At 32.7% G+C, this 101,337-nt stretch overlaps 10 protein-coding genes and 1 non-coding gene across 18 annotated transcripts; 2 read left to right on the top strand and 9 right to left on the bottom strand.

The window, feature by feature from the left end:
- Positions 1-5,480: 5,480 nt before the first annotated feature.
- Positions 5,481-17,042, top strand: LOC108347603 (golgin candidate 3). 4 transcript variants are annotated; one of them, XM_052868572.1, is made up of 16 exons: positions 5,481-5,896; positions 7,400-7,498; positions 8,730-8,858; positions 9,974-10,129; positions 10,304-10,424; positions 10,527-10,591; positions 11,374-11,538; positions 11,678-11,791; positions 11,903-12,049; positions 12,933-13,229; positions 13,403-13,468; positions 14,843-15,045; positions 15,271-15,325; positions 15,857-16,042; positions 16,303-16,381; positions 16,570-17,042. In XM_052868572.1, exons 1-16 carry the CDS (start codon positions 5,678-5,680, stop codon positions 16,581-16,583), a joined length of 2,115 nt encoding a protein of 704 aa, XP_052724532.1. In that variant the 5' UTR covers positions 5,481-5,677; the 3' UTR covers positions 16,584-17,042. The 4 variants fall into 4 exon arrangements, with proteins under 4 accessions (XP_052724532.1, XP_017442453.1, XP_017442452.1 ...); XM_017586964.2 differs by having other exon boundaries at positions 5,482-5,896; positions 16,303-16,743; positions 16,834-17,042; XM_017586963.2 differs by having other exon boundaries at positions 5,482-5,896; positions 16,303-17,042.
- A 1,813-nt stretch (positions 17,043-18,855) lies between these two features.
- LOC108346851 (reticulon-like protein B1) lies at positions 18,856-21,253 on the bottom strand. Its single transcript, XM_017585902.2, has 5 exons — positions 20,783-21,253; positions 19,899-20,079; positions 19,644-19,785; positions 19,391-19,460; positions 18,856-19,298 (listed from the first exon to the last, which is right to left on the bottom strand). Exons 1-5 carry the CDS (start codon positions 21,009-21,011, stop codon positions 19,132-19,134), a joined length of 789 nt encoding a protein of 262 aa, XP_017441391.1. The 5' UTR covers positions 21,012-21,253; the 3' UTR covers positions 18,856-19,131.
- A 36,930-nt stretch (positions 21,254-58,183) lies between these two features.
- LOC108346439 (probable methyltransferase At1g29790) lies at positions 58,184-60,669 on the bottom strand. Of its 4 annotated transcripts, XM_052868017.1 has the most exons (3): positions 60,564-60,669; positions 59,652-59,845; positions 58,184-59,568 (listed from the first exon to the last, which is right to left on the bottom strand). In XM_052868017.1, exon 3 carries the CDS (start codon positions 59,551-59,553, stop codon positions 58,375-58,377), a length of 1,179 nt encoding a protein of 392 aa, XP_052723977.1. In that variant the 5' UTR covers positions 59,554-59,568; positions 59,652-59,845; positions 60,564-60,669; the 3' UTR covers positions 58,184-58,374. The 4 variants fall into 4 exon arrangements, with proteins under 4 accessions (XP_052723977.1, XP_052723975.1, XP_052723978.1 ...); XM_052868015.1 differs by having other exon boundaries at positions 58,184-59,845; positions 60,564-60,663; XM_052868018.1 differs by lacking the exon at positions 59,652-59,845 and having other exon boundaries at positions 59,981-60,656.
- Positions 60,670-60,856: 187 nt separating this feature from the next.
- Positions 60,857-62,050, bottom strand: LOC128193855 (RING-H2 finger protein ATL67-like). Its single transcript, XM_052868019.1, has one exon. It carries the CDS (start codon positions 61,968-61,970, stop codon positions 61,236-61,238), a length of 735 nt encoding a protein of 244 aa, XP_052723979.1. The 5' UTR covers positions 61,971-62,050; the 3' UTR covers positions 60,857-61,235.
- Positions 62,051-63,781: 1,731 nt separating this feature from the next.
- LOC108347530 (late embryogenesis abundant protein At1g64065) lies at positions 63,782-64,839 on the bottom strand. The gene has a single exon (XM_017586825.2). The coding sequence runs from the start codon at positions 64,538-64,540 to the stop codon at positions 63,881-63,883; it is 660 nt and encodes a 219-aa protein (XP_017442314.1). The 5' UTR covers positions 64,541-64,839; the 3' UTR covers positions 63,782-63,880.
- Positions 64,840-66,961: 2,122 nt separating this feature from the next.
- LOC108347091 (uncharacterized) lies at positions 66,962-69,135 on the top strand. The gene is made up of 5 exons (XM_017586214.2): positions 66,962-67,345; positions 68,135-68,289; positions 68,488-68,554; positions 68,641-68,692; positions 68,777-69,135. The coding sequence occupies exons 1-5, from the start codon at positions 67,024-67,026 to the stop codon at positions 68,898-68,900; spliced, it is 720 nt and encodes a 239-aa protein (XP_017441703.1). The 5' UTR covers positions 66,962-67,023; the 3' UTR covers positions 68,901-69,135.
- Positions 69,136-71,758: 2,623 nt separating this feature from the next.
- On the bottom strand, positions 71,759-74,613 carry LOC108346278 (3-methyl-2-oxobutanoate hydroxymethyltransferase 1, mitochondrial). Its single transcript, XM_017585316.2, has 5 exons — positions 73,962-74,613; positions 73,685-73,891; positions 73,459-73,605; positions 72,253-72,306; positions 71,759-72,170 (listed from the first exon to the last, which is right to left on the bottom strand). The coding sequence occupies exons 1-5, from the start codon at positions 74,364-74,366 to the stop codon at positions 71,940-71,942; spliced, it is 1,044 nt and encodes a 347-aa protein (XP_017440805.1). The 5' UTR covers positions 74,367-74,613; the 3' UTR covers positions 71,759-71,939.
- Positions 74,521-74,593, bottom strand: TRNAA-AGC (transfer RNA alanine (anticodon AGC)). Its single transcript has one exon. It is a non-coding gene; the product is annotated as a tRNA-Ala (tRNA).
- A 124-nt stretch (positions 74,614-74,737) lies between the features above and the next one.
- LOC108346279 (desiccation protectant protein Lea14 homolog) lies at positions 74,738-76,428 on the bottom strand. Its single transcript, XM_017585317.2, has 2 exons — positions 76,180-76,428; positions 74,738-75,178 (listed from the first exon to the last, which is right to left on the bottom strand). The coding sequence occupies exons 1-2, from the start codon at positions 76,383-76,385 to the stop codon at positions 74,926-74,928; spliced, it is 459 nt and encodes a 152-aa protein (XP_017440806.1). The 5' UTR covers positions 76,386-76,428; the 3' UTR covers positions 74,738-74,925.
- Positions 76,429-77,964: 1,536 nt separating this feature from the next.
- Positions 77,965-80,683, bottom strand: LOC108347334 (probable WRKY transcription factor 24). Its single transcript, XM_017586502.2, has 2 exons — positions 80,280-80,683; positions 77,965-78,360 (listed from the first exon to the last, which is right to left on the bottom strand). Exons 1-2 carry the CDS (start codon positions 80,681-80,683, stop codon positions 78,147-78,149), a joined length of 618 nt encoding a protein of 205 aa, XP_017441991.1. The 3' UTR covers positions 77,965-78,146.
- A 17,826-nt stretch (positions 80,684-98,509) lies between these two features.
- Positions 98,510-100,994, bottom strand: LOC108347209 (uncharacterized). 2 transcript variants are annotated; one of them, XM_017586371.2, is made up of 4 exons: positions 100,773-100,994; positions 100,066-100,697; positions 99,082-99,792; positions 98,510-98,931 (listed from the first exon to the last, which is right to left on the bottom strand). In XM_017586371.2, the coding sequence occupies exons 2-4, from the start codon at positions 100,693-100,695 to the stop codon at positions 98,716-98,718; spliced, it is 1,557 nt and encodes a 518-aa protein (XP_017441860.1). In that variant the 5' UTR covers positions 100,696-100,697; positions 100,773-100,994; the 3' UTR covers positions 98,510-98,715. The 2 variants fall into 2 exon arrangements, with proteins under 2 accessions (XP_017441860.1, XP_017441859.1); XM_017586370.2 differs by lacking the exon at positions 100,773-100,994 and having other exon boundaries at positions 100,066-100,710.
- Between the last annotated feature and the right edge of the window lie 343 nt (positions 100,995-101,337).

The following is a 101,337-nucleotide window of genomic DNA, read 5'->3' on the forward strand; positions in this document are numbered from 1 at the left end:
TCGTTTCAAGAAGCCCATATTAACATTATTTCTGGTACTACAAATCTATTTGAAGGTTCCATAAGAGCTATTATACTTCTACCAAAAAGTATAATAGAAACTTATTAAATTTCAAGGATATTCATCTAAATGGATATCATACTGAGACAAACAAAGAAAGAGATATGAAATATCTTTATATCATTAGATTAAGTTGAATAAAAATGTGTATGGGAGAAATTATAAGCATTCTCTTATGGCTTGTACTACACATATATTAGTACAATTAAAACACATGTCATTATAAGCCAGAAGCTTATGAATCAAAATGAATTTCTTGTTTGGCATCATTGGTTGGGTCATTCTAAACCTACCATGATGCGAAAAATAGTTGAAAACTCATGTGGACACTAATTTAAGAGTAAAAAATTTCTTCAACCCAATGATTTCTCATGTACTGCATGTTCACAAGAAAAGTTGATAATAAGACCATCACTAGAAAAAAAAAATAGAAATGAGTCAATCTCATTTTTAGAATGAATACATGGTGACATTTGTGGTCAAATACATCCATCATGTGGATCACTTGGATATTTCATGGTTTTAATGGTTGTATCAATTAGATTGTCACATTTTTGTTTATTATCAACTTGCACTCAAACATTTGCAAAGTTATTAGCACAATTAATGAAGTTAAGCACTCACTTCCTAGATTATCCAATTAAGAAAATACTTCTTGATAATGTTGGTGAATTCACATGTCATACTTTTCATAAGTATTGTATGCCAATTGGAATTGAAGTTAAACATCCACTAGCACATGTTCATACTCAAATTGGACTTCTAGAATCCTTAATAAAATGTTTAAAACTGGCTGCAAGACCATTGCTTATGAGAGCTAATCTTCTAATGGCTACTTGGAGATATGCAATTTTGCATGCTACAATATTAATTCACATCAAGCGAACAAGTTATCATAAATACACTATTATGCAGTTGGTTTTTGGTTAACAACCTAATATTTCTCATTTAAGAATTTTTGGATGTGTTGTATTTGTTCCAATTTCCCCACCAAAAAGGACTATGATGGGTCATCAAAGACAATTGGGAATATGATTCTCCATCAATAATAAAATATCTTGAACCATCAACATGAGACTTATTTATCGTCTGATTTGTCATCAGTCATTTTGATGAATAAGTTTTTCCAATATTAAGGGGAGAAATAAAAAAATTGGAAAAATATATTGGTTAGAATGAATTATCATTATCTCGTGTTGATCCTCATACAAAAGAATCGAACTAGAAGTTTAAAGGACAATTCATTTACAAGATTAGTCAATCAATTACTAGATGTTGTTACTGACAAAAAAGGATAACTAAATCACATATACCAATTGCTAATGCTCCAAGTAGAATTGATATTAATTCATAACATGTTTGTAGCGTGGTAGGCTCGTTGAATCCAAAGACACACTTGAAGTGTGATAGGGTTATTGGTCCCAAAGATAGAAACTCTCGAATGAGAAAAGGAGCTAAAAGGCAAGATGACCTAATCGAAAAAATGGAAATCTCAAAATATTTATTTGACATAATTAATGATTTGGTACCAGAAGAACCTTAGGTACATGAAATTGTTGAAAATAATGATATCTTAATAAATTATAGAATGAAATGATATTGAACCAAAATAAAGTCAACTTTGACAAGACTTTTTCATATAATATAGAGATGAATGTTATGAGTGACAATGAAGATCAAGAACTAATGATCATTTTCAACAAAGAAATGATTGACCAAAATAAAAGGATGCAATAGAAGCATAAATAGATTTCCTTGTTAAACGACAGGTTTTTGGACCTGTAGTTCACATACCCGAGGGTGAAAAACTCGTTGGGTACATATGGATGTTTGCACAAAAACAAAATGAAAATGATGAAATTGTTAGATATAAAGCTCAGTTGGTTGCTCAAGGTTTTTGTTAACGGTCCTCGACAAGTGTACCGAATATAAAATGGTAAGTCTAAGTATTGTTTCCCAAGAGACTCGTGTAATATTAAATAATTGTATAATTAACAACTTATTTAGACTAAAGAAAAGTACATGAATTTACAAACTATGTGCATACAAATAGATTTGCAACGAATAAAAGGTGAACTTTGGTAGTTAGAGACACTTAGGAATGGAAAAAGGGTAGAAATGGTATGGAATGACATTGCTAGGGGTAGATTCTAGTTTCACCCTTGTGCACACACAAACTCATATCCTCTGCATCAAACACTAATGTCAACCCACAATAACACTCAAACCCTAATCATTTAGGTGAAAAAACATAGGTTTCCCTATTAAGCATCAATCCCTTAATCATTTAACAAGAAAAACTCGCATTAAGATCTAGGGTTTAAAACAACAAATGGTTCATGTTCCATCCCTAGATACAAGCCCTCATTAGGCCTTTTGTTTCAAGTATAGGTTTCAGAAGATTCATCCTAAAACCCTATAAACCACAAATCGAGCCAAAACGTCCTCATTACATGCAAGCATTAAGAGTAAAAACAAGAAACTATAATTTAAAGGAAAAGACATATATATAATCAAAACATTTACAAGGTACACAAAAAGTTCAATGGCTACAAAACCCCCCAACAAGATGGGTTTGACTCTCTATTTCCATGGATAGTCTCAAACTTCCAAATGGTCATGGAAGAAGATGGATAAACTAAAAGGAAGAAGGGAGTGTTTCCATGAGCCCTAACAACCCTCTAAGCTCTCCTCAAAGTGAAGTCGCGCCTTTAATCCACCAAAGACCCGGTTTCCTTCGAGTTACAAGAAGATATAGGGCAAAACTTGGCACATCAGCATCAGGCCGCTCAACACATGTCTTCGTAAAATCCAGGTTTTCTCTCTAGAGTGTGCTCGCCTAGTGGTGGATCTGGGCACTCAACATTGATCTCTCTAGAATGTGCTCGCTAGTGACAAGGAGGTGGCATCCAACGCCACTTGGACTTTAAAATCTTCCCTTTCTGGTGTTCTTCTTGCTTTTCTGGGTTGTTAAGCTCTCTGGTTTGATAATACAAAATTAGCTACAAAAAGTGGGGATTATAGATATAAATTAATAATCGTAGTCTAAAACACAATTATATACAAAAGGAAGATAAAAGTGAGGATTTAAGTAAGTAATAAGCTATAGAGGAGATGATTTTGTCAATAAAATGAGGCTTAGATAATGGTAAGAATTAACATTATCAGTTTTTCACAAAGACCTAATATTGATTTTTGAAAAGACATATTCACTAGTATTGGGTGCAACAAGATTTTGATATTTGATTAACCTTGTTGCACAAGAAGGTCTGCATTTACATTTAATGGATGATGTTACAACCTGTTTATACGATTCTCTTGAGAATGATATATTTATATAAAACTTGCTAAAGGATTTAATTTTTCCAACAAAGCAAATTCTAAAGAGGATTATTCAATAAAATTGAACAAGCCCTTTATGGATTAAAGCAATCAGAATATATATGGTATAACCATCTTAGTGAGTACTTGTTAAAAGAAGGATAGTTTTCCTTATATTTATATGAAAATATTAGAAAATGAATTTTCCATAATTGTTCTTTATGTAGATGACATAAACATAGATGAGAAGGATCTTAGAAATACAAAGTTTTGTTTGGGATTACAATTTGATTATTTAAATAAAAATGCTTTTTATATATCAAGACTTATATAATAAAGGTACTTAAGAGATTCTATATGCACACACGTCCTTCATATACTCTTATAGTTGTGAAGTCGTTACATGTTAATAAAGACTATTTTAAACCTCAAGAAAAGAACTAAAAACTTCTTAGTCCAGAAGTACTATATCTTATTATTATTATAGAATTAATGTATTTTTCTAATTATACTCAACCTAATATAAATTTTGCTATAAATTTGTTAAGCAAGATATAATTCTTCACTTACAAGAAGATATTGAATTGAAGTAAAACATATACTTTGTTACCTTAAAGGTAATATGAATATGGACTTATTTTATTCAAATGATTCAAAATTAGATCTAATGAGTTGTGCAAGTTATTTATCAAATTCTCACAATGGTTAATTACAAATAAAATATTTGTTCATATGTGGTGGCACAACGATTTCATGGCGATATGTGAAAAAAACCATAACAACAACATCCGCAAATCATGCAAAATTGTGTTTGATTAAGGCTTATAATTCAAAATGTGCAACAAACTTGTGATTTATCTCAAAGAAAGATGGAATCAACAACTATATATGAAGACAATAATACATTGTGCAATTGAAAGGATGATATAAAGATCTAACACATCCCATAATTGCTCCAGGCCAAGAACGCTTAACTATGGAGTTCTTATGAGTCAGGCTACCGAAAAGCAAATGCATTTTGGTGATATGAGTAGTCAAATCAATTCCTTTAAGCTATCCTTCAACTGTATAGTCCCATACCTACACAGTCTCCAGATCCCTCTCATTCCGGTGTATGTTCGATTCGTCCATGTACCCCTTCCACCCGAAGCTGCCAGGAGCCGCTCCTTGTCTGTGCCCCCTGCACCATGCCTCTTGCACCGGCGTCACTCCCCGCCCTCGTCAGTGCCCGGGCGTCACATTTTTTTCTTTCTCTTTCATCTTTTATGTATTATCAGTTTTATTTTGTAACAAAATATTTATTAAAAAGGAACGAAAATTAGCTTTATTTTGTTATAAAATATTCATTAAATATGTACGAAAATAAGTTTTATTTTGTAACAAAATATTCATTAAATAGGTACGGAATTTTATAACTCATGATTTCAAACGAATATTGAAAACAATTTATTCAAAAGAATTCGATAAAAGGTTTCTTTGTAATATTTTTCTAATTTGTAATAATTTAAATTGCATGTATGCTTGGTTTTTTAGGCAAATTCTTTTATTATTTAAATTTTTTATATAGATATTAAAATAATGAATGCAATTTATACTTTTTACCATGACAAAAATAATTCTTTTATTTATACTGAGAGAATTTTGTTTTTTGTTCACATTTGTTTTTAATTTTACCTGCCGAGTTTATATACCACTATAAAAGAATCGATCACATCAAACTAACAATTTAAAGTTTATAAATTCTTATTTAATAAATCAAAATAAATTTAATCAATTTTTTATAACTAAATATTTTTTAAAATTGTTAGAAATAATAATTTCTTTAATAAATCGAATATCTATCCATAAAAAATATTTATATTGAATTTTTGTTAATTGAATCAAACTTTTAGGTAAAAATTTGATAAGTAAATTTTGTATGCTATTTATTATAATTCTAAATAAAATCTATAGTAACTAGATACGAGAGAAAGTGAGAGTAAAACATGTACATTAATAGTGATAGTAGCAGCACTACACGTATCCCAGAACGTGACGTAAAACAAAACGTGACCTAAAATAAAATATTACAATAAATAACTATTCCTACAAAAAAAATTTAAGAATTAGTTGTTGTTCTTCCCCATCTGAGATCTACCAGTAATTGCACATTGCGGTGCCTACTTTCACAGATTCAGTCTCCCACATTTCCCCCAAATCCGTAAATGAAAAATTAAAAAAGATTCAATTGCATCTTTATATATTCATTTTCATTCGTCACTGCAATTTTCGGGGGATAAGTTTGGGATTTTGAATCATGTGGGGCACCATTGCCAATTTCAAGGAAAACCTCAACAAGATCGCGCTCGATGTTCATGACGACGACGAAATTCTCCGTGAGTACGGTACCGGCATCACTGCCAACGGAGACAACTCCGCCGTCTCCGGTCGCCGGAGTTCGCACGGTTCCGCCAGTCCCAAATCGGGGATCACGTCGCCGCTCGCCAACGGCATCGATCATGCTTCTCTTCCTGAGGTCATTCTTTTTCTCTGTTTCTCTCTTAAAGTTGAGTTGCGTTGCGTTGCGTTGCGTTGCGTTGTGAATCTTTGAGCTGCTTGAAAACTTAATAAGCGCGTATCTGGTTCTGCATTGAAGTAGGTTTTGGGTTTTAGTTTTGGAAAGAAAAGTTAGATGAACTTTCTTTGAAGTTTAATCGTTCTTTAATCGGAAGTGAAGTTTCACCTAGGTAATTTGCATAAACTTTTTAGTGCAAACGTTTGTTACAAAGATTATCAATGCGAAACTCCAATTGTCTGGAGCGACATAATTAACACCTAAAGAACTATATACAAGTTTAGTTCATAGAAAAAATTAAAGAAAAAAATTACGCAAGTTGGATATGGGAAATTATTATGTTGTTCAAGATTACCACTGTCGTAGTTGATTTCCGCTCAACAAATATCAGCTGAGTTTAATTAATTCTTTCTTGGAAATTTAAAAATTCAAGTACATGTCACAGGAATATTAGTCGGAATCATCTACTCATGGTGGTTACGTACTGTACATCTCATTGGCCATATTTGTTCCTGATCGGGAAAATTAGTCTTTGGGTACTTGGATATTAATTTCTTCAGTAATCAATCATTTTATATGAATGTTTTGGGACTAATTTGATGACTAAAAGCACATTCAAGAACTATGAATGTAATATTCATCCTCTAAGAAATAAGAACTAACATGATGGACACTTTATTTTCAAGGACTGATTTTGACTGTTCAGTCAAGAAATGTTTCAAAATAGGTTTACTTAATGTCCAACCTATAAGCATGTCTGTATATGCGTTGAAATTGCAGCAGCGTGCATTTAAATATCTATTCTCCACGTAAGTAACACAGGGGATACTTTTGGAAATGTATGTTTGAGGCAACTAAATGGTATGGTAATACAAATGTGCATTATGAAACTAACTTGAGTTTACATAATGCTTATTTATCAAGTTCCGTGTACCTCAAAGATATGAAGATTCCCTTAGTTTACTATATTTTGATTGAAAATAAAAAATAACCTTTTTGCTTTTCCAACTTATCGGAAGTTACTGAGATTTTTCTATCTCTCCATAACATCATTAACTTGCCATTATTTCACACAGGCATTAGTAGGTCTGGAATGGGTTTGACTCTCCCACCCTTGCTATCACTAGGGAGGGGGAGAAACTTGAAGTCAATGAAATCGGGTTATACAGCAAAGTTGTGTTGGATGTTAGAAAAGTGGGGAAAACCCGAATCCAATCAAAACAGGATTTTGTCATCAAAATCGTGTTGTGGTTAGACTGGCACCAACTGGTTAAGATTTAATTGTTATGCTTACTTTTCACGAAATTTAGTAGGTTAATTAGTGAAAATATGTTTCCATGCGTGAAATTGTAGTGTCTAAATATGTGAATGTTTATAACTTCTTTTGCCCCTTGAATCCCCCCTTACTTTAGAAGTGGATGGTTAAATAAGATGCCATTTTATTATTTGGTGTACTATTTGTAGATAGAACAGTACAAAGCAGAAATCAAGAAACTTCAAGCATCTGAGGCAGAGATTAAAGCATTATCAGTTAATTATGCAGCTCTGTTAAAAGAAAAAGAGGTACGATCCTTACTTTCTGGAATATATGTAATTAATTTACATTTAATTTGTAGATTTTTGTTTCCATCAGTTCACTTGAAGCTACATAATTGTGCACTTGGGGTCTGATGAGACAGTTTTTTAATACAGAAACTTTTTGGGTTTAATCTGTTTAACTGGGTAATCTTCTATACGTTTTGAAGGACTATTGTTGGTTTTGTGCAACTTAGGGTGTTTTAAATTTATCGGTTATAGAATGAATAATGTGCTCTCACCCAAAAGATTAAACTTTTGGGGCATGAGGCCTAGGTACATAATATGATATGGATACAAGAAATTTTTAAAAATTAAACACATGATATGGTCAAGATAAATTAGCAAGAAGGTTATATATGTATATTACATGAATAGACTATTTTTTGAGCAACATTAATATTACCAATTGCTCATTAATAGATAAATATATCAATAGTCAATAAATGATTACATTTTTCCAAAAAAGATACTCAAGGTCCTGACAAATAAGCATAGTTACACACCTTTCCTTCACCCATATCATAATATATTTCTTTTACTGTGTCAGGAAAAATATACTATTTCCCTACCCAAGTTAGAGTGTCATTGAAACAATCAATTTTCCATCCAAAAGAAGTTTTGGCTCTATAGAATAATTACATAGTTGTTAGGAAGAAGATAGATAACATGCTCTGACTTGTCATTTGGAAGAGAAATGCTCCTTTAGAACAACAGATATTATTGTCTGCCTTATAACAATAAAAGCTACATTTGTTACAGAGCTGAGTGCCTAGCTGTATCATATCTAGGCAGTAAGGGAGCCATATCAGGGAGTTTATTTAAAAAAATAAAATAAAATGAATGGATACTTTTTGGATAGTATGTAGATATATGTGATGTGTCAAACACATATCAGTATTGGATATGTTTCAGACATTGATATTTTTGTATTTTTAGAGTATCAGGGCTTCATAGATTTTTAGATAGATGGTTTATGACATAGTATTAGATCCTCTATAACCATGTGATCTAGAGTTCAATCCTTGTTGCATTTTTTCCTGGGTGGGCTTGTGCATTTTTCATGCCTCAAGGTCATAGGTGAGAAGGTGTGCTATATATGAAATCATTCATGTCTATTCATCATTATAATCACCTATCAATTTATCTTAACTATTAATTCATTGTTTGCACCTGTGGCCTTCGATAAAATCAACCATCCCCATGATTTCCTTTTCAGGATCACATTGTTAAATTGAATAAAGAAAATGGCTCACTAAAGCAGAATTTAGAGGCTACAAATGCTGCTCTGCGTGTCTCCAGAATTGAAGGTTCTGGAGTATCTACAAATGGAACTTATACAGTCAAGGTATCTCAACCTGTTCTGGAGGTCCTTCATTAAATTTGGTTTTTGGTATCTGTTGCGAAATTTAATTAGCAATGAGGATGTTTGACTGGCAGTGCCATTTGCATTCTCAAATTGCAGTTGTGATTCAAGTTTGGTTTTTGGGCCTTGAATCTAAGTAAGCCTATTAAAATGCTGCAAACCTATTCTGAACATACTTCTTGTTTTAATGACTAGTTGTGGATAGAATTATGAGTGGGCAACCGGGTATATGTCAACCATATGAAAATGCTTGTGTCCACCAAAAGAATTGATTTTTGTTTGTTTTATAGGTTTTCACCCACCAACCTTAATTTCATATTTGAGATAATTGGCTGCTTTGAGATAAGGTCTTTTGCTTATTATTTAATGGGGACCAAGCTTAGCTAAAAGCCTTGCAACTGTTTTTTTCTTAGGTTGTTTACAGCTCATTTTGGTAGGGAAAGATGGAAAGATGACTATGTTTCCTTTTGGGGCCTCAGTTTAAAGTTTGAATTTCCATCAAGAGATTTTACCCTTATAAGAATGAGATAGGATTTTCTTAGGGACTTTTTTTTTCTTTTTTCTTTAAATATAAAAAACAAGGTATTAGAAAGCTCTTTTGTAGTTATGGGTTTTCTCTGTATTTTTTAAGCAGTTTTATATAAGTCGGTGCATTTTTTAATAGCCATTCAAAAATATTTTTAAGTGTTAAAAATACTTTTGGAGAGGGTTGTATCTTTTATTATGAAAAAAGTACTTTTGGAACAGGACTAATGGAATTACAAATATGCTATTATTTGTCAACTTTTAGGATTAGATCAGTGCAATTAATGAGTATTTTGAAATAAATATCTGGTCAAACATTTATCATTCATTCAGAAGAATACGAATTTCCTTGTTTTTTATGCTTTTTTTGTTTTAGGTTATCTAGTGTGGGTTGGTGGGACTCGTAGACCTATCTGGTGTTATAGATGGTGATCATTAAGCTTGTGATATGTGCTTTGTTCCTTCCCAAGTATGGGAATACTGTTATGTTGTAACATGGCTAATAGTATTCGGTTATGTGGCTTTGATCTTAATAGATAACTAAGGATTCATGTTGACTACTTTTTGTGCAGGGAAGTACAGATCAATCACCTAATCGACAGAACAAGTTCAACTTGCAACGCAAAAGTCGTAATGCCATGAACAATGGAACTGTGTCTGTTTTGAAATCTGATGCTATTCAAAGTGAGATGGAATTCAAACATTCAAATTTACAAGGAAATTCCAAGGTAATGAATGATATGTATAATTTCGGGTTATTCTTAGCCTATAATTTGGTTTCTCTGTCTTATAATGCAAACACCCATATTTTCCTGATAGTTTTGATGTATAACATTTGATAGCTTTGTATTTTATTTTTAGTGATGAGTGAATTTGACAACAGATGTATGAATGCCTTCTAGGAGCTTGCACTTGATGGAAATACCTCAGCAGCTGTTCAACATTCCTCAGATATACAGAAGTTGAAGTTAGAACTAGAGGAAGAACGCGATCAATTGGCAAAGATTCAGCTCAAATTCCAAGGTACTTTTGTTATGCTTTTGGAATGCCTAAATTGTATCTGGGCATACAAGTAGAAGTGGCCTAAGTTCCTAACAAACATTCTTATTCTTTCTTTAATGTCAGAGGAACAGAGATTAAGCAAGTCTTTTCAAGAGGAGCTTAAAATGTTAAAGTTGGAAAGAGACAAAGTGAGTTATATTAGGTAGATATATGAATTTTCATGTTCTTGGCTGCATCATATTTACCTGGTCACACTTACGAGAGTTATATTAGCTGATTATATGTAATATAATATGATGGAATTGATTTCGAACTTGACAACAGCTTTGGGAGATGAAGCAAATGATGTATGCATGAAATTACCGTTACATTTCATTATGTATATTTTGGGAACCTTTTGTGATTGATACTTTTGTCATTGTGTTGTTGCTATCAACTTTTTCCTTTCACTTACTAGACATGCTCTGATAAAGTTAGAGAACTAAAAATTAAAAGCACCTCAATAAATGTTTTTTAGCCTTTCAGAAATACCTTTGCAAATTGGTCCTTCATATCGTTATACTGTTAAAAGATCCAATGAACTCACCAAATACTGATCTATATATGTTTTAAAAGAAATCTCCAGTATCTAAATCGGCTTTTGATGAGCACAAATTGAGATTTAATATCAAACTATGAATAGAAGGACCAAAAGCATAAATAAATTTTCTTTCTACCACAAAAGATACAGAATAAACGGCCTTGCTGTTATTAATTCAGATGACAATCCAAATTGAAATTTTCTGTCTTTCTCTTCAAATAGAAAATAAAGTTGGCATAAACTAAAAAAGAACTGGATAGCTTTTATCAATTTTTCAAAATCTTCTTTTTATTATTTCTTTTGTTGAATCAATGATAAACATTTGCATTGTCATGGATTGGGCTGTAAAGCTTTTGGTTATCTAACTAGTAATATGTTATTGCTTTGAAGAAATCAATGGAGATGAACAAAATACACAACGAGTTGAATGAACAAGTATCAGAAATAAAGCATCTACAATTAGAGTTGACAAAACGGGAAAATGAAGCACGGGAGGCTGTGGATAGCTTAAAAAGATTTATCAAAACTTTAGAGAAGGAAAACACCACTCTTAAGGTTTGTATATTTATGTTTTACCATATTTGACTGCAGTGTAGGTTGCTACTATTTTTTTGCTCAAAAATTGATAATGATGATTTTTGTATTATTTGGCTTCCGAAACACACCAATATGATCCTATTCCCCTTGTTATTAGATGGAAAAAAATGAAATTGAGGCTGCTCTTGAAAATAGCAGGAAGTCTTTCACAGATAAAATGATGCGTGATGCTTCACATACTCAGGAAAAAGATTCAAGCAGTGTCAGTGATGTGAGCCAAAACTTCATAGCAATAGGCACTTTACTTGTTATGTATTCAGATCCTTACTAATAATCGTTTTCTTTTCCTTTTGGGGATTGGGCAAATGGTTTTTGGTAATAGATGCCAGATCACTCCAAAAGTTTTCCAGAAAAGGAAGAAATGGAAAGATCATTAGACAAGCTAAGCAAAGATTTGAATGAAGCACAGCGGGACAGGGACAAAGCAGTACAAGAATTGAACCGTCTCAAACAACATTTACTGGAAAAGGTTTTGTTCTTTTTTACTTTAATATCTTCGTCTATATTTTCAATAGTGGAACCAATGACGAGTAAACATGACATTCAAGAGACAAATGATGGCTCTTTTGCATTTCTCATTAATTAACTATTAATTATATAATTAATATATTTGTAAGATATATTTTCCTGTGTTAAACTTGACCTGGCTTGAACCATTGCCAACTGACCAAACACCTTTGACTATATAGTTTACTTCAGTGTTGGAAACTGAAACTAAAACACTCCTAGGTGGCGTATTGTCCCCTCTCAGTGTACGATAAAGATTTAAACTATAAAATTATAATATTCAGTGTGAGAGACTTGGTATTCTCCATCACTTCTACTTTTCCTGTATCTATGTTCTGCCCAACTCCTTTCTTATATCCATACATGTCAGCTCCTTTCTTCTCATAATCTATTAAGTTAATCAGTCATTCAATTTTCCCAATTGCTCCTCTTCACTCTATTTTATTGTGAACCTTAAGAGTATGGTGTTTCTTCAACATACATCTAGAATGAGACACATTTATTGTATGTTTATTGGCCCATGTTAATTGGTGATGTCTGATTGATCTTTCAACATTTTCTTTTCAGTAATAATATGCAGTCCGAAGCATATTTTAAGTGGTCCTAAAGACAACTAAACCATGCAAACATACGCATTTACAATGATACTTGTTAACTGCATTTTCCTAATAAAATGAGCTTTGGTCATGATTAGTTGCTTTCATTGTGTACTTTTGTTTGATTTGTTGACTTACAATTTTGCTATGTACTGAACTGCTTTTTTTCTCCATAATCTGAGCATGCATGATAGATTTACTATATCGGTATTTCTGCATCAATGTTCTTTTCCTTGCTGATTTATCTAGGCATCTGAGGAATCAGATAAAATGGATGAAGACAGCAAAATCATTGAAGAGCTACGTGATAGCAATACTTATTTAACAGCTCAAGTATCACATCTTGAGAGAACTCTGAAGCAAGCACTTGCAAGTCTAGAGGAACTGAAGATGGCTAACAATAGTGAAATTCTCAAGTCTAGAGAAGTCATTAATGACCTGAACAAGAAGCTTACAAACTGTATGAGCACTATAGATGCTAAAAATATTGAACTTTTAAATCTACAGACAGCTCTAGGGCAGTACTATGCTGAAATTGAAGCCAAGGTACAAAACACATCAGTGCATCTTTTTTTGTTGTTCATAAATTGCAGACATTAGTTGGGTTGTTAACACTTGCTCACTTTCATTTTCTTGGTACAGTTCCTTATATTTTAAATGTGTGCTTGTGTCTACAGTTATGATTTACCTTTCATATGCACTATATTCTTATTCCTTAGGAGCATTTAGAAAGGGAGTTGGCTCATGCAAGAGAGGAAATTGCCAAGCTTTCTCAACTTTTGAAAGTAAGACTCTTTCTGTCTCTAAATATCTGAATGTGCTCTTGTTACTACTTTGAGAAGCAAACTGTATAGAACTATTTGAGGGAAGAGAAAACCAGATTATATGATTTAGTGCAGATAAGAAACTATTTATACTGCACATAGTTTGAACTTTAACTAACCTAACTAAAAATTGCCTACTCAGCATAACTGAGTCTGGTATCCGTTTCAGTTTATACCCATATAGGTTTCCGGTGCAATACACTTTTAATAAACATGCATGCTTCAATTAGTATCATTAGAAAACATAATCAACATATTTAGAAGAGAACTATAAGACAATATTAATTCATTGCAAAATAAATCAAGGCTTAATTACTCGCTTGATTCTCACTTTGGTTGGAAAGTTTCAAGTTGATCCACTTAGCTTTTTGTTTTCAACTGAGTTCCAATTTTTTTAAAAGTTGACTTAATTAGTTTTTTTTAAGAAAAAGATTACTAATGACGTTAACGGCATGCCACATGGCATTGATAGTGTCACTCGTCACACCACCTAATATGTGGACAATTTTTTTTCTTTTGTAAAAAAATTAAAAAAACTACAAATTGACATGTGGCTTCCTGTTACGCCGTTTGTAATTTGTTTGTTAAAGGACTTAATTGAGTCAATTTTTCAAAAATTGAGATCCAATTGAAACAAAAGGCTAAGCGGACACCAATTTGAAACTTTCCAACCAAACCAAAGTGTGGATCAAGTGAGTAATTAAACCATAAATCAATAAAGACATAAAATTTTATCAATTATAACCTGAAGTGTCAAATGTTATTAAGTTTATAATTGTATGAATTAAGTTTGTGTCATTTATTTTTAAGAGTTCTTGGATACACTTTTTAAAGTTTTGTATTCGCGAGTTACTTTAGTTATTTTAGTATGTCAATTGATTTTCTGAAAGATATAGGAAGTTACAAAGTTATTTTGGAAAAAAAACATTTTTCCGTTTTTCAGTCTGTTTTTTAGTTTTCAAATTCTTTGTTTGATTAATAATTATTCCAAATTAATCATCTAAGTTATTAGATTAAACAACAAATTACTATGTTATTGTCATCATCATGTGTAGCAAAATGTCATCAGTACGTAGGAACTAGGTACAATTAATCCCTTAGGGGTGTTGTGGAAGTCATTATTATGAAAAACAATGTTAATCTAATAAATAAATTTTTGGAAAGCAAAAAAGTATAAACAAAAAATTTCTTTATTCAATATTTATGCATTTGATCTTATCTTGCATTGTTCCCAAAAAATTTACTAAAGTATATTTGTCTTGTTAGATAATAAATTAACTTGTTGGGATTCCTGATTTAGTAAGTTGTAGATTTAATGGTTACTGTTGTTACCAGGAAGCCGATCACAGAGCAGAAGTTTCAAGGAATGAAAGAGAAGAAATTTTAGCCAAGCTTTCACAATCTGAGAAGGTGCAAACTGAATGGAGAAGTAGAGTAAGCAAGCTTGAGGATGATAATGCCAAATTGAGGAAAGTTCTTGAGCAGAGTATGACACAGTTGAATAGAATGTCGGTAGATTCGGATTATCTTGTTGACAGGTTAGCCTGTTTGTGTTCTTTCTTAGTATGTTTTTCTTCCAACATTTGCTTGACCATGTGATTTCTCGTAAATTGATGAAATATTCTGGAAAGTGTATTTGTCTACTCTTTATTTCTTTATAAGATTATTTTTGGAATCTTCTAAGTAAGGATTTTTGGCTGAATTTAGACTCGAAATAGTATTTTTATTATGCGTCATACTAATCTAAATTAAATTGGTTGCAGGCGCATTGTGATAAAATTACTTGTAACTTATTTTCAGAGAAATCACAGCAGAGAGGTATGAAAATGTTATAATTTTTGTTTCTTTAAATGCATTGTGCAGGACTGGGTCTGAAATGAAACCCAACAATATCCTTTATTTTGCTCAAAATTGTTATAGTTCATGTTGCATGTGTATGGGTGCTAGTGGGGCCGACAGAGAGCAAATTTCTGATATATGACTAGCATTTTAAAAGTCCCAAGATTTGGTTAAACTGAAATCAAGGGAAATAATAACATTTTTTCGTAAGTTATAGAGGAGTTGAGAAAAGCTTTTTCCCTTGGAATAAACTAAACCTAAACCAAACACGCACAAGAAATCCACGAGGTGGTATGTGAGAAAAATTATTAGCTACGTGAATGAATGCAACATTGATTCATGTTTTAACCTGAGTATGAAAGGGAAATGGTATGCAATTGTATTCTTCACATGCATTTGTTTACTTGCAGCTTATGTTTGCTTTCCGTAACTTGTACTTCTGTGTTGGATGTGTTATTTTATCTGATTTGTGGGATGTCTTGTGCTTACTGTTTGATACATTGGGAACAGGTTTTGGATCTTATGGTTCGCATGCTAGGATTTTCTGATGAGGATAAGCAAAGAATTGGTGGTGCTCAACAAGGTGCTGGTAAAGGTGTTGTTCGTGGAGTTCTAGGGCTGCCTGGCCGCCTGGTTGGAGGCATCCTGGGAGGAAATTCGACTGAATCAGCCGCTAATGCGGGATCTGATAACCAGGTAATTTCTTCTTATCTCTTATAACTTCTCCAATGGTACATTGGCTGTTTTTCAATAGAACAGATCACCACTGATGAGAAAATGGAGGAAATAGATTTATGTAATTCTATGCAAAATGGATTAATATCTAGTTGAGTTTATCAGTATGGTACTTTATAAAATTAACCAATGAATTTTTCCCGACTGGACCATGTGTAAGTGTAATCAACCTTGTGCTTTAGAAATTTGAGTTGAATTTCTTATTATGTTTTCTCGTGCAGTCTTTTGCAGATCTGTGGGTTGATTTTCTTCTCAAGGAAACGGAAGAAAGAGAAAAGAGAGAATCATCAGGAAATTCAGGTAAATCCACGGAAGATCCTTCCAATAAAAGTCCAAATACTATGTCTGCCACTCCACCATTTTCCAACAAAAGTCCAAACACTATTTCTGCCACTCCACCATTTTCCAATAAAAGTCCAAATACTATTTCTGCTACTCCACCCTTTTCGAATAGGACGTTTGATGCTGGAAAAACATCACCTTTTCAGATTACTCCAATTAATCAAAACGTCAGTCCTCCCCCTCGTGTTTATTTTCAGCGCTCTGAACATTTTGATTCTGAGTTCTCAACAGTTCCTCTTACGTCATCCGATTCTCAAACATCTAGTTCTAATCTGCTTCCAAGATACTAAGTATACATTGGAGTACGCAATTAAACAAAGGTATATATCATTGTTTGTTAAATTATAGGCATGCGATATTGTTCAATTAATTCTTTAACATTTAAAATGAGTGTCTCTTTTTCTATTAAGAGGGTGCGGGGAACTTCTCAGTAATTTTGGAAGATGTAGATCTCATGTAATATCGTTCACATTTCTTTAATGTATATAATACACAATTCTATACTTGTACCAGTTCGCAGCTATAATGTATTCTCTATTTTGTGATCCGTAGTTTTCCCGCCAAATGTTTTACCTCTGATATTTTCTTAATAATGTTATAACTCCATGTTAGGAAAATAGTGAGCTTAAAGTTTAGTACATATACAATCTTCATTGAAGGAAATTATTGTGACCGTACTTGGTATCAATTTCTGTGGTTGGAAAAAGCAATAGAGGGGATATGCTGTATTGAAAATGGTTTCAATATAGCTACTCAAAATTTTCCATTCGTCTGCTATACTCACTTCTCCAATCTCTACATGTTAGTTTCAACTTTTGTTATCATGAAATCATTCCCAAGGATTCAGAATTTATTAGACTTTAGTTATTACTCACTGATTTTTATCGTACACAAAATCATATATTCCATTAATTTTTCGCACATTTAAGGCATTATTTCACAGTAATTTTTCCATATATACATCTACTAGGATAATTTATTTTTCTGCTGTTTTACTGTAAATTCCCTTTTGCAAACTTTTTCCTTTTTCAAAATATACTGTCTCTATTGTTAACGTTTTACCTTTAAGATTTAATTGTTAAAAATGTTGAATTTTGTCAGAAAAATATTTTTCAAAAAGAAAAAAGGAAAACTAAAAAAAGAAGCTTCGTGAATTAGTTGTTAGCTTAAAACTTGATATCAATGAAAGAGAATCGACTCTATTAAAAATGGATTGTGTATATTATTGATAGAAGTACTTGTGTTCTCGCTATCAGAAAAAGAAAACGCACTGTTCACTTAAAATAAAATAGTTTGTTACATATTCAAATCAAAATCACATTTAAATCCTGAATTGCTGGTTAAAAGACACAAATTACTTATGACTTATTTCATATGCATATAACCAATTTATTTGCCATACAAACAAACCTTAAAATTTTAATTGAATTGTCTGGAAACTTTTAACTTACAATATTATACTATATTTATAAAATAAAAATAAAATGTAATCAAGTATTACATGAAATTATTGCTAAATTATAAATAAATTTTAAATTATATTATGTATGCTAATTTGTTATATTAAAATAGTTAATAAAAATATATGCAATTTTTTTTTAAATGATAGAAATTCTGAAAATAATCCGTAATCTGCATATATTCATAATTTGATTAATTGTTATAGGACAAAATAATATCTTTGTTCTAGGACCAATATATATAAATTCACATAAACAATACTATCTTTGTTCTAGGGCAAAAAAAATATTGTTCTAAAACGATTGCAATTTTATTTTAAAAATATATTAATGTTTATAGTTTTCAATAAAATATAAATTAAATTATTTTAAATTTAATCCAAATAAATTACATCATTATTTATATTTCATATATAAAATAACATTTTTATTGAGATGATAAACATTTTAATTAATGACTCGTGATTAACTTGTACACTGCCAACTGAATAAACATTATAGTTGATTATGTATAAAAGATAGCTAATAAAATAAAATACATGGCACTTTGTTAATTCATAACTGAATAACAACGTAATTATTTACTTTACAAATACTCGATACATTTATTTATATATTCGAGTAAAATACATGGCACTTTTTACGGCAATTCCTCGTAGTAATGCAGACTTCAGACTATTTTATTGTATCTTTTTCAGACTGCTAATATTGTATTGAAAAAAGTTACAGCCAAACTACAATATTGTTTTAAAATGAAATAACATGACTCTCACTGTCCAAATTCTCCACAAAATTTACTCCTTTAAGAAAATAAATATAAATTCATTTTTCTATAATTAATTTATAAATAAGCTATTTGTAGAAATTGAGCTAATTTATCTAAATTTTTATGCAAGCTACTCCTAATTTTAACTTCTAAAATAAAGTGTGAAATATTGAATCATCAAACAGAAACACCAAACACCAGAAATCTTAATCAAAGAAAAACGTTGACAATTAACATAAATATTTTTTGCTTACAATATGATTACTGATTGAACGACTACATGGTCCAACAAAAGTTGTAATCAGCAAAATCGACATTCTCGTAGTAAACCTGAACAAGCTCATGATCTTGAATACCGCACCCGCCAAAAAGCAAGTCCAAAAACAAGGCTTGGCATATGGTTTCAAAGAAACGAGGCTCTTAAATAAAAAAGACTCAAGTGGAGCCCTCTTTTCGTCTTCAGAATACCAAATACTTAAACACTAAGCTAACTTGCCTTTCAATGGACCTTTCGGGATCTTACTCAACACTTTCTCGTCAAACACAGCATACTGTTTTTTGAACTCGATCAATCCTTTCTCAGCCAGAGGGTCTATCTTGTCTTCATACTTATCATAAAAGACAGGAACCGTATGCAACAAAACAAAGACTGCAAACGAAGATCAAGGAAATCAGTGAAATTCGATAAATCATTGTCATGGCTTAAAAACTAAATATAAAGCAAGAACAAGTTATTCTTACCAATGTAGAACAAGGTCAAGAAATCGACCCAGCTTCCCACAATTGATAGAACCCATGTGCTAACAATAACCTATCATAACATCAAGAACAGAATGCTCAGTTATTCAAACTAAAACTATCATTAAAGTGAGAATCATAGGTACAGTATTTTGTAGTTCAAACCATGTTAAAATCCCATAATTCATAATAATTACACGTTAAAATAGAATATTTGATGTATATGAATGAAATTAGAAATGAGTTTAATGCATACAATGAGGAATGTCTTCAAATCTCTTCCAGAACCGATAGCATGCAAGGCAGCAAATCCGCGATTGAGTTCAATTGTCAATGCAGATGCAAATTGAAGAAAAGGTTCTTCAGAAAGATGAACAACTGGGATGCGAGGTGGTGCCCTGAAACAACAATATTTGATATTACATGCAATGCAAATTGGTTAGAAACAAATGATAGCCACTACACAGGATGACTTGGTTCAATAATAGAATAACAACTTCCTAATTCTTACTTGTGAATAAATGTATGGGCATTGGACCACAAAAACAAAACCGCAAGCAACAGAATCAAGATGTGGCCGACTAGCGTAAGCAGATGATATTCAAGCAACTCAAAAAAGATCCAAACAGCTGTTGCTACAGCAAGTACACTAGCAGATATCTTCTTGTTCCTCCACAACAGCACATCAGCAGCTGCAATTGAATAGAACAATTGGTTAGGATTAAAAAAATAAATCCCATGTGAAATATTTTAGCTTCTGATTATAATAATTTAGCGATTATTATATGGAGCTTTTAAAAAAGAAGATTGTAGTATATTAGATGATTGTAGTATATTTGTTTACAATTTACAAGAAAACTCCAAAGTGACTATTTTTTCTAATAACTTCTGAGTTGAATAAAATTTAAATTATTTCAATATTTTGAAAAACTGGAAGCCACACGAAAAACTAAATAAATGATTCCTTCCCGAAAAAATCAGGTATTTCAAAGATATCTCCGATCTATATGATAAATCAACGTGTTTTTTTGACGGCAGTCAAACAACAATACTCAACAGGTAAAAAGACCACAAATCAAAACCCAATTCGAGAGCAATACAACATGTTGCTTCGTTTGAATATACCAAAATACTCATTAAATTCAATATAAGCGAACATCGAGCACAAAAAGATTCAAAATTCAATATCTCACACTTAAGTGAACTCGAATTCCAGTTCCAAATAATAACGTAGCATTCAAACAACTTAACTCCACTACTTAACAAAATGTAGCATCGTTCAGAATCTACTCAACATAGATCAACGAATCACTTCACATCACAGATCTAACGAAACCAAACCCAAACAGTGTCAATTAAGACAAAGAAAAGAAAATGCTAGAGAGAGATTCATACGCTTTCCACCGCCTAGGACGGAGTGAACGGGCTTCTCCCTCCCGAAGAGACGGAAAACCTTATCCTTGATCGAGGAAGTATCCTTGATCGAGGAAGATTCCTTTTTGTCGGAATCGGAATCCGAAGAAGAGGAAGAGTCATGGCCATGGCCATGGAGCTTGTCGGCGATCTTGTCGAGCAACGATTCCCCAGTCGCCGGTGCTGCAGTGTGCTCCGATTCTTCCGCCATTGTCTTCGAAAAACCCTAAATCTTCGAACGCGGAACCGCTCTTAAAGGGATCGAAAGGTTTTCGCTTTAGGCTCGTGCCGATGACAAGTAACGTGCGAGGCGCTCGGTGTCCCTTCTTATAGTGTTGTGCAAAACGAGGTTCAGTGCCGAACCTCAGGTTCGGTACACATTTGAATCTGGCACCAGTAATAGAGAGAGGGAAACCGTAGGAATTGACGGCGTCTCCGTTCAAAATCACTAGTGTTACTTTTCCCCCTAATAATCAGATTTTACTAACAGTCTAAAATGCATTAACTAAAAATAAAATTCTAGAACCGATTTTCTTATGTTACAGTAGCATTGATTAGCGGGTAAATTTATATTTAAATTTGAGTATTTTTTATTAAAATTAAAATTCTATTTTTCAAATACGTATGGTTAATGTTGATATTATTGGTAATACTGATTGTTTAAGTACAAAAAATACTAATTTTAATGAAAAATGTGCTTAAATTACATCAATTAATATATTAAACTTATGTTTTGTACGTTGTTTGATAAAAACAGTTATTTTCTGTATTTTACTTTATCTGTCTAATGTACACATTTCCGAAAATAATAAATCATATTCATTTTAAAATAGTACTGTTTTATTTTATTTTTGGTAATTTTTTTTAACTAAAATACATTTTCTATAAATTAAAAAAAATGATAATAAAAATAACTGATTAAGGTATTTTAAAATGAATATCAGTAAACAAAGGTGTTACTATAAATGTTTAATCTTTTGAATATTTAAAGTTAAAAAGATTTTAAAATTAGATTGTGTTATTATCTAATGACTTATTCTAGTTTAATATGAAAGGAATTTTGGTGCATAGTTTTAATTACTAATTTTTTGTTAATATATTTAAAAATAAACAAATTTGATACATAAATTAAATTTCTGAATTTTGATCTGTAGATTTAAAAAGTAATAATTTAAGGAAATTAGAAGAGCGTTTAAATGATTGAAATTAAGGAAATTTATTAACAGACTATGAATTGAAAGAAAAAAAGAAAGTGGTTGTGCAAAAAATGGTGACGTGTATGGCGGTGATACTTTAGAAAAGTGGTGACCGACAATATCAAAAGTTGTGGGACAGGTGTCCCTTATTGATTGGGACTCATGACTGCCGTTGGGTCATGGACGGTTACTCCTTTACGCAAGACACATTCTTACAAGCAAACGCCTACACTTTTTTTATCATATATATATATATATATATATATATATATATATACTCATTTTCGTACATTCTTCGTTATTTTGGAAAAAAAATACAAATTATGATGTTAATAAATTTTAATCGAGAATATACATGATTAAATAATTAACTGTTAATTTTTTCTTTAAAATAATTAAAAAAGATAATTTAATTTAATATAAACTTATGGTTCCAATTTATGTAAGAAATTTTGTACTCAATCCATCTCAACAAAAATGTTAAATTCAAATTTATGAATGAAAAAATAATATTAAAATAAAATTTTCAACAATTAATTAAGTTTCAACCACTTCATATTAATATATACAGAAGTTAATATTCTAACAAAGATAAATTTGTTTGGAAATTTTCTTTGATACTTTTAACTAAATGCAAGAATACCTGTGTTGTACAAGATACTTTTAACTAAATGCTACTTCTATAAATAAACGATGCTTAACCCAAAAAAAATAAAATAGAGAAAAAAGTGTAAATGCTTGTGCTTATAAAAACTATTCATTAAAATAAAAGTTATAAAAGTTTGGTGAGATGCTTAAAAATAATATGACATAAGGAATCCATGTAAAGCAATAGAAACTCAAATATAATATTTATAACAACCAACGTTAGAGATGATCTAAAGTAATATTACAATCACCAGAAACAAAAATAAATTTATCCATGTTTATAACTTGGACTTAAATTATGTTATTTAATTCCTTGAAAGTAACTAGTCCTTATATATTTTTTTATCCTATAAAATTTAGTCACTCTTTCAATTTTAATACAATATGTAAATTTTAGTTTTAATTCCTATAAAACATTTTTCTTGAACTCTACCAATAAAATTTTGAAATTAATATTTGTAGTCCTTAATATAAATAAATAACACTTATCTTATGGATTTAAAATATTTTTTAACTCACTAAAGGTCGATATTATATTATAACACTAATATTAATTACTTAAAGCAGGCTTTTATGTTTTTATTCAACAGATAAGTAGTAAATTTTTGTCATATAATATCATTAATCCCATTTAATGACTTTTGGTGTTAAGTACGTAGACTAAATACAAATAAAAAAAAACTACGGAAACCAAAATCAAAGTTCATCTATTAAATGAATAAATTTGTATAAACAATACATAATATTGTCTTACTATATAATAAAATTGTGCTTGAAATCTATATATAAATTTATATGGTACATCAATATTTCTTCTGGAGCGTGAAGGATGAGTCCATATATATATATATATATTGTTAAATGGGGTTTCAGCAATATTTCTATAAGATGTCCAATGTAACAGAAAAAAGGTTGGTTTGAGCAACTATCATTATAATAAGCTTAACATTCACATTTAACAGCAACAGGTTATCTTGGTCGAAAATGTTGAAGTGAAGTTGGAGGAATCAACAATAGTTGCAACATATTTTGCTAAAGTGCAAAGACATATAACAGGGTCCATGTTCTCCAAATCACGCGTTGCAGGTAAGCCACGACACGAAGCATCAGGACTAAGACTACCCTTTGCTTTACCTTAATTGGTGAGAAGAAATCCTAAACCTGTGAGATGAGAATGGATAACCTTATTTAGAATCCTTGAAGTAAAACCTAAGAGATATGTGTGAGATGAGAATGTTTATAGTTTCTTTTAATAATTTAGGACTACAAAAATAAAATAAAAAAGAAAATACCAAAAACAATAAAAAAAAATTACCAAAAACATAATAGTCGATAATCACAAAAATCTCGATATATTAAAAATATTGACATCAATAATAAAAAAATTGTCAATAATTATTTTTAATTGGTCAAAATTCATTGATAATTACCAAAATCAAAGTCTGTTGATAAAATTTGTCAATATTTGTGATTTATTGTTGTTGTTTTTCTTTTTTCTTCTCTTTCTATACTACTACGTGATTACTACTACTTGTTCATTCTCTTCAACTTCTTCTTATATTTCTCTTCCTTTGTTGTTGTTATTGCTATCATAGCCTCCAGTTTTTATCTTTGTGGTCTTCTTTTTCAATACAAGAATATTTGTAATTATCAATAGATTTTACCAACGGAAATAAATTTGTTGGTAAACCCAAATTTACTATAGAATTTTATTGATGTATTTTAGAATTTAAATTAACGAAGAATATTTTTGTTGGTAATGTATTTGACGGTTAATTTCATCAATAAATTTCATCGATAATTTGTAATTCCTATTATTAACAAATTATTTTATCAGTAAAATCGTTGATTAAACGAGCATCAAATTTCCTGATGAAATATTTTATATATTAAGAGGAGACAGGTTAAAAAAAAAGAAAAAAAAGAAGAGAAAGAGAAAGGGGGAAGGGGGGGGGGGGGGGGGGGGGGAAGAGGAGGCACACTTATGGTGGTGCCGCAATGATGACTCAACGATAGTGGCAATTGAAGTTGTAGGAAGAGGAAGAGAAAGAAGAATAGGAAGAGGAAAAGGAAGAGAAAGAGAAGGATGGGGTAGCGGTAAAAAACGCGAACGTAAATGCATGACAAGGAGGAGAGAAGGAAGAAGAAGAAGAAAGGAAAAAGAAGAGGAAGAGAATGAGAAAGAAGAAGACAAAATTGTGACATTTATCAACGAATTTTACTAATGACCATAATTTGTTGGTAATTACCGAGGAATATTTACGTAGAATTTGCGGTCATCAGTAATTATCAACAGATTTTGCTATCGTTGCTAACATTTATTGATGAGCATTTTATAGATGGATTTTTGTTGTTGTTGGTATTTTGTCTGTAAACTCGAATTATCGAAAAAAATTTGCTATTAAATATGGATTGTGTTTGCCGGTAGTGAAATTTTCTTGTAGTATGTTGTTGTCGTGACTTTCGTTGCTACCATTGTTCCCATCATTGTCGTTGTTGTCGTCTCTACTACTACTGTTGTCGTCGTCTCTACTGCTATTACCATCATCGCCTCTACTGCTACTACCGTCATCGCCTTCTCCTCCTCCTCCTCCTTATCCTTTTCCTTTTCACCTATCTTCGATTAATTTATAACAAATATCTTGTAAGATTTAATGAAAATTTAACACCCAATTTATTAACAAATTTTATAGAGAAATAGTTAAAGTCTAAAATGGAAACTTTGACATCCATTTTATCATCGAAATTTAGCTTCAGAAATACTCATAAAATAAAAGTTTTAAATTATCAACAGATTTTAATTTGTAATAAAAATTCTGATCTACTTGATGAGTCTATTACTAATGTATATTTTGTTAATGACTAAAATTCTAAAACCCATCGATAAAATTCATTTATCAATTTTATTTTACTTGATAATTTTTTTCGGTCAATAAATTTATAATTTATTATTGTGTAGATTCATTATGTAATAATTAACATTTAATAATTTTTATTTTCTCAAAGACATGAAGTATAGTATAAGTTCATATTGAGCTTAGTACTCCACCTCCTTTGGTTTAAGCTATTCTTACAAAAAAATTAATGTTCCTCTATCAAAATACAAATTGTGAGATTTTTAGAAATTTGAGTTAAATCTTTTGAGACGTGGACATTGGGTTATTGACGAAGATTAATGACATACTGATTCACAGAAAATCTTTTAATCCTTGTGTATATGAATACCAGTATATAAATTATTATGTATTTATAGGTTTCAAACTCTTTTAAAAATTTAATAACCAAAAAGGTATAATTAATTATATAAATATTATACTGATGAAAAAAAAATGTCATGATAAACACCAACATTTTTATCCTAAGAAATACATGTGAAAACTTCAAAATCAGAGAAAAAATCATTACTATTATCTAATGACAACTAGATAATAATACATTTGGGCAAAAAATTTTATAATATAGACCATTTTCTCATATTCTTTGACTCTAAGTACATCCATACCCATCAAAGCAAAAATTTAACCAAATCTCATAAAACTTTACTACAAGAGTATAAGAAAAGTCAAATAAAAGCTTTAAAGTGTTTTTGATTAGGGTCTCGAAACACAATGAACCTTAAGTTCATTATATAGGTACTATCACCTATTCAATTTATTATCTTAGGTGATGTGGGACTTTCCAAAATGTGGTATTTTCAACAACCTAACCATCCTCACAATGATTAAAATAAACACATCTTCATTTTTAAACCTTGATAAAAAGTATACTCACTTAAAATTAAACCATTTTAAGAATTTCCTTTCACTTTGCATCAATGCTAACCAATGTCATGTATAATCACTACATCCTACACCAACTTTAGCTAACCATATACCAACTAAGAATATCTATTGAACCATGAGCTCTTAAACCACTTTGAAAAAAACATCATGAAGAACAACACACTAGTAAAAAATGACGTTTTTAACTCGTACGTTATGACTCGGTTTTTACTGAACCGAAGCATATCAAAACGCGGTGGCAGTCTCGTAATTTTAAAAGCATTATATGCCTCGGTTGTTAAGCAACCGGTGTCTAAAACTAATACTGATTCGATTATCAGAGTGAACCGAGGCATAATCCTCACGTAGCAAAGATACAATCTCGATTGACATGGACCTGAGGCATATTCAGCTCTAAATCGGCCTCGGTTGGCATACACCTGAGGCATATTGGGCTTTAAATCACGCTTCCCTGCTCATTTCCCCCGAAAAGCACCTATCCTCTTCTCTCTTCTCTACCTCTTCTCTGCGTCTTCTCCGCCTCGCGATATTCCTCCGCGATGTGCGATGTGCGACGACGGTGGACGCAACGGCGGCAGCGAGACGCGGCACCAAGAACGCAGCGGCGGCGAGACGCGGCGACGACGACACATCGGTGACGGAAGGCAGATCTGGGCGAGTCTGGTGGCGGTGAAGCGATCGGCGAAGCTGAGGCTGTTGGCGAAGAACAGAGCGGACGCAGGAGCAGTGTGGTGCCCTGATTGGCGAGTCTGGTGCGGTGCTCGGTCTGGTTCCGTTGCTCCGGTGCAGCGATCCGTGGACAGACTGTGGCAGAATAACCAGATCTGCGTCGACGGACTGCGGCAGAACAACCAGATCTGCGTCCACGGCAGAACAACCAGATCTGCGTCCACGGTAGTGACGTCGCTGGTGGAGCTAGTAGCGGAGGAAGGGAGCGCGATGGTTGACAAGGCAAGCGGTGGTGGTGCGTCAATGGTGGCGGCGGTGATAGTGGTGGTGGTGGTGGTCAGATTACGGTTTTTCTACCGTAGCTGCTTTGGGTTTTGCATTTGGTTTCAGTAGAGTTTTGGATCAGTAGAGTTTTGCATTTTGTTGAATTGAATCTGAGAATGATTTTTTGAATTTGAGATTTTGTTTTGATTTGTTTTACTTGCTTCTTTTGTACGTTTGTTTGGTCTGGTTTGATCTGGTTTTGAATCTCAGCATGATCAACTTCATTGAGCATGATCAACTTCATTGGAGCTGTTGAAGGTGCTGTTAACTGGCTAAAGAAAAAGGAAAAAAAAAAGACCCTACTGCCTCGGTTCAGCCTCCAACCGAGGCAGTACAGGCAGAGGAACAATTTCGGTTCTAATAACCGAGACCGAATCGTACCATTTTCTGTCTCGTGTCAGAACCGAGGCATAAAGTCTACCACTTTTTACCTCGTCTGAATATACCTCGATTCAGGAACCGATGCCTATCAGCAAAAATAACTGATACCATTTCCTTTATCTGTACTAGTAACATCTTTATCCTAAAAAATTACCCTACTAATAGAAAAATAAAATAAAAACAATCAACCCAAAAATGTAATGTGAAAACTGCAAAACTGAAAGAAAAAAAAAATTGTTGTCTAGTGACAACATAAAAATAACATTATGTAAATTTTTTACAATATATAAATCACTCTCGCATATCCTTTGACTCTAAGTACAATTTAATAAAATTATAAAAACATAAAAATAGAATATAAATTTAATTTAATTTTAATTAAATTTAATATAATAAAATATAAATTTAATTTTAATTTTAATCTCTTATAAATAACAAATACTCACACGTACGAGTAGTATAATATCGACACTCAATTCTTTTATAAATAGATATTAAATTATTTATTACGCATTAACCGGTGGATATCTATTTAAATAATCCATTTACTATCCGAAACACATTTTATTCGTGGATCTTACAAGAATACTTTTGTCATATTTAATCTTAGGTGATATAAAATTTTCTAATATGTATATTTTCATCAATCCAACAATATAGTATATGTTTTATTCTAATAATTATTTAATTGTTAATTATGAATAAATAATCGTATATATAATTATCATTTGCTTATCTGAGTCTTGCATGTGTAGTTAAATAGATAGACAAAAAGCATAATACACTGGTTTCAAACATAAGCCAAGACCCTAAAGAAGAATAATAAAAAAAGTATAATGCGACAATGTGAATATACGATTAAGTCTAAAAAAGAATGCAAGAAACGTAGTGAGAGTAAGATCTGTTGGAGAAGTACTTTGATTTATTTGGTTATGGCGTGATGAGGAAAAGAGAAAGAGGGAACCACGAAGGTTATGAAAAAAGGTTATGGGTTAAAAGTGAAAGCATGTGAGTGGGGACAGAAAAAGGGAGAAGCTGAAGACATTGTTTTTGGCTTGCAGGAGATTGCGTATCTCCAAAATGAATGAATAAAAAAAAGTACTGGAATGTTTAAAATTAAAAGTGGAGAAGAACATGGAAGCAATGTTTACTATGAAAATTAATGACTTTAAGCATCTATTACTTGAAATTACTAAAGTTTCTAAAGAGAATGCTAATATTTGCATGTCCTTAGTATTTTATATTTTAACTTAAAATGTGAAATTATTTGTAATGTAATTATAATTACAAAATTTAAAATATTAAAAAACAAAAGTTTTACAACAAATTTAATTTAATTGTAATGTATTATAATTAAAAAAATTGAAAAATAAAAATAAACTATAATTACGTAATACTTGAATGAACATAAATTTGTTAAATTAATTTAGAAATAAAAATAATTTTCATTAGTTCATTTTCTTAGATATGTTTTATCATGTTAACTTGAATTTGTTGGTAAATTAACTCTTATGATGCAAATATATAATATTTACATAATTGCATCATTTTACTAATCACGCGTTAGATAGTTGATAACCAATGCTGAATTGATATTACAAGACTACAAATATAATGAAAAAAATTACTCATTCCACACCCTTGTCTTTAATTGTTGACATTGGGAAAAAATCTCTTTTTTCTTTATGACGATGAGATTGTGAAACACATAAGTGTAGGACACTAAATATTGCATACTAAATACCTTATATTATGCATTGGATGTTGTAACATCCCAAAATTATACAGTCATCAACTATATACTTAGAATAATCACATATATTAATAATTCAAGGCAGTTTTAAAACACGGGAAACGAAAATTAACGAAAAAGGCCGAACGGCTGTTGCTGTACATAAATAAAAGAGCGTTCTCAAAAAGATAAGGACGAACGGTTTACAAAACAAAGACCGAACGTCCGACTAATTACAATCGACACAAGAGCGCTCGCTCACAGCCGCTCGCTAATCTATTCTAAAAACCGAACGCCTTTACTGTTCGGCCTTCACTTCCACTTCTACGAGATTGGCGTCCCCCAAATTTTCATCTTCCAGAGTTTCTTCCAGTAACGCCTCTCCATCTGCTCACATCCACACGGATGATCATTGCATCGACAAGACGAAGGTTCAAGGATGAACGGCAACACAAGAAAGAAACACAGGGTAAGCTTATTGAATTTAATTCAAGCCAATACATACATTTCATATATATCAAATACAGCAAGTAAATTCACAACAATATTCATTCAATTCATACGTAAATTTCATCCAAAAATCCTGATACTAGACGACCGTCCGGACTGTATGAATTCTGTGTAGCTACGACGTCCATGCACCCAGGTGGGATAGCTGGAATACTCGTCAGCAGCCACCTGAGGTTAGTCCGTTCTGTCCAAGTTACAGTTATGGACTAAGACCTCCTGCCATTCCCACGCATGACATACTCCTCTCTACTTGAGAACGAGCACTCACGGAATATCAGGATGACCCGCCAGCTAAGCTTGCCACATTCATACTTTACAATCTCAATATCTATTCAAGAGTCGTTCCACCCTGGAACGCTCGTTCAAATCCACAATCACAATTTCAGTTCTCATAGTGTTCGCACATCTTAATTCATTCTCTTAAATACATTTTCATTCTATGTTCCACTTTATTAAAAATACGAACGTTCAGCCCCCTTCATAATGAGGACACCCATGGAGAACAAAACAGAAGAATTTACTCCGTTTCCAAAACAGAATAGAATCAATTACCAAATAGATGGACGACCTGTAGTAACAAGGGTACTCGACACTATCGGTCGACACAGATAGTCGACCTGTATTAACAATGGTCCTCAAAACTGTCGGCGACACGGATGGCTGATCTGTATTCTCAAGAATGCTCGACACTGTCGGTCGACACAAATGAATGATCTGTATTATCAAGGACTTTTCCAGAGAAGAGTAAGAGCGCTTGGTGTAAGACCGAGCACTACCCAATACGATTTCTACGTGTAAGATCGACACTGCTCATTTTGAGCTCTAAGTAAAAGAAAAACCACATAGCTCATGCTCGACCAGAATCCTTCCCAAATGGAAATATTCCAATTTAAAGAAGTTTGCTGGAACATCAAACGGTCGAGAACCGTTTAATGTCGGACATACGTTATCATAGGGAAGTTGATATTCAAGTTTCACTTATGTTCACTACTTCTAAGCATGTATATTTCATATTCATACGTATCACCCATATCATACATTTCGACCAACATCTATCATGTTCATGCAGTACAACAACGTTCGATCATGCATAATCAACCAATATACACCTCATACTTATGATCATATACCAACAATCAGATAACACAGTTCATACTTCATGCGACACACATAATGTTCATACAGTACACGACAATCATACGAATTAAATTTAATAAGCTCCCCTTACCCGGATTGTAGTGCGCGTTCTAAGATGAGTGGTTTCTACTCGTCCAAAGTGACTTTCTATTCTCAACGTTCTTCTTAAACTCTTCAACTAAAATTTACAAAAGAAAACGAAAGAACTGAGTTCACGCCCATGCATGCAGATGAGTACGGTTTGCAGAAATTCCAGAGACGAGCGTTCAAGTGAAACTTACCAGAACTGGAAATGGTTCGGTTCAAGGTGAAGCTCACGGTGCAGGGAACGTTTCTGTGGTCTCTGAAATGTAATCGGAGAAGAAGAAAGTGAGTTATGGTAGAGAGAAGGTGGAGGTTCTAGAGAGAAGGCAGAGAATCTGGAAATCAAAAGTTTGAGGAAGAAGATGAAGCGTGCAGAGGAATGGGAAGAGTTTTTCCCAGAGAAATTAATTTCTCTTCCCACGTAGGACGATCGTCCACTCGCTGGCTGCCACTTGGATCCCACTAATGTTGTAGAACGTTCCAAAATGACACTTGTCAGCATGCATGCAGTGTGAGTGTGAGTGCGTTTTAATGGAAGGGTGTGCGTGTCACGGTGCATTAATGAGAGCACAGTGGTGACTCAGCGGAGTAATTATTGGGGCGTGACAATCCCCCTATCTACAAAAATTTTCGTCCTCGAAAATTGAAGACTTACCAGGGAATAGATGAGGGTATAAGTCCTTCATGGCATCCTCAACTTCCCAAGTAGAATCGCCAGTCTTGTCGTCCCACACCACTTTCACCAAACGAACGTCCTTCCCTTTGTGTAATTTAGAGCGTTCGTCTTCAATGCGAATCGGCTTCATTTCAAGCGTTCGGTCTTGTCGAAGACGAACGTTCTCCAGCTCCAATATGTGCGAGGGATCAGCTACGTACTTCCGGAGTTGAGACACGTGAAATACTGGATGAAGGTTGGACAAATGTGGAGGTAGGGCTAGCTCGTATGCAACAGGTCCAATCTTCCTTGTGATCTGGTACGGCCCCACGAACTTAGGAGATAATTTCTTTGATCTCAACGCTCTGCCTACTCCAGTAGTTGGATTTAACCTCAGAAAGACATGATCGCCAGCTTTGAACTCCAAGGGTCGTCTCCTCTTATCTGCGTATGACTTCTGCCTGCTTTTGGACGTTTTCAATCTCTCTTGAATTAACTTCACCTTTTCAGTCGTTTGTTGAACGAGTTCTGGTCCAGTCAATACGTGTTCTCCTTCTTGAAACCAGCAAAGTGGCGTGCGGCATTTGCGTCCGTAAAGTGCTTCGAAAGGAGCTATTCCAATGCTGGACTGGAAGCTGTTGTTGTAGGTGAACTCTATTAACGGCAGGACTTCATCCCAAACGCCAATGTGATCGAGTACGCACGTCCGTAATAAGTCCTCGAGCGTCTGGATTGTTCTCTCGGATTGACCGTCCGTCTGAGGATGGTACGCTGAACTCATTTGGAGTTTGCTGCCCAGTTCGCTTTGCAACGACTGCCAAAACCGAGAGGTGAACCTGGTGTCTCGGTCAGAGAAGATGCTGGACGGCACTCCATGCAAACGAACGATCTCTTTGATGTAGAGCTTGGCCAAGTTGGTCATGGACATCTTCAAGTTGACCGCTAGGAAGTGAGCACTCTTTGTTAGACGATCCACTATCACCCAAATGGAGTCGTGATTCTTGACCGTGCGAGGCAAATGAGTCACGAAGTCCATTGAAATGCTGTCCCACTTCCATTCGGGAATCTCCAACGGTTGTAGTAAGCCGCCCGGTCTTTGATACTCCGCTTTGGCACGTTGACAGGTTAAACATGATGCCACAAAACGTGCGACATCACTCTTCATTCCTGGCCACCAGAACGAACGTCGAAGGTCTTGATACATCTTAGTCATACCAGGGTGTATGCTAAGACGACTATGATGTCCTTCCTCCAAGATAATCCTCTTCAGCTCGCCATCATTAGGAATACACGTCCGACCCATGTAACGTAACATGCCGTCCGTTCCAGTGTTGAAATGTTTGGCTTGATTCGTACCGAGCGCGCTTAAAATCTTCACCAATTCTTCATCCTCTCGTTGTTTCATCCAGATTCGGTCGAACACATCACTTGATATCCTCAAGGTGCAGCATTTAATACTGTTCGGCTCCAACTCGAACTGCAACCTTAGGTCTCTAAAGCTCTCCACTAGATTGAGTTCTTTCACCATCATAGCTGAAACATGAACCGACTTCCTGCTTAGAGCGTCCGCTACAACGTTCGCTTTACCAGGGTGATAAAGCAACTCGAACTCATAATCCTTTAGGAATTCAAGCCACCTCCGCTGCCTCATATTCAACTCCTTTTGATCAAAGAGGTACTTGAGGCTCTTATGATCACTAAAGACTTGGAAAACGGATCCATACAAGTAGTGTCTCCAAATCTTTAGAGCAAAGACGACCGCTGCCAGCTCTAGGTCGTGTGTCGGATAGTTCCTCTCGTGAATTTTCAGTTGTCGAGAGGCATAAGCCACTGCTCGTCTCTCTTGCATCAGCACAAAACCCAAACCTTGATGAGAGGCATCGCAGTAGACTTCGAATGGTTTGGCAGTGTCTGGAATCACTAAAATCGGAGCGCTCGTCAACTTCCGCTTAAGCTCCTGGAAACTCTCTTCACACCGATCGGTCCAAGCGAACGGGTGATCCTTGCGTGTGAGCTGTGTTAGTGGTGCTACTATCTTAGCAAAACCTTCAATAAAACGCCTATAGTAGCCTGCAAGACCAACGAAGCTCCGCACTTCTGTAACCGAACGAGGACTCGCCCACTCCAAAACCGCTCGTATCTTTGCCGGGTCCACAGAAATTCCTTCGGCCGACACAACATGCCCCAAGAACTGCACGCTCTTCATCCAAAATTCACACTTCGACAACTTGGCGTACAATTCCTTCTCCCTCAACACTCCAAGCACGACCCGCAAATGTTCCTCATGTTCTTCATGGCTCTTGGAGTAAATCAGGATGTCATCAATGAAGACCACTACGAACTTGTCCAGGTAGGGTCGGAATATCCGGTTCATGTTATCCATGAAGATCGCTGGCGCGTTCGTTACTCCGAACGGCATTACCACATACTCATAATGCCCATAACGAGACCTAAAGGCTATCTTCTGAATGTCACCTTCCTTCACACGTATTTGATGATAGCCCGAACGTAAGTCAATCTTTGAGAACACGCTCGCTCCCTGCAACTGATCCAGTAGATCGTCAATACGCGGAAGTGGATACTTGTTCTTGATAGTAAGCTTATTAAGCTGTCGGTAGTCAATGCAAAGCCTGGAGCTGCCATCCTTCTTCTTCACTAACAATACAGGCGCTCCCCAAGGCGATACGCTCGGCCTGATGAACTGCTTGTCCATTAATTCTTCTATCTGCTTCTTGAGCTCAACCAACTCAGCAGGTGACATTCTATATGGTTGAACCGATATTGGCGCTGCTGTCGTCACCAGGTCGATCGTAAATTCAACCTCACGAACAGGAGGCAGTCCAGGTATCTCGTCTGGAAAGACTTCAGGAAACTCTTCTACTACTGAACGTGCTTCTCTCCACTTAGAATTCGTTCGTTCAGAACCTTCAGATTCATTATCCGCGTGAGTCATGATCAAAAAGCAACTGGCGCCTTCCAATATATCTTCCTTAATTTGACTGAGCGTCACACCCAACTCTTCTTCATATTCCTCAGGAAAAATTAGTTCCTTAGCCCCACAATCTATGAGAATGTGATTGGTAGTCAGCCAATCCATTCCCAGAATCACTTCTAAGTCCTTGAGAGGTAAACATATGAGGTTCACCTTGTATCTACGCCCTTCAACCTCTAGAGGACATCTAACACACACTGTAGATGTCCTAACCTCTCCAGCCGCTGGGGTCGACACCACCAAGTCGAACTGCATCTCACTCTCAGCTAATCCTAGCTTATCAACGCACGCCTTCGAGATGAAGGAGTGTGTCGCCCCCGAGTCAAACAGCACACAACATTTCATTCCATAAAGCAAACACGTGCTGGTAATAAGTGTACCTGAACTTGCTGCTTCCGCACCCGTGATTGCATACACACGCCCCACAGCTTGGGCTCGACCACCTCTTCCTTGCTGAGTCCTTCCAGCGCTCGGCGGTCTCATCACTGCACGACCGCCCATATTACACTCGTTCTCCAGGTGGCCATGTCTTCTACAACGAGTGCAATATTTTACTCCTGCCAGTTGAGGACAAGCTGACTTGAAATGGGGTCCTCCGCACTGAAAACATCTGACCGGCCCCGGTTGATTTGCTTGTCCAGCAACTACCATAGCTTGAGAACCACTCGACTGAGCTGGACGAGAGTATGGGGTCCTGTTCCGACTCATGGTAGGTCTCGACATAATTGGCCCTCTTGACGCCTGTTGTTTCTTCTGTTGTTCCGCATCAACCATATTTTTCTCTAACACTTTAGCCCTCTCGACCATGGCTGGAAACGACCGGATGCACAAGCTGGAAATTAACACCTTCAAATCACTCCGCAGTCCGTTCTCGAATTTCCTACACTGCCACTCCTCACTGGTGGCCATAGTATTGAATCGGACGAGATGTTTGAATTTATTGGTGTACTCCGAGACGGACATACTCCCCTGAACCAGTTGTAGAAATTCCACCTCCTTTGCAAACCGCACGCTGTCAGGGAAATATTCTTCATAAAACTTGTTTTTAAATACTTCCCAGGTGATCGGTTGTTGTGCATCCGTAAGAATAGCTCTAGCGCTCGACCACCAATGGCTCGCTTCTCCAGTCAGTAAATACTCAGCGTACGCCAATCTGTTTTCATCAGGGCATCGTTTGGCATTGAAGATCTTCTCTATATCCCTCAACCACTGATCCGCTTCGTCTGGGAGACCCTTCCCACTGAATTTAACAGGATGGTGTTGGAGGAAACTCTCTAAGCTCCATTCGGCAGTAGGCGGGGCAGCGTTGGAAGAAGACGCCCCGGAATGATGCCTAGTCGCTGCTAAGATCTCCATTAGTTGTCTCTGTGTAGTTTCAGAGTTGGCACGTGAAGCCTCCAAACTCTGCATGGCACTCTGATTCTGCTGCATTTGAGTGGCATTTTGTTCCATCAGTGTCGTGTTCTGCTGCTGTAAGCGGTCTATCACTGTCTCCAACAACCTAGCGTTGTTGGACGCATCAGGCTCGTTAGGTTGGGGTGGAGGAGGGAGTCTAGGTGCCATCGTTTTCTGGACCAGAGAAAACGAACGTTAGAAATGTCTAATAGTTAAATCAGTAACTCATTAAACACACAATAAGCACACAGCAAGAACGCAATGCACTCATAACCTACAGCGTTCTTAAGAGAACAAAACTGCTCTGATACCAATAATGTAACATCCCAAAATTATACAGTCATCAACTATATACTTAGAATAATCACATATATTAATAATTCAAGGCAGTTTTAAAACACGGGAAACGACAATTAACGAAAAAGGCCGAACGGCCGTTGCTGTACATAAATAAAAGAGCGTTCTCAAAAAGATAAGGACGAACGATTTACAAAACAAAGACCGAACGTCCGACTAATTACAATCGACACAAGAGCGCTCGCTCACAGCCGCTCGCTAATCTAATCTAAAAACCGAACGCCTTTACTGTTCGGCCTTCACTTCCACTTCTACGAGATTGGCGTCCCCCAAATTTTCATCTTCCAGAGTTTCTTCCAGTAACGCCTCTCCATCTGCTCACATCCACACGGATGATCATTGCATCGACAAGACGAAGGTTCAAGGATGAACGACAACACAAGAAAGAAACACAAGGTAAGCTTATTGAATTTAATTCAAGCCAATACATACATTTCATATATATCAAATACAGCAAGTAAATTCACAACATATTCATTCAATTCATACGTAAATTTCATCCAAAAATCCTGATACTAGACGACCGTCCGGACAGTATGAATTCTGTGTAGCTACGACGTCCATGCACCCAGGTGGGATAGTTGGAATACTCGTCAGCAGCCACCTGAGGTTAGTCCGTTCTGTCCAAGTTACAGTTATGGACTAAGACCTCCTGTCATTCCCACGCATGACATACTCCTCTCTACTTGAGAACGAGCACTCACGGAATATCAGGATGACCCGCCAGCTAAGCTTGCCACATTCATACTTTACAATCTCAATATCTATTCAAGAGTCGTTCCACCCTGGAACGCTCGTTCAAATCCACAATCACAATTTCAGTTCTCATAGTGTTCGCACATCTTAATTCATTCTCTTAAATACATTTTCATTCTATGTTCCACTTTATTAAAAATACGAATGTTCAGCCCCCTTCATAATGAGGACACCCATGGAGAACAAAACAGAAGAATTTACTCCATTTCCAAAACAGAATAGAATCAATTACCAAATAGATGGACGACCTGTATTAATCAAGGTTACCCGACACTGTCGGTCGACACAGATGGATGATCTGTAGTCACAAGGGTGATCGACACTGTAGGTCGACACAGATAAATGATCTGTATTAACAAGGATGATCGACACAGTAGGTCGACACAGATGGAAGATCTGTAGGAACAAGGGTGATCGACACCGTAGGTCGACACAGATGGAAGATCTGTAGTAACAAGGGTACTCGACACTATCGGTCGACACAGATAGTCGACCTGTATTAACAATGGTCCTCAAAACTGTCAGCGACACGGATGGCTGATCTGTATTCTCAAGAATGCTCGACACTGTCGGTCGACACAAATGAATGATCTGTATTATCAAGGACTTTTCCAGAGAAGAGTAAGAGCGCTTGGTGTAAGACCGAGCACTACCCAATACGATTTCTACGTGTAAGATCGACACTGCTCATTTTGAGCTCTAAGTAAAAGAAAAACCACATAGCTCATGCTCGACCAGAATCCTTCCCAAATGGAAATATTCCAATTTAAAGAAGTTTGCTGGAACATCAAACGGTCGAGAACCGTTTAATGTCGGACATACGTTATCATAGGGAAGTTGATATTTAAGTTTCACTTATGTTCACTGCTTCTAAGCATGTATATTTCATATTCATACGTATCACCCATATCATACATTTCGACCAACATCTATCATGTTCATGCAGTACAACAACGTTCGATCATGCATAATCAACCAATATACACCTCATACTTATGATCATATACCAACAATCAGATAACACAGTTCATACTTCATGCGACACACATAATGTTCATACAGTACACGACAATCATACGAATTAAATTTAATAAGCTCCCCTTACCCGGATTGTAGTGCGCGTTCTAAGATGAGTGGTTTCTACTCGTCCAAAGTGACTTTCTATTCTCAACGTTCTTCTTAAACTCTTCAACTAAAATTTACAAAAGAAAACGAAAGAACTGAGTTCACGCCCATGCATGCAGATGAGTACGGTTTGCAGAAATTCCAGAGACGAGCGTTCAAGTGAAACTTACCAGAACTGGAAATGGTTCGGTTCAAGGTGAAGCTCACGGTGCAGGGAACGTTTCTGTGGTCTCTGAAATGTAATCGGAGAAGAAGAAAGTGAGTTATGGTAGAGAGAAGGTGGAGGTTCTAGAGAGAAGGCAGAGAATCTGGAAATCAAAAGTTTGAGGAAGAAGATGAAGCGTGCAGAGGAATGGGAAGAGTTTTTCCCAGAGAAATTAATTTCTCTTCCCACGTAGGACGATCGTCCACTCGCTGGCTGCCACTTGGATCCCACTAATGTTGTAGAACGTTCCAAAATGACACTTGTCAGCATGCATGCAGTGTGAGTGTGAGTGCGTTTTAATGGAAGGGTGTGCGTGTCACGGTGCATTAATGAGAGCACAGTGATGACTCAGCGAAGTAATTATTGGGGCGTGACAGATGTTATTTACCATAATTTGGATGAGAAGGTTGTTCATAAGAAGAACTAAATATCTTACATCAGACTGTGAATCCAATTTTATTTATTGTGTATATGTTTGAATAATAATAATATAAATTAAATAATCTTTTTTATTTTATTTTTTTATCTTTATTACACCAATATTAACTTACGATATTGTTTTATTTTCTGTATTTTTCTAAAGAAAAACAAAAACATTTTAATAATTTAAATAAAGATGTCTTAATTTATTTAAGACAAAATGTCAAGTTTTTTAATTAAAAGTAAATTAAGGTTTTTCTAAATTTTAGCTATATATTTAGTTAATGTTATATCAATACTTTTTTTTTTCATTTATTTGGCTTCGTTCTTTCAAACCATTTATTAAAAAAATATAAAAAATAGTATTACTTATATTATTTTTTTCATTTTCTTTTTCTCTCTCTTGAAAGGATCCAAATACTGCATCATGTTTGGTTATATACTTCATTATGATTGGTTATTTTCTGCATTCTTTTCTCTCCATTTTTATCCCTATTTTTTTATTATGTTCAAAAGGGAAGAAAAGTTTTGTTGTTTACAAAAAAAAGTGAGAGATTGTTGTTAATATGTCAATGAAGATAAAATTTTTATTTTGATCATGTCCAAAGCAAAAATTTGAACAAGTTTGTGGTAGTTAATGTTCAGTAATGTTTGGTTGCTAGAGTATATTAGTTTATTGTTGAGTCTATAAATGTTTTAAGCCAAGTTGGAATGTTTTTAAAATCAAATTAATCACAACATATTCAATTAGATTAGTTTGGGTGCAAAAATGATTCATTTCAATTAATATATCACTCATTGATTTGTATTAATTGATTATTTTACTAACCTAATTGATTAAAATATGTTATTTTTGTAATCAATTAATATAATGAGTAAATAGATTTGCCTTTAAAAACCAACTTCTTTCACATTTTTAACTATGATTTTTGAAATAAAAAAATTAGAGAAAGAAATATCTAATATTTATTGGTGAGATTAACACGATTTTTTAAGTTTTCATCAATATTCAAAGAAGATTAGATTAATTCTAAGATTTTCTTGTTTGGCCTAAGATTGGAATGTAAAATCCGCATATCATATAGGTGTATTCATTTCATATCTTTTGTTTGTTATTCTTTCATATTTTTTTTCACTGTGTAAGTGATAGGTCAGGGCAATTGTATATAAAATTACCTTACTTCAAAATCTTGAAGTGTATTTCAAGTTCTTATATATTTAGAGTTTAGGTTTTAAAAATATTGCAATCCTAACTCTTGATATTTTAGTTAAATTCTAATTAAGATTGCTAAAAATTGGATGTAGATTTTTAAAGAATCGAACCAATATAAAACTTGGTGTTTCTTGTTCTTTTTCTCATAATCTTTTAGTATCTTGATTAGGGATGGAAAAAAAATTCGTGATTACGAGTATTCACAGGTAAAATCCGCGACGGATAGTTACTATCTGCGGATATTTACTACCCGAGATAACGGGTAGCGGATATTTTAATACCCGCTTCTAAACGGGTATGGGTAGTATACTACCTAACCCGCGGGTATCTGTTACCCGCAAAAAATTAAAAAAAATTAGTTTATATATTTTTTAATTAAATTTAATTAAAAATAAAATAAAATAATATTTTATTAGGTTAAATTTAATTAAAATTAAATTTTAATTTATATTATATTATATTTTTTTCTAATTTTATTTAAATTTTATTTTAAAAATATATAAAATATTTTTTTTTATTTTTTGCGGGTATCAGCGGGTATTTTAAAACCTGTGGGTATTTTCTAAACGAGTACTCGCATGGATAGCAAATACAATTTTATTCGGCGGGTCGGGTTGCGGGTAGGCACTATCTGTGTCCGACTCGAGCCGACCCGACCCGTTATCATCCCTAATCTTGATAGCTTTAAAGGTTCTAAAAGCTAAGTCTTCTACAATACACATGTTAATTAATTAAAGATGTTTTGAAACTAGTTTTTCAAGATTAAAAAGATTCAAATTATTGAAAAATCAATTCACCATCTCTCTTGGTTAGGAAATATTAGCTATAACTATTTTAACAGATGGGAAGTTCTCTCTCTTATTTGGGTTTTCTCTTACATCCATAATGGTTTCCCCCTTTTAGGTTGAAGAAAAAGATGAATCGCAAAGTGTTGACGAAAATGATAAGTGTGATTGGAAATGAAGCAACTGTTAAGTGCATTGAGAAATGACTTTTTACTTATTTTTTGTTTCAATTTCTTCTTTATCTCTTTTATTTATAAACCCTAGATTCTCCATCATTAAAACTAACCTTATTTGTTAAGATTAGATGTAATGATGAAAATTCTTATAACTTAATTTAATGATTTCTATAAAACCTATCATATAACTTGTTTTTAACTGAATATTTTAACATGTAAACACGTTCAAAGTGTATCTTCGTCAATGCGTAAATTAATTAAATAAAAAAGAAAAAATTGGGAATTCATGGTACGCACATGTCTTGTCACCGAAATTTGTAAACAAGTTTCAGATTTTGGATTCTTTCTTTAATAATCCAAAATGAAATCGAGTGAGGAAGGATTTTAAACTTCTGACACCACCGTCCAATATCCCATCAAATATAACATCCATGATAAAAGGGATCCATCGTAAACCCTCAACACCAAGCCACCATCACTTTGGGTGACCAAAAATATTTCAAGCCAACGAATCCGAGTAATCCGAAAAGAAAAATAAACTTAGGCTGTCTTTGCATATGATGATTTTAACATCATTTATATGTCATTATGTGATTGATCTATGTTAGTATTTATAATTATTATTATTGATTATGAAATAATTTTGGAGTAATCACATAATGATGGGTTAAAATATTGTCAAAATATCATTATTATTTACTAAAAATATGAATTTGGTGCAACGAATTTATATGTGAACAAACGTCAATCAACATTTATTGCATTTATAACAAATGTTAATTGACATGATGTGTTGTAAAAACAATATAGGTTTGTGGGTTTGTTATAAAATAAAAGTTCAAAGTATAGAAAAATGATTAAAACTTAAACAATGGTTAGCGCATTCGTCATCCTATTTTCAACAATTTTTATTTTTCGAACATCTTCATTCGAGATTCATACCAAAAGCTATGACAATTTGGAAATTTAAAGTTCACAAAACTCACAATTAAACTAAAAATGTAAAAATACAACAATGACTAATAAATAAAAACATCAATCTTAATGAAAAATGATAGAGAAGAATAAAAATTTAGCCAAAACACCTCAAAATATTAAATGATACAAATTTAATGTTATCGTTGTATTTTAATGGAAAGTTTTGCACAAATGTAAAAAAAAAAAAGATGTGACACTGTTTCTAAAATTTTAAAAGAAAAATTGACGTCTTTCCAACAATTTAGACAAAATATTTAAAAAAATATCATCAGTCGTATTTAACTTCAAAATTTACTGTTCAGAACGTAAATATGGTTATAAATTAGTTTGTTTTCATTTCTCACCTAAGAATCAAGGATTTGATTTAAAATATACTAACTTCATAATGGTAATTTAGTGTTAGATCCCTCCCTTTCTCTCATATGCATGGTCTCAAAGAAACTTATCCTGATATTTAGATCGGATAAATGAATAAAACAAATTATGGATTGGGACAATCGGATACGGTACGGAGACTAAATTATATTGGTGGAATGAAAGAGCTCAGTTGAAGATCAACTATACCCAACTTGTTCATAGTCGAAATTGGTTATAAAAGCAATTCTACAGCCAATTTTGTTGTGAAATCATAAACAAAGGCTCATGACATTACTTAATATACAAACAAATTATTAATAATACTTAGACCTATAACTCAAATTAGGCGGTTAGATAACATAGTTTATGACTTTTCTTTCTTTCATCTATACTCCTCTAATTTATACTATTATACAAAGATAATTTCTTTTTTTGTTCATAATTTTTTTTTCAATTTTATCTCTAGAGTGGCCTTTTTTTATATAATCATTTTTAAAATTAAATAAATAAAAATTATCTATAAGATAAATAGTTATTTTTTGTTATCATACAAAAGTGAACACCATGGATATATGTTTTCAGTATTTTATATCTATATACAAAAAAATTATTCATTTTAGTGTTCACATTTGTTTTTCAATTTTATCATTTAAATAAGTATTTTTTAATTAAAGTAATTATTTTATTAATTTTACTTTCTAATTAATTATTTCCTTAAATTTAACTTTTTTTCTTCGACTATTCTTTTAAACTTAACATTTTTTATTTATAAAACTCTTACAAAATAAATAAAAATTACTTACGTTACAAAACTAATTTTAATTTTATAATAATAATAATAATTTTATTATTTTTCATTAATTTTAAAAAAAGTTATATTACATATAATACATGTGTTTTTTACTAGTATTAAATAACGTAAATACAAAAAATAATGCTAAAAGATCGTTTTATTATATGTTTATATAAGATAAACAGTTTAAAATTATAGTAGAAAATGTATGCATATTTTTAAAATGATGGTGAAATTATAATGATTATTTATATATAATAAAGTATTTGTAATGTATACTAAATCAAACAAAATTATAAGTTTTAATAGAAAAAAATATATTTCGAATCAATAATAATAAATATTAGTAATTTATCTTTTTTTTATTTTAAAATATATATTTTATGCATATTAGGTACATAAATTTAACATTGAATGTAATTTTAAATAACATTATTCTTTAATATATATATATATATATATTGATTAAATTTATAGAAAAATTATTTCTAATTTTTTTTATATTGTTTTAGTTTTTAAAATTACTTATACAGAAACTTATTTAAATATGGTCTAAAATATAACATAATAGTTATGTTTCGAAATGCTTTTATTTTCTAATTAATTGGTTTCTATCATAACTATTAAAATCCACTCAAGAACTCTCTTAGTGGATTATATGTGTCAAGAAGGAGGTCCGACACTTAGATGGTGAAAGGCAGGTGTGAGCAGCTGAGTGGCCGTTCGGTTTTGACGTTGGTAAAAAAACTCTAAGTTTTCAAACTTCACGCCACTTTCTGCATGCACCCTTCTTCCCCAAAATTCTGAAACTTTCATTCTCTCCTCCTTCTCTCTAACAATCTCATTCTTCTTTCTACAAATTTTTACCCTTTCTTTCCTCCGATCATCATTCAGACACCATTTCCACTCTTCTAGTGTCAAGAGCTTTCGATTGAACCGATCGATTTGTGAAGCTGAGCTGGTAAGTTCTTCTCTTCACTCAGTCGTGCGGTTTTCTGGACATGCAAACCAAGTTCTGGTTTCATGTGTTGATCACTCTTCTAACATGAGTAGTTCTGATAGTGTTTTGGTTTTACTTGGTTTAGTTTTGGAGAATTGTTGAGCGTTGAGGGTAGAAGGATTTGTAGAGGTGAATCAGTAATCCTACCTGTGAACATTCGGTCACATTAGAGGTAAGGGAAGCTTATATAACTTGATTTTTATGTTTGTTTGGAATGTATGTATGTTCGTTGAATTGCTAAATTAATATGAAATATGATTGTTGCTATGTTTTGACTGTATGAAGTATGAAAATTTACTATGATATGGATGTATGAAATTACGAAGATATATGTTGAGAAATGAATTGAGATAAATAATTCTAAGTATGAAATTCCATATGAAAATGTATGTTCGTTACTAAATGGTCTTTGACTGTTCGGTTTTCTCGGAGACTCGTTTAGAACTGGATTCTTTCATTTAGAGGGAATTCCCGTTGAGGACCGAGCGTCTTCGTCTAGTAAAATTTGTGTATAGGCATTCAGCCAAGGATATTCGTTCCTTGGCATTCTGTTATAAATTTAAGTATATCTATATGTAGTAGTATGTCCGTTCGTTCTTGAACATTATTTAATTGATATTGTATATTTATCAAGTCTTTCTTTTATAAATTAATTAGTGCTCGGTCTTACACCAAGCGCTCGTACTAAGTAGTGCTCGGTCTTACACAAAGTACTTGTACTAAGTAAGTGCTAGGTCTTACACCAAGCGTTCATTCTACTTTCCGTAATCTATCTTGATAATAAGAGCGTTCGTCCAAACTCCATAGAGTCCACCCTCTACCGTGCTCGGTCTTCGACTGACATTCAGTTTTATTGATGTTAAACTCATAAATAAGTTAAGTATTTATAGCGTTCGGTTTCTTCATATAATTCCTTCAAGTACTATCAATTGATGTCTTACAATGTTTGTCTCTATTGATTTCGGCCTAGAGTCTTAGTACTCGGCCTAGGCTTTACGATGTCCGGTCTAAACGTTCATGAGTCAGTTCATTAAATTGGCTCACTTTGTAAATAAGATTCGCTTCTATTAGTCCTTATGAAATATTATTGTAATCGGTCTCCTCCCAACCCCGATAGTAACTCTCTCTCTCTCGGTTTTGATATGTTCTGAAACTAGAAACCTCTCGGTCTCAGTCCAAGTGTTCGGTCTCGTTTGGGGTTGAAGATGTACGTCTGGTATTTGGTATCCTATTGGATATTTGTTCAAATTGGTTCAGTTGAGGTTTAATAATGAAAGATGATGGAGTATGATATGGATGAAACGTATTTGATTATGAAAGAGTATTCCGGAGAGGAATATCTCATGAATGGATATTAGAATTTGGTAAAGTATGAATGTGAGCATGCTAAGCTGGCGGTTCATCTTGATATTCCATGATTACTCGTTCTCACGTAGAGAAGGGTAAGTCATGTGTGGGAATGGCAGGAGGTCCTAGTCCTTATGGTTAATTTGGACAGATAGGACTAACCTCGGGTGGCAGCTGTTGAGGGTATCCCAGTTACTACATCACCCGGATGCACGAAAGTCGTAACTACACATAATTCATACAGTCCGGACAGTCAGAGTCTAGCATTAGGCTTTGCATGTAAAAGTGAATGAACTATATCGTTTATTTGAATTGTGTGAAATCCATGTTTATATTTGAATTGAATTACATAAGCTTACCCTATGTTTCCTGTCTTGTTTGTTTTGTACGATCGGTTGTCTTTTTGTTGCAATGATCATCCATGTGGATGTGAGCAGAAGGAGACGAGTTGCTGGAAGAAGCGCTGGAAGAAGAAAATTTAGTCGAGGTAGAAGTTAAGACCGAACAGTAGAACCGTTTGGTCAGTATTTTAGTTTAGTTGTAAGATGATCGTCCGATCATCTTTTCCCTTTTTCTTTTGTATGACCATTCGGTATAGGTCTTTTGTAAACCGTTCGGTATAGGTCTTTTGTAAACCGTTCGGTATAGGTCTTTTGTAAACCGTTCGGTCAGGAGTGAGTAATTGTACAATTTTAACTTTTTTGTTATTTCTGTAAGGCCGTTCGGTCGTAAGCGAAACCTATTTCTTGTAAGACTGAGCTATAATATTATTAGATGTGATTATTCTATTGTATGGTTTTACACTGTATTTTTTTGGGATATTACAATAATTATTAATAATATGTAATGTATTTTTTAATTTTATTAATGTGGTTTTATATTTACATATTTGTTATAAGTCTAATTATTTCCTTCTCTATAATTAATAACTATTTTTAAAAAAAGGGTTATTCTAATTTTTAGAGTACATTTATGACCAATAAAAACATAATACTTACCTATTTAAAAAATTCTTTAAATGGTAATATATAATTAGCTTTAATGATCTTACTTAATGTGGTGTCGTTTGAATTTTAAAACCGCAATATATATTTATTGAATACATTATTTTCTACTTTAAGCTTATATACCATAAAAATATTTGTATTAAATAAAATAATAATATTTTAAGGTTTAGCATCCACCTATATGAGTATATATATATACGTACTGTTTTCTCTTCTCTTACATATAGCTAAAGAAACTGAAAGAATGAGTAACAAGATGGCATTCTTTCAAATGTTTTGTATTGCTCTTTTATTATCTTCAGGTAATAAACTTATTTATGTTTTGTTTAACATGTTTTTTTAGTTGTAAGTTTTTTCATAACATTTTATACGAATAAAATGAGATATACTATTAAATTACAGAAATTAAATTGTTAGATATGAGATGATATAAAAATAATAAGAAGAAAAAGGTTGATTAAGATAAAAATTGTAATTAGATATTGTATGGATTTCAGGTGAAAGCAGATTAACAGCAACAATTTCTGAGACACAGTGCGAATTTGGAGGAGGATTTTGTTTGAAAGTTGGGGGTTGCAATAAGTATTGTAAGTTCATTGGGTATAAGGGTGGTGAATGTAATTCTCCTGGTAACGACTATTGTTGCTGCTCAAGATAAAAGGTGTTACTCTTATGTAATACTTTCAAAATAAATTTTTTATTACTTTATTTGTATCATAACTTTCCTTCTCATGGAAACATCAATAAACTCCTTTAATTTAAATTATTTCTATCATTATATATTTATACCTATATATATATATATAATAAATTTTAAAAATATGTAAAAAAAAACAAAATTTTTAAAAAAAGTTGGAATGTCACCGAATTTTATAATGAGATGGGGAAAAATTTTCCAATTATTTTATTGTGACATAATTTTTTTTTCATTCCATTTTTATAAGTCTAACAGCTAACGAAATCAAAATGGGATTTTTCTCAGCATTTCCAAGGTTTTTCTATACACCTAAAATATTTTTCTTAATGCTTAAATTCTTCTTCTTATAAAGTAATTTTTTTTTCTTTTTTATATTACCCCACCCACCTACTATTAACTTTTAATCTTACTTTTTCTTAATCTAAACCTAACGTTACATCTCCTTTAATTAACGTTTCATTTAAATTCATCCACTTAATCTACCTTAAATATATTGTTTGAAACTAACAAACTATCTTGTATTCGGGTATTCATGTCGGATCAATATATAAAACTGAATTAATAAAATGTAATAATGGATTAGGGCAATCGGGTACGGAGACTGAGTTGCATTTTCGTGGGTATCCGACCCGTTTGAAATAATATTTTAATATTTATATGGTTGATATAAAACTAAAGTTTTATGAACCCTAAAGTGAGGTTACAAAGTGATTGAGGTGTCTTGCTACAAAGATAGTTTCTATTAGATTGGATTAAACATAAAATTCAAATAATCGGATATAAATTTAAAAATATTAAATTCGAATTGTGATGGATTGATTAGGTTGGATTTGAATGCTATACAATCCTATTTTATTTCATTACTTAATAATACAAACAGATTATTAATATTATTTTGACCTATAACTGAAATTAGGCTGTTAGATATGACAGTTTATGATTTTTTTTTCTTTTTCACCTATACTCCTGTAATTTATACTATTATATGAAGATAATTTTTTTTGTTTATCATTTTTTCCAATTCTGTCTCTCGAATAGTCGTTTCTTTAATCTAATCATTTTTAAAATTAAATAAATAAAAACTATCTATAAAATAAATAATTATGTTTTGTTTATAAAAAAGTGAACACATATATGAGTATATGTTTTCAGTAATCTATATTTATATATAAAAAAAATCTTTTTAGTATTTACATTTTTTTTCTAATTTTATTATTTAAATAAATATTTTTAATTAAAGTAATTATTTTATTAATTTTACTTTATAATTAATAATTTTTAAAATTTTAACTCTTCTTTCTTTTGACTATTTTTTTAAACTTAACATTTTTTAGTTATAAAACTCTTACAAAATAAATAAAAATTACTTACAATAAATTTACAAAAATAATTTTAATTTTATAATAATAATAATAACAACAATAATAATTCTATTACTTTTCATTAACATGACAAAATATTATATTACATATATAATACATGTGTTTTGACTGGTATTAAATAACGTAAATACAACAATTAATGTTAAGAGATCGTTTTATTATATGTTTATATAAGATAAATAGTTTAAAATTATAGTAGAAAATGTATGCATATTTTTAAAATAATGGGGAAATTATAAGGATTATTTATATTTGACAAAGTATTTGTAATGTATACTAAATCAAACAAAAGTATAAGTTTTAATAGAAAAAATATATTTCGAAATCAATAATAATAAATATTGCTAATTTAGTGTTTCTTTTTTAGAATTTTAAAAAATATATCTGATGCATATTACGTATAAAAATTTAACATTTAATGTAATTTTAAATAACATTATTCTTTCTTAATGCTCCCACTTTTATTATCAAGAATCCAGATACATATTTTTTTTTCTTTTTATTCTTGTTATATTTTAAAATATTATGCAATAATGTTACTTAAGACAATTATGTAATATAATTAATATAAAATTGATAAACGTTTTTCTTTATATATATTTAATACTTTCACTGTGCTCAAAAATTAAAATCAAGAGCTTAGACACATTTATTTCTGTCTCAATTTTCTTACATGTTTTTTAAGAATAAAATTATGATATATCCATCGAGTTAAGCAAAAAGTAAATTGTAGTTGAATAATGATACTTTGACAACATTTTTATGACAACATTTTAACATCGTGTCATTATGTGATTGGTCCAAAATTACTCCACAATCAATAATAATAATCATAAACACCAACATGAACCAATCACAGAATGACACGTAGATGGTGTTAAAATGTTGTCAAAATATCATTATCCTTTGTAATTATGAGATGGAGTGCTGAAACACCATTCTCTGTATGCATTACTATTTGTTGAGATATAGAGAGAACCGAGGTTGGTTTTAGAGTTTTTTTTGTTAGCTCTCAAACAACAACTTAACATTATGGATAATGATACTTTTACAACATTTTTTTGACAACATTTTAACATCATCTACGTGTCATTCTGTGATTAGTCCAAAATTACTCCACAATCAATAATAATAATCATAAACACCAACATGGACCAATCACAGAATGACACGTAGACAGTGTTAAAATATTGTCAAAAAAATGTTGTCAAAGTATCATCATCCTAACATTATATACATACATACATTATCCTAACATTGTCAAAATAATGATTAAATTTATAGAAATTTTTTTAAATTACTTATATATAATTTTATTTAAATATTTAAAGACCTAGAAAATAATATTTTAGAAGTGGTAGTGATTTAAAAATAGTTAGACTCAATTATTTTAATATTAAAAAGTTTCAATATAAATAGTTATGTGAGGAACGAGTTTTATTATTTTAAAACACACAATCTCTATAAGGATAAAAACGTAATTTCATTTTTTTATTGGGTAACGGGTATCCGCGGGTTAGATAATATAATACTTGCACCCGACCCGTTTATAAGCGGGTATTAAAATATCCACTACCCGTATATAACTGCGGGTACCAACTATCCATCGCGGATTTTATCCGCAGATATCCGCAGACGCAATTTTTTTTGCTATCCTTAGTTGCACGTCTTATCTGAATTTTCTATATGACTTTGTTAATCAGTGGTTCCAATGGCATACCCTGATCATGATTCCATTGTTTGTAGGTGCAAATAATGTCTTTTGATCTATTGAAGTTATTTGAGATTTTATAGGATTGTTCGGTCATTTAGCAAGTAAGGGAAGCTAACTACTACTTTTGATGTTGCTAATGTTTCAATCAACTCTGTTGCATGCTTGAATAGGTTTGAAATTGATAAATTGGTATATGGAATTGTTGAATGTGAGCTTGCTTAAATGTCATTGTTTTGTAGTCTAATTTCATGTATTTGGAGTGAATACATGTTCTACGATATTGAAAGGACCCTGTAGTGGTTGCTTGTTGAATGTACATATTTTAGGTTGTTTGAACTAGTGGATTTGATGTTGTAATGAGTTAGGAATTTTTGTTGAATTGTAGTGTGGTAAAAGGATACAATTATGGTTGGTGTTTAGTCTAAAATGGAGTTTTGCTAGGTGAATTTCTAGAGGAGTTGGTTTGGGAAGGAACTTAACACTAGTGCAGAAAAGGATTTTAACGTATGTTATTTAGGGCTTTTAACGTTTCATCCCGCACCAACGTCTTATATGGAGACATCAATGTAGACGTTGGATAGTATAGGTCAGACGTCTATATAGACGTTGGATAGTATAGGTCAGACATCTATATAGACGTCGGATAATACAAGTTAGACGTCTATATAGACGTCGGATAATACAGGTCAGACGTCTGACTGTGGGCGGCCGACGGTTAATGTCCTGGACGAATCTTGGCTCTCTAATCCATTAGACGTCTACATGCGCCCCGTTCAAAAACACAGTGGAGGGAAATGGAGGAGTGCACCGTTCAAAAACGCAAGAATCGCCAGCCAAAAACGCTCAAAATCGTCGGCAAAGGACATGCGTAAAACTGCACCAAAACACAACGAAAATGCATTATAATCGGTTCAAATGGAAGATAATTCATCAAAGAGTAATGTAATCGGAGTAAAACTAATTTTAAACGATGCAAAAGAGAGAAAACGAACCTCAAAAGCTTTGGCCGTGGAGAGAAAACACAAGGAAGATGATGAACACTAAGTGCGCGTAACTACTGCCTCACGTTCGCGGTTTTGGTAATAGCAGACGTTTAGACGTCGGGCCCCCCTCCCGAGCCGACGTTTAAAGGGTTTAAAATATAATTTTAGTGGACACATTTGGCGTTCGGGTTAAGAGGGGCCGACGTCTAAGACCTATTTAGATGTCGGTGCTGACTGACGAACATCTAAGGAAAATGAAATAGTCACTTTTTCAGGCAATTTGGCGTCCGGGGGATGGGGGGCCAACGTCTAAATAAGACTTTAAACGTCAGTGTGACGGGATCATACGTCTAAATGGTAACTTTTGGAATTCTGACTACCTCATTGGTGTCCAATGGTTGGCCCCGACATTTAAATAGGTTTTAGACATCGGACACTCTGAACCCGGACGTCTAAAGCCAATTAAAATATTAATATTTTTTATTCATTCATCTATTTTTGGCGTCCAATTGCAGGGTCCAACGTGTATTATTCTTTAGACGTCGGGGACCCCCCAGCCGACGTCTAAACATTGATTTTAATTACAACAATGCTATCAATCATTTTTTACATTGAATATTCGGTGGTCAGACGTCTAAAGGGTGATGTTAAAGACCTTTTCTGTACTAGTGTAAGGATTGAAGTCTGTTTTTGTGTCAATTAAGACTTGTTTAGTCTTTTAGTTCAACAAAATATGATCTGTATGGAGTGAAATGTAAGGTATGAGTTTTTCGATTATAGGTTTGATCTGATGGACCTTGTTCTTGGCCAAATAAGCAAATTGGTATTCAATGTGAGTCATAAACATGTTTTTATATCAATTCTAACATCAAGAAGACTAGTTTAGTAATTTGGATAGGTTCTGAGTGCATTTAGATCAAGTTTAAAACTTGTTATTGTAACATCCCGATTATATAATAATCAATATTATATAATAAGGACGTTAACACTCAAATATAGAGAACAGTCGAAATTTTGACGTGTAATTAAAGTGCGAAATTACAGTCATCCAAATAAAAGGAGTAAAAATTTAAACTTAAACAGTTGAAAGGATTAAACACTACAAGTGTTCAATCAGGAAACTCTAAGAAGACTATTCTGCAATATCAGCAACCTCCAACTCTTTCTCCCTTGGGATCTCCTCGACAACATCTGCTCCTATCCAAGTGGATGATCATCGCCAAAGAAACATACCCAAACAGCACATAACAAAAACAATGCAAGGGTGAGCTAGATAATAAAAAGCATGTTATCATACATAGATTTATATAAAGAATAATTTAGGCATTCTCATTAAACCACAATTCACATATTCACACGACTCATCCGGATTCGTATAATTGTCGAACTATTGGTCGTCTTTGCACTTGCATAGTTCAGCTGGTCTTTCTCCAACACTAGCAAGGTGAATCCCCCAATCTGTCTATGTCTAAATTCAAAGACTATAGACGAAGACCTCCCTCTACTCTCACCACTCACATTGTTCTTCTCTACTTGAGTATGAACAATGCTTTGAGTTTAGGGATAGACATACCATTTCAAAGCTCCATACAATTATACAGAACAACCACGATATTCGACATAACCACTTTCATCCATCTCTCCCCGAGATGTCCGAATCATACTCAAATTCATCATTTACATTTACAATCAGATCATCACAGTAATGTATCACCTTTCATACATTCTCATATTTTCACATAAATAACGTCACAGACAATATTCCAAATATTGGTACACATAATTCAATTCAAGAGGAAATAAACTTGGAACACATTATTCGTAGAATGCTAACTGGACAAGCACTATTCACTGAACACTGTTGGACGAACGTTACTAAACGAACGCTATTTCCACACCTGGCCGAACGCTCATAAACGAACACTGGGATCGAACACTCCATGGACGAACACTGTGAGATCGAACGTTATTAACTGAACACTCTCAAATCGAGTACTGCTAGGTAATCCCTGTTTGAACGAACGCACAATAGATCGAGCACTATCAGATTACAATGAACACTTGGACGAACGCTCACTGGAACGAACGCTCACTGGGACAAACGCTCACTGGGACGAACGCTATACAGATCAAATACAAGAAGGCCGAATAAACACTGTGTGGACGGACGTATACTGTGTGGACGAACGTACACTGTGTGGACGAACGTATACGGTATGGACGAACGTATAATCACTAATTTACTAAGACCGAACATTACACTCGACAGGACGAACGCTTTAAGGACGAACGCTTTAAGGACGAACGCTCTATTCAATATTTAAGGACGAACGCTCTATTGAATACTTAAGGACGAACGGTCAATTCAATACTTAAGGACGAACGCTCAATTGAATACTTAAGGACGAACGCTCAATTCAATACTTAAGGACGAACGCTCAATTGAATACTTAAGGATGAACGCTCAAAAAAAGACGAACACTATCAGATCACTACGAATACTGTTTGGACGAGCGTACATATAGTCAAGACTATAGAACGAACGCACATAGACTCAATGGTATGTGACCGAACACTACACTCAACAGGACGAACGCTCACTTTATTATTCAAGGACGAACGCTCATACTATTTCAAATACTATTTGACGAACGTGCACAATATTAACTTTTGCCCATGGACGAACGTACATATTCATGATAATACAAAACCGAACGTTTATTATATATCAGACTTATTCCGTTAGACGAACGCGAACGCTCGATACCCTTTAACCAAAAACCGAACGCTCATACTGTTGGGCCGACCACTAATTGGTCGAGCCATTTAGGCCGAACGCGCGATTCTGCAGAATTCTGCAGAATCGAACTGAGATTTTCCAGAACCCAGAAAACTCCATTTCTCACCCTCAAAATTTCCAGATTTGCTTCAAAGACAGTAAAACTCAACAATCAAACGATATATCTAATTCCCCTTACCTCTTGAAGACTTGCTTTGATTTGTGGTAGTCAATGATCCTATCTTCTTCCACTTTCCTTTTCTTCATTGCAGCTCCTCTTTTTCTGGTCCATACCTCTCTAAAAACTTCTCCTTTCTTTGCAGTGGCTTGCCCGTAACCGTCCAATACTCCCTCCAGTTATTTCATTGTGCCTCCAATCCCTCCACTCTCTCTCGGTCTCTCCTTTTCTCCTTCTCAGCAGCTTCCAAACTCTCTTCCTTCCTCTCGCTTTTCCTCCTTCCATCCTCTCTTCTTGCTTATTCCCTTTCCCCCGTTTCTTCCAACTTCCCTTTCCTATTTCTTTTGCACATGCGTGATCCCATGATCAAACATTGTTCCCCCGTGAAGAGAAGATAATAATAAAATATAATGGTGGCATGTGAACTATAGTAATGTTCACGGGAGTGGCATATCACTATGCTCTTGCATGAACGTGGGGACACAAACTTTCAAGTAGAAGATAGACGGCTGCTCTCATTTTTATTTATTTATTTATTTTTTTTATTTTTTTTTACAAAATTAAATAAATAAAATAAAGATAAAAACAAGGTTCTTACACTTATCATATGGTTTAACGTTGAGTAACACTCTGTGGCATTGAGCACAACAAAACTCGAGAGCTACTAAACTCTAGAGTGTTGAGTGCTACAAAGCCAGAGAGTTCTCTGGTTTCTCGGTGCTAAACACCACTTTTTCACTGCAAGTTTTGACCTTCCTGCTCCATAATTCATTGGACATGAGGTTATGATCGCTGGGCGAGCGTGTTTATATGAACACTAGCATTGGGTGACAGGAGAGGAGCGCTAAGTGTGTCCTGATTTAGTTTCTATTCAAACTTTTTGCGTTGTTCTGGTTTGGTTATATTAAAATAAGCTATTTTATATCCTATATATGTGTACTATCATAATGATGATGCTACATTGAAGTATGATTGTTTCATAAATGACTATAATATAGTAGTTATATTTCGATATCATCTAATTGCTGATTAATACTTATGTAACTTTTATTTGATAGTTTTTTTGCTATTAAGATAAAATGTTACAAACATAGTCTAAAATATTACATAATAGTTATGTTTTCAAATGCTTTTATTTTCTAACTAATTGGTTTCAATAACAATTAATACTATGTAATGTATTTTTTTAATTTTATTAATCTGGTTTTATATTACATATTTAGTATAAGTATAAATTTTACATCTTTATAATTAATAAATATTTAAAAACAAGTTGGTTATTCTAATATTTAAAATACACTTTATGACCAATAATAATATAATACTTATATTCTAATATTCTAATAATTTTAATTTATTTGACTAAAAATTTAATATATAATTAACTTTAATGATGTTATGTGATATATTTTAAATTTTAAAACCACTATATATTTATTAAACACATTATTTTATACTTTAAGCTTACTTACAATAAAAATATTTTTATTAAATATAATAATATTATTTTAAGATTCATGTACCTATATGTGTATATATATATACATACTCCTTTCTTCTCTTACATACATATACGTACGTATAAGCCTTGAAAACTAAAGAAATTCAAAGAATGAGTTACAAGATGCTATTTTTTCAAATTTTTTGTTTTGCTCTTCTATTATCTTCAGGTAATCAATTTATTCATGTTTTGTTTAATATGTTTTTTTAGTTGTAAGTTTTTTCATCCTAAACACTTTATATAAATAAAATGAGATATATATTATTAAATTATAGAAATTAAATTGTTAGATATGAGTTGATAAAAAAATAAAAAGAAAGTTGATGTAGATATAATTTGTAATTAGATTTTGTATGGATTTCAGGTGAAAGCAGATCCACACCAACACCTCCTGGAATGGTATGCCAATATGGAAGAGGATTTTGTTCCAAACCTGATAGTTGTCACAAATTTTGTATGTTCTTTGGCCATAAAGGCGGTGTTTGCGCTTTACGTGGTGACATATGTTGTTGCAAAAATTAAAGGATGTTTCTGTTATGTAATACTTTTAAAATAAGTTTTTTGTTACTTTATTTCTGAGACAACTTTCTACATAAAATGAAAATATCAATAAACTCTCTTAATTTAAATTACTTCTATCGTTATATATTTATATTCATGACTTTTTTATATTTATTTTACAATTTTATTATTTAAATAATTTTTTAATTTAGAATAATTATTTTACTAATTTATCCTTTTAAATGACTTTTTTTAAAATTTAAATATTATTTTAATTTAATCACTTTTTAAAAACCTTACATACTTTTTAATTAAAAATTACTTACAAGATAAGTAGAAGCTATTTACAAAAATATTTTTTATATTTAATTTTATGAATATAATAATAATAATAATAACTTTATTATTTTTTACTGCTTAAAAGAATAAAGTAAACTCAAGTGCACATACGACAGTGTTTTCAGTAGTATTATATATATATATATATATATATATATATATATATATATATATATATATATATATATATATATTAATATTAGTATCGTAACTTAGATCTATAATACATATAAATTAATTTTTATTTATTAAATATAAATAATAATTTTAATTTATTTGATAAAAAATATTAACTGATTAACTAAAAATTTTAAAAAAATTATAAAATTAAATATATAAAATAAGTTTTAAAAGTATAAAAAATAAATTTAAAAAAGAAGTTGGAATGTCAGCCAATTTTATAATGAGACAGGTTAAAATTTTCCAACTACTTTATTGTGACAGATAAATTTGTTCCATTCAATTTTTGATAAGCCAACAGCCAACTAAATAGAAATAGATTAAGCTAACTCTTTTGTCAATCTCTAATCTTAAAAGAAAGAAGTTAGGTATGAACAATAATATAAGTGTTATATTATTCCTATGAAACTTAAAATTATAAAAGATAAAATATAATAAAAAAAAGGTAAAATGTAAACTTTATATTGAAAAATATAATTAACAATTTAAAAGTAATGAATAGTTTACTATGATTTTTTATTTTATTTTAGTATTATGACATTTTTAGCATAATAAAAAATTATAAATGGTAACTAGAACATTCAAAATATCTGGGAAGTGTCCAATATAAATTCTATCTGCATTGAGAATCACACACATAATTTACTATTTTGAATTGCTCATGCTTCTTAGTTTGAATGACTTATATGGATTATGACACTTACAAGAGACTTCATTGAAACTTTTGTAGCATTATGGAGGCCGAGATGGTGAATTATAGCAACAGAATTTATCCTAAAAGTAAAGAGATCATCATAAACAATGTCTATTTTTTCTGTCACTGAGTTTCATCCATGGATGAGTATCATAGACATTGTAAACAATATACAACAGACTAGGGAAGAAATGAGAGGGAAAAAATAATAGCAAAATCAATGATGTAAAGTTCGAGCAAATTTTCCAGAGAGACAGAAGTATATTCAACCATGAAGCTTCTTATTGACATATATGATTTAAGGAAAATGTCTTTTTAACTATTTTTTGACAATTTTTTTACAATAATCTACGTGGTAGCTTGTGATTATCTATTTCAAATATATGAACCAATAAAATAGTGACCCGTAGTCTGTGGTAAAAAAATTATTAAAAAAAATTGTTAAAATATCATTGTACATTATTTAAAAACAGTCATTTCTAGAAATATATGAACACAAAGCACAAGACAACTGTGCAACATTCAGAAGTAAGGAGTCTCAAATATGAACCTAAAAAATGGTGGGAACTGCATAGGTAAGAAGATAACACTATAATGGAAGATCACCTGAATGGCCTGGGAGGCTTCTCTAAAACAGCAGAAAAGAACATTTCTTGATTATCTTTATCAAGCTTTGGAGCAACCACCCATTTGAGTTTCTTATATCTCAGCATTTTGAAGGCCTTCAAGTAATCATACAAATCTTCCTTCAAGCAGAAAAAACTGTCAATCCAAAGCAAACCCCCTGGCCTCAGAACTCTGTCCCAGTCATACAATATGAACTCAAGGAGCACAAAATCAATCCATCCATCAAGAAACCTGGTTGTGTGAATCAAATCCAGGGTGTTGTCAAAAAATGGAAGCCTCTGATTAATAGTCAAGTAGAGAGGAACAAGTCCTCTGAGAGCTATCATTTCATTGAAGGGTGCTCCAAAATTGATTGTGGCAGAAACTATTGTCGCATTGAATTCCCTCATCCTAGCAGCAAAAGTCCCAGTTCCAACACTGAAGTCCAATCCCATTCTGATCTCTCCTGGCTTCATTGCAAGAACATCTGATATAAGGAAATCTGCTGTCTGGTTTGAATCAGATTCCAGGCTCATCCATCTAGGCATCTCATGGCTGGTGAGGTTGAAGCAGTGTGCACACTTGAAGAATCCCTTACCAGTGGTGTTGCCAGCGAGACAAGCAAAGTTCTTGCACCGGTATTGACTCCATCGAACATTTCTATCATCAGGGAGTTTCCACAATGATTCAGTGATGGGAAATGGTTGGTTGTATAGCTTAGGGGCCCTTGAAAAGCACCTTCTCCTTGGTAAAGGATCACAGCCATGAACCATGAGCTTTTGAGCCAGTTTCCAGTCATCATTGCAGATCTCTCCAACGTCATAATCCATGTATTCTTCAAGCTCTTCCTTCATGGCAAAGCACGCATGGCCTATGCTGGTAAAGCTTGCATTAGCACCCATAAAATTTTGTTTTCCTAATCTGTTAGGCTTGATCCTGACATACTTGCGAATCTCTTCTCGCAGAAAGTAATCAGCTGGTTCATCTGATCGGTTCTTTCTTCTCACCAGAGGATGATTGGTGAAGCTATCATTTTGCTGATTATTCCCTTCATTGTGTTGATGAGACGTCGCTGCTGACTCAAGAAGTCCTAATATATCAGCAAGAAATGAAGCTTGCTGGAATGCAAATGATGATGATGATGGATCCTGTTTTGTTTCCCTCAGTTTTTCCATCTGCTCTTCAATTTTCTGAATCACAATTTCAACAGTTATCATCATCACTTCATTTTCATTCCCCTCAGGATTCAGATTTGAATATAAAGACTCAGTACCGAGAAATGACTTGAAAGAGAGGAACTTGGACATGGCCGCAACAGAGAGGAGAAGAGCAAGAGCACCAGGTATAAAGATAAAATAGTAAACACTTCTCCACTTTTTTAACTTAGTATTAACATTCTGTTTTGTCATTCCCTTATCTTCAGGACTGTGAATACCAAAAGATTTCATGCTCTCAAACCGCACACACCTTGAAGTCGACGATATATGCAGTTTCAGATTAACAAATAACTAAATATTTGGAGCTCAAACACAAGATACTCATACAACCTTAGCATAAAAACTGACGTTGAAATAAGAACAGAAAAACAGATCATGAAATTACCTTCAAGTTGATTACTTTGAAGCTGAGAGTATGTTCTCATAATTTATAGAAACAACATGATAAACCAGAATGAACAACTGGATGCAAAGGATACTGAGATAGATTTTTCCATATTCCACGTACATTAATAAATAGAGTTTGGCACTTCTGGTGCATTATCCAAGCACTCTTTTATTGATTGCTTAACAAGTACTTAATTTCAATAAGCCAAAAGGGATTTTCAACCCACAAACCTTTCTTGCATTTCAGGTAATCACAACTTGCTGAAAATAATATTAACAATGTGTGGTGATTATTCAACTCTAGCACAGATATAGAGGAATGCCAATAGCAAGAAACCAGAAAATACTACTGAGGATACACAGCCATAGTTAATGCCACAGCTTCAAGAACAAGCTGGCGCCACATGCATCACCACGTTTAGATCATGTAATGTTCTCAAATGTGCAGTGCAACTTAAGTAAGGCTAAAATACAATTCACTACTTAAAGCTGGTTTGCACAAAACTAGATAAACATCTCACGATTGGAATACGACAACGTGAATATTGGCCAAAAACAAAGAAAAGAAATAGGCAGAAAACCTTGTTTGTCCCGGGAATGAATGAGCTCGAAATGAAAGCTGTCTAGTAATGACGACAACCCCATATGGGTCCATCATTCGAAAACCGGAAAACATAAAGTGTACCACAAGTTCACAACCAATTTCTTAGCCAAATTAGAGAAAGTTAATAAATAAATAAAAAATTAAAACCCCACAAAAGTGAAAGAAAAAGTGTAATATTCTCGCCAAGAGATTCCACACTACTAGGTCAAAGAAACAAAGCTAGAACAAGTAGTACCCGTTATCCAATGTCAAATCGTTACCAAATCATGGTACTAACAAAACGCGATCGCGGATAATTTTCCCTAAAAAAGTAACATTTGGTACAAAGTCGGTCCTTTACCAATAATTCTACACATGTTCCCACCCCCACCTCTTCATTTTCATCTCAATTTTTTTTTTTGAAATAAAAAAACCCACCATCTCCCTTTTACAGGGAAGATTTACATTTTGCATAAAGTTTTGATACAATTTTTCTGAAACGATTTCAGGGACCCAGTCTGATCAAAATTGTAGTTTTATCTCGTCGAGGCCCAAAAAACGAAACTTTTTTTTTATTACAATCAAGATAAAACTGCAATTTTGAAAAGAAAACATTACTGGATGTTTTTCATCTAACTTTCCCAGTGAAACCAAAACCCCGTAAGAAAATTCACCTCCTCCCCCTAGCATCGGCGGCGTACTGCGAGAGCGGCACGACCTCCTGAAGCGGCGTGGACAGCGGCGTGGGCATGGGGGAGTTCCGGCACACGGGGCAGGAGCCGTTGAGCTTGAGCCAGGGGTCGAGACAGCAGAGGTGAAAGTAGTGTCGACACTCGGGCATCATTCTCAGCATCTCCGAATCCTTGTACTCGCAGAGACAGATGGAGCACGTGGTGTCGTAGCCGCCGTCTTTCGCGAAGGGAAACTTGGGGTAGGAGTTTATGACGGACTGTTCGAGGCCGGAGACAGCGTCGTTCTGTCGGGCGCCGTCGTCGTCGTCCTCGGCGACGAAGATAACGCGCGGGAGGACGATGCCATCAGGGGCGTGGGGGTTGTGGCGGCGACGGCGGTGGTTGTTGTTGCGGTGGCGGAGGGTGCGGCAGCAGAGGTAGGAGGAGAGGATGAGGGTGGAGATGAGGAAGAGGACTCCGAGGGCGATGGCGATGGAGTAGCCGAAGCCGAGGTTGGTGAAGTAAGGGGTGGGGGGTGGAGGGGAGAAGGAGTTGAGGGAGGACATTGAAGAGAAGAAGATGAAAAAGAAAAAGAAATAAAAGAAGAAGAAGAAGAAGAAGGATGAGTTGGGAAATTCTCCATTTGTGAAAGGAGAGGGGAGAGAATAGTGTAAGTGTATTATGTGTTTGTTGTGAGGGCCAAAGGAGGTGGGTGGGGGTATTAGCTGCTGCATTTAATACTCTCTATTATGCTTTCAGGAGCCACTCTACTTCCACACCCCATTTAATTCCTTCGCTGGATTCACCATAACGTGGATCAAACACAAGCACCACACTCTCTGCTTTTATCTCTGTCAACCAAGTCTTTTTCGTTCTTCAACTTTCCACTTTTTTTTTAATTTCATTATCAGTTTTTTGTACATTCTTATATTAAAAATAAGGTATGCAAATTTGTTACTTGCAGTTACTAAGAGACAGTTTGGTTTGGATGGCCTTTTGTTGATGGGGGAGGTGAAAATTTTGAACTTGGGCGTGGCTCGGATGAAAAGGATGTGTGGTGGAGCGAAAGGGAGTGTTTGACAAATCATACAACACTTCCGAGGTAACTGGAGCTGTATGTGTACACGCAATCTATTCTACGGATTGCTTGTTTTGTTGAAATTAACGTTAGTTGGACTTCTCAACATAGGTTTTAAACTCACTCTCGCTACCGTTGGTTCGGTTGGGTTGGATCAAGGTGTATCCTCAACTTTGTTACTGATTCTATTATGAACTGCACAAAAGAAGAGAGCTGAGTTGGTAACAAATTATTAGTCCATGATTTAAATTAACTGTCCATTAAGTTATTAATACAGACTTAACCCATAAGAAAAGAAAGAAAAGTCATACCAAACGGTTAGAAATTTGAGGAGGTTTCAAACTGAGCTCTGATATCAGTAATTTATTTTGTTCCGTTTCTATTTATTACACAGGAGTTGGTAACCTCTTATCCTTTATCTTCAAGCATTATGCCGTTACTTAATTTCCACCCTGGTGCAGGACTGAAGGCATTGTTCCATTCCATCCTTGGTACCCTTATTCATGTGAACAATTTATCATTTGTAACATTGTCAATCAATACCTTCAAATTAAGGACAAGTTCTTTTTCAAACTTATTACTGGCTATCTTATAGTATATCTGTTCTACTCACAGTTGGCTATATTGGGAAGAGAACATGTATGTATCAGGTTCAAGGCTTAAAGCCATGTTTTGATGTTTGGTCAGTTCAAAAACAAAATTTAAATGGTAAGAAATTCTTATTGCGAAAACTTATATAAAATAATATCAGTAATTTCTGTCAAATTCTAATAGTCTTTATTTTCTTTTCTTTTCTTTTTCTGTTAAGGAGGAGAATGGCTTGCTGACAAGTAGCTTTGCAGTCTTATTCTGGTTAGTGACTTCTTATGAACTCAGATAGTGATTTGCATGTCCTTGAGAGAAACCTTTTAAATACTAATTGCTTAACCGGTCAAGCAATCACATACAGACACACAATTGTTGGAAGTTCGTAGAAATATTCTTTGAATAATACAGCTCAACTGATTCATAAATTCTCTCATTTTCTATTCCACTCCCTTTGCCACAGTTGGAGCAGAGACTTGCTCAAAATAGCATTGAACCTTTCCACACACAAACTATGTTCAGTATAATATGAAGTTTGCACTCTTCAACAATTAATTAGGAGCACCAAACTGAAGAGGAAATCATCACATGATCCGAAATTATATAATCTTGATCAGTTTTCCCCAAAATTGTTACCACATTCCATAAACTATTACATTTTTTTTATAACTATTACATGGAGATTGCTAGTGCTACATGATCTCTGATTATATAAAGCAATTCAAGAACGATTTGACTTTTACTGATGTTAAAACACTCACCTGGCCATTAATTACTTCTATATTTCAGTCCTTATGCTTACCGGAAGTTCCAAAACAGCAATACTATTTTCAATGAGGAGAGAAAGAAAGAAAAACAAACATCCCCACAATTTCAAAACCGAAACCAGAACAACGTAGAAAACATCTCATTATTTTTGCTATAAGAGTTACACAAATATATTCAAGGAAACTAAACTAAACTAAATCAGCACATGGACCACTAAAGTTTAACCTTCCGTACACAACTCTGCTCCTTAATAGCCTGTGTTGAAATATTAAAAGTGGTGGAGCAGTTCATTTTTACAACAACATGTCTCTTGAACAAGTTCAAGATCTTCACCTGCCCCGGAACTCTGGAGAAGCTACTCATAGTCATCAACCCCGAACCCAGATCCGTCGTAAAATCCGGGCTAGAAACCACCCGATCCGTGATAACATCAATCGTTACATTCATCCGTATTGTTCTTCTAGCCTTTGCCCTCCCAGGTGGTCCTCTTGCCTCCCCCACCATGAGACCACGATAGTACAAACTCGTGGTCGTGTTGCTATACCTAAATGATGCAACGTTGGGGTTTTTCACTGACACATCTGCCACTAGGGACATGTTGGCCCTGGTTTGAAGGGTCATGGTGTTGGAAAGTTCGAAATTTGTGATCCTGACCCCGTTCATGGTGATCACAGGGTCCTTGACACGAAATACTGTGAAGATCAAAACTATGATCAGTATTGCTAGGAGAAGCAGAGAGATCAATGGGCAAGCACATCGTTTGATGAGTTTTTTGTGAGCTTGTCTTTTGGGGTGAAGAGAGGAGTCATCTTCTTCACTGCTTGGTCGCTCTATTGCTGGGGCCAAGGGTCTTGCTTGCTCCCTATCTACCATGGCTGGCTTAATTGGAAAATGGAGTTTGGGTTAATGTCGGAAAACAAAAGTTGTGTTTGTTGTGTTATTTGTGGTGTCGTGTTATTTATGATGTTTAAAGACTTAATGTGTGACCATGTAGGTGGCAGTGTGGGTGGGGCCCATGTTTCATAAAAGCGGTTGACTTTTTTAGCAATGAGTCCACGAATTCGTTTCTGGTTGTGCAGAAATTTCACCGCTTTGACTAATTATTTTCCCCAACCTCCCACACAGAGTACCATATGTGTTAGAATTGGATGATTAATTTTACCTATTTCTTAATAACTTTTAATTAGTAATAAAATATATTTAAAAGAGTGGTATTAGTGTTTTTATTATTGTAAAATTATGAGTGTAGAGCTCAATTTAAGACGTAAATTTTGGAAATTTTTATACGTTTTGGTTAGAAATAAAGAACGTATATTGAAAATGAAAGATATGACAAAAACATTTCTTAACATTTTTCTATATTTGTACATTTTGTTTTTTGTGGGAGTAATCCTCATATCAGTGGAAGAAAAATTTGAGCCCAGCAATCTTGTGTTTTAGTTTATTGCTTACTTACAGAGAAGAGCTTTTTTTTTTCTTTTCAATATCAGTGTAATTTTATTTCATAATGTTTTATTTAATTTAATAAGCAATTAAATTCTATCTTTAATGTAGTATCGAAAATTAAAAAAAAAAGTTTATCTTTGTGAGATTAATTAGGTCTATGTATTATTGGTTATTCTCTCTCTCTATATATATTATAACTTAATCGCTTGAAATCTCCAATATCATTAAATATGAATAGACTTTAACCAATCTTGAAAGTGATGATTTTTCAATATTAAAAAAATTTAATTTCTATCAAAATGAAAATTACATTAGTAAAAGATTGTTCTATATTAAAATGACTTGTCATTTGTTCAAATTGAAGCATTTTGGGACATTATAGCCAAATGAAGTATTTCGTTTGTCTCAAAATAATTATTATAATTTAAGATTTGTTTTATAAAATTAAGATTAATAAATAAATTATTTTTTAAAAACAGTTTTATTAAAATATATTAATTTTCAATAAGAACGTTACTTTTATTCTCTATTAAAAAACAAAAACTTTTAAGAATTATTTAGCAGTAAATTAGAGAAAAAAAATATTTTTATTAAAAGGATTATATATGTTTTTATTCTTTAATTTTAATTAAAGATTTGAAATTAGTTTCGAAATTTTGGTTCAATTTAATTTTTAATTATAAAAAATGTGAATTTAAAATTTTAAATCAAATTTTATTAAATTTATTTATCGTTTTAAATTTTAATATAATATTTAAATTATTTACATATTTTTACCCTAATATTAATTTAAAATTATATTAAATAAATTTAACAAAAAAATGGTTAAAAAAATTAAATTTATACTTTTTAAAATAGGAAAGTAAATTAATTTAAAATTTTGAAAGTTAAGGAATAAGACATATTTAATTTTTATTAAAATTATAAGAATATTAATTTATGTTTCCTTTCTAAACGATAAATTCTTATAAATAGTTAAGTGAAGTAGGTTTCCCATTTGTGATACTACAAGTTTGGTGAAGTGTGTAATAATTCTAATTGCTTACCTTGTGCTTGGGGAAAGCGAATACTCTTTCATTGACCACTTTTAATTTGGTTTTGCCATCTTCCTCTTAAATGACGTATATACACTATTTTCATCAGAAGAAAATCATATATTTCGGAATCAGGAAATTTAATGATTAAAAATCAATTAACGATATTTTTCGTCGTAATTACAATAAATAAAATTAAAATATCGTAATAATTATATATTTAATATTTAAGTTTTATTTCAAGAATAGTTATTAGTATGAGCGTTGTTGTTTGGAGGAGACATGATGGTTCAACCAACTCAATGACCTAACCAGTTTTCACAAAAATAAATTATTATTATTTATTTAATTTAATCTCATTATTAATAAAATATTCAACAAAATTTAATCATTTTTAAAAACGTGACCACTTTTTACTTAGTTAACAATAAATTTTTAACACAAAAATGTGAATTATTTTAATACGTGTAAGGTTTTTTTTTATACAAATATTGTATCTTAGGTATCACTATTTATTTTAATATGTCTAAGGTAGTTAATTAATAATTATTTTTTTATGTAAGGTACTTTATAGCCAATATAATGATATTTTTTAAAATTAATGACATTAGTTTTAAGATATAAAAAGAGACATAAGCTACATGTTAAAAAAATTTCTAAATCAAACAACTTACACATTTTATTAATTAAGATAATCAATCAGTAAACTAACATTGAACATGGGCAATGCATTAGTAGTGGTGGTGATCCCAGAATCTTGCTTTGTCGTGTTTTTTCTTGTGGCTATCATTAATTTGAAGCGTAGATATTTAAACAAAGCGCAGGCAGAAACTAGCAAACGCCGCTTCGATTCTCTCTCACTGTGTGTGTTGTGCCATGGCATTAACAGTCTTTTCTTCAATCAACACGACTCATCATAGCACTTTCATGTTTCCTCTGAAACAACATCATCAGAACCTTAGAATTCACAGGTTGCGATGCAGTGGAACTAACCCCAATGAAGAGTCGCAGCAACCACAGAACAATGCCCTTCTCAAACTTGCATGGTATAGTTCTGAGCTTCTTGGCATTGCAGCCTCTGTTTTCCGTTCACCTACTACTGAGGAACCTCCTCCTCAGCGGCTTCTTCAGACCATTCATCGTGCTGCAGTTGTGGACACCATCAAAGAAGACTTCCAAAGATCCTATTTTGTCACAGGTTTTCCCTCACCCGCTTGCTTAATTTCTCTGGGTTATTTCCAATTTCTTTCCTTTCGTTCTTTAGAGATGAATTTGATACACGAACGATGTACGGTTTCCTCTCTCACAACTCTGCATTACATTTGAGTTCCCGACATGTTTGATTGGCAGATCTTCTACCTGAAGTTTTAAGACTGATAAGCACTTTTTTTTTTAGATTCTAAATGATTATTGCACATTTAATCTGATTAATCTCCCTCTGGTAGTGGTTGATCGGTTGATAAGCTGTATAAAACTGGTACGGTATTTCATTTTCTTGAATGTAAATTGTTTGTTTGGAGTCCCAAGTTAAATAGAATGAACAATTTGATGTGATACTTAGCTTTGAGTTGAACTTTCATCTTATTAAGTTTTAACATTGTTCAAGCCTTCCTTTTAAAACTTGAACTCTTATGTGTAACCTTGGCTTCTATTTATGCATCTTCAGGGTTTGATGGCTAATATATTTTATTGCAAGCTTCACTGAAGCAACTGTCTAGTTACAGGCAAAGACAATATCATTACTAGTATATTTAGAACTTCTCCGTAAGCGATTCTAGGAGAGCATAATAAAGAAAAAGGAAGTGAAATGAGGTTTAACTTTGATAAATTCTTATTCTTTTAGTTTGTGTATAAGCTAATTCTCCAAATCATTGCTTTTCATACAATGACCACTTGACAAGAATAAAACCACACTGATGTTACTAGCAAGTAATTTCACTGTATATCAGACAGTTCACATGGTGAATCTGCTCTTCTCAACCATCAGGAGATCTGACACTAAATGCTTATGAAGAGGATTGTGAATTTGCCGATCCAGCAGGATCATTTAAAGGGCTTCAGCGTTTCAAAAGGAACTGCACTAATTTTGGATCTCTTCTGGAGATGTCAAACATGAAGCTTATGAAGTGGGAAGATTTTGAAGTGAGGACAACTTTTCATTCATTTTCCTACATTTTTAGTTTTACAAGTCTTGTTCCTAGTCAAGAGCATATTGTGTTCATTGCATTTGCTTTCTACTACACATGGATTTAGAAACTCAAGTAAAACATGTTTCTTATTTACCTGTTTAAGGTTTCTTCAAATGCTGATACTGCTTTTACACACATGTTTCCATGATAGGATAAGGGAATTGGCCACTGGCGATTCAACTGTATATTGTCCTTTCCTTGGAGGCCTATTCTTTCTGGTACATATCGAACTTTATCTGCGTACACTATCATAATAATTCATACTAAATGCAATGAAATTTGACCATGTTGATATATGCTGCAGCAACTGGATACACAGAATACTATTTTGATGCACAATCTGGAAAAGTATGCAGGTGATAAAAACTGTCATTTTTGAAGGTACATGTTTCTACCTTTCAGTTTTGATCAATCATCTAAATGTCTACGAAAAATTTCAGGCATGTGGAGCACTGGAATGTTCCCAAAAAGGCATTGTTCAAGCAAATTCTAAAGCCTAGCCGTGGATTTGGCTTAAAAGATTATGTGAATAGGTGGTTGAAAATGGTGCAGATGAAGCTTTAAATTACAATAGTTCTGCATATTACTATGAAATATTGGGTTCTTTATGTAACCGGATGAAGGTCTCTAGCTGCAAATACATAGAAGAATTAAGGATCAACTTGGATACTCCTTGTATATTTTTTAACCAAAAAGGATAAACAGATAGAAGAGATGTAACTTATAACATTTTTCCTTTTATATTTTTGTCCATACATAACAATGCAGTGAATACCGTATGTATTTTTAGTTATGCTTACTGCAATAACTGAGTATTAACTAGTTAGAAAACACCTACGTTTGCTCAATAATAATAACAAATAAATGAAAAATGGGAAAGATAAAAAAATCAATTCCTAAAATTTATTATAAGATTGCAAAATGTTATTTAAAATTAAATTTATTTGATTTGAAATAAGTCCGTTGCGTTAATGAGAAATCAATTATCGTTCCTATAATTTATTAGTACTTTGATTTTGACCAAAATTAATTACCATTCAAAAGTTTACTGTAGAAATATTATCTGAATTGACATAAAAATATAAAAAGTAATAATTGTTATCTCACAAACTTTAAGGGACCTGAAAAATATAGGGTCTTATGTAAGGCAGATAGACCCGTCAGACTAAGGCCAACTTAACTTTAGGAAAGGTTTTTCAGAATTCTTATTCATTTCTTGAGCTCTTTCTCTCTATCTAAAACTCTTTGTCCTAGAATCTTCTCTGTCTTCTCTCTAGATTTTCAGCTCGCTGAATCGTTCAATTTTGGGTTTGAAGGTGCTCAAGCGTTCACCACACCAAAGACTTCCTTTTGAATCGATCGTATTTTCGTTTGGACCGATAAGTCATTTTTCCCCTTCTCTTTCTCTATCTTTGAACCTAGGGCATGCAATGTTACTGGTTGCATGTTACTAAGGGGGTTTCAACTTCCTACTTTCTGCCAAATCAAGCTCTAAGAGCTGTTACTGTCACCACTTTGGTGGTTTGTAGGGTTTGGTTGAGTTCTCGTCGTGTGAGATACTGTATAGGAGCGTTCTTGTGAGCTTGGCAATTCAACTCTGTGGTAAGGGGAACTAGTTATATTTTGTTTGAACTGTATGAGGTGCATGTTGGATAATTTGTGATTTATCTTACTGCTATGTTATATTTTTTGGTGGTGAGCATGTGGAGTTGCATTGGTTGAAAATGTGAAAGTTGTGTAACCATGGTATGCTGAATATCATTTGACTTGGATGAGCTTGTTGGATGTACTGGATTTTTGGTTTGGAGTAAGAATTCTGTAAAATAGTCAATGAGGATAGTGAGTGGGTGTACAAGTACTGTTTTAGGTTTTTATGAGGGGAAGTGAGGTATTGGAATTGGGCATTTGGAGTCTAGAACACTATAGGACAGTTTGGATGACTTAAATAAATTATTTGTGACTTGTTGGGAGTACTTTGTTGGTAGGATAGAAGAACCTTAAAAACCTGAGTTGGCACATCCCTGATCATAGAGCAGTCCTGGTCTGATCCAGTTAGTTGTGACTAGTCATATGTGCTGGTGTCGAAGGTGAGTTTGATGTGTTCAGACATTGGGTTCTTCTCCGATGACCAATTGGGCAGTTTGGCTAGCTTGGATGAGTCAATTAGAACTGGTTAGGGTCATAAAGCTGAGTAAAGTCATGTGCAACATGGTAGAATTGAAATTGGGTTCTTGGGTTAATAAAATTGGAGCTTTAAGTTAAAAGTTAGTTATTGATACTTTAGAATCATGTTAATAACGCTTTGAAATCCTCTAGACAAGTTTAACTAGGTACAAAATATGAATTAAAGGTATTAGAGGTTGGAAGAAAGGCCTAGAAGTGGTAAGGAGTGGGTGAGTAGGTAACTCTGCAGAAAATTCGTTCTGCAGATTATGCAGAGTCGCTATGCGAGTTGTCTCGCATAGCGAAGCCCTATAGAGGGTGCTCACTGTCTGGGAAATTCACTGTGCGAGCTGGTGCGTTGTGTGAATGACCAGAGAGTGTTGCTCTTTGTTTATCGATCTGCATAGCGAATCTAGTTGTTGTGCGACTGGTGAGGATCTGGAACAATTCCTATTTTAATTCGAAGTGCGAGATGGGTGCATAGCGAGAAGTCTTGGGGGTGTGTTCTCTGTCTAAGCTCTCGCAGAACGACTTAGGTGTGCTATGCGAGAGGACCTCATGCCTGTAGCCTTTGCGAGCTAATTCGCATAGCGAATTAACTGGGTGCGCTATGCGAGACTCATTGGTCTCGCCTTGCGAGTGGGGTGCGCTGTGTGATTCCTTTTGGGTCAAGTCTCTTCTTTTGCTTTCCTTTGATTGAATCCAGTGTGTGGAATGCATAGTATGATATGATCATGTGATAGTGTTGGAGGTATGCGAGTGTATGAAATATGTTTGGATTTAATGTGATAATATGATGATATTTAGTTATTTATGTCTTGAGTTAATTTTCAAAATGACAATATAGTTCATAGACATAATTCCATGATCCTTAGGGAGAGGATACATGATGGTGACCTGGTAATATGTAAAACGATCCAATGGTATCAAGTAGAGAGGATTGATCCATGTATATATACAAAAATTGACATTTATACACATCCTCTCCCTGGAGATATGGAGTTAGTGCATTTACACAGGGTTATATGTTTTCTTTCAGGATTCATTAATTTTTAAATTCATGACAAATTCGAATACTTTTAATTAAGTTTTTTATTTAGTCATTTCTTAGTTTATTGACTATATAAATTTAAGTATTTTTCTTAATTTTTAATACACGAAGACAAGAAAAGGAGACGATAAAAAAATATCAATCATATCACTCACATAATAGAAAAAAAATAACCCACTAAAAGCAATATAGGATAAAAAAAATCATCTAGTTGAACAGGGTTTGCTCCATTAAACTGCTTCAAAACAGGGGTTTATTGTAGAAATTCCATATGATATTGGAAAACAAAAAAGAAAGTTTGTGAAACATCAAGACATTTTGCATTGACCTTGATCAACAAAAGGATAAAAAGAAAAAAAAAAGTAATTTAAATGCTTTAATTTTGTCATCTAAGCCGTATCCATTTTCTGAACTGCTTCAAATGCTGCGGACGCTGCCTTGTCCAAACCTAACTTCTGCAACTCACTTGAAAAAACATCTGCATCTGTCTTGCTTATTTTGTAGGGGCTATGGTGAACATCAGGAAACGAACCATTTGTAACATCTTCCTTATACTCCAGTAAAGCTTTATTGATGACGTCTCCTACACGTGCATACTGCTTACAGAATTTTGGAGTGACCTAAAAAAATCATCACCTCAAAATTAGCAAGGAATCCAATAATGTCTGAAAGAAAAACAAGGTTACAAGATGCTAGAAATACCTTTGCATGGTGGGGGTGTTGTAGCATACCAAGCAGATCATGGTAAACCAGCACCTGCGTGAACAATGAAACTAAATTATAAATCCTCTGTTTTCCCTTTACTGGGAAAGGTTTCTTTTGTTTCTTCCCAAGAAAAGCAAATATAAAATTGAAACTCAAACAATGCCGCCCTGTTCAGTTATCTGAAAATGACTAAGGGATAATCAAACTTCTAGCCAAGAACTTATGATACTCGTTAAACTAACTCATTTAATATTTAGTCAATTATTTTATAGGTAAGCTCAGTTAACACCAGATTGTTTTAGTCAATTTTTGATAGTTAAACTTCGTTAACATGCTACCATCCGAGTCAATTTAACTATTGAAATTGATTAAGAATGACAGCCTTAGGTGTTTCCACAAAATGAAAATCAAGATGTCACAAGAATGTATCTGCATAACACCGCCATCAAAATTCTATCATTTTTATTGACTATTATTTTTTTTAAAATAGATATTAATAGGAAATTATTTAAATCTTACTAGTATAATTTTTTTTAAATAAAAAAAGAAATATCATAATTTTTCTTGATCGTAATAAAATAATTAAAAGACTTTTATTTTATAATTGTTTAATTCCACTTTATAATAAAAATACATATTTAAACAAACTAAATATTAAATGAAGAGGACAAACATAAATGAAAAAAATAATACATCGTTGTTGTTTTGTTTAAGAACAGAAACAAAAATCTACCCATAAAATTTATTTATTTTATTGAAATATTAGTCATTTGAAATTAGAAATATCACCAAAATTTTTATAATTTACTGCTAACCTGGACGTAAAAGAAATCAATTAGCATTAACCAGAAAAATGGATGCGTAGTAGAAGAACAGTCATGAAAAAAAGGTATAATTGCATATTTTGGTTAAATACATGAAAACGTGTAAATGCACAATTTTTACTCAAAGGGAAATAACAACACAAATTACAGTAATCTTATCTGTAGTTATAGATGGTGGATATACTCAAAACCAATTTAAACATATTAAAGCCCAACACAGCAAGATGACGAAACAGCAAACGCCTTCAAATAAAGCAAAGATAGGCAAAAAAAATTAGTTACTAATGTAAGCCGCACTCATCTTTCACTCAAAGAAAAATAGAAAGAACATCTCAATAACAGAACACTAGCAAAACGAAGGGAAATCAATCCAACTGACCTGTCCACTGCAAAAGGGTCCAGCACCAATTCCAATTGTGGGAATTTGAAGGGCTGCCGTTGCTGCGGCGGCAACGGGCGGAGGCACACATTCCAGAACAACAGAAAAACACCCTGCTTCTTGCAAAGCCAATGCAGTCTCTACAACCTATACAAATACATTCCTTTCAGTTTCAGAACAACAATAGAATCAATCAATTCCCAAATAGATGGACGAGAGAGAGAACCTTAACAGCACTGGCAACATTTCTTCCTTGAGGTCTAAACCCCCCTAAAACACTAATGGCCTGAGGAGTAAGACCCACATGGCCCATCACAGCAATTCCAGCCTCAACAATAGCCTTCGCAGCAACAATTCTGGAAGGAGACCCTCCTTCAAGTTTTATCGCATCCATTCCCCCTTCCTTCAGAATCCTAACCGCTGTATCCACCGCCTGCAGCACTCAAAAACATTCAACCATGGCTGAAACAATTAAACAAACACCACATGCGCACGAACAGCACCTGATTGGGATCGGACTCGTAGGTTCCGAAAGGCAAGTCCCCGACGAGGAGCGGCGTCTTGGCGCCACGTGCCACGGCGCGGCAGTGGACAAGCATCTCGTCGAGCGTGATGGGAAGCGTGGTGTCGTGGCCGTGGACCACCATGGCAGCGGAGTCGCCTACGAGACAGATGTCGACGGCGGCGGTGTCGAGGTGGACGGCGGCGGGGTAATCGTATGCGGTGACCATGGTGATAGGTTGGGATGATTTGTGCTTCTCTCTCAAATGCCTGAGCGTGACTCGCTTGTTCGGGGTCTGCGCCGTGGGACCCGAATAGACGGTGTTCTCGGGAACGTTGCTGAAGCTCCGCAGAAGACTAGCCATAGAGCCACGAGAAGCGTTTCTCGCTCGCAACAAAGACGCCATTGTGCAGTGAAGAATGAAGGGAAGGGGAAACGGAAATTGTATTCACCAACTACTTTCAAATCTTGTGATCATCACTACTGTATGTTGACTCTCGTAAAAAAAACATAAAAATGTCTCTGTTTCTGCTGTTGTTCGGGTTTTAAAGCAAAATATATGGAGATGCGGGGTATCGATCCCCATACCTCTCGCATGCTAAGCGAGCGCTCTACCATCTGAGCTACATCCCCATTCGATTACTTATGAAATCTATGTATAATTACTTTATACTGGAATATGAATTAAGTGCATAAAAAAGTTATTAATAGTATATATTTATAGCATTATCTTTCAGAAAAAGATTTATAAAACAACAAGTAATACACTCAGTCCCATAAAAAAGTCATACAACTAATACTTAATGGCATAAAAGAAAGACGAGCATACGTTTATGAAGTTTACAAGCATACATATGAAGAGTGGTTTTATTATAAGACGATGTACATATATAGTTTGAGGAAGATGCAAAAGGGTGGAAAGATACATATAAAAGGAAAGGAAATGATGGTGTTGGAAGGAAGGCTTAGGCAAACATGGTAGAGAGGGTTGGAAGCTTGATCTCTCCGCTGTGAGAGAGAGGAATGGTGAAGTTGCCAATGACAGGAAGGTCAATAATGAGACGAATGTCGAGTTGGTAGTCGATGTCCCAGTCGGCACCAATGTCCCTTGCTAAGGACATTAATATGCTGTATGGAACCTTAACTGGCACATCCACCATGGTCGTGTCCTTTGACTTCAAAGATCCTGGGTCTGGAATTGTCCCTGATGCTATCTCCCTTCACCACACAACACAAAAACATAAAAAAAAAACCTTGTTTACAATATTATTGAGAATGCATTTATCAACTGCTGATGCATTTCTGTTTTCGTTGATTGAATAAAAGTCTTAAATAAAAGATTTAATTAAATTTGAGTACTTCGTAAACTCGATGGTGTTGATATTTTTAATTGAGTTTTTGTTATTTTTTATTATTAAATGTTCAAAATTTTATATATTTTTAATTAAATACCTATTTTTCGTAATTATTATTTTGAATAATTTTATTCTTTTATTAAAAAAGTGTTGTCGTTTAAAATATTTAAATCTTAAAGATATTTTAAGAGTAGTTTTCTTTAATAAATCAGATTTTTAATTTTAGTACATGTAAAATTAAGCCGACAGCTCTTCTGTTCTCATAAGATTCGGAATTTTAAGGTTATAATAAACTTTTACAAATATTCTTTAATTAACGCAGTTTTACTCAATTAAGTAAGAATTGTTGGTTGTTTTTAATTGGTGAACTGGTTTAAGGTCTAGGATTTGTGATAATTTTAATTGGATAAACAATAAGTTTAGTGTAATATATATGTTTTTATTTTACTTTTAGTAAAATAAGATTTTTTTAATTGAATCCACTTTTAGACTTAGCAAAATTTAATTAAAGGTTAATTAATTATTATAATTAATTGTCCTTCTGATTAAATATTAAGAAGTGACAAACAGTGAATTAATAGAATTGAAATTGTGAATTAATGAAATTAAAGTTGTGAATTAAAATTATGATTGATGAAAATAAAATCAAAATTATTATATTAAAATTGTATCTATTTACCCATTTTAATTTGATTTGTATATACTTACAGTTTATCATGAGTGTTTTCTAACTAAGTTCATAATTTATTTATTCTTTTTATTTTGCAGAAAGTAAATTTCTTTTTTCATATATACTTTACTTCCTTGTGAGTTAATTTGAGAATTGAAATAGAGTGTAATTTATGTAACAGTGAGAAAGGGTACCTTGACGCGCTTTTGAAAGAGTATCTGATCTCACATATGGGTATGGGAGTTGAATAAGGGTTACGAACAGCTACCTTCACCAAGTATTCCATGCTATCTTTGCTCACGCGCTTGAAGTCCACATCGCTCACACTCGCCTCAGGCTTCGCCATCTCGTTTACCTTCTCCGACACGAAGTTCTTCGCTTTATTCAACAACTGCGACATTTTTTACTTTGCAACAATACTCTTAATACTGGAACTCTGAAGAACGTAACTGATGCATAACCAATTTATATAAGAACACCTAAGTGAAATCCCTGTCCTAGTATGCCAGTACGAGGATCTGCTACTGACACGTGTGTTTCTTACCAGTACGTGTCGCACGTGTCCCACTTTCGGCAATGATCATCATCGAGGTGTCGAAAATACCGGAAGTAAGAAGAGTATTTAATGGTATTTTTAATTAGGAAAATGTTTCTTGAACAACCATTTTTGACAACATTTAGACACGCGCACACGTGTCAAAATCTGAATGGTCTAGTTGGAAAAATTAAATGAAAATGGACCACTCAGATTTTGACACGTGTGCGCGTGTCTAAATGTTGTCAAAAATGGTTGTTCAAGTATCATTTTCCTTTTTAATTATGAATAACAAACTAATATTTAAATTATGCACATCATATAAATAACATATTTATACTTATGATAAAATAATAAATGGAAATTTAGTATAAAATATATTATAATTTCTTTCCATACTAAATAATATTTTTAAGTGTAAAATTTATATTTCAATTTATAATTCATAATGTAAAAATTTATGGTATAAAATTATTTTTAACTATCTAAAACTTTTGAAAATATATTAAACCATAAAATATAAATAATTTAAAAGATCAATATAAGTGGCCAAGTAGACATTGGAAAAGACACACAACCATTTAGAATGCCAAATATGTAAATTCTTTATAGAACGTTAAATTTAGCGAATGTTATCATTTTTGGTACGAGTGGATTTGAGGTAAAAATATATGTATAAATAGATTTTTTTTAATGATTTTGGTTAGTAAAGATTATGAGACGTATTATAATTCTGATTTTGTTTCATTTGTGTGATCTATTTTCTTGTAACAAAGATTTAGAATTTAAAAATTTAATATTAATACTCTGATTTATAATATAAAATATATATGATTTTAAAGTTTAATTATATTAATAATGTAAAATTTTATATTCTACATTATAATAATAAATTATCATACATGGTGTAGCGATTTGAGTCCTTAAATTAAGCTTTACACATAGTCGTAAAGATCATTAAATTTTAATAACAATTATATTTAAAATGTTCATAAAATGATATATTAATTAATTAATTAATAAGATAGTATGAACTACTAATATAAAAATGACCATCAAATTGAAAGCATATTGTGTCACGCACTTTAACTTTTTAACGGCATAAGTAGATACAACTACCTAGCTAGTTTCAATAAATTCCTTGGACCGGCATATAGGAGCTTTCTTGATATTATGAAATTTCTTACTTTGTAATCTTATGATTTCTTTAATATATTTCACCAATATGAGTAGGCATTAATAAACCATGTATTTAAAACATATGTATCCATTTTATATATATCGGCATAACATTAGCTACTCCTGGATTAGGTGAATACATTTGACTAAATCCTTCACAATCTCATCGTAATATGCTCAACTTAATTAGCTTTGAAAGGTATTATTGTAAATATATAGATCCACGAATATGATTGGCAATATCAATCCATATATGATTCTTGGGAACTACATCGTACATCTCAATTACAGCAATTAGTTAATTGGAAATCAAATTAAGATACTAAATATAGGTAATGAAACTAGGGTTCTTGATGGATGAAGGTTTTGTTTTTTTTTTTTATATAGATGGAAGTACATCACATGTATGTGTAAATACATATACACACATATGCATGCATGTTGTGGCTATAACAGAGAAGCAGGAGAAGTGTTGTTATTGGATCCTAAGCTAGAGAGAAACTGCATTTGCTTGAGAAGAGGTGTTAGGGTTTCCATGAGTTTTTCGCATGGATGATTGTGAATACCCTCGTAAGTGGTCACCACTATGCTTGTGTCTTTAGACAACCTTTGCACCTGTTTCTTCACATTACATGTATGATGCGTGCAGCGGTAGTAGCTTCTTTATTTTCCAATGCACAACCAATCCAACAATATCAGTGCTCTCACCAGAAGAATTAAATGGTAATTTAATATCAGATATCATATATATATATATATATATATATATATATATATATATATATATATATATATATATATTCAAACAATTATTTGTTGTAAAAGTTTAGACAATTGTTGCTAAATAACGTTAATCCACTCATCTTAGATAATGGGATGTAATTTTGTTTGGAATGGAAGGATCTGTCCTATGATTGCTTATAGTTAGAGTTATTAGTAATATAAAATCCTTTTCTCTAATTAAATCATATATATTTTGTGTTGATTAAGAACTTAAGAAGTCGTTTGGTTCGAGAAGATAATTTTATTTTATTCTTTTATTAGCTGTATTTTATAAAAAGAATATAAATAAGCTATTTTTACTAGTTTTTGTTTTACAAATTTTTAAATTAGTAAAATGAAAAAAGTCTCACCCGAAACTATTTTTAATAAATAAATTGTTAAAAATACTCTAAACACTGACAAAATTTAATAGCAACGAGTCATGGAAAAATCAATATAAAAAACTATGAGCGAGTTCTAAATCAAAACTTTTAAGACAATAATTTTGTAGACTTTCTTTTTTATATACTATTATTAATATGAAACATAAACTTAAATTAAAAGTATATTTTTTTAAATCAATATATATTATTTTATTGATAAAATGAAGTTGTTAAACAAGTATTTTTTTTATCAAGATGTCAAAATATATTTTTTCTTTTCATATTTGTCCAATGATCTTAATTATTAATAGTAGTTTACATAAATTGTAGATTAGTAAGTTAAATAGGCATTAAATGTACTCAATAACTATAAGCCAGTCATTAACAAAATCACAAGTGAAAAAACACCCCTTATATGTTATTTTTACTATTAATATACGTTATGTTGCTGACCACATTTATAATTTTTTAAGATTATTTTCCCATAGTAAATATTTTTACATTTATGTTTCTCGTACACCTTAATTTTCACTATTATTTTCATCTCCGTATTTCTTTCGTTCCAAATCCAAGTATACATGTATACTATAACCAAGGGTGATATTAAGATCCCTTTTGTAATTTTTAAGTTCAAATTAATTGGTGTTGCAGCACATGCATGCAACTCGGTAAGCTTCGGAGAATTTACTGCTCAGGTATAATTTTTCCTAGAAATTATCGGAATAGATAAATTGTTAAAAATATATAAAATTGGATAAGTCTAGTTTCAAAAACACTATTTTGTCTTGAATAAGTCGTATTCTATAAATACAAGTTTAACCTTTTATTTCTCACAACAAAAAGTTATGTTTAAGATACGCAGTTTTATTTCATATAAATTTTATATTGAAGTCATGTTTGATAAATATAAAATATGTTTATTAAGTATAATTTTAATAAAAAAAATAAAAATAAAAATTATAGTTACCAAATATGATTTCAATAAAAAAATAAAATGCAATTTTAATAAAAAAGATTAAAACTATGTTTACAAAACACAGTACAAAAAAGATATAAAACAAAATTCGTGTATATTAAACAAGAATTTTTATTATTAAAATAAAAAGTTGAACATGTTTTCAGAATAAGGCTTCTTGAATTGGAAATCATTTTTTCTTCAAGTAAATTTACCTAATTTTATGACTTGTTTTAATACAATTTATATAGTAATTTTTTCAAAAAATTACCTTAATGGTTAAGTGCAGCTTGTTTATATACGTAGATAACTCTTCATAAATTCATGATGTTAATTACTTTTTCAGTATATAATATAACACTAATTAACATCACTTCATCAAGAAATAAAATACCATTCTCTTCCTTTGAGAGTAAACTATATAAACACAACCATGCATGAATGCAAAGTGAAAGAAAGCTAATTTAGTTTATCACAAACCTGGGATGCATGTTGTTCTTCACAGCTTTCTGCCCATACTTCCTCCAGCGATAACCATCATCCAGAATATCATCTGCACTTCTAGTCTGAAACGCAAATCTGGGTCGTGTTGTCTTCTTCCCTCTGCTTCCTTTCCTTTTTTCTTTATCATTCTTTTCATCCACGTGAGCACCGTTTTCTGCGATCAAAGCACACGACAAGGATGATGAAGACGAGGAAGATGAAGACGAAGAAGAAGCGTATTCCATCGTGGGCTTGGCATTCCCAAGGAAACTGTTTTGGCTAGAGAAAAGGCTAACCCAGTCTATGTCATCATGCAAGCCTTGAGGCTCCAAAGGGTTTTGCATCATTGACGTGGGAGTGAAAACGAAGGGAGAAGAGTTTGGAGGGTCTTGGCTATCCATCGATGAACAAAAAATGAGATTGTTTCGAGGTTGAAATTTATAAAGCAGAAAGATGGTGGAAAGTAGAAGAGGTTGGACAGCCACTCGTATACTCGTATGTGTATGAAGAAACTGAGAACATGCATTGGTGATAACGAAAGATATGCATGTTGGTCACGTCTTCTAAATTTGTGTCACAGCATGCATGTACTTGAATTACAGAGCAGTTGAACAAAAGTAGTTGAAATTTAGTTGAGTTTAGCATTGTGTGTAACATAGGTCACTGAACTGAATTAACCAGAATAAGGGTTTTGTTTCTATCTCAATGTTTTAACCATATTCCTACACATGTTGAAATCATGCGCTGTTTACCAACCCCAGATTTGACCACTTTGGGTCCTCTTTTGACACTTTTCGATGCTTCAATTTTAAAAACCAATATACATTTTAAATTACATCCAATAAAAACTCAAGAAAGGAACTTTTAAACGTATATACACGGATTGAATAAAAAAAATGATAAACGTTGTAGAAAGAAAAATACTATATATATATATATATATATATATATATATATATATATATATATATATATATATATATATAAAAGATACTAAAATTGAAAAAGTTTGATGATGTGATGTGAGTTATGTATTGTGAGTTCATTGATGGATTGCAAGCTTGGAAATGAAGTAGGATATATATATAGAAAATAATATTTTTAATAGTAAATGGTCTATCTTGTGTTATTTTAAGGTCAATGGTGATTTGTAATTTACTAATATTTAATTGGACAATAAAATCTATCTTTTATGTTTAGTTTGAGAGTTTGTTTATGAAAAAATGACTTGGACTAAATTCATGCATATTCAATTTCTTTTAAATTCAAGTATAAGAAATACATATTCTTTAAATCGATATCACTTGACATGATATTAAGGATGCATATGATATTGTCCTTGAAAATACTTTTTGGACATTAGGTAAGGGTGATTATATTAATCTTTGAAATGATCGTTGGTGTTTTGACATTTGCATATCTAAACTAGCTAGAATTCCTTTTCGTTAGAGTAAGCTTATATTCTGTTGTTAGTTCGGTTTGGATAAGTACTCATTAGAACCTTTTTTCTTTTGTTTCCCGTTTATGTGATTTTTCTTCTTTAATGGTTAATGAGGATGAGGATATGACTAATTACATTTTGGATGATACTATGTGTTATTGATTATTTACAAGTGTATCAAATCGTATAAATAATAAAATGGATAAGTCCATATATAATTTCCCCTGTAGACTTGTGTTGTTTAGAAAAAACTACGTTGATTTATTGATTTAGGTTAAAGAAATAACTTTTGAATAATGAAAAGAATTAAATTTTACCATAATTCTTCTAAGATTTAGAATGCAATTAAATGTATGAAAGTACTTATGCGATAAAGGCTTCACTATGGTTAGTGTTGATAGGGGGAGCTATGTATAGCTGAACCCATATCTCACATATGTGTTTTTGATGATGACAACATAAATGTTATATAGTACCTTGCACAAATGGCAAAACTGTTGTTTGATTATATCATTGATTGTGCTTGGAATATATGTATGTGTATTTATTGTTTAAAAATGAATCATTGGATAAAACACTTTGCACATTGCATATCTGCAGGAATTAATCGATTATTATGATTGTATAATCTGTTACAATTCATCAAATTTCAATATATGCTTAACAGTGACAAAACACCAAGTTTTAACTGATTAGATTATGGGTATAATTAAAACTCGTGGTTATGCCTGCACATGTTTACTGAGTGCATTAATGTGTTTTAAATGAAAAAGTTTTCAAAATTTGCTTAAGTATGGAACTTAACCGATTATGTTAATTTCCTAATCGGTTAAAATGCGTTTTGTATGAAAACCTTTTTCATGGATAGCCTTAACTGTCATAATGGTCATATTTTTAAATGCTATGAGTTATATGTTTTAATCAATTGATTACATGCACTTTTTAATTTGTTAAATGTTGTGAAATGTAAATTTGTTAGTGCTGAAGGAATTACTTAACCGATTACATGATATGCATAATCGATTAAATTGCGTTAGACTTGAGAAAACTATAAATAGACGCATTGCTCTCAATATTCAACAACTTTATGATTCACATCTTTAATATCATATTTGTTTGTTCAGATCTTAATTGTCGGAGCATCCTGAAACTCTCCAAGAATCAAGATTACTACATTTGGAAGAAATTCTCAAAGATTCTTGAAGAATTGAAGTGTTGTCATAGGCTGATCATATATGCACTTTGAGGTGTATTTTCTGGAGATCATATTTATTTGCAATCAAGGTTGATTGTGTTCCTTGTTGCTGCGGCCAGGAAGAGGACTTGGTGAAGTTCGTTGACTTAGAGTGTGGTATCACTAAGGGTGACAGATTGAGGGTGTCCTTTTTGGGTTGCTATAGTTGATTTAGAGTTAAGAAGGAGAGTACATTAAGAGGAGTGATCTCTGTATGTCTTGCTTGTAAGAACTCAATCAATATAGTGGAATCCTTTCAATCTAAGGTTGATTGAAAGAAAACTGGACGTAGGTAGTTTGGCCGAACTAGTATAAACATTAGTGTGAATCTCTCTTTCCCTACAATTTTACATTGTCTTTCATTCTTTATTGATTGCATTCCAAGAAAGCTTTAAAGATTTCAAAAAGGTTTTTAAAAGAACAATTTTTATAAAGGGAAACCAATTCATCACCCTCTTGGTTGAGACACTTGACCTACTTTTTTTCTACAGTTAGATTTCATGCACCAAATTAATATGAAAACACAAAACATTATTCTTCTAATTTCTACTTGATAATTGACATTATATCATTGTTTTTATTTTATTTATTTTTATCTTTTATTGAGATTTTTGTTATTACTTTTAAACAATTAAAGTTTTTATTTAATAAATTGGGAAATAGAAATATTTAGTTCTTCTTTGTGAAAATATTATGTAGATAAGTGAAAATCACTAAACTTTGAGTATATATCAACAAATTCAGTTATCTTACTTCAATTATAAAAATAAAATAAATGAGAATCACTTTAGATTGAAGATTATCTTAATAAAATCAGTTGTAAACAAACTTGGTTACTTCAATTACAAAAATCAAGTACAAATTTCAGACCCAATCTAGTTATGAAAGTCTTTAAATAAAAGACTTCATAGAGTTAAAAATTAAACCCTTTTGAGGGAACAGGGAACTAACCCTAAAGGGTGGAGACTCATTCTATTCTATAGGCTGGAGACATCATTTCTTTATTCATTTCTAGAGTTCATAATGTATAAGAGTAATTAACTCCCTTATTCATAGGGTTGGACGTAATATATCTTCAATCTTTGTGATTTATACTATTTAATATATCTATTTTTCATTATTATCATTCTTAACTGTATGAATTGATTGATTCCATATCTTTGGGTATCTGATTATTCGACACGGTGTAGGAACCTAAACTAGAATAAAACAACTAATTGATTAAGCATCTAGACATATAGTTTATTGTTGGTCATTTATAACATTTGAATTTAATGCTTATAATGTGAAATTTTAATGAGAAAAGGTTTAAGACATTAGTTCTTATTAATAAGTTTAGACTTGGCTCTAAAACATTGAGACTTGTTAAATAATGGTGTGAATGCTAGAGTAAGAATTTGAAGTATATTGCTTAAATTTTTTTTATATTGATTTGATGCATGAAATCTAATCCTAGTGAAGTCTTTACCGTATAGTAATTTCATAAATTTTATTGTTTTCTCAGTTTTATTTATTTCATACACATAAACAATTTTCATTCTTTTAAAGTTCTTATCATTAATTAATGAATAAACATGTTTTTTGAATAATGCAAGTTTCATTACTACAAAAATCGCGTACAATGTCGAATATTTTGGACTTTTAACGACTAATTCGTGAATGACGTCATATCAGGAGACGTTAAATTTACGTCATTTTTCTTCAATTCGATGTCAAATTAACGTCGAATTTTGTAAATATATGACGTTAACTTAACGTCGAATTTTGTTAATATACGACATTAATCAAGTTTTTTTTTAATTAATTGTGATCCTTTTTCGCAACTCTACGCAGACCTGAAAAGCAGAAAAACAACAAATTTCAATTTTTGGTATTTTATAAAGCAAGAACTATGAACATATAGTATCAACAACAAACAATAATAACCAACAACAAACAAGTTCAACAAAAAAACAAAAAAAATTTCAACAAATAAGTTCTTCAAAACGAAAACGAACACTAACCTTCATGAAGCGTATAATGTTTATCGATGTATTCTCTCCAAGTTTTGTATTCGTTTATTTTTCTTTATAACAAATTTTTATGTAATAGTAAATGATTGATATACTTTGGATGTTAACATTGAGATATCAAAATTCTTAATGATACTTAACATGATTTTATTTTGAAATGTTTTACCTCTATATTTATTTAGTTTTTTTTTCATAGTAGGTATGGTTTTTTCGTGTAATTTTTATCATGTGTCAAGTTTAATTCCCCAAATTTTTATTTATTTTCTTAATAAATCTTCATATGATGAAAAATGATTTATAAGTTTTAGGAAGACATCATGATTAACATGTCAAAGTTCCATATTACTTTATTGAGAAAACATCTCTACTAATGCGTGTTTTTTTTGTGATAATAATAAAAAATATTATTATTATTATAGTTATGCAATTAAATATAAATATTTTTTATAACTTTACACTAAATAACTTTTATTTATTTTATAGGTAGTTTTATATTTTATTAAAAGTTAAATTAAAATAAATTATTAAATTTAAATAAATGATAAAATTGATAAAGTAATTATTTTAATTTTAAAAACTTTTATTTAAATGTAAATTTGAAAAATAAATGTGAATGCTAGAAGGAAGAACCGTTATATATATGTATAGATTACGAGTAATATAGTAGCTAAATATTTGGTATTAAAAGTCTAATATTCTTTGTATCCGTAGAAATATAATGTTTTTCAACAAACTGAATTAATCTGAGTAGTCCCCATGGCAAATACAACTCCGTAATATTCTTAAAATCAATAGATTCGAAAAAGTTTTACGCCGACTATTTTATTCGGTTGACAAATAATTCTTAATCCACATATTGCAACTTCTATTTCTGTAAAAGTGACCATTTTCCTGTGATCGAAGCAAGTTTATGAGTGTATAGTACCGTATTTTAAACGTAAAAAATCATGAACAAGTCAACCTATGCTTTCAGGACCAAAGATACGACGAAGTTTCCTGTCAAGAAGAAAAAAAGGTGTTGATTTGGACTCCAAAACAATACGAGTTGGTGAGCTAATAATAAGAATAAAAACATGAATATTCAAACAGAAACTACAACAAAAATCGGAAACATTCAAAACGTAACTATCATCACGGTAACTTGTTTATAACAGTATGACTGCAAGAAAACATAAAAATAAATAAAAGGAAAAAAATGAAAGAGTAATTTCCGGTTAGTTATCAACAAATTTATATAAGAAATTAAAATATTTTTAATTCAAAATTTTATTACCAGGGTTGAATGTACGTTATTGGGTAATATATAAATGATATAACATATAAATTATCTCATTGCATTTTTCTATATATAAGTTTAAATTGTTATGGTTATTATTGAAATATTGATTAGATATAAGATGAATTTTTAACATATTAGTGAGTGTAAATTTTATATTATAAATCAGTTTTATAATATTGAGTTTAACTTAAAATCTAGACTTAATTACTCGTTTGGATTTTATTTTGGTGTGAAAGTTTTAAGTTGGTTTTTACTCTTAAAAAGTTTTAATTGTTTTTTAATTTTGAAAAATATGTCTAAATTCAATATTTTTAAATAAAAATTACTAATAATATTAACCAGGTGTCAAATGTCAATTTGTGAGTTTTTTTATTTTTTTAAATTTTAATTTTTTTATAAAAATTGTTATTATCACGTGTCAGGTTTTTAGACTAACCCAGTGTCACAGAATAATGCTACATATTAGTGTCAATCTTGATTTAAATTTAGTATATATATATATATATATATATATATATATATATATATATATATATATATATATATATATTTGGTAACTTGACGGGACAAAAAATATTGTGTGATAAAATGGATATAAAGTCGGCTTTTTGTGTAAAGCAATTAGATGACAGGATGCTTTGATGTTGTTTAAAAAGTTGGTTGGAATACATAATAAAATGTCTCACTATAAACAAGAAATTGATAAGAAGTACTGTGCAGGGTTAATTACCATAGTTGCAAAGGCAGTACTACGAAGCAAAAGTGAGTCAGTATAGGAAGCTACACTAGAGCAGCTTAAAAAGCAAGAATTAGTGAAAATGAGGAGATAAAGTCCATTTTCTTACTTTGTGCTTGAAGGGGTCTCTTCAATTTGGGAAGCTTAGATTGGTGGAAGGAGAAAGAAACCAAGGTCAAATTTTGTTTCTTTCTAAACTAAAAGATTTGCTTAAACATCCCGCTTGTTTCTGTTTTACCCAATCACTTGTTCTTTGATAGGTTAAAAGATTACAAGATTGTGATTAGAGGCTTGGAAGTGTTTTCTGTTGGAGACTTTAGAATGCTTGATAAGTATGAAACATGTAGAGTTTCAGCATTACAACTTAATGATGCCATTGACATTCAATCCCATGAAGGCATAAAAATATTGTTTAAAATAGTATAATGTTTGTTGTTGGGAAAGATAGACTATGTTCAAATTGTTGTTAATGAGTTGAAAGGTACTAGAAAGATATCTTGAATTCATCTTACAATTTTTTTTCAATAAGGTACTCACTCACTCATTTACAAATCAATGATAATTTTATTTATATAACATTTTTACTATTACGTACGTTTTTTTTCTTTCTCTCTTCATATCATATCATATAATCTATAAACCTATTATTTTTATTTTGTTTCTAAATGTATATTAAATATATTAAGTGTTAATATATGTCAATGTCTATCAACCACATCAGCTTCTTCTTTTTGCCTGCTTCTACTGGTCAGTTTCACATACAGTGAAATCTACTGCTTGATATATAATGATAGTGGATTTGTTATAGAGCTGTTTTTGGCGTGGTAGTAAGTGGCTGAACGAAAATAGGTTTGGGTATTTGAAGAGGTAGGAAGCACGGGGATGTGATAGTGTAGTGCATGTAATTTCATCTCATTTGCTTTCCTTCTTTCACAGTTTGGAAGAGTTGAGGGTATGAATTGTAATGATGCAATACATTTATAAAAATGGGATAGTTTATTCAATAAATTATAAAAATGGAGTAGTTGATTTAAAATTTATAATTCAAGAATAAGTCATACAGAGTCTTGACGATTTTCAATTTGAAGTTATTGTGAGTGAGTACTATTTTTTTCATAAAATTTTAAAAAAGTAAAATTGTAAAGATTGATGATGACTTTTTTTTGTAAACATGTTAAAATTGTTAGGAATGATACTGACTTTTAGAATGTTGTCTGTTTGGACAGGATTTAGAATCCTAATCCAAAACATTCAACTTGTCTGCTCCGACGTCCAATTGTGCTGTCTTTTTTCTTCTCCATGTCCGAGCCGCGGAGAAGGGTGCCTGTAAAAGACACTCCGACGCTCAAGTCAGTGACTTTTTCGTAATAATCTTGTAATCAATATTTAGTTATCAGAGCTCTAAGTTTCAGTTCCAGTTTCAGTTACCTGTACCTTTTGCCAGACAAATATTTATAAATTATAATGAGATTACCGTTAGGCTGACTCATTAACCACCAATGAATGACAATATTAATTGTCAATAAATGAAGATTATTTTTATTAACTCTTCGACAATTATTATTATTAATTACCTTAACGGATAATTTTACCGATCGGTTCATAAACTTGAGAGGTATCATCGGTCGAACAACTCTTCTGCATTTTTACCGTTCGGTCGGCTATGAGCCCATAGTAACATTGTCTATAACGGTGATGATTTTCAAGATGTTGTCTATAATGGTGATAAACCAAAGTCGTCGTGATTCATGATAATTTTAGTTGTGCCCAATTTTTCGAACTAAAGTTATCTTCTATTGTAAAACTAAGTTTGATGATATTCTCCTCTTCTCGACAACAGAGGAAACGCTTGTCAAGTTTGACAATAAAGAATAAGTTTGTCAAACTAGGTAATTTTCACACCTTTTTATGACCATTCAAAACTAGTATACATATTATTTATGCTAATGGGAAGTATCTATCGTTTCACTTATTTATTTCAATTTTATAGAATATAAATTTATTTCTATTAATAGTTTGATTAACAAAGAAAAAATGTATTATTTAGATAGAAAAAAGTTATTTAAGCAACAGAGTATATACGTAGATAGAAAATATACAAAAATGACAAACAAATACTCCCATATTTTGTGCTTGCATGTCCCTGTTGAACCTAGTTTTATGTAATGATGATTTGGCTTAATTACATTTGGTAATTAATGAGCATATTATAATGAGCGACATGGAATTAGGCTCAACTGCCATTTTAAAAAATAAATAAATTAACAGGTGTCAATAATCCCAGTTGAGGATATTCGAGCAAACTTAATAGCAAATCATTATTATAAATGTTAGATGACAAAAAACCCAGAAAAAATATCTCAGAATATCAAGATGGGTATTAAAAGAAAAACAAAAATTGGAAATGACTTGAAAACCATCTATTTGGACAGCTGTTAAGAAATTAAGTCTGGGTAATTGGGTCTTATTATCCCTATCAGTTTGTTATTTTAATTTTTATATTAGATGAGTTATTACTCATAAGATAATCTCGAAGATGCGCAAGATCATACGCATCTGGATGAAAAAAATAAACTCAAGACTGATAACTCATGTCTTATTTGAAGATGAATTTTGGCGAAGTGATTATTGAAGAAAGAGGATTTAGAAATAACAAGAGAACAAACTTCGATGTAAATCGAGAAAGTTATGAGAATTTTGTATTTCTTAAAACGTTAATTGTCATTTGAATTTTATAAATTGATGATAAAGTAAGTACTCATAAGGGTAATAATATAATTATAAAATACTAGCTTGTGTATAAAATTTCTTATTAATATAGTGCACTGAGTTTCTTTGATAAAAATTAATTCTTGATAAAATTAGTAATTCTTTTATTTGTAAAAAAATGACTTAAAAATCTTACTGACTTTTGAAATAATTAATTAATGTTTTTATTTATTTGTGAATTTCGTGTATATTTGACATCTTAATCACGAGAAATAAACTTTGAGGATACTAATTGCTTAAAAGCGTCTAGACATATAATTTAATCAATCATCTTAATAAATCTTAAAATAAACTAACAATAAACCTAATAATTAATCAAACATCTAAAATATTTCTTATCTAAATATATATTTTAAAATTCACATAAATCTAAATTTGATATTATAAATATTTTAAAAATTTAAATGAATCAAAAGAAAGCTAAAAAAAACCTACTAAAAAATGTTGGTAAAAAATACTTTAATGAAACATAACCAAAATCACATACGTTCAAGAGATAAAGTGTAAGGTATATGAAAACTAAATTAACCTTTAATTCAACCAACAAAACGCATGGAGTCTTCAAAATACATTCTTTACATGAAAATTATCGGCCAAGACAAAGAATGAAATCTCAATCAGGGTAACGAAACAACTTGTATTTGAGTTAAATGAACCAAAACTCACCTAAGTTTGTAGTTGTTGTGTAACAGTAATGATGCAGTAGTATGATAGGAAAATTCAAAATGGAATGAATCTTATTTAAATGAATCAATGTCTCTGTCAACAACAATATAAAAAGAAGTTTATGGATTCTGTAAGGGAAATGTAACGAAATAGAATCCCAGAAATATTATCGGCTGCATGAACAGAGGGTCGTCCTGCACAGAAAATGGGTAAGGTCAGAGAACAGAAAGAGCAGTGAGGAAATTCTGGAAGAGAGAGAGATACTTGCCACATTCCACATGCCCCCCAACTAACGCGCAAATCCTTTTAAAAGAGAATTTTCTTTACGAATCCTAGTGCTGCGTCTGCTCTCCACCTCCTGTTGATCAAGTTCCACGTGTCCCTGATCACGTTCCACCTGTCTTTCATTCATAATAACATGTCGTTCACTCCCATCATGCAGCTCACGTGTTACAATACCCTTCCCTTTTAAAACACCCTTGTCCTCAAGGGTGAGGGATGGATAAGATTGTTGCAGCAGCAGAGCATCTTCCCAAGTTGCCAATTCTGGTTTGGTTGACTCCCACTGAACCAACACCTGAGGAATTTGTTCCGCACCACGAACAATTACTCTCGAATCCAAAATCTTCTCAGGTTGCAAGGTCGGTCCAAATTCTGAAGTAGTCAATGGCAAAGGCAAATATTGCTCAACTGGAGTGCCATGGAACTTCTTCAACAAAGACACATGAAATACGGGATGAATTCTAGCAGTGGTAGGCAATTTCAATTTGTATGCAACATCACCAATCTTCTGAATGATCTCAAATGGGCCAAAAAAACGCAACCCCAATTTATGATTCTTCCTCAAAACCACCGAATGTTGACGGTATGGTTGTAACTTAACCAATACCAAGTCCCCCACCTCAAAGTATACCTCTTTCCTCTTCTTATCAGCCTGTCCTTTCATGTAATTCTGAGCCTTTTCCAAATTGAATTTAAGCTCATGAATCAGTTGGTCACGAGCTGTTAAAGTATCTTGAAGAGAGACGGGATCCTTCAAATCTTTAACATAAGGAACAATGATTGGAGGATCTCTCCCAAATACAGCCTTAAAAGGCGTCATATGAATACTATGATGATAAGCCGAATTATACCAAAATTGTGCCCAAGGAATCATAGAATGCCAAGACTTTGGATTGTCATACACAAAACATCTTAAGTACATTTCCAAGGTCTTATTTAAAGCCTCCGTTTGGCCATCGGATTGAGGATGATATGCGGAAGTCATAGCCAACGTTGTACCTTGAGCCTTGAAGAGTTGTTGCCAAAATGCACTAATGAATACTCTATCCCTATCAGACACCACAGTCTTAGGGAAACCATGGATCTTGACCACCTGCTGGATGAAAGCATCAGCAACCATCCTACTATTAAAATCTGCTTTGAGAGGAATAAAGTAAGTGAACTTAGACAATCGGTCTACCACCACCATAATTGTAGAAAAGCCATTAGAGCTAGGTAATTGAGTTATGAAATCCATACTGATATCCTCCCAAATCTGTTGTGGAATAGGAAGAGGGTGTAACAACCCTGAAGGCAGTGTTTGATCAACCTTGGCTTGTTGACAAACATTACAGTTTCGGACAAATGCTCTGACATCTGCCTGCATCTTCGGCCAAAAGAACTGTTGACTGATCCTAGCCATAGTTCGAGTTACTCCCGCATGTCCACCTATCTTCGTACTATGAAACTCATGTAAAATAGCCTGTTTGAGAGCCAAGTCATCCGGAATCATCAATCTACCCTTCCATAATAACAAGCCATCTTTGACAGTATAATCTATGTCAGTGATTTCATTATTTAAATGTTGTTGATACAGAGAACTCAACCATTCATCTTTGGGCATCAACTCAACTACTTTAGTTAACCACCCGCTTCGAGGTTCAGACCAGGCCAAGTGAAAGCTTCTTGATAAGGCATCAGCTGGAATGTTATCCTTGCCAGGCTTGTACTGAATCTTAAAATCATAACCCAAAAATTTAGGTAGCCACTGTTGTTGCTCCGGGGTTTGCAGTGTCTGCTCCAACAACTCCTTAAGACTCTTTTGGTCAGTCTTGATAATGAATTTGTGGCCGAGGAGATAGTGTCGAAACTTTGCAAGAGCTTCAGTAATAGCATAAAACTCTCTAGTATACACCGACTGCTTTTGCATCCGTGTTGACAGCTTTTTAGAAAAATAAGCAATAGGATGAGAATTCTGACTCAAAACTGCCCCTATTCCCAAGCCGGAAGCGTCGGTTTCCAGAATAAACTCTTCCTTGAAATTGGGCACCGCCAGTACAGGTGCTGAAGTAAGGGCCTCCTTTAATTTCATAAAAGCATTAGTGGCTGATTCAGACCATTGAAAAGAGTCCTTTTTAAGCAACTCAGTTAGAGGGGCTGCAATAGAGGCATAATTTTTAACAAACCGTCGATAGTACCCAGTAAGACCTAAGAATCCTCTTAATTGTTTCAGTGTGGTAGGTTGAGGCCATGCTTTAACAGCTTCTAACTTGCTAGTTTCCATAGCAATCCCTGCTCCAGTTAATGTATGTCCCAAATAATCAATTTCCCTGACACCAAAGGAACATTTAAAAAATTTAGCATAAAGTTGGTGTTGTTGTAATGTTCTCAATACAAATTCCAAATGAGCGAGATGGTCCGCCCATGTAGCACTGTAGATTAATATATCATCAAAAAATACCAACACAAATTTTCTCAAAACACCCTTAAAAACTTCATTCATCAAACTCTGGAATGTGGCGGGTGCATTAGTCAAACCAAATGGCATAACTAGCCACTCAAAATGACCATGATGAGTTCGAAAAGCTGTCTTATGCCTATCTTCCGGTTTAAGCAATATCTGGTGATAACCAGATCGCAAGTCAAGCTTTGAAAAAAAACAAGCACCAAAGACCTCATCTATCAACTCATCAACCGTAGGTATAGGAAATGTGTCTTTGATGGTAATAGCATTAAGAGCTCTGTAATCAGTACAAACCCGCCAAGATCCATCTTTCTTTTTGACCAATATGATTGGAAAAGAGAAAGGACTGGTACTGGTTTGCACCATTCCTTCTTGCAACAGACCGGCCACTAACTTCTCAATTTCCTCCTTCTGACTATGAGGATATCGATAGGCTCTAACTTTAATTGGTTGAGAACCTTCAACCAAAGGAATGGAGTGGTCATGTGTCCTAGGAGGAGGTAAGGACGTAGGATTTCCAAACACCGCAGCATATGTATGTAGCAATAGAACCAATTCAGGTTCCATATCCTGAGGGAGTTCTAGCTCTGGAAATTGCTGAGAAGTCGGTTCAATGAGTTGCATACTAAAAATTTCCGCAATGGATTTGGTATGGACCAGTCTTTTTATATGGTGGCATTGTGCAGGAGTAGGCAAAATTGTATGATCACCTTGTAATGTTACATACTTATCATTGTATAAGAGCTTCAACTGTAATGAAGAGTAATCAGCAATGTGTGGCCCAATGGATTTTAACCAGCTAGCACCAAGAACTAAGTCAGCTCCAGAAACTGGTAGTAAAAAAACTGGTAATTGAAATTTGACTCCCTGTGTCCGAATAGTTAGCTCACTAACCAAGCCTTCAGCAGCCATGTAATTACCATTCCCCACCATAACTCTGAACATAGGAGCTGGTTCAACAGGTAATTTCAAGAACTTAGCAATTCTTGGTTGAAGGAAATTATCAGAGCTACCTCCATCAACCAAAACCTGGACAGGCAGAGAACCAATGTGTGCAACAAAACGGATGGTACCAACTCCTGCTCCTCCATTCAAAGCCTTGAAGGACAAATGCAATGCCTCCTCAGTGTCCACCACTCCCGCTATACTATTGAGAGAGTCCATTTCTGGTTGCACGGTTTCTAACTCCTTTTCATCCTCTTCCATTTGTAACAGTAAATACTGTCTGTTGGGACACTTATGATTGAAAGAAAATTTCTCATCACAAAAATAACAAAGGCCCTTCTCTCGACGTAATTGCATTTCTGCAGGACTGATTTTCTTCACATTGGAATTTCGAAAAGGAGGTCCTGAAGGGGTGGGTAATAATGGAGGTAGAGGCTGGGAATTATAATGAGGCTTCAGAGGGTGTCTAGGAACATTATTCTGGTTAGAATTGAAGGTAATATTGGAATATCGATGGCCCTGTGGTGGGTTTCGAACACTAGCCTCAGGGACATATTTTTCCTCGAACAATTTAGCCAGTGACACAGCTCTCAATAAATTTGGAGGACTCTGAGCTACCACATCGCGTCTAATATCCTTATTCAACCCACTCAAAAAGCAATTTAAAAGAACTTCAGAAGTTAACCCTTCAGATCGATTGGCTAAACTCATGAATTTCAGGTAGTAATCAGCAACTGTACCATTTTGTGTCAATTTGAACAACTCAGCCATGGGGTTATCAAACGGGGAAGGACCAAATTGGGACTCCAGGGCACGTTTCAAATCATTCCAAGACTGGAAGACATGCTCCTTCTGCAACATCTGAAACCATGGAATAACATCCTTCTCAAAATGCATCGCAGCTATTTCCACTCTCTCCAAATCCGGAGTATTGTGGTAATTGAAGAATTTTTCTGCCTTAAAGATCCATTCTAACACTGGAGTGTGACCATCGAAATGAGGAAAACCCAACGATATGTCGCGAACAGGCATCGCTACAGAGAACATCCCGGAATTTGCAGACTGTGCTCCATTCTTTGAGTTCGTATCACCAACGTGCTGAGTTTGAAGTTTGATTAGATGATCAATGGCTATCTGCATCTGATTCATACGCTGCTCTGTTTTATCAATCAGGTCTTGATTCATCTTATCTCTATCATTTTGCTTTTCCATCCAGCTCACCAACGAGGTAACCTGTGTCTGTAAATCTTTTAAACGTGTGTTCTCAGCCATTGGAGTCGATGAAAGCACCAATGTAACAGTAATGATGCAGTAGTATGATAGGAAAATTCAAAATGGAATGAATCTTATTTAAATGAATCAATGTCTCTGTCAACAACAATATAAAAAGAAGTTTATGGATTCTGTAAGGGAAATGTAACGAAATAGAATCCCAGAAATATTATCGGCTGCATGAACAGAGGGTCGTCCTGCACAGAAAATGGGTAAGGTCAGAGAACAGAAAGAGCAGTGAGGAAATTCTGGAAGAGAGAGAGATACTTGCCACATTCCACATGCCCCCCAACTAACGCGCAAATCCTTTTAAAAGAGAATTTTCCTTACGAATCCTAGTGCTGCGTCTGCTCTCCACCTCCTGTTGATCAAGTTCCACGTGTCCCTGATCACGTTCCACCTGTCTTTCATTCATAATAACATGTCGTTCACTCCCATCATGCAGCTCACGTGTTACATGTTGTCACTTTGTTTTTTGGAAGTCCCACATGACTAGGGATAAGACAAATTTATAATATATAAGTGGGTGCAAATCGAACCTTACAAGCCGGTTTTGTGGGGTTGAGGCTTAAAGCCCATTTCTTAATATGGGATCAGAGCTATGGTTAAAGCCTATAAGTAAATGCAAACCTCATCTTACACGCCGATTTTGTGGGATTGAGTTAGGTTTAAAGTCCATTTCTTAATATTGTTGTTATTGTTGTAGTTATTGGTTCACCTTTGACATTTGTTACATGGGACAACGTCAAATTTAACATTTTAATTACAAAAATACTACAAGTTATTTTTTACATTACATTTTTCTTAGTCTAGCATTGAATATGTGACATTATAAGTCATTTTTACGTTAAAAGTGAAATGTGAAAAATTTAGTGTGAAAGAATGTGAAGGATTGATGACTAAGATGATTTTTTTTGTGATTTCTAAAGCTACTAATATTTCTATTATATTGAGTTATGCTTCAACATCTTCTACTATTGATGTTTTTTATAATGATGTTTTTATGTCATGGACATATTCTAAGTGGTTTCTTGGATAACATTTATAAAGATATTTTGTCCTACCAAAACTACTATTGAGTTATGGGAAACATTTGAACTCAATAAGGATATATAGAAAGGCTTATCTAGATATTCTTGTGAAAAAATAATCTATATTCATATGGTTGATAATAAACCTATTTTTATGAGATTCATGAATTTGAAAATATTGTTTATGACATGAAATTAAAAAATTATTTTACCTAACATCATGCTTTGTGGCTCTTATGATCTTAAAGTTGTCTCCTTCATAGTGCTCAAAGTTTAAAACATAAAACTGGAAATTTCTCTTTTAAATTTTATTACAAGAGTGATGTATCTAAATCTTCTATTGATTTGAAGCAAAAATGTAAAACATGTTCAATCAAAGCAAAAGAAAATCTTTCTATACATGTGTGAAAAAAAGAAACTTGCATTGATTCATAATGATGTATGTGATAGTAATGATGCTTTAATTCTCATTGGTAAAATACATTTTATTAATTTTATTGATGAATTCTCTAAATATTGTTGTGCATTTAATAAATCCGAACATGAATTATATGAAAAATTGGAAATGTATAAATTTGTGGTAGAAAATCAATTAGAAAGGAAAACTAAGACTCTTCATTTTGATAGAGGCGGTGAATATATGTCTTTAGAAATGATTGACTTATATGAAACTCGTAGTATTATTCATGAAGTAACGTCTCCACACACTCACACATAGTCCTCGATCTAATGGTGTAGTTGAAAGAACAAATAGAACTTTGCTTGATATGACTAATATTATGTTTACAAGTTCTACTTTGCCTAAAAATATATGGAGTGCAGCTTTATATTCTGCTTACTATATTCTCAATATAGTTCTTTATAAAGATTGTGATAAAACTTCTTATGAGTTATGGAAGAAAAAAGATAACCTTTTTTAAAATATTTTAAAGTGTGAGAATGTTTGGCAAAGGTTAGTGTACTTCATTATAAGAAAAGAAAAATAAGAATTACAACATTTGATTATGTTTTAAGTGGTTATTCCTTGCATAACATTACTTAGTTATGAAGTGAGTGAAATTTCTAACAATACTACTATTGAATCTAAAGGTGTTGTTTTTTAGAAAATATTTTTATTTTAAAAGATAAATTGACTAAAACTTTGTGTGATACATCTAATATTGGTTTGCCTTCTAGTGATAATGTTATTTGTGATGCTTTTAGTTTTGTTTTTCTAAAACGAAAAAGAAAGGCTAAAGATTTAGGTCTTGACTTTTATTCTTTTTTACTTGAGGATGATTCTAAAACTTATGGTGAAACTATAAGATCTATTGATGCTTCATTTTGGAAAGAAGCTATTAATAATAAAATGAATTCTCAGTAAATAAGACTTGGCTTTTAACTGATCTTGCTCCTGGTAGTAAAATTATTGGATGTAAACGGATTTTTAGAAAAAAAAAACTAATTAGGCAAGACTTCTTTGATTGCTCTTGTATTACAAATTTATGGATAGATTTTAAAACTACTTTTTTAAATGGTGATTTAAAAGGAAAATATATATGAAACAACCTGAGGACTTTATAAAGCTAAGAAAATAAAATAAAGTATGTAAACTTGTTAAGTCTTTATTAAAACAAACATCAAAGTAAAGACATGGAAAATTTGATCGTATTATTCTTTCGTATGGTTTTCATATTAATAATAGTGATAAATATGTGAATGAAAAACAATATGATGATGGTGTTTTTTTATTTTTATTTTTAAAGGATGCAAAATATTTGTTATCTAATAATATGATGAATGACCTCAGTCATGTTATTATGGGTATTAAGTTATAAAGAAAGATGATGATATTATTTTAACATAATCTCAGGTAGAAAAACTGTTGAAGAAATTGAATTATTTTGATGTTAAACTAGTTTTAACGTACCCATTTATTAAATTAAAGAAAAACTTAAGGGAAGATATTTCTTCTCATAAATATTCTGAAATTATTGGTTGTTTATTACATTTGATAAATTTATCTAGACCTGTTATTGTTTTTGCATATATTAGAAAAATATGAGATTTCGTTCCAAAACTCGTGCTAAAACCTTATAATGTTTTTCTAAATTAGTTATTTGTATAGCTTTGTAATATAATTCAATAATCAAATTTGTACTAAATGTTACATGATCGTCCAATTTACTTGAACATAACTATTTCACGCATCAATATATTACAACAATGCACTTGAACACCCATTTCCGATCTTCCTCAGTTTAGGCTTAATTTCTTCCTCTGACTTTTTCAATATTTATCAATAACATATACCTATTGTCTCTTGTACCTCCTTTTTCTTTTTCTACTTCACTTCCTTCTTATCTTTTTCTCTTTCGTCATGCCTTTTTTTACCTGGTACCACTTTCTCTACCTTTTTTATTTCGTTTTTAATTTGGTGTCGACTTCCAAATACACCCCAGCAAGGGATGCATCTTTGACATATCCACATTTTGGAGAATAGGCTTTTTGTCAAAGCAGCTTCATTGGATGTCAAAGAAACCCTCAAAAGGTCTAGTGCCTGACCAAAATAGATACAATGAATGTCAATAATGAATTGAAAAGGAAGAAATGTTGTACGCAGTTTACTATAGCCATTTATTTTATTAGATTAATTAAAACCATAAATATTGTGGTTGAACAAGTATAAAGAGTTGATCGAAAATATTACCTCATGTGACTTTCTGACTTTAATAAAATGTTCCTCCAAATCATTCAACTTCACAATTCCAAGCTCTTTCAAATGCGAAATGCTAGAAGCACTTGTCATTGGTTTCACTTCCAGATCATCGCTCACAACAAACAGACATGGCCTCTTCATAAATCCCACAGGAGGTTCTCTTGCTCCATCAGAAGATCTTGGGTCAAAAAGTTTCACTTTTTTTGGATCTCGTAACAACTCTTTTCTCTTTGAAATCATTGTACGCCCCTCATTCTCTTTCTCCACTACAGGGCCATACCAATATTCAGGAGAATCGTCCTCTTCTAATGGATTCCTCTTACAACCAAAATGAGGAGCAACCTTTATATTCTTTAAAGATTCGTTAGATGATCTTACAAACCATGATGGATTGAGACGCTTCACACTTTTGTACAAGTTACGAATGCTTCCCAAGCACAATTTTCCTTTCATAAGCTTCACAATAGATCCAATAGGTGTTGTCAGGAAGCTGGCTAGAAGGTCAACAAAATCTCCATCTACTTCAGCAAATAAAATCTTGTTCTTTGATTTGCTCACCATTACTTTGATTTTTACATGACCTTTGGAATGAATGGGACCGGTATACTGTGAGGAAGAGTATTTCTTATATTCTTCATTTTTCAATAATACATCACTCAGAGGAGATTTGGAGATTAAGGATTGCTTTAGTATGCTCAATATCTGAAAATACAACCAAAACCATGCTAATTAAGGAAGTCTAGGAAGGTTATCAGTTGAGCAAATCAGAAAAATGTCTTGAACTGAAAATATCCAAAGTATTTTCTCCATCCACATATCAAATCCTATTTCTTTCCCTGACACATATCATGCTCAATATTTTAAGGGCATGGGACTGAAACATACTGTTGAAAAAAATACGAAGGGTTAAACTCCACAGATTTTAACTTCTTATTTTTTTACAAGTTTGATTAGAAATGTATGAAAAACAATTACCTCCTTGATGCCAACTTCTCCAGATATTTCGGTGAGGTTGCTGATGTCTTTGTGTCGATGCTTGAGAAACGTTTGAACAGAGTCACCAACAGAGCTTCGGAGGACTCTCAAGTCATCCAAGATCAAGAACATGGCATCTGATTTAACAAAAGCACCATTGTCCCTACCTAGCTCTTCCTTGGATTCTTGCAGCAACTGCGTTTCTTTTCTCATCAATTTTCCACAATGGCATCTTGCACCATCAAAGGTACTCAGCAACAGATCCTTTTCCTTTGAACAGCTGTAACACACGAAATACTTAGTGGGTTCTGTATCATCCACTTTCACTTTCAGTCTTTGGCAAGAGCGCTCTAACGGGTTGCGCGGAGAATGCAACATTTTCTTGCAGACGTTGTTCCAGAAAACATTAGATTCCAAATTATCAACACTGTCGTACAGCTTATTGATGCAACCAAGCTCTATATGTTGCTCCAATTTGTTTCCAAGCCTAATAATAGTTCCCAATGGAAGGGTGAGGAAACTGAAGAGAACATCTACCAAGTCCCCACTTGCTTCTGCCACAATTACACGCTTTTTGTCATCGTCCACCCAATATTTCAAAGGGATCGTTACCTCTTCGTTGGAAGACATAACTGAAACATAAAACTAAAGAACATTAACAAATTAATCAAACAAAACATGTACGATTTTGGTGAAATTTCTTATACCTCAACTCAATCGTTGCTTGGGTTGTGTTCCCTACGCGATATTTTTAAGAATTATACTTCCGAGTGTATTTTTAAGAGATAAGCTAACATGATGAGAGGGTTATGTATGCTCTTGGTATTAAGGAAGCTGCGAAGAAAAAGGTATAGTTTGATTCTTCCAAAGATGCTTTTCAATTTGAAGTTCGAAAATCTGTTAAAGTAAGTTCCATTTTCAGATCCAATTTCTTTTGAATTATAATTAGATTTTTTTAAAGTTTTTCTAAATTAGGAGATAAATTGAGTCAACTCATTCTACCCTCTCTCCCATGAACTCACTCAACATTGAAGAAATATAAATACTTAAAATTAGTAACATTAAAACTAAATCACTCAAGAAAAAAAAATTGAGTTTTACAACATTCCTCTATGTGTTTTACAGAATAAGGAAAGTTTGGTATGAAGTGTTGATCTATAAGAATAAGTATGTTAAAGTCGTTGAAGAAACTGTTTTCTCCGAAGGACACGGAAATAATTCAGCACATATCTGTGAGAGTTTACTACTGTGAAACGGATATTGACCTAAAGC

The sequence above is a fragment of the Vigna angularis genome, chromosome 9 (assembly GCF_016808095.1).
Source record: "Vigna angularis cultivar LongXiaoDou No.4 chromosome 9, ASM1680809v1, whole genome shotgun sequence".
In the NCBI taxonomy this organism is placed as follows: domain Eukaryota; kingdom Viridiplantae; phylum Streptophyta; class Magnoliopsida; order Fabales; family Fabaceae; genus Vigna; species Vigna angularis.

Bases quoted from the DNA above. Each gene is read 5' to 3' on its own strand.
- LOC108346279 (XM_017585317.2), bottom strand. From the start codon at position 76,385: ATGTCGCAGTTGTTGAATAAAGCGAAGAACTTCGTGTCGGAGAAGGTA. The intron at 75,179-76,179 runs GTACCCTTTCTC...TGTGTGGTGAAG, and splicing joins TCTTTCAAAAGCGCGTCAAG to GGAGATAGCATCAGGGACAA.
- LOC108347603 (XM_017586963.2), top strand. From the start codon at position 5,678: ATGTGGGGCACCATTGCCAATTTCAAGGAAAACCTCAACAAGATCGCG. The intron at 5,897-7,399 runs GTCATTCTTTTT...TACTATTTGTAG, and splicing joins ATCATGCTTCTCTTCCTGAG to ATAGAACAGTACAAAGCAGA. The intron at 10,425-10,526 runs GTACTTTTGTTA...CTTTAATGTCAG, and splicing joins GATTCAGCTCAAATTCCAAG to AGGAACAGAGATTAAGCAAG.
- LOC108346851 (XM_017585902.2), bottom strand. From the start codon at position 21,011: ATGGCGGAAGAATCGGAGCACACTGCAGCACCGGCGACTGGGGAATCG. The intron at 19,461-19,643 runs GTATGCATTAAA...ATGTTATGATAG, and splicing joins ATTTGAAGACATTCCTCATT to GTTATTGTTAGCACATGGGT. The intron at 19,299-19,390 runs GTAAGAATAACT...CTTCGTTTGCAG, and splicing joins CTTGACCTTGTTCTACATTG to TCTTTGTTTTGTTGCATACG.
- LOC108347530 (XM_017586825.2), bottom strand. From the start codon at position 64,540: ATGGTAGATAGGGAGCAAGCAAGACCCTTGGCCCCAGCAATAGAGCGA.
- LOC108346439 (XM_052868015.1), bottom strand. From the start codon at position 60,658: ATGTTTTCCGGTTTTCGAATGATGGACCCATATGGGGTTGTCGTCATT. The intron at 59,846-60,563 runs GTTTTCTGCCTA...GTCGACTTCAAG, and splicing joins TCATTCCCGGGACAAACAAG to GTGTGTGCGGTTTGAGAGCA.
- LOC108346278 (XM_017585316.2), bottom strand. From the start codon at position 74,366: ATGGCGTCTTTGTTGCGAGCGAGAAACGCTTCTCGTGGCTCTATGGCT. The intron at 73,892-73,961 runs GTGCTGTTCGTG...TGAGTGCTGCAG, and splicing joins ACGAGTCCGATCCCAATCAG to GCGGTGGATACAGCGGTTAG. The intron at 73,606-73,684 runs GTTCTCTCTCTC...GTATTTGTATAG, and splicing joins ATGTTGCCAGTGCTGTTAAG to GTTGTAGAGACTGCATTGGC.
- LOC128193855 (XM_052868019.1), bottom strand. From the start codon at position 61,970: ATGCAGCAGCTAATACCCCCACCCACCTCCTTTGGCCCTCACAACAAA.
- LOC108347334 (XM_017586502.2), bottom strand. From the start codon at position 80,683: ATGGATAGCCAAGACCCTCCAAACTCTTCTCCCTTCGTTTTCACTCCC. The intron at 78,361-80,279 runs GTTTGTGATAAA...TGGAAAATAAAG, and splicing joins AAGAACAACATGCATCCCAG to AAGCTACTACCGCTGCACGC.
- LOC108347209 (XM_017586371.2), bottom strand. From the start codon at position 100,695: ATGTCTTCCAACGAAGAGGTAACGATCCCTTTGAAATATTGGGTGGAC. The intron at 99,793-100,065 runs GTAATTGTTTTT...TTGTATTTTCAG, and splicing joins GAGAAGTTGGCATCAAGGAG to ATATTGAGCATACTAAAGCA. The intron at 98,932-99,081 runs GTAATATTTTCG...TATTTTGGTCAG, and splicing joins AAGTCAGAAAGTCACATGAG to GCACTAGACCTTTTGAGGGT.
- LOC108347091 (XM_017586214.2), top strand. From the start codon at position 67,024: ATGGCATTAACAGTCTTTTCTTCAATCAACACGACTCATCATAGCACT. The intron at 68,555-68,640 runs GTACATATCGAA...TATATGCTGCAG, and splicing joins TTGGAGGCCTATTCTTTCTG to CAACTGGATACACAGAATAC. The intron at 68,693-68,776 runs GTGATAAAAACT...GAAAAATTTCAG, and splicing joins CAATCTGGAAAAGTATGCAG to GCATGTGGAGCACTGGAATG.